This window comes from Muntiacus reevesi, chromosome 2, assembly GCF_963930625.1.
Source record: "Muntiacus reevesi chromosome 2, mMunRee1.1, whole genome shotgun sequence".
NCBI classification, from domain to species: domain Eukaryota; kingdom Metazoa; phylum Chordata; class Mammalia; order Artiodactyla; family Cervidae; genus Muntiacus; species Muntiacus reevesi.
Genome location: NC_089250.1, coordinates 257,651,289 through 257,782,819, shown reverse-complemented (window position 1 = coordinate 257,782,819; position 131,531 = coordinate 257,651,289). Strand labels below are relative to the sequence as shown.

General features: G+C 51.0%; 3 protein-coding genes and 1 non-coding gene across 7 annotated transcripts; 1 reads left to right on the top strand and 3 right to left on the bottom strand.

The window, feature by feature from the left end:
* Positions 1–45,566: 45,566 nt before the first annotated feature.
* Positions 45,567–65,493, bottom strand: HPN (hepsin). Its single transcript, XM_065925927.1, has 13 exons — positions 65,327–65,493; positions 64,690–64,759; positions 58,054–58,155; positions 57,925–57,966; positions 51,730–51,859; positions 51,539–51,661; positions 51,358–51,398; positions 50,810–50,975; positions 50,518–50,708; positions 46,706–46,801; positions 46,387–46,529; positions 46,078–46,242; positions 45,567–45,882 (listed from the first exon to the last, which is right to left on the bottom strand). The coding sequence occupies exons 2-13, from the start codon at positions 64,703–64,705 to the stop codon at positions 45,844–45,846; spliced, it is 1,254 nt and encodes a 417-aa protein (XP_065781999.1). The 5' UTR covers positions 64,706–64,759; positions 65,327–65,493; the 3' UTR covers positions 45,567–45,843.
* Positions 55,244–55,432, top strand: LOC136161933 (U2 spliceosomal RNA). The gene has a single exon (XR_010661819.1). It is a non-coding gene; the product is annotated as a U2 spliceosomal RNA (small nuclear RNA).
* Positions 65,494–66,808: 1,315 nt separating the features above from the next.
* Positions 66,809–76,872, bottom strand: SCN1B (sodium voltage-gated channel beta subunit 1). Of its 2 annotated transcripts, none has more exons than XM_065925968.1 (6): positions 76,469–76,872; positions 74,448–74,614; positions 73,569–73,809; positions 68,222–68,363; positions 67,563–67,634; positions 66,809–67,459 (listed from the first exon to the last, which is right to left on the bottom strand). In XM_065925968.1, exons 1-5 carry the CDS (start codon positions 76,506–76,508, stop codon positions 67,568–67,570), a joined length of 657 nt encoding a protein of 218 aa, XP_065782040.1. In that variant the 5' UTR covers positions 76,509–76,872; the 3' UTR covers positions 66,809–67,459; positions 67,563–67,567. The 2 variants fall into 2 exon arrangements, with proteins under 2 accessions (XP_065782040.1, XP_065782039.1); XM_065925967.1 differs by lacking the exon at positions 76,469–76,872 and adding an exon at positions 75,601–76,014.
* A 3,424-nt stretch (positions 76,873–80,296) lies between these two features.
* GRAMD1A (GRAM domain containing 1A) lies at positions 80,297–104,872 on the bottom strand. 3 transcript variants are annotated; one of them, XM_065925798.1, is made up of 20 exons: positions 104,742–104,872; positions 103,623–103,943; positions 94,762–94,972; positions 94,655–94,675; positions 94,099–94,183; positions 93,853–93,956; positions 93,677–93,772; positions 92,843–92,923; positions 89,385–89,497; positions 89,059–89,209; positions 88,322–88,520; positions 87,076–87,219; positions 85,433–85,551; positions 85,199–85,341; positions 84,572–84,675; positions 84,313–84,486; positions 84,136–84,223; positions 82,688–82,795; positions 82,484–82,604; positions 80,297–80,745 (listed from the first exon to the last, which is right to left on the bottom strand). In XM_065925798.1, the coding sequence occupies exons 2-20, from the start codon at positions 103,892–103,894 to the stop codon at positions 80,653–80,655; spliced, it is 2,427 nt and encodes an 808-aa protein (XP_065781870.1). In that variant the 5' UTR covers positions 103,895–103,943; positions 104,742–104,872; the 3' UTR covers positions 80,297–80,652. The 3 variants fall into 3 exon arrangements, with proteins under 3 accessions (XP_065781870.1, XP_065781871.1, XP_065781872.1); XM_065925799.1 differs by lacking the exons at positions 103,623–103,943; positions 104,742–104,872 and adding an exon at positions 99,423–100,139; XM_065925800.1 differs by lacking the exons at positions 103,623–103,943; positions 104,742–104,872 and adding an exon at positions 99,083–99,326.
* Between the last annotated feature and the right edge of the window lie 26,659 nt (positions 104,873–131,531).

The following is a 131,531-nucleotide window of genomic DNA, read 5'->3' as shown; positions in this document are numbered from 1 at the left end:
GTCCCCAGGAGTGACTCCTATAGACAGTTTGGAGCCTGCCTGCCCTGCCCAGACTTTGCTGGGCCAGGCCTGGAGCCTGGGCTGGGGCCTGGGCTGCTCAGGGCAGGATGTGGGGTGGAGGGAACTCAGGGAGGAGGTGGGCAGGCCTGGAAAAGAATCGCCTGGCTGCAGCCCCAGCCTTATCTTCTGTCCCACACTGCCCCTGCTTCTGCCCCACCCATGCCCATCCCACCCTGGTCCTCGGGTCCTGTCTCTACCCCAGTCCCAGCCCCAACCCCTGTCCCTGCCTGTGCTCCCACCAAGCTACTGGGGCAGCACACACTTCCTCTTTCCCCAGGTGGGTCTGCCCAGCACGAAGAACACTCCACCGCCCCCTTCCTCGTCACGTTCAGTCCCCCGTGAGCCCCCCGTCCCCTCCCCGACCTCTGCCCCACTGCCGTGGCACTGCATAGTTTGTCCCAATCTTGATAGCAAGAGCTAACACTTAGATCCACCCACTGCTGGGCTCCACCAAATGACCTTGCTGGGTCTTCACTCATGGAACCTCCCAAGAATCCTGGAGACCCCATTTCACAGATGGCAAAGCATACCCCCCGCCTTCCCTGAGCCTGGCAGAAAGCCCATTGCCATCCCCTGCTCTGCTCCTGTGCACACCTGGAGATAGTGCCCTGTTTATCTCTCTCTCTGCATGTTCAGTCGTGTCCGACTCTGCCACTCCAGGCGCCTAAGTCCATGGAATTTTCCAGGCAAGAATACTGGAGTGAGTTGCCATTTCCTTCTCCAGGTTATCTTTGCAACCCAGGGATTGAAACTGCATCTCTTGCTTGGCAGGCAGATTCTTTACCGCTAAGCCACCTGGGAAGCCCCACCCCCCGCCCCACTGCTTCCTTTAGCCTCCATAGAACCCCTACCCTGAGTTTCTTTTTCTGTTTCCAGAATGTTCTACAGATGCCTTTATCTCTCTGTGCCCACCCCAGATCCTGGGAACCTTCTTAGCGTCTTTGCGTTTGTGCTCAGTCGCTCGGTCGTGTCCGACTCTGCAACCCCATGACCGTAGCCCACCAGGCTCCTCTCTGTCCGTGGGATTTCCCAGGCAAGAACACTGGAGAGAGTTGCCATTTCCTTCTCCAGGGGATCTTCCCTGCCCAGGGATTGAATCCATGTGCCCGGCATTGGCAGACGGGTTCTTTACCACCGAGTCACCTGGGAAGCCCTCTTAGTTTCCTCTTTCATCCTGTATACCAGACCCACAATGTCAGTCTGAAAATCCATTTCTTGCAAAGAAAGGGCCTATCGCTTTGGGGAACATTATTAAGGGGTTTAGGACCACCCCCCCCTCCAAATAGGGGGCAGGGGCAGAGCTGGATTGGGTGTGTGGGCAGGACAGCTTAGGGGGTCCCAGCTCAGGTCTGTGGAAGGACACTTGTTGTCTAAAGTGAACACATGAGGCTTTGTCCCTCCATGGTAACACTAATGCTGGTGATAAGAGCTGGTCTGATTGAGTGTACCCCACACCGGGCACACTTCTCAGCTCTTTGCACTTATTCATGCATATAATCTTCGCAGCTTGATGAAATTGGCACTATGATTAGCCCACGTTGCTGTCCCAACCCTAGAAACCCTGTGAATTGAGTTTAATGCTATATTCTGTCTTGCAGGGCTCGGAGTCTCGGGGCTTAAACTTCTTTCCATGGGAGCCTCCAAACCCCCCTGGCCAGTTGGGGGTTCCGTAGGCCCCATCCCCAGGCGTCTCCCAGCATGCCCAGCACAGGGGGCACTGATGGGTGGTCTCAGCCACACCCCAGCCCCTGCATGTTGCCACCTGACTGTCCCACACTGCTGGCCGCTGGGGGCTGGCGTCTGGGCATGTGCCCTCCCTTGCCCTGTTCAGGCTGTTGTGGAAAGAGGTCTCCCCAGCTGCTCCAGAACTGACTGTGGTCGGGGTGAAGACTCCGAGAGGAAGGTAGCCTGCAATGGAGGCTGAGCCCACCCCTCTCTGCTCTCTCCCAACCCCAGAGATCCCAGTGGTGGTGGGAGGACCGTTTCCGCCATCCACCCCCTACTGTCTGTCCCTCTATTTCTCCATGATGGTGGCCAGGCCCTTCAGGCATGAGCAAAATGACTCCCTCGTGTCGCTGAAATCTCCTCCCCAACCCCCAGTTTTAGAGCTTTCTCAGGAAGCCTCCAGCCCCTTTCCCTAGAGGTCTTCAGGACCCGCATATTCCCAACATGAGGACACCCCGAGTCCGCCATCATCCACCCATCTCCTCTGATTCCCCAATCCAGTCTGGGGTCTATGCAGACACCCCGATCTACCCGGACCCACCAGTCTTCTGGACACCCTGTCCCATCTGTGGGCCTTACCCTCACCCCAGCTGGCTCACCCAGCCCCTGTACAGAGATTGATGGGGACGGGAGGCGTTCTCTAATCTGCTCCCCCAGAGAAGGACCTTGATGTGGGAAGGTCCTAGGGGTCTTGAACAGAAAGCAGTAGAGAGAGGGGCAGAGCCAAGAAGGAGTCAGAGGGAGAGGGCCCCAGCCCCTCACCTGCGTGCTTCCCAGGCTGCGCAGAGGATCGGGTTCCGGGAGAGTGGGCCGCTTAGCCTGAGTCCTGCCTTTATCCACAGCCACCACGCCCTAAGCAAACCTGGGCAGGTAGAGAACTAGTCTGACTCCCTAAAGCTCAGGGGTGCTCTCACCTCTTGCCTGTTCTTAAAGAGACAGTTCCCACTCTCCCCCACCCCCACTTCCAGTGGCAGGAAGCTCTCCTGGGGTCTCCAAGATCACAGCAACCTTGGGCAGGGCAGAAGGAGAACAGGATGAGGGCTCACATCCAGGGAGGGTGCGTTCTCCAATCTCCTGCCCCTCACAAAAGGACAGGAAAGGGGGAGATGTTCCAGTCTTTAACAGCAGAGCTGCTGCCTGGCGGGGTGATGGGGGCAGGCCATGCTTTGGTTGTAATAACGTAGTCTCTCTTACTTAGACTGGGTGTTTCCTTGGAGGAAGGATTGGTGGCCATTGTGGGAGATCCAAGGTCCTCCTCCGGGCTACTTGTTGCTGTTGACACAGTTGGGGGGTCAACAAAATGGGCCAATAAGCCAAGGTCATGAGGTGGGGTGGGATGCCCAAGGGGTAAGGGTGGTGATGGAGTGGGGGTTGTTGGGCCTTAGACCATGATCTCTCCCCTATCCTGCCCATCACAGCCTAGGGAGCTGGACGCTAGGTTCCCAGCTCAAGACAGACCTTCCCAGCTGGGGCTTTTCCCTAGGGTGCTGGGGGCCACATGTCTCTGCAGTGGGCGTTGGGATGGGGGCTGCCTGTTACCCTGGATAAGACCATTGCACTGTGCCGGCCTCCCTTCCCCCCACCTCCTGCCCCTCCTCCTCATGGCATTCCTTCCGGCTGGGGTCTGTGCAGGCCCCCACTTGGTTCCCGTTGGGGTGCCCCCTCCCCCCAATTCCTCCTTTTTAGACAGAGGGACTTTTGTCTGGGGGCTGGATGGAGAACAAGGAGCCTTTGAGTGGCTGGCGGAGGATTGGGGTCACGGGGAGGGGCAGGGCCAGGAAAGGGGTGGCTCTGCACTGGCCACCAGCTGGACTCCAGGCGACCCCCAACACCACTGCGGGGGTGGGAGGAAGGCCGCCGGGGCCAGGCCAGAGAAAGGGTGCCCGGGCGAGTGCTGGAGGGCAGGATGGGGACGGAAGGTTTCGAGGTCAAGGCTCTGCTGGAGGCTGTCTGCTGGGGGCAGGGAGAAGGACCCCCCCCCCCCACTTCTTAGCAGGGAAGGACAAGGGTGAGGCAAGGCATACCCGTCCAGATACATACGTTCTTTATGTGGGTCCCTCGGGCAGATTCTAAATCCCAGGCCCTAGACTAAGACAGGGTCTCCTCCCAATTCCTACCAAGGAGAGGCCCATCCCTACAAAGAGTGGGGCTCAGTCAGGATGTGGCTCAGTCAAAGCAGGAGGTTCAGAGGGAGTTAGGAACACAGAAGGGGAGGCCTGATTTGGGGAGGTTCCCAGCCCAGCTAAGGGGGTCTTTGTGTCTGGGCAGACAGCATCTCTTTCCCAGACATTTCAAAATAGCCACGTCCCTTTTAAGACCCCTTTGGTGGTCTTGGGGATGAAGTGGTGTCTCCCTCTGCTGGGAAGTCAAGGAACTGCATGCACCCGAACTTGAGTGGGGACCTGTGCTGGGTGGCTAGGAAGGATGCGCCATCCTTCACCTGTGCCAGAGTCTGCACACTCTTGCCAAAAGAGCCAGACAAGAATCATGAGCAAGTAAAGCAAGACAAGTGTGAGACTACAAGTCACGATGGCAACTTGGTGAACAAAACTGAAGTATCTCCCAGACATCTTGTTATGGGGGAAAAACAGCAAGGTGTTGAGAAGTATGCTACCATTTGTAAGGGGGAGAAAGAATGTATATCCATGTACTTATGAGTGAATGAAGTATCTTTGGAGATTGGCACCCATGGTTGCTTCTAAAGAGGAGGACCCAGAGACTGGGGGATGCCTGGGAAGGGAGACTCACTTATCCTCATACACCCTCTTGTACCTTCTGAACTTTATATCCTGCAAATGTACTACTTTGAGGGAAAAAATTAGTTAAAAGAGTTTCAGGATAACCTCTATACAATTCTAGCTAATTGCTTCTATGCTTTCAAAAGATGTCAGCAACCTGGATCTTTATGCAGCACTCTCTATATTAAAAGTTAGCTCCCATTTAAAAAAATTATGCAGGTTAGACAAAACATGTCTAAGGGCTGGTTGCAGCCTGAGGGGACCACCAGCCTTCTGCCAGCTTCATTCCCTGAAGCTTTAATCACGTGGCCTTGCATTTGGATAGACAGATGTTTATAAGGCTATACCCAAAGCAGGTTGGACTAGAATGTGCCCCATCCAAGTGGGTGTTGGGCTGGGGCTGGGGCTTAGGGCGGGGAGAAGCAGGACTTGAGACCCATGTGTGGTTGGAAAAGGTGTGAACAATGAGAACCTGGGGAACCTGCAGGGAGTGGAGTGCATGTAATCACTTGCATCCTTTGGGGTTTGAATTTTTTGGGGATGAGTCTTCCAGGTTGATTTGACTTCAGTCATATTGAAAGTGTGTCTACTTATTTATGTATGTGTATGCATACGATTATATACAAGTACGTTTATGTGTGTGTGTGTGTACTCTTTGCGACCCTGTGGGCTGCAGCCCAGCAGGCTTCCCTGTCTATGGGATTTCCCAGGCAAGAATACTTGAGTGGGTGAGAAGATTCCCTTCTCCAGCAGATCTTCCCACCTCAAGGATCGAACCTGAGTCTACTGCACTGGCAGGCAGACTTTTTTACCTCGGAGTCATGGGGGAAGCCTGGGATCAGAGATACCCATGGACAGATGAATGTCGCCTCCTGGGGCTTTGTGGAGCTGCTCCCCATGACATGAGAATTCAGTACCTGTGGGAGAAAAGTGGGAACTGTCAGATCCTGTCCTGCCACTTTGGGGTGTGGCTGTGGGCATGTTGCTGTCTGCCTGGCTTCCAGGAGTCACGTGAGGTGCCAGACTGGGTGACTCATGGGCTTCCTGGTGGCTCAGTGGTAAAGAATCTGCCTGAGATTCAGGAGACACAGAGAGTTGGATTCGATCCCTGGGAAGATCCCCCGGGGGAGAGCATGGCAACCCACTCCAGTATTCTTGCCTGGAGAATCCCCATGGACAGAGGTGGCGGGCTACAGTCCATGGGGTCACAAAGAGTCAGATATGACTAAGCAACTGAGCACACACACACATATTGTTACCTGGAGGTTTGTACTCTTGCGTGTGTGCGCACACGCACGCGTGCGTGTGTGTGTGTGTGTGTGTGTGTGAGAGAGAGAGAGAGATCTGTACTCTGAGTTTCTCGGATGTCATCTCCCACCAAAAGAAGCCAGAAACATTGATTTTTAGGATGAAACCTCTTGATATTGAAGTGTTGGTAACTGACTTTTAATTTCCCTAACACTTTGTGGAGTAAGTGAAATGTGTCCAAGATTGGATCAGGCCCTACAGTCACTAGAGTGAGTTCCCATCTTAGGGACTAGGCAAACGGGGGAAGGGTCAGGGACCACCACCTGCCACCCCGTCTCCCTCCCCAAGTATGTTTCTGCCTCAGGGCCTTTGCAACAACTGCTCCCTCTGCCTGGGATTCTTCTGCCTGTCACTAGAGAAGAGTTCATTCTGATACCTTCTTCAAGTCCTGGCTGAAGACGTGGACTTCCCTGACCCTCTTGCCACCTTTCATTAAGATTCTTTTTTTAATGTGGACTATTTTTAAAGACTTTGTTGAATTTGTTACAATATTGCTTCTGTTTTATGTTTGCAGTTTTTTGGCCACCAGACATGTGGGATCTTAGCTTCCTGATAGGGATTGAACCTTGCACCCCTTGTGTTGGAAGATGAAGTTCCAACCACTGGACCACCAGGAAAGTCTCTACCCTTGCCCTTTCTATTCCCTTCTTTATTTATTTATTCATTTATTTATTTTTGGCTGTGTTGGGTCTTCATTTCTTTGTGCGGGCTTTCTCTAGTTGTGGCAAACGAGGACTACTCTTCATTGCGGTGTGTGAGCTTTCCTTTGTAGTGACTTCTCTAGTTGTGGAGCACAATCTCTAGGCCGTTGGGCGTCAGTGGTTGCAGCTCGTGGTCTGTAGAACACAGGCTCAGTAGGTGGGACTCACAGGCTTAGTTGCTGCATGGCTTATGGAATCTTCTTCGGACCAGGGATCAAACCCATGTCCCCTGCACTGGCAAGCAGACTCTTATCCACTGTGCCTCCCTGGAAGTCCTTCTATTCCCTCTTGACTTACCTATCTTCAAAGCATATTCAGGAAACTTCTCTTTGCTTTTTTGATTATCTGCCTCCTCTGCTCGCACATCAGCTCCCCCCCCCCTCCCCAATTTTCATGTGAATTATACACAGAGCATATAGTGGTGCTCATGAAGTATTTCTTAAATAATAAGAGAAAGGAACTCTTAGGACTCCCCTCACCATCACAGAGGTCTTTCTGAAGTGAGGTGGGGGTGGTGAGAGCAGAGCTGCTAATGGAGGCAGGTGAGCAGACAGACCACATTTGCTGACCGGCCTGGATCAGTTTCCTCATCCCTGGGGGTGACGGTGTGGGCCGATGGCTAGAGGTCCTGAGTGTGAGTAGGGGTTATCATGTGAGAGGGAACTGGGTGTTCAAGGGGGGGCACCCTGCAGCCTCCCCCCAGCCTGTCTCTGTCCCTGAAATGAGGATCTCAAATTGGCAGTCCCTGGGCCAACCCAACTATTGTACATGTTTGCTTTAGTTCCAAAAGTATTGCAACTATTTATAGTTGCCAACATTTAAACAGGATATTTCAACGTCAAGCTATGTGTTAGGCTTCTCGTGGAAGATCTGGCTTAACTGAACCACATCTCTCCTTGGCACTAGTTGTTGGAGGGACAGGTCTGTCTTCTCGGGGAGACCCTGGCCCCATCTTTCCCTGATAAGAGGTTCCATGGGAGGAAGAGAGGCAGTGGGTGATCCACGGTTGCTCCGGCCCCGGGCCTGCTCCTATCACCTTCCATCTGAGCCCCACCCTCTGCCTATGTGACCACTATTTCAGCACTGACCCTGGACACACACGTCCAGGTGGTAGGTCCCTGGGGAATGTAATGGGAGCGGTCACGCAGGAAAGATCCCCAGGGCTGTTTGCCTGCTGTCAGGGGAAAAGGCATGATTAGCAAAAAGCCTGGTCTTACTTTGTGACTTCCTCCTGAAAAGCCTTTGACAGGCAACTAATAGCGGAGGAAACAGAGGCTTGTGAAATGCCTGCACGTGGAAGGGGCAGGAGAAGACTTCTGAGATGCAAGAGCTCAGAAAGAAATCATAAACATGGGCAGAGACAGGGAGAGCTAAAGGAAATGAGCCAAACTACTAAGAATTAGTGAATCTCTCTGAAGGGTTTTTGGGTTCATTGCACAGGTTTATGTAACTTTTCTGTAGTTAAAAATAATTCAAAAGAAAAGTTGGGGGAAATCAGTAAAAAAAAAACTTTTAGAAATAAACATTTACACAAAACAATAAGACACAAGGTCAAAAACAACAGCAAAAGAATGGAGGAAAAAATAAATTCAGAATTGGGTAACCTACATGTCAAACAGAATTTAATTGAACTTTGGATATCATGTATTTATGTATATTTGTTTGTTGTTTGGTTGCTAAGTCGTGTCCGACTCTTTTGCGACCCCATGGACTGTAGCCTGCCAGGCTCCTCTGTCCATGGGATTTCCCAGGCAAGAATACGGAAGCGGGTTGCCATTTCTTTCTCCAGGGGATCTTTCCAACCCAGGGATTGCGTCTCCTGCATTGGTAGGTGGGTTCTTTATCACTGAGCTACCAGGGAAGTCCATTTATATATATATAATAAAAATACATACATTATATATATATACACACACATTATTCCCCTTTTAGATAAAAGCCTGTGTTCATTTTTTGCCCTCCCCCAATAGCTCCATTTTCCTTCTTTCGGATCAGTTCCCTGACTTGTGGGTACCCTGCTCTGCCTCTCCCTAGCTGTGGTTGCCTCACCCTGCCATGGCTGCCCAGCCCAGCCTGGTGGGACCCCTGAGGCTCTGAGGCAGATTCTAGGGCGGATAGGCTCCTGCTTGGCTGCAGATGCAGAGAAATGAGTCTGCAGTTCTAAGAGCTTGGCCGGTGCCCGCGGCCCTGGGGAGGCATTGACCAGGCAGCCCGCTGGCAACCAGGGGCCCTGACATCTCAGCCTTCCCATCCCCCTGCCCCCTGCACCTTGGCATCCAAGAAGGCAGAGGAGAGCCAAGGGCACGCCCCTGTACATCCCTGAGTCATCACCTACTATTGCTATCCGCCTCTCTATTGTCAACTAACAACCCTGCAGCGTGTGGCTGCAGGACTCACCACTTGCTGGGCAGAAAACTGGTGCAGAGGGGTTCAGTCAGCTCCCGAGTCATTTAAGGGTCAAAGTTGGGATTCCAAGGCAGGTTGTCTGGCTCCATACCCTGTGTGTGGGGGGCAGGGGAGGGGTGACAAAAGGCCACGGGCCCCACGTAACTTTGAGGGTCCCAAGAACAGACATCAGGTTAGAAGAGGGAATTAGACACCAGAGAAGACTGCCAGAACCAAACCCCACTCCCCTCCCTGCCCCCACCCTGGCCCTGCCTCCATCCTCTCCCTCCTGGACCATCACACAGCCTCCTCCCTGGCCCCCCTGCCCCCTCCCAACCCCGACAGCCTGCTCCTCACACTCAGAGGAGGGCACCTGTGAACCCCTGAGTCAGACCAGGGCTCCCCTGGCTCAGAGCCCTCCCCTGGCTGCATCTTTCTCCTGGCAAAAGCCAGATCCTCGCCAGGACCCACAACTTGTAAGGACCCCTACCGGGCCCCCCATCGCCTCTCCTCCCCCTCAACCCCTCACTTATTCACTCACTCGCTCCTCAGCTCCAGTCCCACTGGCTGCCCTATTGCAGGAAGGGGGGCTGCTTCCAGGGCCCGAGAGTGGACTTCTGTCTAATGCTTGGAAATGAACTGTCTGAGGAGACACGTGCTCATAAAGCAAGGGATGCCTGGTGGGGAGAGCAGGAGGGTAAGGGAACCCAGGAGAACTGCTCTGCCACCTGACTCGCAGTCCCAGGTTTTAGGGTGATAGGATTAGTTTCCTGGTTGTCTCTGGTCAATCATTCTGGCTCAGGGTTCTTCCTGGTGGCGCACGCATTGCTCAGCCAAGATGGATGCCAACGAGAAGGATTCTGGGAGGTAGAAGGACACACGGGGTCTTCTTTTGACCTTTCCTAAACTCTTCCAGTTGGTTGTGACTTATTAGTTCCAAGATCCTTACCAGGACCTCCTGCTTTAAAATAACTCATGCCGAGTAGTTACTATGGTGACCGGCCAGGGTGGGCAGTTTCAGTCTGTGTGCCTCTCCCTAACAACTCTGCTGCTCCTCCAACCCACTAGGTGCCTTTCTAGCCCCAGGACCTTTGCACTTCCTGTTCTCACTACCAAACTCATCCTTCTCATGGATGTCACATGGGTCACTCCCCTCACCTTCCTTCAGAGCTTTGCTCAAATGTCACCATTTTCATGAAGCTTTCCTTGGCTACTTGATTTAAAACCACTTACTTTTTCCATCTGGAAACCACCGGACCCCATCCTATTCTCTATTTTTTTTTTCTGTAGCACTAGCATATATCACCTCCTGCCATACTGAATAATTACACACTTATTGGTTATATTTATTCTCCCTCCCACTTCTGTAATGTTAGTTCTGGGAAGAAGGGGCCTTCTTAGGCTGTTCCATTCCCTGCAAGTCTCTAGCACTAAACACAAAGTCTGGTACCTAATAGGTGCTCAATAAATATGTGCTGAGTGAATGAATGAAAACTATTTTTTTTAAGCTTGATACTTTATTTATTTATCTATTTGGCTGTATGGAGTCTTAGTTACACCAAGCAGAATCTTCATTGTGGCATAAGAACTCTGTAGTTGCGGGCTCAGTAGTTACCCCACATGGGTTTAGTTGCCCTGAAGCCTGTGAGATCCTAGTTCCCCAACCAGGGATTGAACCCATGTCCCCTGCATTGCAAGGCAAATCCTTAACCACTGGACCACCAGGGAAGGCCTGAAGATTAACTGAGGCTGATTTCCCTCCCTTTTTGTTGTTGCTGTTGTTTTGACCACGTGGCTTGTGGGATCTTAGTTGCCCAACCAGGGATCAAACCCAGGCCCTCGGCAGTGAAATCACTGAGTCCTAACCACTGGACCACCTGAAAATCATTCTTGAGAGTTACTACATCCCAGGCCCCCTAACAGATGAATCAGGTACCTCCCTTTCCTTAAGTGGGTCACATTTAGGAGGCACACAAACCCACAAATGGAGAGGAAAGGAACTCAAGCGCAGAGGTTCAAAGCTTAGGTTCAAATCTTAGCTCCACCTCTTTCTCCCTGTGTGACCTTGGGCAAGCAATTCTTCCTCCCTGGGCCTCAGTTTCCCCATCTATACAATGGGGTTAAAAATAGAATTCACCCTGTAGGCTGCCCTTTGGATTCAATGGGGTTGTTGTGTGGGATGCTGACAGCATGACTAATTCTGAAAGCGGGTTCCTTTCCTGGAAATTGGGTGCGTGTGTGTGGGGGGGGGGTAGTGGGAGGGGCACAGCTGTGAGTTTTCCAACAGGCAACAATGGAACTCTTGTAGGCAGGGGCCCTCAGGCGTGGAAAACACATCCATCCCTGTGGGTTTCAGACAAAAGTCTCAGGTCTCAAATGGGAGGTTTTCCAGGGCATTTACATTTTTTTAAGATTGTTGTAACAAGAAATACTGGTTTGGAAATAGGAGCCCACTGGAGTGGGCTTCCATAGCACCCTTCTCTCTGCAATGAGCCGCTGTGAGTGTTGAGGGACCTCTCCTACCTACAGCTCCTGAGGCTAGGGCCAGATAGGCTTAAGACAATCCCTGGGCCACAGTGATTGGCTCAGTGGGATCCAATTAGAGTGAAGCACAGGAATTTTGTTTCATAGTTGAGGGTAGGAAAGATTTAGGTTTTGCTATGGACAATGGAGGAAGCACATTTGAGACCTGGAGGTTGCAGTCATTTTGCCACCACCACGGAAGCCAGCCTGAAGACAAAGCTAACACTATGGAGGACCACAAGCCAAGAGAAATGCTGATAAACAGAGTCTGCACCCTGATCAAGCCATGCCTGCTCTCCCTCGGAATTTTATGCAATCTAAAATCTTTACCTGTTTGAGTTAGTTTTAATAATATTTCCTGTTAATTGTAAATAAAACCAACAAAACTGTTATATAGAAAAATTCTGTGGACCCAGAATCACTGCACTTTCACTAGGATATGTCACATGATTTTTACTTAGTTTGAGCCAAAGCATTTCTTTTAGCTTAATCAGTTTGAGTGTCTCCAGGGGGTCAGTGAGTGCTTACCCCAACCAGGCCAATGCCCTCTCTCTGTAAACAAATCTGCATCTCATTCACTTGGATAGACATCTTTGAAATGGACCTGTTCTCCTTCCCAACTTCCACTTTGAAAAAGGGCAATGAGCTGAAGGAGCCACAGGACTTGGCAAAGACAGAAACACAAATTCCTGGGAACTCGGCAGTCCTCCCATTGAAGGTGGTGATGTTCGAGTGCTCGAAGGCCTGGCACGTGCATGGGGAGAGCAGGTGGCACCCCAAGATGCCCAGACCCTCAGGAGGAGGGGGAGCAGTGCAAGTGGAAAGCTTACAGTGGCAAAAGTGCTCAGAGTGCTCCCCAGCCGGGTGGTACCTGCCTCCTCCCTGCCATGGAGCAGCTGCACTGCACTGCATGGGGGGCAGCGGCATGCCATCAGTGCCGCTGAGCACAAAGCTGGTGTCACAGCTGTCAGGCAGGGCGGGCTCCCCACAGGAACTGGGACATGAGGAGCCACAGAGCTCAAGTGGCTGAGGGGAGGACAAGCCAGCTCTGGAGGAAGATGGATGGGGGTTAATAACTAGCCCAGCATTACTGTTCTGGAATACATCCAACCAGAAGACAACCAAGGGGGCAGAAAGAGAGTTGAGGGGGACAAGGGCAGGTCATAAGACAGGGAAGAAGGTGGAGGCATCATCTGGAGGTAATGTAATGGTGATGATGATGGTGTTGATGATGGTGATGATGATGGTGATGGTACCAGTGATGGTGACGTTGATGATGCTGATGATAGTGGTGGTGATAGTGATGATGGTACCTCTGATGGTGATGATGGTAGTGGTGGTGATGGTGATGAGGGTACCATAGTGGTGATAATGGTACGAATGATGGTGATGATGGTGGCGGTGGTGATAATGATGGTGATGATACCCATGCTGATGATGATGGTAGTGGCAGTGATAGTGATGATAATGGTACCAATGATGGTGATGATGGTAGTGGTGGTGATAGTGATGATGATGGTACCTCTGATGGTGATGATGGTAGTGGTGGTGATGGTGATGAGGGTACCATAGTGATGATAATGGTACGAATGATGGTGATGATGTTGGTGATGATGGTAGCGGTGGTGATAATGATGGTGATGATACCCATGGTGATGATGATGATAGTGGCAGTGATAGTGATGATGATGGTACCAATGATGGTGATGATGGTAGTGGTGGTGATAGTGATGAGGGTACCAATGATGGTGACGGTGATGGTGTAGATCATGGTGATGGAGAGGAGGACAGTGGTGGTAATGATCATAATGGAGGTGATGTTGGAGATGATCATGTATATGATGATAGGGTCATTACCTCCTAAAGATGGTCTGAAATAGCATTTCCTGAACACTTACTGTACACCAGGCTCTGCTCTGTTTCCTCAGGGAAAACTAATATTAATATCCTTTTCCTGAATTCACTGAAGAAAACTGAGTTAGCCAGAAATTATTCAAGGTCATTATCATCTCACTGGTCAAAAGAACTACCTATAATTGAGCAGATAGCAGGAGCTTGTTTTTCATATGGCATGCTGCCCACACCTCACAACAATCCCAGGAGACAGGACTTTCATCACCCCCTTTCACAGATAAGGAAACTGAAACCAAGAGAGGTTAAGTGACTTGCCCAAGGTCATATGACTACTGAGCGTCAGAGCTGGAATTTGAGGGCGACTGGGTTACCCTGAGCCTGGACTCCCACTTAGCATCAGTCATCTGGTGAGTGCAGCACTAACCCTGTAGGAAGGACATTCTCCCACATTTTCCTGGTCTCCCCTCATCATTACATCTGCTTCAGCCATTTGCTGCCTGGCTCCTTGGGCATTTGGGTTTCTGAGCCCTGAAGAAGCAGCAAGAAACTGCCTGGCAGATGTAGACACACATCAGAAGTGTAAAGAGAGGTGACGGGCAGCTGTCAGGGGTCAGGAGTGTCAGTCCACGTGAGGGCTCCGGAGCTCGGTCAAGGGCTGGCACTTCATCCTAAGGACAACAGGAATCAAAGCAACACGCATCTTGCTGACTCTGAGTGACCTCACCCAAGTTACGGAAACTTTTCCTTGTGCCTCGGTTTCCTCATCCATAAAACAGAGGTAATTCTAGCCCTCCCCTTGGCAGGTTGTTATGGGGACTGAATGAGCTAATGCGTACTGTAGAGTCACTGATGGTCACTGAACGCCCACGTGCTGCCCCATCCCAGCCCCACTCTTGTAGGGGAGTGGGGCGGGGGAAGGGAATCACGACACGATCTAGCCAAAGTACTGTGACTTCCAAGGTGAGGGTTGAAGAGTGAGCGGGCGCACCTGTGACCAGGGTGGTATGACAGGATGGAAATGGACTTGCATGGTGCCCTGGACTATTCTGTGGAATTTGTAGGAGAGAGACTAACCCTTGGTCATGTTCAGGAATGCAGATGTCAGGTGGCTTGGTTACTGCAGCGTAACCTAGACTATCCTGGCTGATTCGATGTCACTCGATGTCTGCCATCGTTTTTAATGAAGCAGTCTTCCTCAAGGGGACAGTTACCAGCAGGGTGCACAGTGACTTTATTTGAGCGGCATTGACCTAGGAGGACTTCCTGGAGGTGGTATTGGGCTAGCTGGTGAGAGCAGGCTGAGAAAGACCCTCCCCTGGCAATCCCCACTCACCGCAGGCCACCAGGTGTACTCAGGGCTGTGCCGGGAGGCCTGGTTCCTGGCATTCCTGGGTATAGCTCCTCAGGATAGCACACAAGTCTGCCCTGACCACCGTGCGGCACAGAGCTCGTGGACACAGTTCTCCACGTGGACCCAAGTCTCCACGTCCTCACTACAGGGCCCGTTGCGGGTGCCCAGCAACCTGCAGAAGGCCTGGAACAGGGCTGCCTTGTCAGGTCTGTGTCTTGTGGATACAGAGCGGTGTAGGCCCATGGCGGAGCTGCGGGTATCAGAGAACCACGTGCTGTTGGAGCCACGGGAGCTGTACGGAGTACCCATGTGAAGTACCATGGGGAGTACCCATGGCCGGGGATGGGTCACAGAAGGTGAGGCCAGGCCACAGAAGGTGCCAGTGATCTTGGAGATCTCAGAGGACGTGGGATTCACGGAAGGCAACAGAGAAGCCGGGGGCTACCTGGACTGTGATGGCTGAGGATGGAGGGAAGGCTCAGAGTGTGCCCCCAGCCAGCATCAGGGGTAGGCCGGCCTGGAACCCGGACACCCAGGTTGTGTCAGGCAGTCCTGCCCAGACACGAGCCCACCCAGGACCCCCTGCTTCTGTCCCCATTATCTGCTCTCCACGTAGCATCCAACTGAATCCTTTAAAAATCACAAATCAGACCTTGAAAAATGTTATTCAAAAAATTACTCAAAACTTATTTTCCAAGAACTTGCTTTCAAAAGCATTAATTGTTATGCCCAAAGTTTTCAGTTCGTACTTTGTCCCGAGTCTAATTTAGACCCTTTGATAAAAATACTAAAAGGTACAAAAGGCAATTTCACCTCCCTATCCTGCCACATGTTCAGAAAATCTTTTCATATATAATCAAATTAAGGGAATTTAATCTTAATAAGGATAAAAGCAAACTGGAAATGGAAATTATAATTGCAGTAAATTGAGAATATTTGTTGTTTGTTCATTCACCAAATAAATTGTTGCTTCAGGCAAAAAAAAAAAATAATCAGATCCTGTCCTTCCCTTATTCCAAACCCTTCCATGGCTCGCTAGTACACTCAGATAAAGTCTAAACTCCTCCCCGTGGCCTGTGCAGCCCTATGAAACCAGCCTCTGTCACCCCTCTTTCATCATCGCTCACTCACCCCCTTGCCCCCTGCCCCAGAGGTTGGCAGCATTCCAACCTCTGGACCTTTACACTGGCTGTTCCCTCTAGCTGGTTCCCTTCCCTGCGGTGTCTACCTGACCTCCTCCCTCATCTCCTGCAGGTCCCTGCCCCAGTGCTTCCCTGCCTTCTGTCCTAAAGTGTAAAATCCCACTGCATGTTCTTGCCTCCTTTCCTGCTTAATTTGTTTCCAGGACAAACTGTATCACCTTCTGACGTACTAGAAGTTTACTTTTGTGCTCGGATTTTTGTCTACTTATTCAACAAAATAAACGAAGTCCCTGCCCTTGGAGATGTCTTTTCCAGTCAAGAGAAACACAGACAGGAAACAAAGAAGTGATTAATAGAAAGGATGATTTAACATGCTGACAAATTACTTTGAAGGAAAGAAAATGGGGGATTATAACAAAGAGAGACTTGGGAGAGGTGGTTCCTTTAATGGGGGTGGCGAGGAAGGGCTTCTCAGAGGAGGTGACATTTGAGCTGAAACATGAAGAATAAGAAAGCGTCAGCTATGTGAGGCTCTCAAAGAAGAGTGTTTCAGGCAGAGGGAACAGCCAGTGCAAAGGCCCTGAGGCAGGAGGCTGCCTAGGTGTTGGAAGGGCAATAGAGAGGTTGGTGTGCCTGGAGCAGAATGAGTAAGGGGGCAAGTGTGAGAAGATTAAGTCAGAGCGGTCTCAGAGGCCAGTTTTGTGGGGGTCACATGGATCACAGTTATATTCCAGGTATGACAGTGCCATGGGAGGGCTTTGTGATAGGACCTCTGTGACCTGACTTGGGAGTTTTAAGGATTGCATTTTACTCTGCCTGTGGTGGGGGGCAGGCCACCACTAGGAAGCTGGTTTGCCCTTGCAGTTATGTTTTATTTATTTATCAAACATTTTATCCCTTTACTAAATACCTTGTCCTAGGCAATTTACACCTTTTAATGCTCACATACAGGTAGGCACTCGTGACATATTCATAAATACATACAGTAAGTCCCTTACACACAAATGAGTTCCGTTCCAGGAGTGTGTTCTTAAGACCAATTTGTTCGTAGGTCCAACAAAGTTAGCTTCAGTACTCAATAACATAGTGGGCTATATAGTGCCATACTGTAATAGGTTTATAATACTTCTTGCACAAATAATACATAAAAGACAGTCAAGAAAATATATTTAACCTTACGGTACAGTACCTTGAATAGCACAGTAGTACAGTACAACAGTTGGCACACGGGCTGGCATTGAGTGAACAGGCAAGAAGAGTTACTGACTGGAGGACGGAGACGAAGCGGGAGATGGTAGAGCTGAAGGATCGGCAGAAAAGGAGAGCGGGGGAAGCTGCAACTTCACTCACTCCTGATGTTGATGGCCCAGGTTCTGGTTCCTTGCTGGGTTCAATTCTATCTACCCTCTCGGAAAAAATGACCTGGTGATGTGTGGGTAGTAGCTCTTCTGTTCGAGTCACAGATGACATGGTAGCAAGTGATTGCATTGAATGGCAGCTGCAAACTTTTGAGTCCCATTCTACATTCGGGTCCTATGCCTCAAAAGCTAACAGTGTCTGCTCAGATAGAACAAACTTACGTGACTGGGCATACGAACACACGTTCACATCTTTCAAAGTTGGCAACTTGAAGGTTCATATGTGGGGGACTTGCTGTATGTTATCTCTGCCCCCAGTTTCTGGCACACGGCTCCTGAAACACTTATATCTCCTGGGTGACTGGGGTGCCAGGAGCGTCTTTTGTCCTGCTATTTCGTCCTTGACCCTTGTTCCTGGTACACAGAGCTCCTAGATCCTCTGGAATTCCCGGGGCACTAGGGGTGTCTTTTGTTCTAACGAGGCAATGCTTGGTGGGCTCCTGGATGACTTCCGGTCGCTTGAAAAATCAAGCCAAGATCAGGAGCTTTTGTTGTTATAGTTAGAAGTTTGGAACTTTCAGTCCCATCCCCATCGCCTTCCTCTGGGGAGAGGAGAGGGGCTAGGGATCGAGTTAATGATTGATCACGCCCACCTGGTGAAGCAGCCATAAAAATTCCTCAACTACGGGCTTCAGGAGGGGGGCACTTGTGGGTTGCTGAACACATTCACACGCTGGAAGGAAGACACAGCCCAACTCCTCAAGGGCAGAAGCACCCACATTTGGGATCCTTCCGCAGACCTCACCCTGTCTACCACTCCGCCTCTCGATCTGGCTGTTCAGCTGTATCTTTGGGGCTTCCTTGGTGGCTCTGAGGGTAAAGCATCTGCCTGCAATACGGAAAACTTGGGTTCGATTCCTGGGTGGGGAAATCCCCTGGTGAAGGAAATAACAACCCACTCCAGTACCCTTGCCTGGAAAATCCCATGGACAGAGAAGCCTGGTAGGCTACAGTTCGAGGGGGTCACAAAGAGTCGGACATGACTGAGCGACTTCACTTTCACTTTCTTATAATAAACCAGTAAATGTAAGTGTTTCCCTGAGTTCTGTGAACCAATATAGCAAATTATTGAAACTGAGGATAGAGGGTGTAGGAACCCCTGATTTGTAGCCAAATCAGACAGAAGTGTGGGTAACATGGGGACCCCAATAATTTGGCATCTAAAGTGGGGATAGTCTTTAGGGGTTGAGCCTTTAGCCTGTGGAGTTTGCTGACCCAGGTAGAGAGTGTCAGAACTGATTTGAATCGAAGATACCCAGTCGGTGTCCAAAGAGAATTGTCTGGTGTGGAAAACCCCACATCTGGCCACCAAAGTGCACACAGCACCATTATCACTCCTACAGATGAGAAGACCAAACCACAGACTGTAAAGTCACCAGGCCAAGCTCAAAAGCTAGCGAATGGCACAGTGGGATTCGAACTCAGGCCTCCAGGACTAGCAGCACACGCTTCACCACTTCGCCCCATTGCCTGCTAGAGCATCGACGAGCTCCTGGTGGGCCCGAAAGGTGGACCCAGAGTGGTAGTCATTCAGTCGTGTCCAATACTTTGGGACCCCATGGACTGTAGCCCACCAGGCTCCTCTGTCCATGAGATTCTCCAGGCAGGAACACTGGAGTGGGTTGCCATTCCCTTCTCCAGAGGACCTTCCCAACCCAGGGACTGAACCAAGATCCTTTACCTTCTGAGCCACCAGGGAAGCCTGTGGACCCAGAATAGCCATGTAAATGGAGGCTCACAACTCCTATGTGTTCAGACTGCCAAACTGCCAAATGGAATATGTTCTAGCCTCTTGCCTTGACACCAGGACTTTCCTAATGGCCAAAGGCCAGGTGACACCTTAGGATCCCTGGATAGGAAATGATGCCCAAGCACAGGCTGCCCCTGGCCCACCTCCTGTTTTCCAGCCCTGGTTTCACCCAGCTGCAAGGGGTCCTGCATGTTCATACAATCCAGCCTGCCCCTCTCTCAGTCCAATCTGGCCTCACTCTTCCTGCAGGGGGCCTTTGGCTGTGCTCATTGCTGCTGCATGGTCCCTTCTCGGGAGCAAGGTCTAGAAGGGGGTCAGGGAGGGGGTTGGGTAGCAGGCTCCAGGGGGCACGTCCCAAAGGGCCTGGGACTCCACCACCTGTGGGGAGAGAGTGCAGTCAGAGGAGGCCAGAGTGGGATCTCTGAAGTGCAGGGCTGGGGCAGGGACTGTCTGCCCAGTTCTAAGGGCGTCAGAACCCCAGTATTTCCATCTCCAAAGGGGACACACTTGGGCTACGCTTTTGTCAGGCTGCTGTCACCCATGTTTGTTACAAGTTGGCTGATGCCTACCTGGCCTGCCCACAGCTGTCCCTCCAACAGTGACAGCACCATCCTGCCAGTTCCACACCCACCTGCTGAGCCCACGTGGGACCCCAGGGCTCCTGATGCCTGACCTACACCCAGATGGTGCAGGGGTGTGGTGTGGCAGCAAGCTGTGGTCAGTGCCTCCTGGTCAGGCCCTCGACACTGGTGGTGGGTTCCGCTGAAGGTGCGTGAGTGAGGGTCTCCCTAGAGCCACAACACCCCATAGTACATGGAGTGGCAACCCCCAGCACCTCAGGCTGGTGACATAGTTTGGGGACCCGCAGGCCCAGGAGTGGCTCTCAAACGGGTGTCTACCACTATAGCATACATACGTCTGGTCACAGGTGGCTCTGGGTAAACCTCAGTGCCCGGAGGGCTGTAGCTGGCCTGCAGGCGGCAGCCACAGTGAGGGTCCAACACTCGTCTGCCCACTTCCAGGCCAAAGCCCTCGTGGCAGAAACAGCCCACTGTGCACGGGCAGGCTCAGGGCACAGAGGAGTTAAGGCCGACACAGGGGGCTGGGCACAGGGGCCCAAAGAAGTCATAGTGGCTGTGGGCTAGACACATCCAGTCAGGGGAGGGGTGCCACCCTGAAACCCCTGAATCAGAGGGGAAAACCTAGGATGGTTGCAGGACAGGGAAAAGGCAGGGCTGGACCTCGGGACACTTCCTAGGTCACCACTGTTTTGGGTTAGCGCTTTTCCTTCATGCGGTTTATTACCATCACATCCATGGGCCGCTTAAAAATCATGGCAGGCGATGAGCAATGAGAATGACTCGGGATGAAGTGCAGAGTGGAGGGAGCGGGGATTAGAACAAGGGCTGAGAGGAGCCCTGACTCTGGTTTTCTAATACCTTTTTTAATGTATTTTCTATTTTTGGCTTCACTGGGTCTTATTTGCTGTGCCTGGGCTTCCTCTAGTGGAGACAAGTGGGGGCTCCTCTTGAGTTTCGGTGCTCGGGAGTCTTATTGCTGTGGCTTCTCTTGTTGTGGAGCACAGGCTCCAGAGCGCAGGCTCAGTTGCAGAGCATGAGTTCAGTTGCCATGTGGAATGTGGGATCTTCCCAAACCAGGGACTGAACCCATCTCTCCTGCATTGGCAGGTGGATTCTTAACCACTGGGCCCCCAGGGAGGTCCATGAGTCTGGTTTGAGGTTTGGGTGGCCATCCTGGGGAGCAGGGCTTGGGGTCTCCCTGGGGGAGACCAAGGAAGGGGACATCAAAGCTGCCCAAGGGGTGAGGTTTTCATCAGCAGTGAAGAGGCACCTACTGCATCCCAGGGTGGTTCGCCACTCAGGCAGGCAGACACTGCACTGGGTACAGGGCTCAGCGTAGGTCTCCAGCGAGGCACACAGCATGCAGTGCCAGGGCCTACTGGTAGAGGTCAAAGACGCAGGCCTGCATGCAGGACAGGGGGTCCTCATGCCATGGAACTTGGAGAAGGGCCCGGAGCAGTTTGCCAGAATTCTGCAAAGCTGCCTGGCAGCCTTGGCAGATATCCAGGCCCTCTGTGTCTTGCTGACAGCTGGTGGGAGGGTAGGGGTCACAGGGACTCAGCACGACCACCTCCAAACCTCACATCCTACCCCCTGGCTGGCCAACTCTGCCAGCCCTCGTCCTCCAGTCCTGTCTGCTCCTGGCACAGTTTTATAAACTTAAAAAAAAAAAAAACAACCCAACCCAGACTTCCCCAGTGGTCCAGTTGTTAAGACTTTGTGCTTCCACTACAGTAGGCACGGGATCGATCCCTGGTCAGGGAAGTCCCACATGCGGCTCAGTGTGGCCAAAAAAGAAATCCCAACCTATTCATCTCAGAGTGGCTATAGTTCTGTAGTCTTGTTGGTTTCAAGCCTGTGGCTACTGAGCACTTGAGATGCGGCTGGTGTGACTGGAACAAGAGGTTTAATGTAATATAAATTAATTCCCCCCCTTTTATTTTCTGGCCACACGTTGCAGCATGTGGGATCTCAGTTCCCTGACGAGGGATCGAACCCATGCCCCCAACAGTGGAATCACAGAATCTTAACCATTGGTCTGTTGGGAAAGTCCCTAAATGAATTCACATTTAAATTTACATGCCACATGAGATTAGTGGCTGCAGCATGGGGCATCTCAGGACTAAAGGTTTGGTGAGGGGGAGGATTTTCTTTCTCCTTTTGGTGAGGTGGTAGCATGGAGTATTTAAGATCCAGGCTGCCTAGATTCTACTCCCTGTTCTATCATTTACTACTGTGAGAACGTGGGCAAATAGCTTCTGTGCCTCAGTCTCCTCATCTGTAAATGGGTACAACAGTTGTTCCTGGTACTAAGGAGCACCATGTGTTTGCTATCAGTGGCCTCTGTTTCAGCTGTCTGTCCTTGAGGCATCCCCTGCTTGCCTGCTGTTTGCCCCCAGCCCAGCATTTCCCCCAACCCAGGTCTCCCTGGCCCTGTGTGGCCACTCACCCAGGCCGGCTATCCTGGGTCTGCCAGGCGCTGTCAAAGCCAGCATCCCTAGGGGTTGGCATCCCGCTGGGGAGCACTTTGGCATCACCAGGGTCACCTCTGAAGCCACAGAGGCTACAGAGACGGCCCCAGTGCCTGCCCTTGATACTCAGGCCACACCATCAGGAATAGCCTGTTGAGGCTGTTGAAATGAAGTGGGAGCTGGTACCCACCTGCAGCACCATGATACCCTGCTCCCACCACATGTGAGCCCCGGGGCCCAGCTACACTGGGAGGCTCACTCCCTTGCTGCCCACCTGGGCATGGGGGGTGCTCAGGGTCTGACTCCTCCCCCCACCTCCTCCCCCCGCCCAGTGTTGCAGGTGTCAGGGAAGGGAGGGAGCAGTTAGAAACGGACATCTCCAACTCCACCTGTCCAAACATGAGCCCTGTGCCCCCCACCTTCTGCATCTCAGGCAGGGACCACTCCATCTTTCAGGATACAGAGGCCCCAAACCAAGTCATCTTGGACCTCGCCCTCTCTCTCACCCCACATCTGATCCTTTCAAAATATTTCAAAATCCCACCACGTCTCCACACCCCCTCCTATCCTTGCCCTGATTCCAACCCCTGTCACATCCTGCCAGGCCTTTCACATCAGCTTCCTGCTCCCAATAATAGTCTTTTCCCCACAGGAAGCCAGAGGGAATTCACCCCATTTAAAATTGTAATCCCCTCCTCACACACATGGACTCCCAATCTTCCTTTCATGTTTTATTTTTCTAGGACTTATTACCATCTGACGTGTATTTATTTTTACTGTCTGTCTCCCACTGTTATAATGTGAGCCCCAGGGGAGCAAGGACCTGTCTGTTTTGATCTCTGCTGTGTCCCCAGAGTCTAGAACAGGGTCTGACACAAAGTCTCTGTAAAGTTTTGTTGAATAGATGAGTGATGCTTGATGGATGGATTTAAAGATGGGTGGATAAATGGATGGATGGAAGGATAGCTGTATAGAGGGAGGAATGAACTGAAGGATGGAGGGATGGATGAATCAGTGGTGTGCTATACACTAGAGATGATTTGATGCAAGGGAGTTTCAATAAAGTTTTATAGAGGGGTCAGTGGAAGGATGGAGGGGTAGGGGATGGGTGGATCAATGAATGGACGAAAAGGTGGATGGATGGATGGATTGAGGAGGATTGTATGGAAGAATGGTTATATGGATTGATGGATGGATGACCACATGGACTTCAAGGCATGAAGGTGGGATGAGGGATTGGCCTGGACAGGACTGAGAGTGGGGCTCACCAGTACACCCTCTCACCTGAACTTGCGGCCCCCGTTTCAGGGTCACACAGGTCTTCAGTCTCCAGCTGCTGAGCTCCTCCTCCTTGCTGCACAGGAAGGACACGTGTGGTCTGCGGAGGGTCCTGTTGGAAGCCACACGGAAGGAGAACCCCCACAGGAATGGGTCAGGTGGTGGGTGCAGGTATCTTGCAAGTGAGCCATGGCCCCATTGAAGGGGAAGTAGTGAGGGTCTCCGGTGTCCATACAGGTGCCTAGGGGGCTCTGACAGCCCAACCGACCCCCACCCCCCGAAGACCACAGACCTCCCCAACAGGGCACGGAGCCAGGCTGCAGCAAAAATGCCCTGATCTGTCACAGTTGCAGTGGGGGTGGGGACATCAGATCAGCTAGACCATGTCTCCTACCTGGGAAGGGAGGCCAGGTGAGCAGCCCCGCCCCAGGCTGGCCGATCAGAACAGGGCACAGTGGGGGCTTGCAGCAGTCAGAAATTTAGGTCTGGCTGCTGGATCGGGAGGAGCAGAGGCTGAGGGGCTGGCTCAGCGAGGATGGGTATGAAGGAGATGCTTGGAGTCAGCGATGGGCATGTCTGATGCTCATGACGGGCCCAGAGAGCAACAACTGTGAAACCAGCATCCCCTGGCAGAGAGCACAGCCAGCAGTGAAGAGCACAGCTGAGGGTCAGAGAGACCTGGAGTCCAGAGCTGGCTCTGCCCCTTGATCGCTCGGCACACCTGGCAGTCTTGGCTTCCTCCTCTGAACAATACAGATGATAAACTCGAGCTATCTGAGGGTCAGTGCGATCGTGTGCAGGAGGCACGTGGCACCCAACTGGCTTACAGTCAGCTGTCCACACACACTGACTAACATTACTATTAATAACATGCTGACTCAGTGCCTGGTGTAGAATGAGGTCTTAGAAAATATTACCTGCTATTATGAGGACAGGATTACACACGTAGTAAATGACCAGACATGTGGGTAAATGACCAATGTGTAGTAAATGACCATTTACATGTAGCCAGTGGCCATTACATGTCGTGTAAATGACAACAACCATTGTTGTTACATACCCTTAAACACTTAGCACAAGGACACAGCAAATGCCCAGTACATATTGGCCAATATTATTATTATGATCGTCATCATTTTAATATGCTTACATACAGATAGGCACATAGGAAATGCCCCAAATATATTACCCATTGTTGTCTTTGTTGTTAAAATGCTTAGCCTAGGCATGAACACAAAGTAAATACCCAATATATTTTCATTACTATGAGCATTAGTAGTAAGGGACCTGACATATGGTCAAGACTCAAATGTTAGCCACTAAAATAATAGCACCAACAGGGCTTCTCTGGTAGCTCAGACAGTAAAGAATCTGCCTACAATGAAGGAGACCTGGGTTCAATCCCTGGGTTGGGAAGATTCCCTGGAGGCGGGCATGGCAACCCACTCCAGAATTCTAACCTGGAAAACCCCATGGAAGAGGACCCTGGCGGGCTACAATCCATAGGGTCGCAAAGAGTCGGACACGACTGAAGTAACTCATCGTCATCAATGCTAAATAGTTTAAGACTAGGCATGTTCACTGTGGTGGCGCAGGTTCAGTCCCTGGTTGGGGAACTAAGATCCTGCAAGCCACACAGGGAATATGCCTTTTCCCCACTGTATCCCTAATGTTCGAACCTCTGATATCCAAGCATTAGGGAGCCAGGGAAAACTGTGGTGCAGGAGAGGAGGGCAGGATATTTGGGGGACAGTCAGAAAGATCTGAATATGTACTCAGTTTTTCATATCAGGGAATTCTTGCTCATTTTTTAAAGTGTGAGCAAATAGTGCCTTTTTTAAAAAGCCATATCTCTTATTAGAGCATCTTGCTGAAATATTTACAGGCTTCCATGTTATCTGGGACTTGCATTACAAAAAGTGAATAATGAGTTCAGGAGTGGAATGGATAAAATAAAGTTGGCCACAACTTCAGTTCAGTCGTTCAGTCATGTCCGACTCTCTGCAACCCCGTGGACTGCAGCATGCCAGGCCTCCCTATACATCACCAACTCCCAGAGTTTACTCAAACTCATGTCCATTGATTTGGTGATGCCATCCAACCATCTCATCCTCTCAGCCCTTCTCCTCCTGCCTTCAGTCTTTCCCAACATCAAGATCTTTTCAAATGAGTCAGTTCTTCACATCAGGTGACCAAAGTATTGGAGTTTCAGCCTCAGCATCAGTCCTTCCAATGAATATTCGGGACTGATTTCCTTTAGGATGGACTGGTTGGATCTCCTTACAGTCCAAGGGACTCTCAAGAGTTTTCTCCAATACCACAGTTCAAAAGCATCAATTCTTTGGCACTCAGCTTTCTTTATAGTCAAACTCTCAAATCCATACATGACTACTGGAAAAACCATACCTCTGACTAGATGGACTTTTGTTGGCAAAGTAATGTCTCTGCTTTTTAATATGCTGTCTAGGTTGATCATAACTTTTCTTCCAAGGAGCAAGTGTCTTTTAATTTCTTGGCTGCAGTCATCATCTGCAGTGATTTTTGGAGCCCCCAAAATAAAATATGCCACTATTTCCATTGTTTCCCCATCTATTTGCCATGAAATGATGGGACCAGATGTCATGATCTTAGTTTTCTGAATGTTGAGTTTTAAGCCAACTTTTTCACTCTCCTCTTTCACTTTCATCAAGAGGCTCTTTAGTTCTTTGCTTTCTGCCATAAGGGTGGTGTCATCTGCATATCTGAGGTTATTGATATTTTTCCCAGAAATCTTGATTCCAGCTTGTGTTTCATCCAGCCTAGCATTTTTCATGAGGTACTCTGCATATAAGTTAAATAAGCAGGGTGATAATATACAACCTTGACATACTCCTTTCCCGATTTTGAACCAGTCTATTGTTCCATGTACAGTTCTAACTGTTGCTTCTTGACCTGCATACAGATTTCTCAGGAGGCAGGTCAGATGGTCTGATATTCCCATCTCTTTCAGAATTTTCCAGTTTGTTGTGATCCACACAGTCAAAGGTTTTGGCATAGTCAGTAAAGCAGAAATAGAAGTTTTTCTAGAACTCTCTTGCTTTTTTGATGATCCAACGGATGTTGGCAATTTGATCTCTGGTTCCTCTGCCTCTTCTAAATCCAGCTTGAACATCTTGATGTTCACAGTTCATGTACTGTTGAAGCCTAGCTTGGAGAATTTTGAGAATTACTTTGCTAGTGTGTGAGATGAGTGCAATTGTGTGGTAGTTTGAACACTCTTTGGCATTGCCTTTCTTTGGGATTGGAATGAAAACTGGCCTTTTCCAGTCCTCTGACCACTGCTGAGTTTTCCAAATTTGCTGGCATATTGAGTGCGGCACTTTCACAGCATCATCTTTTAGGATTTGAAACAGCTCAACTGGAATTTCATCACCTCCACTAGCTTTGTTCATAGTGATCCTTCCTAAGGTGCGCTTGACTTCACATTCCAGGATGTCTGGCTCTAGGTGAGTGATCACACCATCATGATTATCTGGGTCATGAAGATCTTTTTGTATAGTTCTTCTGTGTATTCTTGCCACTTCTTCTTAATCTCTTCTGCTTCTGTTAGGTCCATACCATTTCTGTCCTTTATTGTACCAATCTTTACATGAAATGTTCCCTTGGTATCTCTAATTTTCTTGAGATCTCTAGTCTTTCCCATTCTATTGTTTTCCTCTATTTCTTTGCATTAATCACTGAGGAAGGCTTTCTTATTTCTCCTTGATGTTCTTTGGAGGGTCTGCCTGGTAGCTCAGCTGGTAAAGAATCCACCTGCAATGCGGGAAACATAGGTTCGATCCCTAGGTTCAGAAGATCCCCTAGAGAAGGGAACTGCTACACACTCCAGTGTTCTTGTCTGGCCAAAACTTGGTCATTGTTAGGCTGCCCTGTGGGTACAAGAACCTCCATGATACTATTCTACTTTTGTTTATGTTTGGAAGTTTTCACACTAAAGAGTTTAAGTAAGTAAGAAAGAACTGAAGAATGTTGCTATGATAAAAATTTTTCATCCCTGGAGAAAGAAAGTGTTGGGTTCCAACCTTAACAATGTCCGTGATTAGCTGTGGTCAAGTGACTTTAACTCTATGAGCCTCAGTTTTCCCAACTGTAAAATGGGGGTTTAAAAAGTCATTGTCTCTCAGGGACTTCCCTGGTGTCCAGTGGTTAAAACTCCATGCCTCCAACACAGGAGGCTCAGGTTTGACCTCTGGTCAGAGAGCTAAGATCCCACATGCCGCATGTCTCTGTGGGGGGAAAAAAAAATAGAAAAAGAGAGGGACTTCCCTGGTGGTCCAGCAGCTAAGACTCCAAGCTCCCAATGCAGGGGGCCTGGGTTCAATCCATGGTCAGGAAACTAGATCCCACATACCACAGCTAAAGGAACCCACACGCTGCAACTAAGATCCAGTGCAGCCAAATAAAAATAAATATTTTTTTGAAAAAATAAAATTTACCATTAAAAAAAATGTCATTGTCTCTCACTCATGGGGTATTTCTGAGGAGGGGACAGCAAGAAGCACATGGAGCCTTCAGCCCCACGCCTGCGACTCTATAGAGGCTCCAGAAGTATTAGCAATTGTTGGGATTATTATCTTGGGATCTCTGGGAATTAGAAAAGTGGGCATCTCAGGTCAGGCTCTGTGAGGATAAAAAAGATCCCTAGTCCACTTGACAAGAAGTCAGGGAATATCTCAAGGAATCACTGAGTCATCCCAGACATGGTATTAAAATATACAGCAATCAATAGAATCGCTCCAAAGCAATGAGCATGCCTCCAGATATAGCCTGGGAAGAGTCTGGAAGGCCTTGCTATGCCAGGCTTTGTCATGTGGGAAGAATTCGGGGGTGCCCAGTAGTACAGAGGTGTTTCTGTCTGTTAACAATGAGCATGGCCATCTAGAGCTTGTGGTGACTTCCTGGCCCACTCCACCATGACTCACAGCAGAAGGAAGAGTTCCTGCAGGGTCCAAGGGTGACATTTGCACTCTAGGGTGGACTGCAGCATATGTCCACAGGGCCAAGCAGGGGGTGGGGTCACTGCCCCCAGCAAGACGAAGACCACTGATGTCACTGGATACATATGAATCTGGATTGATTTTGCTGTGGCAAGGGGCAAAGGGCCCCTGGGGGTCCTACAGAGGCCAGTGCCTCCTCCTGGCTGATGCAAAGGCCCTGAGGTCGGGGGGAGCTGGCCGTGTTCCAGGAACAGCAGAGAAGCCAGGGGAGCTGGAGCTGAGTGAGCTAGAGGAGAGGGAGTGTAGAAGGTGAGGGATGTCATGGGGGGGAGCTGGTGAGCAAGGAGAGGCAGCACAGGAGGGTCTCTTAGGAAGACGCATGAAGGTTAAATTTCATTCCAAGAGGAATGCCGCACCATGGATTGTTTTAATCAGGAGTCTGATGAGATCAGATTTATAATTTTAAAGGTTTCTGATGACACTGGGGTGACCAAGACAGACCCCCATCCATGAAGACAGAAACACTGAAGACAGACCCCACACTTGTCTTTGGGGGTTTCAAAAATCAAGGGAAAGACAGAAATTGGAGGAGACATTGCTGAGGAGGGGTGTGTGTGTGTGTGTGTGTGTGTGTGTGTGTGTTGTGGGCACTGTCTCCCAGCCTCAGAATAAAGGAAGTCAAGAAAAGAGAAATGCTCTGGAGTGGGACAGGGGAATTATTCAACTAAAAGTTCATCTTGATTTGGGTGCGCAGAGCCCTGGGTGTGGGGAGGGGGATGGGGAAGGTGCCTGCACCCTCCTGGGCTGTTTTCCTGGGTTCCTGCTCCCTGGAATGTTCTCCCTCAGTCAACATGGACCCTCCCTTCATTCCCGTGGCACGTCCCTCACACCACACACCCTGGTCATCCTTGACCCCAAAGTACCTTACACACCTCTTCCCCAGCATTCCCCAACCCCTGCCTTGCCTCATTTTCCTGACATACTCTTTATATTTATTTTTATTTGTTTGGCTGCCCCAGGTCTCAGTTGCAGCACACACACCGTTAGTTGCTGCACATGGGATCTAGTTCCCTGACCAGGGACTGGACCTGGACCTGTCCACTGGGAGCATTGAGGGAGCCACTGGACCACAGGTGAAGCTCCCGACAACACTTGAATCTGTGTATTTACCTGACTCTTTCTGTCTTCTCCACTGGGATGTCACACCCTTTAGAGCAGGGTTTTGTCTGTTTTGCTCACTATAATGTTGGTCGCTCAGCTGTGTCTGACTCTTTGCAACCCCATGGACCGTAACCTGCCAAGCTCCTCTGTCCAAGGGATTTCCCAGGCAAGAATACTGAAGTGGTTTGCCATTTCCTTCTCCAAGGAATCTTCCAGACCAAGGATCAAACTTGCATCTCTAGCACCTCCTGCATTGGCAGGCAGATTCTTTACCACTAGTCCCACTTGGTGGGTCCCTAGCCAAAATTACTGCTTGGCACTCAATAGCTGCTCAATTAACATTAGTTATTGTTACTGTAAAGTGAGTAATGATCTCAGGGCTTGTCTCTGGCTTTAAGAGGAGGGGCAGGCCAAGGAGGGTAGAATGCCCAGCCATCCTCCCCAACACCAACCCCCCAACCACCAATCCCACCAGTCCCTTCTGCTGGCCTTTGGAACATGCAATGGGCTGCTTCCTTTAGAAAAAGAGGGGTTTTGTTTGAGGGACACTAAACTCAAACAAAATGGGAAAGACTAGAGATCTTTTCAAGAAAATCAGAGATACCAAGGGAACATTTCATGCAAAGATGGGCACAATAAAGGATAGAGATAGCAAGGACCTAACAGAAGCAGAGGAGATTAAGAAGTGGCAAGAATATGCAAAACTGTACAAAAAAGGTCTTAATGACCCAGATAACCACGATGGTGTGGTCACTCACCTAGAGCCAGACATCCTGGAATGCAAAGTCAAGTGCACCTTAGGAAGCGTTACTACAAACAAACTAGTGGAGGTGATAGAATTCCAGTTGAGTGATTTCACGTCCTAAGAGATGATGCTGTTAAAGCGCTGCACTCCATATGCCAGCAAATTTAGAAAACAGCAGTGGCCGCAGGACTGGAAAAGGTCAGTTTTCATTCTAATCCCGAAGAAGGGCAATGCCAGGGAATATTCAAATAGCTGCATAAGTGCGCTCATTTCACATGCTAGCAAGGTAATGGTCAAAATCTTTCAAGTGAGGCTTCAACAGTTAATGAACTGAGAACTTTCAAACGTACAAGCTGGATTTAGAAAAGGCAAAGAAACCAGAGATCAAATTGCCAACATCTGTTGGATCACAGAAAAATCAAGAGAATTCCAGAAAAACATCTGCTTCATTGACTATGCTAAAGCCTCTGACTGTGTAGATTATAACACACTGTGGAAAATTCTTAAAGAGATGGGAATACCAGACCACCATACCTGCCTCCTGAGAAATCTGTAAGCTGGTCAAGAAGCAATAGTTAGAACCCAATATGGACCAATGGACTAGTTCAACGTTGGGAAAGGAGTACATCAAAGCAATATATTGTCACCCTGCTTATCTAATTTATATGCAGAGTACATCATGCTAAATGCTGGGCTGGATGAATCCCAACCTGGAATCAAGATTGTTGGGAGAAACAGTAACATGGAAACTTTCATTACCATATGTAAAATAGATAGCCAACAGGAATTTGCTGTATGGCTCAGGAAACCCAAACAGGGGCTTGATATCAACCTAGAGGGGTGGGAAGAGGAGAGAGATGGGAGGGAGGTTCAAAAGGGTGGGGATATGTGAATACCTATGACTGATTCATGTTGAAGTTTGACAGAAAACAACAAAATTCTATAAAGCAATTACCTTTCAATTTAAAAATTAATTAATTAAAAAAAGATTACTGGGAGGAATATTAATAATCTCAGATATGTAGATGATACCACCCTAATGGCAGAAAGTGAAGAGAAACTAAAGAGCCTCTTGTTGAAAATGAAAGCAAGTGAAAAAGCTAGCTTAAAACTCAACACTCAAAAACCTAAGATTATGGCATCCAGTCCCATCACTTAATAGCAAATAGATGGGGAAAAAATTGGAAACAGTGCCATATTTTATTTTCTTGGGCTCCAAAAGCACTGCAGGTGGTGACTGGAGCCATGAAATTAAAAGTCGCTTACTCCTTGGAAAAAAAGACAGAAACGGCAAACCTATGATAAACCTACACAGCATATTTAAAAGCAGAGACATCACTTTGCCAACAAAGGTCTGTATGGTCAAAGCTATGTTTTTTCAGTAGTCATGTATGGATGTGGGAGTTGGACCATAAAGAAGGCTGAGTGTGGAAGAATTGATGCTTTTGAACATCAATTGGTGGTGTTGGAGAAGACTCTTGCAAGTCCTTTGGACAACAAGGAGATCCAACCAGTCCATCAAAGGAAGTCAACCCTGAATACTCATTGGAAGGATTGATGCTGAGGCCAAAGCTCCAAGATTTTGGCCACCGGATGCGAAGAGCTGACTCATTGGAAAAGACCCTGATGCTGGGAAAGATTGAGGGCAGGAGGAGAAGAGGGTGACAGAGGATGAGATGGTTGGATGGTATCACTGACTCAATGGACATGAGTTTGAACAAGCTCCGGGGGGTGGTGAAGAACAGGGAAGCCTGGCGTGCTGCAGTCCATGGGGTCGCAAAGAGTCAAATACAACTGAGTGACTGAATAACAAACTCACTCCCTGTCCTGAGAAGTGCGTGGGACTGGGCTGGGGGAGGGGAGTTGCTGGGTGCCATGAGCTGGGGGGGGGGGTCGCAGGTCCCAGCATAAAGCCCTCCTTCCATGCCTGTCATTCGAGGCCCACAAGCCTGGCCCCTTGCAGCCTCATCCTTCTGCAGGCTTTCTCTGGCTCCACTGCATGCAGTCTTCTGCACTTTAACTTTTTACCTCTAGGTTGAAAACACTGTTCCTTCTTCCTGGAACATTTCTCTTCTTGTTTACCTGTCTGACTTTGACTTGTCATTCAGGCCTCAGTTCAGATGTCACTTCCTCTGGAAATTGTCCCAGACTCCCCCAGCTGGCCCAGATCCCTCGTAAGGGCTCCCAGAGACCCCTAAGTATCCCTCACTGAGCCCCAGTCACTCTGCCTGCCCTTCCTCCATCACACTCCCCGCTCCCGCTCCCCACCCCGGGTTCTTGTTTTCTGAGCACAGCTCTCTATCCCAGCGGAGTGTGGGTTCCATGGGACAGAGGCAGGGACCTTATCAGTCACCTCTGTTTCCCCAGCATCACCCAGGACAAGGTCTGGTCCAGAGTACCTCAACCCACTCCATAGCTGTGTGTCCTCGAGCCAGACCCCTCACTTCGGTGCCTCAGTTTCTCATCTGCAAAGCGGGTAAGAACGTGGGTCAGGCCACCCCTCAGCTGCCTACTGAACTGAGGAGGGTTTGGGCAAGGCTGACTTGAAGTTTCCCCCAGGATGAGATGACTCAGGGCTCTGGAACAACATCTGTCACCAAAAGGGCCCTGGAATGCAGAGCCCTGTGGGTCTGATCTGGGGGCAGAATGACATCAGTACAGTGTCTTTCCCTAAAGTGAAGAGTATAAATAAAATAATGACAGCTAATCCTTAACAGCAATCAACGTATTACATGGAACTGTTAAAGCATTTTATTCTCACAGCAACGCCACAAGTTAGGCACTATTAGCATCATTTGTTTTCATGAAAAGGGAAACTGAAGCACAGAGAAAGGTTAAGTGATTTTCCCAAGAGCATCCAGTTAGGAAGTGGTGCTGCCTGAATTCTAACCAGGGGAGGCTGACTTTGGGATCTGCATTCTCAACCTAACAGTTGTACAGATGTATTGGATAATCTCTACTTTTATATTTGTTTATTTATTTGGCTCCCTTGGGTCTTAGTTGAGACACATAGGATCTTCATTGTGTCAGTCGAGATCCTGCATTGCAGTGCACAGACTCAGGAGTGTGTGAGGTGTGAGCTGAGTTTCTCTGGGTGCCGCATGTGGGATCTTAATTCCCCAACCAGGGATCAAGCCCACATCCCCTGCATTGCAAGGTGGATTCTTAACCACTGGACCACTTGGGAAGTCTCAGAAATCCCTGTTTAAATTTAAAATGGCAGAAAAAAGGGAATGGTAAGTATATGAGTGTCACCTATTTGGTGATACTTTGTATTATGTGTATGCATGTATCGGTGTGACCAAATAATGGCCTAATCCCTGGCTCCTGAGAACCTGTTACATCACATGGCAAAATGCCTATGCAGATATGATTACGTTATGGACCTTGAGGTAAGGGAGGTTATTCTGGATTATTCAGATAGGGCCAAATGTAATCACATGAGTTCTTGACAGTGGAAGTTGGAGGCAGAAGGGTTAGAAAGAGACAAGAGAGATTTGAAGTATGAGAGGGACTGGGTCTGCTGTTAGTGGTTTTGAGGGAGGAAGGGGCCACAAGCCAAGGAATGTGGGAGGCCTCTGGAAGCTAAGAACAGACCTCAGTTTACAGCCAGCAAAGAAATGGAAACCTCAGTCCTACAACCACCAGGAATTAAATTCAGCAGCAATCTGAATGAACAAGAAGATGGCTCTCCCCAGAGCCTCCAGGAATGCCTACAGCCCTGTAGACACCTTGATTTTTAGCCTGATGAGAACTGTGTCCAATTTCGGACCTAAAGAATTGAATGTCATAACTTTGTGCTATTTTAAGCTATGGAGTTTATGGCACTTTGTTATAACAGCAATAGAAAATGAATATAATTGGGTCCTCAAACTAATAGTATTTTGTACTGTGGGTCTTTCATCAAAAGTATTTGAAAGACTCCTTAATACTCCTGATGAAGGTGGCATGGCAGCAAGGCAAGTTTGGGGAGAAGAGTGTATATTTGTCCTTGGGGCACTGGCCAGCATCCATTGCCCGCTGCTAACCTCACCCCAGCTTCTGCCCATGCATACACCCAGAGCCGAAGCCTGGAGTCAGGGAGAAGCCAATTGGAGAAATATTCCACCCTGCATCCCCAAGAATGAGATAGAAAAACATCTCCTGAGAGAGACATTTACGATCTCCAATCTGATACCTAAAGAGATTCTCTGACAAGCAAAAGAAGTCTTCAGTGATGGAATAGCCTCAGTAAAGAATCGATGGTTTAGGGACTTCCCCGCTGGCACAGTGGGCAAGAATGCCAATGAAGGGGACACGGGTTCAGTCCCTGGTCTGGGAGGATCCCACATGCTGCAGAGCAATTAAGCCATGTGCCACAACTACTGAAGCCTGAGCACCTAAAGCCTATGGTCCACAAGAGAAGCCACCACAACGAGAAGCCCGTGCACCACAATGAAGAGTAGCCTTCCCTTACCGCAACTAGAGAAAGCCCATATGGCAACAAATACTCAGCTCAGCCAAAAACAATAAATAAATAAATTATATTTTTAAAATAATTCATGGTTTAGGATTTTACAGGACTACATTGAACATCAGGTTGATGATAAAGTGATGGCAAACGCAGTCCAAAATCTCCCATCAATACTCCCAAAATGAAAGAAGGCTACTCTGCTCAGGGTGAGCCTGGCTGGACAAGGGCCAGCGTGGCAGGAAGCAGCAAACCAGAGCTGATGACCCTGAACTCCAGGTTGATCCAGGCCTGGAGTAGCTACTCTTAGATCCTTAATCACGTAAACCAACAAAATGAGCTGCCCTCAGTTGGTAAAGAATCCGCCTGCAATGCAGGAGACACGGGTTCTATACCTGGGTCAGGAAGACCCACTGGAGAAGGGATAGGCTACCCACTCCAGTATTCTTGGGCTTCCCTTGTGACTCGGCTGGTAAAGAATCCGCCTGCAATGTGGGAGACCTGGCTTTGATCCCTGGGTTGGGAAGATCCCCTGGAGAAGGGAAAGGCTACCCCCTCCAGTATTCTGGCTTGGAGAATTCCACGGACTACAGTGGCCCTTGAAAAAAAAGTTATGACCAACCTAGACAGTATATTAAAAAGCAGAGACATTACTTTGCCAACAAAGATCTGTCTAGTCAAGGCTATGGTTTTTCCAGTAGTCATGTATGGATTTGAGAGTTAGACTATAAAGAAAGCTGAGTGCCGAAGAATTGATGTTTTTGAACTGTGGTATTGGAGAAGACTCTTGAGAGTCCCTTGGACTGCAAGGAGATCCTAAAGGAGATCAATCCTGGGTGTTCATTGGAAGGACTGATGTTGAAGCTGAAACTCCAATACATTGGCCACCTGATGTGAAGACCTGACTCATTTGAAAAGACCCTGATGCTGAGAAAGATTGCAGGCAGGAGGAGAAGGGGACGACAGAGGATAAGATGGTTGGATGGCTTCACCGATTCAATGGACATGAGTTTGAGTAAGCTCTGGGAGTTGGTGATGGACGGGGAGGCCTGGTGTGCTGTAGTTCATGGGGTTACAAAGAGTTGGATGTGATTGAGCAAGTTTCACTTTCACTGTTCTGTTTTCTGTAGCTAGCAAGCAGAAGACTCCTGGCTGGCATGGATAGGAGGGCAGAGCCCAGTGCCTGAGAACTGGTGGGGTGGACTCTCACCACCGTCTACCCGGTGTCTTCACAGCTGCAGGGGGAGGCCATGCGGCTGCCATTGCTGGGCGTAACTCCCCAGCCCGGCACACAGGATCTCCCTCAAGCCCCCAGGGGCACGGAGGTTGTGGACATGGTGGATTTGGGCCTCGGCTGGCTTGTCGCAGGCCTGGAAGGGCCAGCTGTGGGCTGTCAGCTCACAGAAGGCCAGGGACTGGCACCAGGAAACCCTGTTGTGAGGGTACAGAGGGACAGGGCCTGTGATGGAACGGTTGACTTGGGGAGCCCAGGTCCTTCCAGTTGAGTGCAAAGTCTGTGTCGGGCAGCAGGGAGCCATCAGGGCCATGGACGTCATCCTGGGAGTCCCCATTGAAGTCCCCCCCCACCAGGCTTCAGAGGGCAGCAATGTAGATCTCAGGTACATGGCAGATAGGTGGTGGGCACCAGTCATAGGCCAGCCTCGGTCTGCACTGCTGCCTGGAACCACTGATGCACAAGTGCTTGGGGCCACTGGCCAGGGGCAGGGACAGGTGGGCCTGGGTCCCATTAACCTGGAAACATGAACGGGGCTGTGTCCACATCAGACAAGCCCAGGTGGGCTTTCATTCCCTCAGGTCCCTTGGCATGGGCCATGTCCCCTCAGGGCCCCCAGGGGTTTGCTGTCCATCTTGGACTCTGGTCCTAGCCCTGGCTGAGCTTACCTGGATCCTCCCAGGAGTCTGAGCCTCCATCATCACCTTTATCCCCTGGGCACCCACCTTGATCTGCCATGCCCGTCAGGCTGACTGTGGGGCTTAGGTTGTCATTATCCACCCACACTGTGAATGCCAGTGCCCCTTGGCCAACTTGACAGGCACAGCTCAGCACACAGTGGTGGGTCCCCTGGTTTGTGAAGATGGCCCAACGATGTTGTGGTGATGGGGGTCACCTGACACTTGGTTACTGCCACTCAGCACTCCACAGCCAGACCCCCGCACACAGCAGACACATGGTCCCACCTCCAAAAGCCTGGGGGCTGCAGCAAGGTTGTCGCCCAGCCTCCTTATCCTTGTCCAGCTCACGCAGTGGGGGATCAGCTCTCGAACCCTTAGGGGCAGGACGTGTCTCTGCCGGGGCAGCCACAGAGGGCTGGGTGCACGCAAGCCCCACCACTGAACACATAACCAGCGTGGCATACACATCCCTCACGACACAGGCTGTGGCAGGTCAGAGGCACCTTCTCATGTGGGCAGTTGGTCTGGCAGTTACTGGCACATGTCTCCCAGTGGCTGTTTTCAGGGCAGAACTGTTCTGAAGCAAGCAGAGAGAGAGGGAGAGAGATCAGTATCAAATTTGGGGCTCAAGACAATCCCTCCCCCAGGGCACACACAAGGTTGGGTTGTATCCTCTCAGACCCCAGAACAGGGCTGGATATTTTTGTGCAGTCCACAGCCTGTGCAACTGTACACAGCATTCCTGAACCCAGCTTCCACACTTCTCTTTACTCTCTCCCTCCAGCTCACCACAAAAATCAGGACCATGCCAGGTGCCCACAGGGAATGTCAGTAGCTTGACAGACCCGGGTGAAGGCAGCCGGTGCCTGACAGATGGCAGCACACTGCTACACACCGTTCCTCCACACAGCTGTCCACACACTGGGAGGGTCCAGGCATGAGCTGGAAAGGGCCTCATCAGTTCTGAAAGCTGCCCACAGGCCTTGGGGCCTGCATACATGGCCCTCAAGTAGGCTACAGGGCCCCACTTCCAGCCAACTGGGCTGGAATGGCCCAGGTTTCAACTGGGGTATTTGCTGTAAAGGGTGTCTAAGAAAGGGGGCAGGAGCAGAGTGTGGGGGAGGGATGCAGAGGGACCGAGGGATGTTTCTTGTTGTTCAGTTGCTAGGCTGTTTCTGACTCTTAGTGACCCCATGGACTACAGCACACCAGGCTTCCCTGTCCTTCACTATCTCCTGGAGTTTGGTCGAACTCATGTCCATTGAGTCCGTGATGCCATCCAACCATCTATCCTCTATCGCCCCCCTTCTCCTCCTACCTTCAATCTTTCCCAGCATCAGGGTCTTTTCCAATGAGTTGGTTTTTTGCATCAGATGTCCAAAGTATTGGAGCTTCAGCCTCAGCATCAGTCCTTCTAATGAATATTCAGGGTTGATTTCCTTTATGATTGACTGATTTGATCTCCTTGCTGTCCAAGGGGCTCTCAAGAGTCTTCTCTAGCACCACAGTTTGAAAGCATCAATTCTTTGGCATTCAGCCTTTTTTATGGTCCAACTCACACACCCATTCGTGACTACTGGGAAAGAGGCTTCTTAAGATGGACAGATCAGAGCCTGTTGGAATGTAGTGAGAAGGATCCCGTAAGAAGAGGCAAATTAATATTGCAGCATTAAATCAGTGTTGCCCAAGCTTGAGCTTGCATCAGAGTCCCCGAGGGGCTGGTTAAAACAGACCACTGGCCCCACCCAGAGTGGTAGTCTGGGGTGCCACGCAAGGATATCCATCCAAGAATATTCAAACAAGTTCTCAGGTGCTGCTGCTGCTGGTTTGGGCCCCCTTTGAGAAGCACTGATGCAGAAGAGAGCGCAGAAGAATCTCCAGGTGAGATTGAGGAGCAATCACAGAGCAGGGCTTAGCCGGGAGCACAGACCATCTTCCATCCGTGTGGCCTGCAAGGTACAGGGGCCTGGGCAGAGGGGCAGGGAGGGTGGGGGCTCATGGAGGGTTTCTGCCCCCATTTCCCAGTGAAATAGGAAGTGAGACCATCACAGCCGAGAGTGAGGTGACTTGGTCTGAGGGGAGAGGGGGGACAGTGAGAGGGGGCTGGTGAGATGGCCCTTCAAGTTCATGATCCCAGGTATGAGGTTGGCCGTGCCGCCTAGGGGCGAGAGCAGGAGGATAGGGGCGCCTTCTGACAAGGGGCTGCCTAGGTGCGAGGGAGGGAGGGCACAAGTGGTGAGGGTGCAGGCCAGGAGGGAGCCTGAAACCCTAGAAGGAAAGGGAGGAGGAAGAAGTGGCAGGGTCAGTGGGTTGGTAGGCTGCGTGGCCAGCGAGGGCAGCCAGCGGCTAGAGTCAGGGAAGCAGGGAGTGGGAGCCAGAGGCTGGGTAACAAAGAAAGGGGACGGGTGGGGACAGAGGGCTGTCAGCCTTCCACTCGCTTTCCCTCAGTCTCTATTTTATCTTTTAAAAATATTTGTTATTTATTAAAAATATTTGTTATTTATTTATTTGACTGCACTGGGTTTTAGTTGCAGCACTTGGGATCTTTAGTTGGGGCGTGTGGGATCTAGTTCCCTGACCAGGGATGGAACCCGGACCCCCTGCATTGGAAGCGCAGAGTCTTACCCACTAGACCACCAAGGAAGTCCCTTTAGTCTCTATTTTTTATTTCTCTTTTCCTGCCTCCACTCTCCCAGTCCCCATTCCCCAACCCTCAGACTACCTACCCCTTCCTCGCTTTCGCTCTGTCTCTCCATCTATGGTCTCACTCCCTTTGCCATCTCTCTTTCAGTCTCTCTCTGTCTCCCAGTCCATGTCTGTCCCCCCCTCTCTCCATCACCTATTTCTCTCTCTCTCTCTCTCACTGCACTTTCCTCTTTGCCTCTCCGTCTCTGCCATCACCCTCCTGTTTTTATCTTTTGCTCTTTCCCTCTGTCTCTAACTTTCCCCCTTGGTGTCTCCCACTTGCCAAAGAACCAGACCCTTCTTCCCTGGGCCTGGGTCAGAGAACCCCAGCCTCGGTCCTTCTCCCTTCACCCCTTTCCTCACCTGGGGACCAAGGGCCCCAGGAATGGGAACTCGGTCCCAGCTGGCCACAAGCAGCGCTCACCGGGAGGAGGCACGGGCCAGATCTTGGGTCTTCCACTGCAGCAGCTCATGCTGGCAGCTCTCCACCTGCTCAAAGGGGATCCCACTCAGTGTGGACCCATCTGCTCAGAACGGGGCCGCAAAGGCCTGGCCCATCTCCAGGGGAAATAACCTCAGGCGTGAACTGGGCCACAGGCTTCCCAAAGGACTCCAGCCTGTTGGTGTCGACCTGGGGGAGGCAGGGAAGGAAGAGATGGGCAGAAGGGGCTCAGGTCAGGGATTGGAGAGGGTGCCGGGCCCAAGACCCAGACGGAGGAGGGAGCAGATACAGACTGGATGAGGCAGGAGTGCAGTCGGGGGAAGAGGGCGCCCAGAGACATACGGTCAGGGGTCAGGGCACTCACACAGGCCACCCTGTGCGTTACCTCAAAGAGTGTAAAGGGCTTCTGCAGCTGTACCTCCTCGAGAAGCCATCGCCCTCTGAGGGAGGCCTCATCCCCATGTTCCAGCCCCAAGGGAGCGAAGCTGGGTACCCCCAGACCACTGAGGCTCCATCAGCCTCCCCAGGGTGGGGCCACGTCCCCTCAGACATCCCCCAGGGAGGGGTCCTGTCCCTTCAGACACTCCCCAGGGTGGGGCCCTGTCCCCTGAGACATCCCCCAAAGTGGGACCAAGTCCCCTCAGACACTCCCCAGGGTGGGGCCCTGTTCCCTCAGATAGCCCCCCAGGGTGGGGCCATGTCCCCTCAGACACCCCCCCAGGGTGGGGCCATGTGCCTTCAGACATCCCCCCCAGGTGGGGCCATGTTCCCTCAGACACCCACCCCAGATGGGGCCATGCCCCCTCAGATCCTTAGGCCCTTCTAGGCCCCTCTAGCCCCCTCTCTGCCTGTCCCCCAGTCCTGTGCCCTGGCCAAGTTGGGGAGCATGTCTAGCTTCACCTCCTCACTCCTTGCTCACGTCACTTGGTTCTGTAGGACTGAGGGAAAAGGAAACGGTGTCAGCTAAGGGCTAGGGTGTCCCATCACATCTGACTCTTTTCCAGAGTCCTCTATCCCAGTCACCCACCAGCAATGGCCAGAGAAGCCCCCAGGGTAGCCCCAGGGGCTGGGTGGCCACTCTGGCTTGTACCTGGAGGAGAAGGGACTGGATTGCCAGGGAAGTCCCAGAACAGGTTTGATTTATATTGAAATAAAATATATGCCACATGAAGCCCATGGTTTCATAAATATTACTATTAATGTCAAGGTTAAGTTGAAAAAGGGGGAAAGACAAAAAGAAAGATAATTATTATATTTTATTTTATTAAATAATTATATTTTATTTTATTAAATAAAATAAAAATACAAATGGTACCAGAGTATTTGTTCCTGGTCTGTCTCTCCTAAAGGCAGCTCTGTAGGGCAGGGAATTTTGTCTGTTTATTTTTTTGTCTCCATTTCTGTCCCTGGTGCTTAGAACAGTGCTTGACACATAATAGCTGATAAATAAATATTAGTTGAATGAATGAGTAGTAAAAGTTAAGAAAATCACACTCAGACATCTGAATTTGGGAAAATGATTAATTAACATACATAAAACTCTCAGCAGTGCCCAACACATAGGAAGTGCTCAAAAAATCTTCATGAATATGCTTATTATTATAAAAATGATTATTATTTAAAGATACAACACATAGGCATTCTGGCCAAATGCGTATGTGCCCAAAGCTTAATATCATCATCTTAGAATGAAATTCTGAGATATAAAAAAAAAATCTGAAAATGTATTTAAAATGTATTACTGTCATAATTTTATCACCCACAAAGGTCAAGGGCAACTCTTCTGAGTTGACACTTCAGATAATTTCTCCACTTTGTCAGCAGCCAGTGTTCAATTACAGTCAATAAATGCCTATGGCAGTTCTAAAACATAGCCCTAAATTTTCTAACTAGCCTCCCATCATGAGGTGGGGGTTTGTCTCTGTCTCCCCTCCTCGAATCTGAGCAAGTTTGTGATTACTTCAACCAACAGAGCAGAAAAGAAGTGAGGCTGGGCTGTGAAAGGCAACATTTGCTAGAATGTTTACTATGGAGCCCTGAGCTACCTGAGCAGTCCGCATGTCCTGAGGCAGCCATGCTGGGAGGAAGGCCAAGCTGCTTGGACAGACCAATGCTTTGATGGTTCCAGCTGAGCCCCGCTGCTGAGCCGTTCCAGCCCAGGCACCAGACTTGTGAGTAAAACAGCCCCTTTTCGCCAAGTCAGTCCACCGTTTAGGACAGTGGTCCCCAATCTTTTTGGCCCAGGGACTAGGATCGGGGGAAGCAGTTTGGGGATAATTCAAGCATATTACACTGATTATGCACTTTATTTCTACTATTATTACATTGTGATATATAATGAAATAATTACACAGCTCACCATAATGCAGAATCAGTGGGAGCCCTGAGCTTGTTTTCCTGAAACTAGATGGTCCCATCTGAGGGTGGTGGGAGACAGTGACACCCAAAGTGTGTTGCTTAAGTCCAGTCTATGCCATGATCTTGTTTGGTTGCTGTCACTGCAGAAAACCCTGCTTCACAAATACAGGATGTTGGAAACAGAAGCAGGCTTTTCAGTATTTTGTGGCAATCCTGAGATACTCTGCTTTGACTTTAATCCAGAATGTATGGATATTTGAAGTCTTCAACATACTTTTAAGGTCACTGTCATTTCACATCTCAAGTGGTAACGCAAGCTATGGGGAGCAGTTGTAAATGCAGATGACGCTTCACTCTCTTACCCACTGCTCACCTCCTGCTGTGCAGTCCAGTTCCTAACAGGCCATGGACTGGTACTGGCGCATGGCCCAGGGGGTGGGGACCCCCGCTTTAGGACTTCTAACTGAAGACCTGGACATCATGAAGCAGAGTTGCCCCTGCTGTTACCCCTCTGACTTTCTGAACCACAGAATCTGCATAATGAAATGGTTGTTATTTTACACCACAAAGTTTGGGATGCTTTGTTATGCAGCCTAGAACTGGGACAGCTGCTCACTAAGTAACTGGAGGATTTAAATAGTATTACTTTTTCTGCAGAAACTAAAATCCATTCTCTCCTTAAAGCCTTATTTGAACATTCAACAATAATTATTTCTGAATACAGAATTCATGGCCATCATAATCATTGTTAATTATGGTGGCAATTTACTTGCAGAAAAACCATGGTAGAAAAAAAATAACTGTATATTTCTCCTTCAATTTGACTGGGAGAATGCCAACTTATAAACCACATATGGAGCTTTCCATTCCAAGTTACATCCAGAAGGCTTTCTATATTTGAAAGTGAATACTCAGATGTAAACACTCACCATGAGTGCAAAGCCTTGCTCGTATCCCTGAGGTGGTTACATAAATTGGGCCAAAGATAAGATGGGCCAAATATTTCTGGCTCAGAGATACACAGCAATGACATGGAAGAAAGAGTTTTGATATTTGATCTTTCTGAAGACCAAGATCCTGGCAGAGCTTCAAAGCAACCCTGTGATTGTTATTAATATTTTTCTAATATCTGCGTGACTCCTTGAGTGGGTGGCAAGGTTTAGTGAGAGTGGAAGGAGAAACTGAGGCTTACCTACCGCTGGCCAACAAAGACTGCTGATTGGCTGTTGAGTAACTCAATCTCCCCAACCTCTTCTCCCCTCTAAGAGAAATGATGCAGGCAAAACCCAGAATGACCTTCTGGTTAACAACTTCCTAGAGGACGATCTATAGGTTTTTAATGTCCAGATTTCCAACCAGATCCCCTAGAATCAGACTGCATCCCCTCAGGCTGCCCAGGGTGGGAGTCCTACCCTGGGACTTCAGTCCCACCCAGAGCAAGATCATGTCTTCTCAGACTGGCCCCCTCCCAGCCAGAGTAAGCTGTGTCCCCTTGGACCCCTCAGGACACAGCCATATCTGCTCAGAATCCCCAAGGTAGACCATGTTCTCTCAGAGCTCCCAAACTTCACAAAACACATGTACAGTACATTTTTCAATTGACAATGATAATGGAAAATTTATAGTCCCGTCCCTGTAATTCAAAGCATTTTAAAACAAGCAATGTGCGAATCAAGTCTCGAATTATATCTCCAACATGGTGGGTAGAACAGCTAGCACAGCCACACACAGATGCTTGGAAAACTGTGTGGAGATGTGGGGTCACGGCATTCCTGATGGACAAAGCCATGGTGGGGATCACCAGTTCCTAAGGGTCTGATCCAGGGAGAAATGCTTGGAGCATTTTCCAAGTAAATAGTCTGTACTCATTGGAAAAGACCCTGATGCTGGGAAAGATTGAGGGCAGAAGGAGAAGGGGGTGAGAGGATGAGATGGTTGGGTGGCATCACCGACTCAATGGACAGGAGTTTGAGCAAATTGTGGGAGATGGTAAAGAACAGGGAAGCCTGGCATGCTGCAGTCCATGGGGTCGCAGAGTCGGCTATGACTGAGCAACTGAACAATAATGTTATTTGAAGGGACTTTTCTGTGTCTATTTGTGTTTTAGGAAATTGCTTGGGGACTTGTGGTTGATAGGTAACACATTTAATTTTTATCATGGGAAAATCATGGGAAACAGGCGTCTGGTGGGTGTTTTCCTGCAGAGCATCTGATGTCCAGCAGCACTTGGTCAAGCCTAACCAGGAAGCCCCATAGTTTAGGAGCAGTGGTGCCCCCTGGTGACCATCTGGGTCCCCCCCACCAAGATCTGTCAATTCTTTTGTGCAGTGGTACCCAACCTTTTTGGTACCAGAGACCAGTTTCATGGAAAATAATTTTTTCATACCCAGGATGGGGAAGCTGGTTTTGGGATGACTCCAGCATATTATATTTATTGTGTACTTCAAGGAAATGGCAACCCACTCCAGTACTCTTGCTTGGAAAACCCCATGGACGGAGGAGCTGGTAGGCTACAGTCCACAGGGTCTCAGAGTCAGACACAACTGAGCGACTTCACTTCACTTATTACTATTATTATTACATTGTGATATAATCATAATGCAGAATCAGTGGGAGCCCAGGGCTTGTTTTTCTGAATTCAGGCAGTGACACGAGCAATGGGGAGCAGCTACAAACAGATGAAGCTTCACCTGCCCACTGCTCACCTACTGCCCTAAGGCCTGGTTCCTAACAGGCCACGAACTGGTAATGGTCTGTGGCCCGGGGCTTGGGGACCCCTGCTCTAGGGAACAAAGTGGGTCCAAGGGGAAGCTGAAAACAACGTCCAGCCCAGATGAAGAGATGAGGGGGATGTCTCAGGCAGTGTTCACCGGGCATGGCACACCTGCCTTCTATCCACAGGGTCGTTTCCCATGGAGGTCCACAATAGATGTCTTTTTTTCTAACTGGGTATCTACAACCATTTTTTTCCCCCAGAAACAGCACCCCATTCTCCTCTGGAGAAGCCCTCACACTCAGGTCATGTAGTTCTTGAGGGTCAAACTTCCTCCCCACCCCGATGCATAGATGCACAGTGATCTGATGAGGGATGAGCATATGGGCCAAATCTGTCCAGGGAGAGCCAGGCCTGGGACTTTTTTGCTACAGCTGATGGGAAAGAAGCATTCTTTCTCTACTGAGGCCGCGAAATGGTCCACGGCATATAAGCTTGGAGTTTCGGTGGGTTGGTGGGGAACATCTCTGTCTCTAGTTGTAGAGGAGACTGCTTGAAAATGAAGCAGACACAGAGAAAAGCAGATGTGAGAGAGGAAGTGAGGCACAGTCCTGAAAAATGTTTGAGCAGCTGGATGGAGACGAGAAGCCAGAGGCTGCAGCGCATTTTCAGTTAAGTGAACCAATTAAGATCTTTTCTGTTAAGCCAGATCTGGAGGATTATGCTCCCTGCCTTGATCCATGCCAGGCCCTAATCGCTCTCCTCCATGAGCCCAAAATGTCCTCTTTTGCTGTTTACAGCTGCACACTAAGAGACCACATTAATCAAAACCATCTTTATTATTTAAAGAGCATCCTGTCATCAGGAGCACAAGATGGGGGGGGTCCCAGATGGCAGAACAATATTTACATGGGGGGCAGGAGGGTGGTCCCAGGGCTGAGTGGGCCCGCCACTGTGGAGGACCTTGGAGGGAAGAGTATCCTTGGACCTGTGGGCTGGGCCCAAGAAGAAAAATGTTCCATCCCTGGCCCAGGGTGAACCCCATGACGTGGGGCTGGGGCCCCTTAGATCAGCTCGGGCCCTGGAGGCGTGCACAGCGAGGAGAAGCCACAGGTCAGAGCTGGGTTACCATGCCGCTGGCTTCGGAGTGAGTCTGGGGAAAGACAACTAGGGGCTTCCCCCAACGTCCCACAAGTGCCCACCCCTCCCCAGGAGCCCCGTGAAAGCCATCCGTTCCCTAGGGTGACCCTTCTAAGCCCTATAGGTTTCCAGAAAACCTTGCCTCCCTTTCCCGCTCAGAGTCCCAAACCCTCCCGCCCTCTGGCTCCCATCTGGGCTCAAATTTCACCTTTATGGCCTGGAAGATCCACTCCCGGAAGTCACTGACTTTGGTGTAGACGCCTGGCTTCTGGGCCAGGGCACAGCCGGTGCCCCAGCTCACGATGCCACACAGCCGCCAACGTGGCGTCCGAGAGATGCTATCCTCACACACGAAGGGGCCACCACTGTCACCCTAGTCGGGGACAGAAGGCCTGGCTGGAGACCGAGACGGCTAGCCAGGAGGCCCTTTTCGGAGGGCTGGGGGCCGACCGCCCAAGGCCCTGTGTCTCCATCCCTGGGGAGGCCGGGGCCCCGACTGCCCCACAGGATCCCTCACCTGGCAGGCATCAATGCCACCCTCAGGGTAGCCGGCACAGAACATCTTGGGCTTGATCTGGTTCCCGTAGTAGTCGGGGCCGTTGCAGACATCATTGCTGATTATGGGGACTCGGGCCTCCTGGAGCACCCCAGCCTGTTGGCCTGGGGGTGTGCAGGCAAGGCTGGCCGAAGCTGGGGAGCATGCACACCCCCTCCCTCCCGTCCCAGTGCCCACCTACACCCTCGGGGCCGAGAGGCGCTGGCGTAGCCCAACTGCCCTTCCCAAGCCCGGCTCAGAGTCTCCCTAAGGCAGCTTCCCAGCAGAGGACAAGACTCACCGTAGTATTGTGTGTTGCCCCAGCCAGTCACGGTGCAGATCTTGCCATCCACCAGGGCCTGCCCGGCAGCCGGGAGACACACGGGCTGGATGTACTCTGTGCAAGAGACCACAGCGGTCTGGGCCCCTGCCAGTCTGCCCCGCCCAGGACAAACCTCGCTCCAGCTGCCCCAGCCCACCCTTCCCTCTGTTCTTTCACAAATCACTACAACAGAAGTTGCCTCCTATAAACAACAAGGTCCCACTATACAGCGCTGGGAACTATATTCAATACCCTGTGATAAACCATGATGAACCAGAATGTGAAAAAGATATATGTGTGTGTGTGTATGTAACTGAGTCACTTTACTGCATAGAGGAAATTAACACATCATTGTAAATCACTATACTTCAATACAGGGCTTCCCCAGTGGCTCAGCGGTAAAGAATCCACCTGCAATGCAGGAGACATGGGTTTTATCCCTAGTCTGGGGAGATCCCCTGGAGGAGGGCATGGCAAGCCATTCCAGTATTCTTGTCTGGAAAACTCCATGGACAGAGGAGCCTGGCAGCTACAGTCCATGGGGTCGCAAAGAGTTGAACACGACTGAAGAGACTTAGCCTAGCATAGCATCCTTCAATACATTTTTAAAAATAAAAGAAGCTGCCTTCTATTGAGAACTCACCATGTACTCGCGCCTTTCTGGGTGAATTCCCTTAATATCCCATCAGGTCAGAGAGGTAGGGGCTATTACCCTCACTTAAAGAGGGGAATATAAAACCATGTCACTTGTCCAAACCCTTAGATTGAGTCAATGACAGAGCCAAAATATGAACCCAGGTTCAAACCCAAATTTGAACCCAAAATTTGAACCCAGGTTCAACTGGGCCAGGTTGGCCCAGTTTCTAAGCCTGTGTTCTTAACCATGGCCCATGGGGCTGCCCCCTACCCAGAGAGTGACTTTGAGAAATTTTAATTTATTTTTTCAATTTTTTGGCCACTGTGGCATGTGGGATCTTAGTTCCCAGAACAGGGATCGAATCTGTGCCCCCTGCATTGAAAGCGCCTCCCATTTAACTACTGGACCACCAGGGAAGTCCCTTCTGTAAGAAATTTTACAAGGCACTATCCTGAGATATTGGACTTCCACCTGTCAAAAAGTCAGCATAATAAACACACCAGTCTATCCTGTCCACAGTAAGAATGGCATCCCTGAGATATGACATCCTTGAGCAGTGCACAACCCATGCAAGTGGTCCTGGCAGCCCTGCTAGCAAGCCTTGCTGGTGACTTCACCTGTCTGAGCTCAGAGCTCTCAGGTGCAAAATGGAAAGAATAATCATTCCCCCCCTCCGCCCAGAGGTGTATCATGAGAAATTGGTGAAGTGTTGAATAGCATGCCTGGCTAACAGGAAATGCTCACATAACTAGCAATAGTAATAAACAACAACAGCAATGATTGTTAGTATTAACTGAATGCCGGCATTGCTCTAAGCAATTTGACTCAGATTAACCCTTTTCAGCATTTCGATAGCCTTCAGGAGTCATTTAACAGATGAGGGAAACTGAGGTTTGGAGAGGTGAAGCCACATACCCAAGAACGCAGAGCTGCTGAGTATCTGACCCCAAAGCCCACACCACTCCCCTCAGCCCCATGTCCAAATGCAGGCCACTCACATGTATTGTTCCCTTAAATGGAGAACTAGTATCATGGACTATTCAAAAGACAATAACCATTAAAAATAAGAATAAGGCAGACTTCCCTGGTGACCAGAGGCTAAGACTCTGAGCTCCCAACACAGGGGCCCAGGGTTCAATCCCTGGTCAAGGAACTAGATCTCACAAGCCGCAACTAAAGATTCCCCATGCCACCACTAAGACTCAGCACAGTCAAATAAATAAACAATTATTTTTTTAATTATTAAAAAAAGACAATAATGCAAACTACAAAATAGTACTGACTTTCCTGGCAGCTCAGCCAGGGGCTTATAGGCACAGACTCCAGAGCCATGCAACTTGGGCTCAAACCTTTGCCATTTGCCAGTTGTGGGAATGTGGGGTATTATGTACCTTCTCTGTGTCGGGAATTTTACCCTTATGAAAAAAAAACAACACAGGATCATAAGAGAACCCACCCTCCCAGGCTGCTGTGACAATGAAATGAGTGCGTGCTTGTGACACGTTGAGGCCGGTGGCTGCACACAGGAGGCACATGCAAGTGTTGGAGTTCATCCTATCATCACTATTATTGTATTCTTTCATTATTATTTTTTAAGATGTTTTAAAATCTTATTTATTTATTTAAGGCTGTACTGAGTCTTTGTGACTGTGAGGGCTTTTTACTACTTGTTTCGAGCCGTAGTGGGGCTACTCTCTGGTTCTGGTGCATGGGCTTCTCATTGCAGTGACTTCTCTTGTGGAACAGAGGCCTACAGCGATCAGGCTCCAGTAGTTGTGGTACTTGGGCTTAGTTGCTCTGAATCAGGGAATGAACCTATGTCTCCTGCATTGGTAGGCAGATTCTTAACCAACGAACCACCAGGGAAGCCCAAGACTTTTTAATTTTTTTTATATGGGCCATTTTTAAATTCTTTATTGAATTTGCTACAAAACTGCTTCTGTTTTATGTTTGAGTTTTTTTTTTTTTGGCAGAGAGGGCATGTGGGTCTTAGCTCCCAACCAGGGATCAAACCCACACCCGCTGCATTGGAAGGTGCAGTTCTAACCACTGGACTGCCAGCGAAGTCCCTCTTTCTCATTATTATTATCATCATCATACTGATGCCTGCTGAAGGTTCATCATCATTGCTATGATAACTTCCTTATCATCAACGTTATTATTATTACTGTTACCACCACTCGGTGGCCTTCTGAAAGCTGAAGCCCACAGCCCACTCTTAATTCAAAAGGCATGTGTAGACGAGGTATGAAAGACATACTGACACCCAGGTGAATCTTTCTCATTGACAAGGAAATGCTCTGGAGAGCTACAAAGAGAATAAATAACTCCTGACTTTCTCATTCATTCATACACTTTTTTTTTTTCCATTTCTTTCTTTTATTTTGGTAATAGCTTTTTTGGAGATAAAATTCCTGTACCACACAATTCAAGCACACAATTAACCACACTTAAAGTACACAAGTCAATGAGTTTTAGACAGGTTTTAGATTCAGGGACTAGCTTGCCTGGCAATAAGGAAGGTACAACCACCACCACAATTGATTTCAGAACATTTTCATCACCGCCTTTACCTCTGACCTCCCAACGTTTCTCTGCCATGCCCACGTCTGGGGAACCACTGATGTACTTTCTATCTCTGTAGGTTTACCTGTTCTGGACATTTCATAGAAATGGAATCATATAGAATGTGGCCGTGTGGGTCTGACTTCCTTCTGAGCACAGTGCTGTTCCAGGGTCATCCACTCTGTACCCTGGATCAGTCAGCACTTCATTCCTTTCTAACCTAAGATGATTCCATTGTACGGGTCTAGCATGTTTTGTTTATCCACATGGCAGATGGTAGAGATCTGGGTGGCTTCCACCTTTTGGCTGCTGTAAATACGCTGCTTATGAACACCCGTGCACTAGTTTTTGTGTAGCAAGGTATCTTCATTTCTTTGGGGTACGTACCTAGGAGTGGAACTGCGGGGCCAAAAGGTAACACTTGCACATGGTTTTCCAAAGTGGCTGCACTAACTGCCCCCACCTAATGAAGGCACAGTGAGTGCCCCTGGAGATCATTTCCCTCATCACCATGAATTCTGTGCCCCAGCTCTTCCTCTGTCCTCCTGGCCCCTGGAGTCCCCAGGCCCGGGATCAGGCCCAGACATACCTGTGAGGGGCAGGGTGCCGGAGAGGTGGACCAGGGCGATGTCATTGCTATTCTCCTCGCTGTTGGGGTCTCGAAAGGGGAGATAGCCCCCATGGTAGATGACGGCCTGCACCCCCAGTTGCACACCGTGGGGTGAAGTCTGGGCCACAGCACCAGCAAACACTCGCCATCGTGACAGGACCCGGTTCCGCCTACCGGGGATAGGAGGGGAGGGTGGCCACCTGTCTAGGCTCAGCCTCCTCCAGCGCACGGCTCCCCAGCCTCTCCCCTCAGTGCCCCGGGGGACACTCACTCAGGGAAGCAGTGGGCGGCCGTCAGCACCCAGTCCCTGGAGAGCACGGACCCCCCACAGAGATGCGTGCCATCGTAGCGAAGACTGACTTGCCACGGCCACCTGCCCAGGCTGGTGTCCTGGCCGCCCACAATGCGATCGACGGGCAGTTTTCGGTGGCCACAGTCTGTGGGGAGAGGGGCAGTCAGGGGCCAGCGGGAGGCCTGGACCCCCTGCCCCGGGGGTCTGAGAGGTCATGGCCCACTCCGGGGAGAGCGAGTGGTCACGATCTTAACCTGAGGGGTCTGCGGAACATGGCTGTGCTCTAGGGAGAAGGGGTCTGTCCGAGGAGACACAGCCCCATCTGTGGGGACCTAGAGGGACATGGTCCTACTTTGGGAGGCTGAGGGGATGTGGACCCCCCACCCTGGGGGAGTCCGAGAGCACACAGCTCCATCCTTGGAGGGTCTAAGAGCATAAGGCCTGTCTGGGGGTACCTGATGGGCCATGGCCCTGCCACAGTAGGGGCAGGGAGTCTCAGAAGAGGGCTCTGAGTTTTGGGGCCTCACCTTGGCAGCTGGCAGCCAGGAAACGGCCTCTGGGACAGTCGCTGTGGGAGGGACGGGGGTGAAGACACAGAGACAAAAATAGAGGCCAATTAAGACGGACGGAAGGCACCCGGGGGAGCATGGGTGCCCAGGGGTGGTGGGGCCCGCGGCGTGCGCCCCACCTGCCCGCCGCCCTCCTCACCACACGGAGAGGACCTCGAGCAACCTCCGGGCATGCGGCAGCCTCCCCTCGTCCACGCAGAAGAAGCCCGACGTGCCATTGGCGCCCGCCGTCCGCACGTCCAGCTCCGAGTAGTCCAACGCCCTGGGCAGGGCAGCGGTCAGACCTGCGCCCCCCGCCCTCCCAGCCCCCCACCAGGGGCGCCCGGGTACCTGAGGAAGCCCATCTCCTCGCAGCTGAGCCCCGCCACCCTGGCGTTGGAGCGCGAGGAGCAAAGCAGGCGCCACGTGCCCTCCGTCTGGTCGAACACCGTGAGCCGAGCATCCGCCGGGCCGACCTGCACTGCAGGGCAACAAGAGGACCGCCGGGGTCGCCTTCCCGCCCGAGCCCTCCTGGCCTCTTCTCTGCCCGTGCCAGTCTAGTCCCGAGTCCTGGCAGGCCCGATCGGAGCACCCTGGGCTCCGCACATTTGAGACTGCCTCTGGAAGAGCTCAGGACTCAAGTTGGACCAAAGACTGGGGGTCCTAAGACTCTGGCTGCATCGCCATGGGGAAACCGGGCAAGGTAGGGGAGGGGGCATTCCCCTTGCCACCAGGATTCCTAAACTGGTTGCCCAAGAGCTGGAAGCTAGATTTTTCAAAGTCCACCTTTGCCTGCAGGAGTGGGAATGGGGGGGCAGTGGTGTTAAACCAATGTAGAGGAAAGTCAAGAGATTCTGATAACATTTTTATAGCTCCTTAATGGAATCAGGCTTAAAGAACCTCCAGAATCATTACTTAAGTGAGTTAATAATTTCCCTTTTTGTTTAGCCAGTCTCTTGGTTTTTCCTTTTCTCTTTTACATCACATTGCCAAAATATCTAAATAGATTTCTTATAATCTTAAAAAAGAAGAGTTATCTTTTTTCTGCAGGACTTGTCAGAGCCTTGAATACATACTAAGTTGCAGGATAATTATTCAAGCAGAGGATGCAGTATTCATTCATTTGTTCATTCAACAAGTGTTAACTAGACACATACTCCATGCCCGGTCCTATGTGGGGTGATGCTGGGGGACATAAAAATGACCAAGACATCTCTGGGCTGTACCCTCACCAAGCACAAAGTCCATCTGTAGGGGAGACAGACAGCAATTTAAAAAAAAAAATCACCCAATCAAACACAGCGTCACAAACTGTGACAAGAGGCAGATACACAGCAAGGCTGCAGAGTGCTTATGGGGGATTCCTCCTCCTGCTTAATGCCCTGAGTGATGCTCCCCTCAGCCCCTCCCAGCCTGCTCCTCACACATGGCCAGAGGACCCTTGCCACACCTAAGCCAGGTCACAGCCCTCCCTTAGGTGTGCTTTAGCAAACGCTCAGGCTGTGCCAGGCTCTATTTTGGACGATGAACAAATCAGACAAAACCCCCAGCTGTGGGGAGCTCAAAGGCCAATGGGTGAGATGGATAACAAACCGGAGGGAGAAGTAAAATAGATGCTGTGTCACAAAAGAGGGGCCTGGGAGACGAGTCAAGCTTGACAGAGAGGCAGGGGAGTGCTGACATGGGGAGAGACAGGAGGCTGCACTTTCCTGTAGGTGGGCAGGGAAGGCTGCACTGAGAAGGTGGTATGCAAGCGGAGATCTGAAGGAGGTGAGAAGACAGGTGAGGGAACAGAGAACTAGGCCAAGAGAATTGCAAATGCAAAGATCCCAAGGAGGGGGGCGGGGTTGTTGAAGGAACAGCAAGAGGTCTGGGCAGAGTGAGCGAGGGGAGAAGGGGGCGGGAGACAAGACTAGACTGACTTTGACTTTTACCAGGAGTGAGGGCTGAGCCAGGAGAGCCCTGATCTGACTCAGGGACTCACAGGCACCCTCTGGCTGTGTGTACGGAGCAGACTGTAGGGGGCAGGATGGGACTAGGGAGACCAAGGAGGAGGCTGTGTGATGGTCCAGGAGGAAGATGATGGAGGCGGGGCCAGGGTGGGGACAGTGGAGGAGCAGAGTTCAGATTCTGCACAGAATTTGTGGGTGGAGCCCACAGGGTCAGCTGTGATTGGATGTGGGTGGAAGGAAAAGAGGGGCCAAGGGCAATTTCAAGGTGTTCAGTCTGAGTCAGTAGAAGGATGAGCTGCCACTGATTGAGATGGGCAAGGTGGGGAGAAGTAGGTTTGGGGAAAGATCAGCTGTGAACCCCTTTTCTCCAGAGCCTCCTGCATGGCTGGTGTTCTAAGAGCACATTCTGGGACAGTGAATCTGGTCCAAACTCAACTTTGCATCCTTGGAGGAAGAATGTGGTGAGGCCACACCCAAGCTGAGCAGTCGTCCCACAGCCCCACAGATCTGGACAAAGGGAGGCAGAACTTCCGGGGAGAACCCTGTCCTGCTGAGGACAGAGAAAGGCAAAGAGAAGATTTGCATTCAGGCCTGAGTGACTCCAAACCCCAAGCTTTTAATGTTGCCTGTGATTGCAGTCATGAAACTAAAATACACCTGCTCTTTGGAAGAAAAGCTGTAACAAACCTAGACAGCATATTAAAAAGCAGAGACATCACTTTGCCGGCAAAGGTCCATATAGTCAAAGCTATGGTTTTTCCATAGTCATGTACGGATGTGAAAGTTGGAACATAAAGAAGGCTGAGTACCAAAGAACTGATGCTTTCAAACTGTAGTGCCGGAGAAGACTCTTGAGTGTCCCTTGAACATTAAGGAGATCAAACCAATCAATCCTAAAGGAAATCAACCCTGAAAAATCAATCTTGGATATTCATTGGAAGGATTGATGTTAAAGCTCCAATACTTTGGCTGCCTGATGCGAAGAGCTGACTCATTGGAAAAGACACTGATGCTGGGAAGGATTGAGGGCCAGAGGAGAAGGAGACAACAGAGGATGAGATGGTTGAATGGCATCACTGACTCAATGGACATGAGTTTGAGCAAACTCCAGGAGTGGGTGAAGGACAGGGAAGCCTGGTGTGCTGCAGTCCATGGGGTCACAAAGAGTCAGACACAACTGAGCAACTGAACAACAAGACATCCTCTCAGGCAACTTTCCTCCTAAGGGTTAAACAAAAAAGGCACAGTAATACACTGGTGAAGGAGTGGGTGGGACAAACGGAGAGAGCAACACTGAAACATACACATTACTATATATAAAATCAGTAGCCAGTGGGAAGTGGCTCAACCTGGTGCTCTGTGATGACCTAGAGGTGTGGGATGGGGTGGGGAGTGGGAGAGAGGTTCAAGAGGGAGGGGATATATAGCTGATTCATGTTCTTATACGCAGAAACCAATATAACATCGTAAAGCAATGATCCTCCAATTAAAAATAAATTTAAAAAATAGTAACACTGACTACATTTTCTGGGGATGGGCTGACTCCATGCTATGCGTCATATCTGGGGGGTTCTATCCCACAATCATCCTGGGAGGGAGAGACCATCTCTATACCCATCTTACAGATGGGAAAACTGAGCCTTAGAGAGGACATACTTGCCCCTGAGAATATGACTAAGAACCGGCAAAGTCAGGATTTGAATCCAAACCTGCCTACCTGCATACTCCCTGCTCCTTCTGTGGCTCTCATACGAACCTTATCAGCTCCTTTTCCCCAAATATACTCATGTACGGCCTATACTAGGAGCTTCCTGGTTAACTGGCCTTAATCATGGCTTCCTGTTCTGGGATGGGGCCGGGAATGTCTGGTACCTTCACTGGGTGATATCTACCACCCCTTGAGTTCCCAGACCAAGACTTGGGGTTCAAAACACCACCTGGGTGTAGTATCTGTTCTTATCAGTTTAATATCTGATACGTCCTCTATCCGAGGACAATATATTAAATGGATTTTTGGAGCAGGGAGTTGGAATAGGAGCTTGCTCCGTCCACTCCACGCATCGACCTGGTATTGCAGTACCTCCAGGAGCGGTGCAAAAATAAAAAAAAAAAAAAAAAAAAAAAAACACCAGCTGGGGGTGGGAGTGAATTCTTATTTTTAAATGACTTCTCAGTGCTCCAGAGATTGTGATTTCCAGAAACTGTGAGGTTTTAGGGAAAAAAAAATTATCATTTTATGGATGTATTTGGAAGGAGGAGCGGAAGGAGGAGGAGGAGGGAGAGAGGAAGGAATGTCAAATGCCCCCTCCAAGTATTTTTAAAGCTATATTTTGTACCACTGTTTCTCACTTTTAAACTCTTTTTTTTGTTTGTATTATTTTAAGCCATGCAGAAAGTACGTTCTGGGTCACCTGGTTTGCTTACCAAATTGTCTGATATATTTAGAGATGTGAAAAATCCCAGAAAAGTGAGCTGGGGATATCATTTCTGGGTTGTTTCTGTTTGTTCGTTTTGTAATTTCCCAACGTTTTTGAGAAACCCTAGTGTCACGGGAGGGTACTGTGCTGGCAGCGGCCAGAGTCAGGTCTGAAGTGTGGCCTCATTACTTTTCAGCTGAAGCCCAGGACAAGTTAGTTCACCTCTGAGATTTGTCTTCACGCTTATTCATTGAACAAAGGTTTCCTGAGCACCTTCTATGCACCAGACACTGTCTACGGCAGTAAACAAAATGCCCCTGCCCTTCTGAAATTCACCAGGAGTAAATCATGAGCTGTGTGAAGAGGGTCATAGAGGGGGTGGTGGTAATATGCAGAGTGGTTGTGGGGGGCGGAGGGTATAGAGCCTGGGGGTAGAAAGGTCCAGCTTGGGGAAGTTAAAGCCTAAAGTCTGAGACACAGAAGTCCGTGTTAACCAAGTTGGCTGAGAGTCAAGCATTGCACGAATCATCACCTCCGCTAATTCTCACCACCCATTTCCAGATAAGGATGCTGAGAATCAGAGAGGGCAGGCCAGGTGGGAGCCTCAGCTCAGTCATGATGGTACAGGACCCAGAAACCTGCCTCTGGGTGTGAGCGTAAAGAGGAGGCGAGCAAAGACTGTGGTGCCAGGAGGGTCCTCTGAGAGTGAGACAGAGGCCCGTGGGCCGGGGCTGAAGAGTGCTGGGAGGAAGCATGAGGTGAGGGTGGAGAAGGGCGGCGCCTTAGGAGCCCTGGAGTCCGCCAAGGGTTGGGATTTGTAGCCCAGGGGCAGTAGTGAGCCACGAAGGCGCATCTGGTAGGTTCATGACCCCTCTGCCCTGCCATTTATTCAACGTGCACGTCAGTACAATTCACTGGGCCTCAGTTTCCCCCATCTGCAAAATGGAAGTGATGATAAACGGCCCCAACTTCACAGGGCTCTTGTGCAACGGCTGTAGCCAGGGCCTGGCATATGTTAGCCATCAACACGGCAACTCACTGGGCTGTTTCTTGAGAAACAAGAGAGTATAGTAGTTCTACACAAGCGCTGGGTCCAGGCTGTTCTCGTTGCCATCCCTGTGACCTGGGGCAAGTCACTTGGTCTCTCCACACCTCATTTCCCCATATTAAAATGGGCCATGGGAGGGATTTAATGAATTAATACCTGCAAAGCCCTGAGGCCTGTGCCTGGCACAGGTAAATGCTCTGCAAGTGTGAACTGTGGTGATTGATCTTGATGGTGGCTTTCCCGTCTAGGTGTCCATTTCTGCTCTTAATGTGAGCTCAGTCCTTTATGGAACTAGATGAGCCTCGTGGGAGTGAAAAATGAGTCCTGTCACCCAACGTCCCTTTTCTTCCTGCTGCCCTGGGCCACAGAATGGTAGCTTGGAGTTAGCATTTAGAAAGATTCATTCATTCATTCCATAATTAGTTTCTACATTTATTAGTTTCTCCATCTATAGAAAAACTTGAATGAACTTTTTGGCCACCCTGGTATTTATTCCTGCCTCCACTTCTCTTCCAGTCAAGCCTAAGTGCTATTCCTGGTGCCATGATGTGCCCACGGCCTGTCCTCTCCAGTCCTCACTTTCTACATCTGTAAAATGGAAATAACAACAGCAGCTACCACCAAGAAGCGATAGAAAAAGGCTGGCTGAATTCATATAGTACTTCTACCTCTCAAACATGTATTGACCACGTTTCACAATGAGAAACATGTTTACATTATGATGTAGCCCCGAACTTCCGTTTCCTGGGGTGAACTATGGCATTGCTCCAAGCCTCAGTTTCCCCATCTGTAAAATGGAGGGAATAACAGTCCCACCTTCATAAAACCCAAAGAAAAGATTAACAGAACTTTTTCTTACGCAAAGAGAGGCACTCTGAGTTTTTCAATCGAATTTGTTTCATACTTTTTTTAAATGTGGTTTTCAACTCACTGATTTCATGATGCACTTAATGGATAACATGTTTAGAGTCTGAAGAACACTGGGTTAGACCAGCCACATGGGTACATAAGCACCACCAGCATTCCTGCAGGCCTTCGGGCATTCATTTAAAAAATCCTTTCACTGAGCTCCCACCAGGCGCGAATTTCCTCCAGGGCTCCCCAGAGGGTCTCAGCCCGCTCTACTCACCTGGGTACAGCGGCTCCTGATCACTCCTGAGTAGAACAGTCACTGCGGAGAAGGCAGAAGTGAGGGCAGGCAGGCTGGGGGCTGCCGGGGCAGGGGAGGGTAGAGGTGCAGGGGTCTGTCCACTCTCACCAATGGCCCAGGACGCTGCCCCGATGCCTGTCAGGAGCAGGACGGTCCCCACAGTGAGAGCTGCCACCTTGGGTCCGGAGCAGCATGGCACAGTCCGGCCACCTGCAACAGACACGGTGCTGGGGCCACTTGCCAGCTCTGTCCTCACTGTGGCAAGGGACCAGCTCTGCCCTGCCCCCCAGGCTAACTCAGCACGCCTGAGCCTGCCCTGCCCTGGGTCCAGTTTCTTGGGGCGAGCAGTTGGTAGGCCTGTCCCGCCCCTGCAGGGAGGATGACTAGGTGCCCAGTCCCCCAGGGCTTCCAGCTGGGAAGGGGTGTGGCTGGGACAGTTGCCACCCTCCCTGCCCACACTCCTGGCACTGAAGGGTCTTCTCCTTTCCACAGACGTTGCGCTCTGTATCTCCTTCTCGGACCTGTCACTTCTGCTAACTTTCCCAGAGGTTCTTGGGGCCTCCTGGGGGCTGTGACCCCTGACCTTTGCCCTCTTGCCAACTCTCTTCCCTGCTGTTTGGCATTTCCTCGCTGTCTCATTTCTCTCTGCTGTTCCAGACCCTCTGTCCCTGGGAACCCCCCAAAACCAGACCTCTCCCGAAGGACCCAGCTCCAATGACAAATTGACCCCAGAGGTTGAGAACCTACATTTGGAAATGTGTCAGCCTCACTTAAAAATACTGGCCTTGGGAATTCTCTGGCAGTCTAGTGGTTAGGACTTCATGCTTTCACGGCTGAGGGCACAGGGTTGATCCTTAGTCAGGGAACTAAGATCCCACAAACCACATGGCCCAGCCAAATTAAAAAATACATATATTGGCCTTACCTACGGCAATATATGGGACCTTGGGCAGGTACTATCACCTTTTTGAGCCTCAACTTCCTCATCTATTTAATGGGCATCCACCTAGCACTCACCTCTAAAAGTAATACTTGAAGATTCTTTCAAATAATTAAGAGCCGTACTCTTATCAGATGCCTTATGCACCAAGCACTGCTCTGAATGCATTAAATTATTCAGTCCTGGTCTCAGTTATGATTCCTATTTTTCAGACAGGGGAAACTGAGGCTCACAGAACTGGAGCCACCTGCCCAAGGTGACTCAGCCAGGAAGAGGTAGTACTGATTTGGCACTGGGATCCAGGCCTATAACCACAAAGCCTTGCCACCCTCTCAGTGCTATGGTGGCTGGCGTAGAGCAAGTTCTCAATAAATGATTTTCCCATTTTTATTAGTCAATAAATGTTTTTAAATCATTATAGCTATGTGATCTTGGACAACTCCCTTCACCACTCTGGGCCTCGGTTTTCTCATCAGTAAAATGGGGGTTTATTCACTCGTGGTCCTATGGAGCATCCACTGTGTACCTGGGGATTCTAGGCTCTGGGGACACATCCCTAAACAAGACAGCTGAGATGCTGGCTCTTACAGAGCTCACATTTTCATGTGTGTAAAGTGAGGGGGAAACCAAAACAAGCAAACAAGTAAATGAACTTGATCATGTTCAGAACGTGGCCAAGTCTATGAAGAAAATGATATGAGTCGGGGGCAGCAGGTCTTCTGTGGGGTATTCAAGAAGGGCCTCCCCAAGAAGGGGCTTTTGAGCTGAGACCTGAGGGCTGAGGCCAGCCAAGCAATGAGCTCTCACGGAAGGGCACCGTGGGCAGAGAAGAGTACAGGCCAGGGCCTCAAGGCCAGAACAAGCATGGTGGGTGAGAGGGCAAGAGAGGCCACTGATGTGGCCAGAACGGCATGAGCTTACAGAAGGCCTGGAACCAGCTGGGGAGGCCTGGCAGCCTGAGAAGAGGAATTTTATTCCCAGTGCAACAGGGACCCTGGGGCTGAAAAGCCAATCCTTTGGCTAGGGATGGGGGGACCAAAGAGAAAAGGCCACTGAAAGCCTTCGCTGGGCCTGGCGTGCACCCGACTGCCCCTGGCATCTGCAGGACCTTCCGGTTCTGCCATCTGGGTCAGGGCAGTATGGCTGATGGGCACGGGGCCAGGCCAGCACCCAGAAAGGAGCAGGGAGTGGTCCAGGACCTTCCTGCAGTGGCTATTGTCTGAGTGTCAAGAATTTGAGAACCCAGCCATTCTTGTCCGGGTGCTCCTCCCCCAAAGAGGCCCCAGCGGACCAGCCCAGCCCAGCCCCAGCTGGCTGACCCCTCCCTGTCTCCCTGAGGGGGCCTCTCAGGCCCCATCCCCACCTTGTTGCTGCCGCTGCTTAGCCACTTCAGTTGTGTCCGACCCTGTGCGACCCTGTGGACTGCAGCCCTCCAGGCTCCTCTGTCCATGGGATTCTCCAGGCGAGAATACTGGAGTGGTTTGACATTCCTTTCTCCAGGGGATCTTCCCAACCCAGGGATTGAACCCAGGTCTCCTGCACTGCAGGCAGATTCTTGCCCACTAAGCCACCAGGGAGGACCCCGTCCCCACTTTGGTCCCCAACCATATTCCTGGTTTCAGTGGGAGGTCCTGGCTCCCCAAGCCATCAGGCTGGTCCTGGGTCCTTTGTTTTCAGACGTGCCTGCGGAGCTTTGGGCCACTCACAGCCCAGGCTAGAGGCCCTGGCATGACTGCCGGGGCAGGAAGCACGGCCACCCTGTGTCGCTTAAGGTGAGGGGAGAAACTTGCTCCATGCCCTGTGATTCAGGAGTCTTTGGACAACCCCCAAACAGGTGCCTCTGGTGGGACAGGAAGCGTCCTCACCCAAGTTCACCAGCATGAGAGGCATCCTGACCGCATATCTTTGCCAAGGCAGGAAGTGTCCTCACTGCACGAGAGGCAGCATCCTGGTGTGAGTCGTCAGGGCGAGAGAGCCCGGCAAGCCCGGACCCCCGAGCGTCCTCCTGAGGCTCTGCTCTCTGTTCTTTCAGGGGTGCCAGGCTGCCCTTGTCTCCTCACAGTGCAGTTCCTCTGCCTCCACCATTCGGCTGCAAAACCCTCCCAAGTGATGTCCTTGGTTCCTTGTTTCGGAAACTCCACTCAAACAGCTCCGTGTCTGTCCTCGTGTACTCAACTCCAACTTCCCGAACAAAATTCTCTCCCCATCTGATTTCTGGGACACCACCCTTGTCCGACTTGCTTGCTACTTCTCAATCTCCTGACCCTTCACACGCTATCTGAAATCTGGGGTTCACAGGGCGGCCCCGGCCTCCTTCCCCTCATGCCTCCCCACTCCACCCCCACAGACTGGGTTGCTTTTCTGTCCCCAGCTCTGGACTCTCCTTAGTCCTAGATCGGGAGTCCTGCACCCTCTTAGATGCCTCCCCCTGGAATCACCACACTCCATCACACCTCCCAGGTTCCATACTGGCCTCCACGTCTCCCTAAGTCCCCAGGTCCCGTCTCAGAGGTCCTCATCCGCAGGTCTGTCCCTATGTGCAGAACACCTCCCTCTCCCCATGGCTCAGGCCTCCTGAGTGTCTCCTGCCCACTCTCTCCTTCCCTGCCCCCACCCCCTCCAACCCCTGGGTTCAATCTCTCCTTCTGGTCCAGCCTCCACATGGAAACCTGGGGGATCTTCCCAAAGAGCAAATCCAACCTGTCCCTAGAACCCTCCATGACTTCCCAGTGCCCCTCAGGACAGAGTCTAAGGCCCTCAGCCCAAGGTGCCAGGCCCTCTAGGATGTAAGCACAGCATCAGAGATTTGGGGGTTGAACATGCTTTCCCCAATTCCCAGACAGCCATAAGGGTCCTTACCAGACAATTGATAGAGTTTTCAAAAAGCAACCAAAATGACAGGACTTATAACATGACAGGACTTATAACATGACATAACATAACTTATAACATGACTTATAATGACAAGGTTAAAAAAAAAAACAAGAAAAGAAAGAAACGAAGAATAACCACCAGCGCCATCTTGTGGAGAGAGCCAGCGCTGCCCGCTCATGGGCCAGCTTCTCACCAGAGTCCTAACAGAACTTGGTCCAGCCTGCATATCTCATCACCCTCCCAGCTCCATTTCCAACTTTACCTCCAGAAATCCCGAATTATCTACATGCCACCATACACCTGGCAGACTGTCACCCCTAGCTGTTAGCCTTGCTCTTCTCTCTGCCTTCTCTGCTCTTCTCTCTCCTGCCTTATTCTGAGTGTTAACTCAGATATTACCTCCTCTGATTCGGGGTCCCCAGGGAGCGCCAAGAACCTCACCTTGGGCGCACTTCACCAGCAGAATGGTAACACAAATGTTAGCATAACTGCAGCTCTCAGAAGACACACCAACCCTAGGCCTGTCCTAACCCCATCCTGCCAGTGTGTGTGTCAGGGACAAGCTGCTTCAGTTGTGTCTGACTCTTTGTGACCCTATGGACTGCAGTCTGCCAGGCTCCTCTGCCCATGGGATTCTCCAGGCAAGAATACTGGAGAGGGTTGCCATGCCCTCCTCCAGGGGATCTTCCCCACCCAGGGATCAAATCTGCATCTATGTCTCCTGCATTGGCAGGTGTTACCACTGGAGCCACCTAGGGAGCCCAACCCCATCTTGCAGTTGCCTGAAATCCTTGCAAACTATCAATGAAGGAACATAGCATTATCACCATCCCTGATGTACAGATGAGGAAAGAAAGCCCAGAGAGGTTCAGCCACCCAGCCAGGTAACCCAGCAAGTAAGCCCGGGCTTGCCATGATGGTAGGACTCCCCTCCAAGACTAGGACTGAGTTGCCTGGAGATGTACTGAAGCCCACTGTGTCTTGGTTGTCTGTCCTCAGGCCAGTCCCTGGCCGTCCTTCTGGACACACTCCGCTTTTCTTCTCTGGTTCATTTACCCATAGGCTCCAGGCCTGGTGAGTCTCTTCAGTGGGCTCCAAGAAGGAAGGTTTCCAAAGGCGCAAGGCTTTGCCACGCATCTGCTCAACAAGGCAGCAGTGCCTTCTCCCAGGTCACTGGGAGCCTGGTGGCTCAGATGGTAAAGAATCTACCCACAATGCGGGAAACCCAGGTTATTGAACCTGCATTGCGAAGATCTCCTGAAGAAGGGCATGACTATCCACTCCAGTATTCTTTCCTGGAAAATTCCATGGACAGAGGAACCTGGTGGGCTACAGTCCCAGGGATTGCAAAGAGTCCACAAATAACACTCCACAGTTGGATGGTTTGGGCTCTGATTTTCTAGCTGTGCTGAGACGCAAGGAGGCCAGTGATCCATATCCATCATTTCAGCCAACACACTCAGTGCTTCCTGCATATCATGGCATTTAAATCCTCACACCATCCTATAAGATGGACATTAGTACTGCTTTTTTATTTTTATTTTTCGCAGAGGAAGAAATGAGGCCCAGAGAAGGTGAGCCACTTGCCCAGGGTCTAACAACTAGAAAGTGATACTGCCTGGGACCGAAACCAACTAGCCTGGTTCCAGGAAGAAGAGACTCAGCCCCAGCCGGGGAGGGCAGGAAGAAAGAGCCACCCCTAACTGGTCTCCTCCAGCTGGCTCTCAAGTGTAGAGGAGGTTAAGAGGGAGCCAGGAGGTCTGGAGCCCCTGCCAGGGGCTTCCATAAGCCCTCGAGTGTCCATCAAACCAGAGGCGTGGTTTCTCCCCACCATCCCTAGGGTGGTTTCTCTGTTGTTTCTCCTCTCCTCATCCATCCAGACCGGGTCCAAAGTCCTCCCTCTGCTCTGCCCACAGTGTGAGGAGGTGGGAGGAACGTCTGGAATCGGTGGGGGTCTTGGGCCCCAGGTTTCCAAGTTGGCCGACCTCTGCCATGACAGCTCTGGGGCACCCCGCATCTGGGGCACCCTGCGTGTTTTACGAACGAAGTCCCAGGCTGGCGCCTTGTGCGTGTTCTGTGCTCCCAACAACCTCATGTAGGTAGGTAGGTAGCATGAGAACCCACGCTTGACCCAGGGGGAAATGAAGCCCAGAAGAACGACGACACTCCCATCAGATCGCACAATAAAATCAGTGGCAGAGGAAGATTCGAAGGCAGCCCGGTGGGGCTTCCCTGTTGGCTCAGTGGTAAAGAGTCCGCCTGTCAACACAGGAGACTCGGGTTCCATGTGGGATCCCGAGAGGATCCCACATACCGCAGAGCAACCAAGCCTGTGTACCAGAACTATGGAGCCTGTGCCTTAGAGCCCGGGAAGCACAACTAAGGCGCCCATGCGCCCCAACTACTGAAGCCTGAGTGCCCTAGAGCCCATGCTCTGCAACAAGAGAAGCGGCCGCAATGAGAAGCCCTCGCACCGCAACTAGAGAAAAGCGTGCAACGAAGACCCAGCACAGTCAGAAATAAATACATGAGTAAATAAATAAAATTATATATATATCTTTTTTAAAGGCAGGCCTCTGCTTTCGATTCGGGTCTATGTCCTGAACGATGATAGCTAGTTTCTCCCCCTTGACCCCAAGTAAAGGACAGGTCCAGAGGTAGCTGAGAAATCACTGGGGGGTGAGGGGAAACTGAGGCAGGGAGCCAGGAAGGTCATATGGGGTGGCCGGGAGGCAGGTGGTGTTGCAGCCCCACAGAGAATTTGGTTAATAGTTAATTAGATGGAGGAGGCTTCAGAAGGGGGTGGGGGTGGGCCCACGAGGGGGTGCCAGAGAGAGGGGGCTCCAAGGGAGCGGAGGGCTGGGAAGACAGCACAGAGGGAGGGGAGGGGCGGCAGGCAGAGCTCAGGTCTCAGGGACAGGGGGACTCACCCTCCTTCTCCGCCATGTCACGGCCTCTAGTTAATGATTCCCCGGCTGACCTCTGGGGCCGGGGCGGGACCTGTGGGGAGATGAACAAGGGGGAGGCAGGGCCTGGGGGAGCCCAGCCCAGCCCCTGTGCCCCCAGTCCCAGGCGCCCATCCAGGGAGGCTGAGGGACTGGGCCCTGGCCAGAGCACGCCGTGATCACGGACACAGACTGGGCTGGGTTCAAGGATGGGGTCAGCGTGTGACCAGCAGCTAGGGGGATGATGGGATTTATAGCGCCGGGGGACCCTGGGCCTGGGCCGTGGTGGAGAGCGGACTGAGGGGTCCGAATTCCCGGGTCTGAGGGCGGAGAGCTGGAGGCCTCAACTCCTGGGTCTTGGGAAAAGAGAGGTTTGGGGACCAGGATTGCTTCTTATGAGGGAGGGGCGGCACAGGGGCCTGGACTCCTGGGTTGGAGGGAGGAGGAGCCCGGGACCCGATCTTGGGAGTCTGAAGAAGCGGGGGCTAGAACTCTGAGGTCCTTGGAGAGAAGTCTGACTGGCCCCTCTCAGAGCACCTCTGTTGGGAAGTGGGCATTAGGGTGGGTAGGGGTGAGGGGACCCATGTCCGGGGGACGGGAACCTGAGGACCCTGCTCCTTACCCTGGGGTCCGGCAGGTGGGGGCGGAGCTGAGAGATGGTGCCGGGTTAGGGTCAGTCTCCAGGCCTGGGCAGGAGCATGGTGGCCCCGCAGCGGCGCAGCGGGCCCCGGAGGCAGAGGCAGCGGCAGCGCGAGGGGCCTGCTAGGCCTGGCTGCCTCACCTGAGGAGGAGGGGGCGGGGGAAGGGGCGGGGAGGGGCTGGGCCAAGGGATTGGCAGCGCTGGAGGCCACCTGGCTGGTGGGACAGGGTTTGCAAGGGGCTGGACCGGGGCGCCCAGCAACCTGCCTCCAGCCTGGACGGGCCCCAGGTGTGCCGGTGCGAGGGTATGTGGAGTTGGGACAGATCTGGCCTGGGGGCCCGGAGTCTGGGGAGACAGGCCAGGCTGGGGGGTGCTGACAGGGCCCCCAGGAAGGAGGTGTTAAGTGGAGAGGCACAGATGGAGGGCCCCAGCTGCCCCAAGGCCGCCCTGCCCCTGGTCTCCTCTGCCCCCTGCCCAGCCCCCTGCCCACCGCTGCGCCTGCCATTTCCTCCACCCGTTGTCCAGCTCCTGAACCAGGCCTTCCCAGTTCCAGGCCGGGCCTCAGCCCAGCCCTGGCCCCAGACCCCTCCTGCACCCTAACTCCTGCCCCAGCCTCTGCCCCTTCGTGTCCCCGCTCCCGACGCCGGCCCCCACCTCTATTCACCCTCCCCCCGCCCCCTCCCCCCCCCCAGCTGCTTTCCTACAAGTCACGGGGGTTGGTTTGCTTTGGCAGCCTCTCTGCCGCCTGCAGCGATGACCTCTGGAGCTGGGAAGTCCCAGACAAGGGGGATGGGGACTTGGCCCGGAAAAGGCAGCATGGAGTGCTGGGGCCCAGGCCAGGCGGCCGGAAGTGTCCACAGGCAGATACGCACTGTCCCGCCAGCAGCCCAGGAGTCAATCGACGTCAGACCCCAGGGCCGGATAAACACCCAGACACACAGGGTCACTACCTGTGGACAGCCGCCACCCAGACTCAGTCAGGCCACAGCTGCTCACCCCAGACAGGCCGCCCCTAAGCCATCAGACCCAGCCGCTGGCCCCACGCACCCCTGCACCCAGAGCCACGGCCTCACCTGGGGGACCTGCCGGTGCAGGGCCCCCGGTGCCTCTTCCTCCCCCTCCATTCCTTCCCTGATCACCCCCCACCTCCACTACCAGTCCGCTTCCTCCGCTCCAGGCTGGCTCCCTCGAAACTCCTGGTCCCTGCTGAGCTAATCACTCCCTAAACCCCAACAGTAATCAAGTATCAAGTGGCTGCACCCGCTGAGACCTCAGGCAGGTGTTGAGCCTGAGATGTGGCCCCCGTCTGTCCTTCTCCATCCTTCCCTGCCCCCCCCCCCCACTCAGAACGCGTGCACAGAGGCCCTGTCACCTGCCCAGGAGGGCGGGTCCCTAGAAACACCAGGGGGCTCTCTCAGATTTGGAGGGGGTGTAGAAGGGACTGGGCTCACGAGAGAGACTGAATCAAGTCCAAGAATCTTTATTTCATGAACAAAACTACTTGTGTAAAGAGAGACGAGGCTGAATGGACCCCTTTCTAAGTGGCCACAATCCAAGGCTGGTGAGAGAGGGTGGGTTGGGGTGGGGTGAGAGCGCGTTGCAGGGAGAGGAGACCCCAGGTCCAGCCGGAGGAAGCAGGGAGGGAAATGGCATCAGGGGTCAGAGGCAGGTGGTGGGGGGTCCAGGAACCCCCTGCCCCGAACCGTTCCAGCCATCACAAGCCCCACTGGGCGGGGAGGAGGCAGGGAGGCACTGGGCCCCGGTTAGTGCATGTCCGAAGCGGCCAGTGTGTGCAAATCAGCAAGAAGGAGGGGTGCGGAGCCGCTGCCCCCACCTCACCGCCACCCCCCCAAAACAGGCAGCAGAAGCAGGGGTAGGGGCAGCGGTAGTATTGCTTTAGCCATCATGCATGGCGTGGGTGGGTGATGGGGCAGGAGGAAGAAGGCTGGATTAGGGGTGTGAGCCGAGCCCCCTGCCCCCTCCCACCCTGGAGGCTCCGTTGGCAGGACTCTGAGGCTTGTGGAGGCCCAGGAATGGCCAACCCCCAGCGGGGGCAGGCCTCGCCTGGATGTTCCCCCGTTAGGGCTGGCTCTTCCTTGAGGCGGAGCCCAGGGCCTGAAAGGGGAGAGACAGGGCCTGAGGAGCCTCACGGCTGACAGCTGGCACCTCCCGGGCCCTCCAGCCCCTGCCCGCCTGCCCGCCTGCCCGCCCACCTTACCGGGGTTATTCGGCCACCTGGACACCCGTACAGTTCTCTTTGCTTTCTGAGGTGATGGCCAAGTATTCCGAGCTGTGGGGGCAAAGGCCACGTGTCCAGCGACCCCATCGTCAGTTCGGCCCACTCCCCCCGTGGAGACCGAGGAGGGTTGAGGTCTCTGTCCCCAGGGGCACAGGGGCCAGAGGGAAGAGGAGGCGGCAGGCTGGATCCTCGGGATCCAAGAGGAGCCCAGGCTGGAGGTCTGGAGTCCTGAATGTGAGGGAGGAGGGGTTCTGGGGGTCTAGACTCCGGGGTCCTGGGGTGAAAGGGGCTGAGGGCCTGGAGTCTGAGTCTGAGGGAGCAGCGAGTAGGGGGCTCAGACTTCTGGGTCCTGGCAGATAAAAAGGGCTAGGGCCTGGAGCCGTGTATCTCTGGGGCAGAGGATGCCAGGCCTGAGCTTGGGATCCTAGCAGAAGTGGGGGCTAAGAGTCTGAGCAGGGAGCGGAGGGGACCCAATCGCAGCCTCATCCCATCTCTGGCACCAAACGGTCCCCTCTGGGGAGGACCTGGCAGATGGTGTCTGGGTCACTTCCCCACCCGCCTCCCCACTCAGCCCATGCTCCCCTCCGGGAAGCACGAGGCGTCCTGGGCCGTTTCCCCCTCCTCAGGACCCCACTCACGCATTCTCTTGTGCGGCAGCCTCCGTGGCAGCGGCGATCTTCTTGTAGCAGTAAACCATCTCTGCCACGAGCCAGATGGTCAACACCACGATGAGCACGTACATCATGATCTCGGACACGATGGACGCCATGTCTCTGTTGGCTGCGGGGGCCAGGCAGGGTCAGGTGGCAGCCTGAGTGTGTCCTGAGTTTGCTGTGCAAGCCTGGGCAAGTGGCTTGACCTCCCTGGGCCTTGTCGGCAAGTGAGGCCATGCTCTCCCCCAGAGGCATCATTGTTCCTGTGATTCTTAATAATCGGCCTTGGAAGGGCTTTCAGATTGCCCTGAACCTGTCTCCCTGTGTAACTCGAGGGCGCCTCCGTGTCATACAGGTGATTGTAGGTGCCCCAGAGCTGAAGCTCTGAAATGAGAAGGCCCAGGTTCAAATCCTGGCTCTGCCACTGGCCAGCTGTGTGACCTTGGGCAAGTGACTCAGCCTCTCTGGGTCTCAATTTCCCCACCTGTAAAAAGTTGATAATCACAGTATCTCCTTCATGGGAGTGTTGTGAGAATTAAATAAACCTTTAAAACCCTTAGAATACTGCTTGCTATATAGAGAGCACTTGATACATGTTTACTATTATTAATATCATCACTGTTATTATTGGGGCGATACAGCACAGTAGTTAATAGCAGGGCTCTGGGGCCAGACTGTCAGGGTCCAAATCTTATCTCTGCCTCTGCTGTGTGACCACAGGCAAATGACTCCACCTCTCTGGGCCTCTATTCCCCTGCTGTAAAATAAGGATGATAATACTCATGCCGTCTCACAGGGTTGCTGGGAAGAGGAAATGAGTTAACATCTGTAACATGCGTGGATGTGCCCACAGTCAGCACTGCCTAAGCGCTGGCTATTCACTGACGTTTTCCGGAAGCCCTCTCTCCTTTCCACGGGCCTGGCTCTTGCCAATGTCAGCTTCCTTTCATGGAGCCTAAATTTAAACTGTGAAAGGGGCATGCTCAGCCGGGGGACCAGAACGCAAGCCCACGGTGGCATCCTCGGCCGGATTTCGCAGGTGTCCACCCCGCATCCCCAGCCCCTCCTCCTGGATGGCCGGGACCTCATTTTCCCCGCTGTTCCCACATGGTCTTCCTCCCCTAGGTGTGTGCTCAGTTGCTTAGTCATGTCCGACTCTTTGCAACCCTATGAACTGTAGCTCGCCAGGCTCCTCCGTCCATGGGATTTTCCAGGCAAGAACACTGGAGCGAGTTGCCATTTCCTCCTCCCCTGGGAGTGGGCGCTTTCTGCTGCTCCACCCGAGGCAGATGGTACCGAGGCTTTCTGGGCCACAGGGAGGGGGGTGCAGGGCCTGATGCCTCTCCCCTGCTTCCCGGCAGGAGGAGCTGGGGACAGGACTCCACACCTCATCCGTTTGTTCGCTTGTTCTTTCACTCCAGAGATACCCTGAATGCGTCTCCTGCGGTGAAAGCATGCTCTCGCCCCGGCTCTGTCCTGAGTTTTTCATCTGAGCATCTCCCTGACTCTGAAACAACCCCAAGGATACAGAGAGTCCAGGCTTCCCATGTCAGCTGACCTCCAGAAGCACAGAGTTGAATACATGTTGGATAAAGCTCAGTGGTAAAGAATCTGCCTCCCAGTGCAGGAGACTCAAGAGATGTGGGTTCAGTCCCTGGGTTGGGAAGATTCACTGGAGCAGGAAATGGCAACCCACTCTAGCATTCTTGTCTGGGAAATTCCACGGACAGAAGAGCCTGGTGGTTGGGCTACAGTCCATGGGGTCACACAGAGTCAGACATGACTTGAACACACATACAAGCAAGCATGGATAAAACTCAGTCATCAGAATTCTCACCCCTGCTCCTGGAACTCACCAACCAAACGGATTTAAGTAAACTGGTATCCTGCTCTCCCAATCAGATTAGGACGTTGACAGGCACGGCTCTCTAGGCCATCTGCAGGACAAGTTTACTGAGGACTTCCCTGGTGGCTCAGACGGTAAAGAATCTGCCTGCAATGCGGAGACTTGGGCTCAATCCCTGGGTCGGAAGATCCCCTGTGAATGGCCTGTGACTGGCTACCCACTCCAGTATTCTTGTCTGGAGAATTTCACAAACAGAGGAGCATAGCGCGCTACAGTCCACGGTGTCGCAGTCAGACACGACTGAGCAACTTTCATTTCACTTCAGAGAGGAGAAAGTGCCAGGCAAGGATGCACAGCCAGGATTGCACTCAGAGCCAGGAGTCAACTCCAAGTGGGACTGACTGTAGGGTCTGAGCTCTTATCTACTGCTAAAAGCTTCCACAGCCAAAGAGAGACTTGGAAATGGCCATGGTATGTCCAGGGCAGTCTCCATCAACCCACAGATGTTCAGGAGGCGGGGCTGTCGTCGCCCCCGCTTCACAGAGGAGAAACTGAGACAGAGCCGGGAGCAGAGGCAGTTCCTCCGAGGGGGTCTTTGATTTCTTCAAAGCTTCACCTGTCTGCCTCCAGGGGCAGATCTGAAGCCCCAGCCTGCGGGCCGGATGTCTTGCCAGCCTCAGTCACCACTGCACCTCCACACCTGCTCCCCTCTTACTGGGTGTGTCCAGACAGAACAAGCCTTTCTGTCCCCGGATGCCAGCCCCACTCCTGGTGGGAGACACCCAGATGCTTCCTACCATCTTCTGCACCCCTCCCAACTCAGTGAAGGCCTCATCTCCAGCACCCACTGCTCCCCGCTTTGGAAACGACTCAGTTCATTACTGAGGGGTCATTGACCAGGAGGCAATACCAACTGATAGGTAATGTTGAAATGGCAGTAAGACAGTGGCTTATGATAAAGAAGAAACAATGACTACTGATGCTAACAATACAATGATACCATGGGGAATGAAACGCCCTAGAGTGACACATAATGTTAAAAATACTACAAAATGAGCACGGATGCTGAATACATCCATTTATTAGTATTTAATAATATTAATTATTAAAAAATAAAAAAATTTTAAATACTATGACATGACTGATAATATTTTAGAACATATAGCATGGTGGCTAAGGATTAAAAAATGATAATATGGTGGATTATATTAAAAATACTCTGGGATGATGGATTACAATTAAAAAAATACTGTTGTTATGTTTGGTGTTTGGTAACGTGAAAACACTATAGCATATAGTATAGCATAACATACTATATCACAGTGGGTACGGTTAAAAAAGCAGTATTATAACATGGTGGATTAAAAAACACTGGGGTATGATGGATGGTGCAAAAAATACAGGCTCTGGGAAGATAATAGAAACACTCCTATATTACATAAATATAAGTTCATGCGTGCTAAGTCACTTCAGTCGTGTCCAACTCTTTGTGACCCTATGGGCTGTAGTCCACCAGGCTCTCTGTCCATGGGATATCCCAGACAAGAATACTGGAGAGTGCTGTTATTCCCCTCTCCAGGGGATCTTCCCAACCCAGGGATGCAACCGGAGTCTCTTATGTCTCCTGCATTGGCAAGCGGGTTCTTTACTACTAGCGCCACCTGGCAAGCCCAACTAAATATAAGTCCTGCATTACATAAATATAAGCCTCCCACATATACTGGGAAGCAGTATAACGTGGTAGATAATGTTAAAAAAAAAAAAAAAAGAGAGAGGCTCTTCTGGGACCCAGGCGTGCCTGAGCCCAGACTCCACCATGCTGGGGAAGACAGCATCATGAGCAAGGGCCGAGCCACAAGATGGAAAGTACCTGGGTGCCCAAAGGCCATCCAGGAAACTTCCTACCCCCTGACCCTTCACCTGAGCACAGATTTGGGAGACAGGACTGACCCAGACTTTCTGAAGCCACAGTATTTGGGGGTGTCTTTTTCACAACTCCTCCACCGTCGCCCAACTCACCAGGGCAGGGCTACATCATCGACGTCTGTGGGTGGCCACCCACCCAGCATCGTGACCTACACCACAGAGGCACTCAGACATATCTCCTGAATTGAATTCTGCTAGATCACTTTGCTAATACACGTAAAAATGCTAATTACCAACAGGAACCCACAGGCTCTGGCTGACAGCAGAGTATAGTGAATCATGTCAAGAATAAAAACAACAATCACACAGGTTTGGCTGGGTTCATATCCAGGTCGCAGCTCTGTGACCTTGGCCTTATAATCTTACCTCCCTGAGCCTCGGTTTCCCCATCTGCGAAATGGGGATAAGAAGAGCCTCTACGCCAGAAGGTGGGTTGTTTTTTCGTTGCTAAGTTATGTCCAACTCTTTGCGACCCTGTGGACTGTGGCCTGTGAGGCTCCTCTGTTCGTGGAATTTCCCAGGCAAGAATATTGGAGTGGGTTGCCATTTCCTTCTCCAGGGGATCTTCCTGACCCAGGGATCGAACCTGCACCTCCTGCACTGGCAGGCAGATATTTTACCGTCTGAGCCACCAGGTGGTGGGTGGGAGGATTCAGTGAGGGACTTCATACAGGACAACAAGGCCAGCCCCCGTCTTGGGGAAGGGGTGCACCAATGCACGTCGGCCGTGATGGTGCATGTGTGCTGACGGCCCCTCGGGACTCAGCTGCCAAGCCCAAGGTCTGGGATATCTCCCTGACTCTCTAGGCCAATGGTCCCTGAGGCCCTGGAGAATTCCAATTTACACCCAATCAGAAGATGGTTCAGGGAAGGAGTCCAAAGCAGTTGAAGCCGAAATGATGAAAAATGGTTCAAAACACACCTTAGATCTTTGCTGCTCAGCGTGGCCCCAGACCTGCAGCCTTGGCCTCATCTGAGACAGAATCCTGGGCCCAACACGGATCTGTTGAGTCAAGATCCAAACAACAGCACGACCGCACATGGTAGAATTTGAGGAGCCCCGCCACAGGTGACACCACTGATTTCCTGCCCCAGGTGATACAGGGGGGCAGGACTAAGGCTGTTGACAATCAGAAGCACCACGACCATGGCCCCTGTGTGCCGAGGCTCTGCTATGACAGACACATCAGCCTCAGACACCCAGCATCTCATTCCATCCTCACCACCTCCCCAAGATATCAGAATGGCTCCAACGACACACCGAGAGAGAGACACTATTATCTCCCTGATTCCTACAGGACGATACTCAGGCTCAGAGAGAGAGAGGCACCCGCCGGGGTTCACAGCGCAGGAGGCAGAGCTCAGCTCTGCACTCAGCACTTCCGTGGGACAGGCCCGCCGTGACCTCTCCGTGGCTGAAGGGAAGCGGGGGCCGGAGCTGGAGTCCAGGCGGGAGGTGTTGCCTCCACCCCCCGCTGCCCAGGCGCTGAGCCAGCCCGTCCATCCTCCCCGCTCCCGCCATCTGGTCCCTCCATCTGGCTGCCCGGGGGCCTGCCTCACCTTTGTCCACCACCTCAAGGTGGATCTTTTTGACGACGCTGGTGTTGTGCTCATAGTTGTCGAAGAAGAGCAGGCGGTACACGTGGCACTCGTAGTCGCCCGAGTGGTTGTAGGTGACGTTGGTGATGAAGATGGACAGGTCTTGCAGGTCCTTGGTGCCCCGGCTGCCGTTCCACACCACGCGGCCCTCAAAGCGCTCATCCTCTTCCAGTTGCAGCACCTCGTTCTCATAGCGCAGGATCTGGGGGCAGTGGGCACGGGGTCACCACCAGTCACCCCCGCCCCGCCGAGACCTGTCCCTCGCCCTGACACACACACGCCGCTGCACGTGTTCCCTGGCCATCCTCCGCAGCCCCCATTCAGCCTTCCTGGTCTTCATTCTCTACCATCCTGCCCGGCCCCCAGACACACTCCCCAGGCAGGGTGCTGCTGTAGACTCCAATTCTCCGGCAGGCCCTCAAAAAGTTTATGGAACCCCCTCCTACGCAATTCAAAACACACAGAGGGCGAAAAGGAGGTCAGAAAGTTCTGTTTCCTTCCACGATAACCATCTGCGGCAGTTTTTGCTGGTACGAAATAATTCTGATGACGTATATTTTGTGACAACCGTGTGCCAGGTGCAGGAACTCAGTCCTCACACCAATCTCAGAGTTGGAGGCTACCCGCTCCCCCTTCTTTACAGAGGAGGCAATGAAGGTTCAGAGAGGTTCAACGGCTTGCCCAAGGTCACCAGCCAGTCCTGGTGGACCTGGCATGTGGATCCAGGTCATCAGAAATGGCACCTGGGTGCAGACAAACTCGCAACCCCAACCGGAACCCTGCTCCCCGTCACTAGCTCCCACATAGATGCCCACCCTCCTGTGCCAGGAGCCCACCCACCTTGACAAACTCCTCTGTGCCCTTCTGGCGGAAAGTCCACTCGGTGAAGGTCTCGGCGGTGGTCTCACTGCGGCGCTTGCAGGAGATGCACAGGATTTTGAAGGTCATCCCGTACACGGCCTCGGTCTCCGAGTCCACCTCCACGCAGCCCCCCCAGGCTGAGGACACTGCAGGGACAGTGGGCTCAGGTCGAGCCGGGGCACCCATCACCCTTGGCAATGCCAGGCTCACTGGCTGACAGCTCTCAGGCCCCTTGGAAGCCATCTGGTGCCCCTTGACTACAATCAGGAATGGCCAGAACCAGGCTCGGAGCTTGGCCCTGCCACCAGCTACGTGCCCTTGGCGAGTCCCTCATCCTCTCTGATTGCCCCTGTGAATAGTGAGGGAAACGATCGTCTTTCTTCTGGAGGAGGCTGGGCAGGTTTCAAGGCAGACAAGGCTGCAGGGGACCTGATACAGTGTGTGTGTGCTCAGCCGTCTCCGACTGTTTGCAACCCCATGGACTGTTGCCCACCAGGCTCCTCTGTCCATGGAATTCTCCAGGCAAAAATACTGGAGTGGGTAGCCATGCCCTCCTCCAGGGGCTCTTCCTGACCCAGAGATCGAAGCCCGGTCTCCTGCATTGCAGGTGGATTCTTCACTGTCTGAGCCACTAGGGAAGCCCACGGTACACTGAATGCCCCCAGTCAACAGGGCAGTTACTGTGGTCAGTAACTTAGAGTCTGTGCTACCCAAGTTCCCCTTTCTCAGGAGGCCACTTGTCCAAGGTACTGCAGTGTCTAGGTGGTGGGACCAGAACTCCAGCAGCGTTAGAAATTCAAGGTGGCAGTGTCAGTTCTACCAGAATTGATTGCTCTCTAAAACCAACCAGCCCTAAATGGGTTGGGAGAAGCCAAGGCCTCAGAGAAGGAGGTGGGCACGGGATCCAGTGCAGAAAAACACTCCAGCCCTGCTCCCCACTCCCACAAGTTCCCGCCGTCCACCCCCTCCTATCTTCTCCTGCCTCAGTCACCCCTGCTCCCAGGCTCCTCACTTCCTGAAGCCAGTCCCACCCCCATCAGCTTCTCAAAACTCTCTGAGCTCTTTCCCGCCACAGGGCCTTCGCATCCCCAGCAGATTCCAGTCCCTTTGAGTCCCTCATCCTCATTCTTACCTGCCTCCTCCTTCCTGCTCACTAGCTCGTGCTGTCTTTCCAGCTCGGAGGCTTCTGCTTTGCCCCCCATTCTTCCCCCTATTAATCGGGGTTTTCTGCCCTCCTCCTCTGCTCTTTCCATCTCCCTGAGCGCCTGAGTCTTTGTCGCCCCCTCTTTATCTCTCAGGGGTCTCTCTGAAGGCCCCACTTCAGTGTCCTTGTCTCAGGCTCAGACATCCTCTCCTGGCTTCTCCATCTCTCCCTGCACTTTTCCCTGTCCTTTTAAAATTCCATCTCTCCCTGTGTCTACCTGTGTCTCTGTCTCTTCCTGCCTCGCTCGAGTTTTTCTCTCTCCACCGCTCAGATCCCTAACTCTCTGGCATACTCTGCACCCTTCTTTCTGTCTCCCCCCTCACTTTCCAGCTCCCCAGTCTCCCAGCGGAGCACTCAGGAGAACTTCTGTGTCTCTCGCCGCTCCTTCCCTTCCGTTTCTATCTCTCCTGCCTCTCCTCTCCCTCTCTCTCTCTCTCTGTCTCGGTCCCAATCTCCGGGCGCCGCCTCCCCCCTCCCACCTCCCGCGGCTGTAGGTGTCACATTGCAGCCTGCGGGGCTCTCCGGGAGCAGCTGACTCCGCGTTTCCTCGCCCCGGCTGGGCGCCCGCAGCCGCCGAGCAGTGCCAGCCCGGCCCTCGCCCGCTCGCGCCCACCCGCACCTCTGCGCCCTCCCGAGCCCCGCTCCCCGCGCGCACAACTTCTGAAGCGGACTTAGCCGGGCCGGGGGATGGGCTGGGGACGGCCCTCGCCCGCGGCCCGGAGTCCCGAGCGCGAATCCCGCCGCCCGGCCAGTGTGCCGGCGGTGCCCCCGCCGCGCGCGCCCCCCGCGCACTCACCCAGTGCGGCGCCGACCACGAAGGCCAGCAGCGTCCCCATGACTGCGCTGCGCACGCTGCGCCCCCCTCCCGGGCCGCCGGTATTAATAGCGGGGCGAGAGGCGGCGGGACCCGGCGGCGGTTAGAATGTCCCCGGGAGCGCGCGGGCGCAGCAGCTGCGGCTCTGGGACCGGCGAGGGGGGAGGGGGGGCGCGGCCCCCCCGCTCCGGTTACCGCCGGGGGCCCAGCCCCGGGGCCCGGCGTCCGGGCATCCCCGCCGCGCGGGCGGCGGCCGCTGCTCGGGCTGCTGCGTTGGCGCGCGCAGCCGGCCACATCCGCCAGGTGCGCGGACCCCGGCCCGGCTCCGGCTCGGGCGCGCTAGGGCGCGGGCCGCGGTCTCCTGCGCACTGCAGCGACGGCGGCGGCGGCGGCCACGGCAGGGAGGAGGGAGAGGGAGGGGGCGGGATGAATCACCGCGGGGGGAGGGCGCGGCTGCCCAGCCTTTGCCGCAGCGGCCCGGGAGGCGCCCGCCGCACCGGCCTTTCCCGGTGGTGGCGCAGGGACCGCGGCTTCGGGCGTGGGGCGCGTGGTCTGGGCGTGGGACCCCTCCAGACTCCGGGGACCCCCAGGTGCGGAGTCTGGGAAAGGTGACCCCCCCCACCCCCTCGGAGTCACAAGAGGGTTTGGAGGGCGGTTTGAGCGCAGGGCTCCGGACTTTAAATTATGGAGGTCACCCCCCTGGAATCTCCAGGGGAACCTGCCAGGAACCTCCTGGTGACCTCCCGCTCGGACCCCGGGCACTCGGGCCTGGAGGTCACTGTGTTGGTACCCAAGTGGGCTTGGGGGGTGTCAGGCTGGGGCTACCCATAATACTCCAGACCCCTCCCAAGCAGGAGGGACACCCTGGATCCAAACCTTAGAGGCTGCTCTGCTCTGGGTACTAGAGGCGCCACGTTTCTAGAAGAGGACCCTACGTGACCCCGCTACCCTCTTTGTCTCTGACGTCATCTTCCACTCCTCCCCCCCCCTGCCCTCCCCCTCCCCGCCCCCCTCCCCGCTCGCTGCCGTCCAGGCCCGTGCTGTTTCCAACACACCAAGCTCATTCCCACCGCAGAGCCTTGGTCCTTCCTCACCTCTGCTTGGACCCCTCTTCCCCTAGGTGACCCCAGGGCTGACTTCCTCTCCTCCTGCAGCCCTTGGCTCTGACATCACCTTCATCAGGCCCTCTGTCCACTCAGGACAAACTGCCTCCACCGTCCCTTACTTGACCTCCTTTACCAGTTTTTTTTTTTCCTCACAGCAGTTGTCACTACCTGACATTATACTCTTCTTTATATGGTTCCTCCATTCACCTCTTGCCCTTCCAACCCTGGAAAACAAGCTCCCCCAAGGTGAGAACACTGTCCCGTGCACCACTGCGTCTCCAGCACCTTCATCTGCGCACCTTGTAGCGCTGTGTTAGCCGCTCAGTCGTGTCCGACTCTTTGTGACCCCATGGACTGTAGCCCGCCAGACCCCTCTGTCCATGGGATTTCCCAGGCAAGAATACTGGAGTGGTTTGCCATTCCCTTCTCCAGGGGCTCTTCCCAACCCAGGGATTGAACCCAGGTCTCTTGCACTGCAGGAAGATTCTTTACCATCTGAGCCACCAGGGAAGCCCTTTGTCACCTTGCAGGTGCTCAATAAATATTTGTCAAGTGAATAAATAACTACCAGTGCTAGAGCCCTGCTATATGCTGGGTCCACTTCTATCTCCACAAGCATGTATGTAGCAAGTTCTGTTATTAATCTGCATTTTACGAACTGGGAAACTGAGGCTGGGAGAGGGCCATTCCCTTGCCTAGGGTCACACAGCCGGCCTCAGATGGGTCTGGAATCTTGCCTGAATGGCAGGTGACTTGTCTGCTAAATGAAAAGGATGAGGGTAGGGGCTCTTTCGGGACCACAGTGGGGGCTTTTGGCTGACGGTTGCTCTTCAGGTCCTGACCTCCAGTTCTAGATAGGGTGAAGTTCCAGAATCTCCCCAGCCCAACTTTGCCAGGCAAGAGGAATCAAGGGTGGGGCTGGCCCGGGGCAGAGGGAGAGGAAGCCAGGGACACCACGCGAGGGACACCAGACACCTTTGTGGTCTGGGCCTTTGTGCCAGCACTTCCTGGGCTGTGAAATTCTCCTGCAAAAATTAACTCTCTTGCTGTTCCGGTCCCTCCTGTCAGGGGTGGCAGGCAGAGGCACAGTGAGGACAGGTCTTAGGCACCACACAGGGGCACCTGCAAGCTGATGTTCGCTGAGCACCTACTATGGGCTTGGTGCCATTCTAAGCACCTTACTATTAACTCATTTAATTCTTCCTACAAGATGGGTGTTACCATTATGCCCATTTTACAGGTGTGAGAAACTGAGGCACAGGATGGTTAATTTGCCTCAATCGCTAGCTAGAGGATAGGAGAAGCTGGCTCTGTCGTTTACCACTTGTGGTCCACCACTTGTGCTCCATCCTGCCCCATCCAGCCCCTTCTTCAGTCCTCTGCCCCAAACCATCAATTAAGATTCTTACAGCCTGTGACCTGTCAGAGGTCTCTTTTTACCCTTCCTCATTCACTCTGTAACCAGAACATGATGGTGATGTTCTGGTGATGAGTGAGACAGATCTGGGTTCTATCTGGACCAGACGTTTTGCCTCTAGGCTCATTTCTGAATTGGTAAGATAAGGCCCAGCGGCCTCAACTTCTGGTGTGGCCCCCTGAAGGGGGCCTTTTATCTGAAGGTGGAGACACCAGGGGCTAGGCCTTGCCTCTCTGCTGAGTGGTGCCAGGCATGTAACTATTTGTCTCCATCTCATGGTGTAACTGAGAATTAAATGAACGTTTGGGTTTGCTGGTGACTCAGACGGCAATGCATGAGACGGGGGTTTGATCCCTGGGTCAGGAAGATCCCCTGGAAAAGGAAATGGCAACCCACTCCAGTATTCTTGCCTGGGAAATCCAATGGACAGAGGACCCTGGTGGGCTACACCCTGGGGTTGCAGAGTCAGGCACAACTGAGCGACTAATACTTCAGACCTTGGCACAGAGCCTGGTACATACTTGGTCCTCACTATATGACTTACTTTTTTTCCCCCCTGATTTTTCTTCTTCCATAATAGTAACCTTTATTGAATATTTACTCTGTGCAGACCCTGTTTCAAGTAGCCACCTTTATTAATTCCTTGAATCCTTATAGAGTGGTTCTCAAAGTGAGGTCCCTGGACAATCATCATGAGCCTCACCTGGGAACTTGTTGGCAGTGCAAGACCTCAGCAGACTCATGGCAGGTGGGCTGAGTCTCAAACTGAGGGTGGGGTCCAGCATTCTGCTTTTTAAGAGTCCTCCAGGAGATTCTGATGCAGCTAAAGTTCGAGGAAACTCACTTCTAACCATCCTGAAAGACCGGTGCTATTCTTTGTTTTTCTTGGCCACTCTGTGAGGCATGTAGAATCTTCGTTCCCTGACCTGTGCTCAAACCTGCACCCTCTGCAGTGGAAGCACGGAGTCTTAGCCACTGGACCACCAGGCAAGTCCCTGACTGGTGCTACTCTTATGCTCATTGCAGAGGAAACTGAAGCTCAGAGAGGTTGAACTGCTCCAGGTGACATGCCCGCTAAGTATCAGAGGTAGGATAGAGCCAGACCACCAGTCTGTCCTTGGAGCCCCCACACTGGATCCTGATGGTGCAAAGCTGCTTGGGAATTCCAGGTCACGTCGGTGTCTGTGGCCCCAGAAAATGGGTCGTCTGCCCCTCCTACCACAGCGGGACCTAAAGTGTAACAGGAGGCTCTCACCACTCCCAGGGCCCCTACAAGGACAATCACAGTCATTTCCAACCTTTTATTGGGGCTCTGTCAGCCCCAAATAAATATAATACATTAAACCCAGAGCTGAGGGAATCGTGCACCCCAGGAGGCACCCCCACAACCCCAGACGGGCACAATAAGTTAGTGGGGGGCCTGCCAAAGGCCAGGCCAGCTCCCTGGCAGGGCAGGTGACGGCAGCTGGACTCGCACACGCTGGTCTAAAGTGCATCTCGGTTCTGTGGTCCCCGTGTCTGTGTGGCCCCTGGCCAGGCCACCGGGAGGGGTGGGCGGGAGGCTCCCGGTGCTCACACTGTGCCAGCAGTGGCCACCGAGCCTCTGTGTCTATCTGTCCATTTAGGAGGATGGCCATGTGTCCTCAGGAGAAGCTGTCGTCAGGCTGTGGCTGGGAGTCGAAGGGAGGATCTGAGACAGTGATGCCTTGATGTAGCTTCTCCAGTGAGAACTTCATCTGCAGGGAGAGGTGGGCAGGGTTGGGGGGTAAGTGCTGGTAGAGGTGATGCACCCCCACCATCCTGCAGCTGAGGACCTGGGCAAGGTCCAGAGAGGCCAAGGTCAGCCTGTCCTGAGAGAGGAGCCTTTCTGCACCCAGTCTGACTTCTCACAGGCAGAGGACGAGATGGTTGGCTGGTATCACCGACTCAATGGACATGAGTTTAAGCAAACTCCGGGAGATAATGAAGGACAGGGAAGCCTGGCATGCTGCAGTCCATGGGGTCGCAAAGAGTCGGACAAGACTGAGTGATGGAACAACAAACAACAACAAAGGCAGCAAGTGGAAGGGGCCCAGACGGCCTGGGTTCAAGTCATTTTATGGGATAACCTTGGGCACGCCCCTTAACTGCCCCAGGTCCCTCAGCTGAGACACTAGTCGGTAATATTCCTGCATCAGAGGATTACTCCAGGAATCTCCCAGGTGTACGCCTAGGACCTGGCACAGAGGGTGTTGGGTGCAGTTAGCTAGTCTTATTCCCTGCCATGCGACCTTGGGAATGTCTCTGCCTCAATGTTCCTGTCTGTTACATGGCAGGGGGTGGGAGGGGTGGATTGGTGACAAGAGCATCCCCCTCGAAGGCTGGCCACGAGAAACAAATCAGTTGGTCATTTTAGCTCTTAGAACCGTCTGGCTCAATCAGTGTCTGCTGTGAGAGTTAATTTGTGTAGTTGATTCCGTGCCCTTGGCAGAGAAACATAATCAGAACTGAATTCAGGATGGGAAAGCCCTGACCTACTGTCTTTGAGCAATGGCACCCCAGCCTCGATGATCCCTCGTCCCTGTCCCGCACAGCCCTTCCCCTTCCTCCTAGCATGATTTCAGGGTGCAATGAGGCCCCTAAAGGTAGACCTCGGCATTATGGTTCAGAGTGACCAGAAAGGACTTTTAGCATCACCTAGCAACATGGGCTATGATGCCCTTGGGCACCCAGTCAAGGCCAGATGCTCCCCAGCGCCTGGCACCTGTGCTGACCCACCACCGCATTTACTGACCACCTGTTTTGCAGGATCCCACTAATAACAGCAAACACAGGCAAAGTGTTTACGTGAGCTGGGCACTACTCACAGGCTAACTCCTTTCTAGTTAATACTATTTTCTGGCCACGCTCCACAGCATATGGGGCCTTAGTTCCCTGACCAGGGATCAAATCCACAGCCCCTGCAGTGGAAGCTTGGAGTCTTCCGGTGCTATACAGTGGGTGTCTGGGGCAACCCCTCCTGGAGATGAGATCCCTCACATGATCCCTTAGTCACCTCACAGGCAGGAAGGGCTTCAAGGACCAAGCCTCATCTACTTCTGGCTTCTGTGACTGGTTGGGGGAATGGGCACGTGACCCAGTAGCCAGTAAGAATGAGCTCCTTCCTTTGGAGCTGCAGGTACCATCTCAGTCAACCTGGGATGCTCCTAAAACAAAGCCAGCCCTGGGGGTGGGCAGTCAACAGAAGGTAAAAGACTGATTCTTATTACTGTTGGGTGGCTGGATCCAGCCATGCCTGAAGTCAAGGCATCCTGGCCTTCTTCCCCAGGATGAGAAGCAATAAATTCTATCTTCCATCTCGCTGATTTCTCTAGCAACCCTGGGAGGTGAGGACTATGAATGGCTTCCTCATTTAACACAGAAGGAAAGCGAGGCCCGGATGCATTATGCTGCATCTCGGGATGTGACTGCAGGACCCCGCAGCCCAGGCCGCACCTCGTCCAGGAGCTCCACAGAAGCCCGCAGGATCTGCCTCCACTTGTGCACCTCGACGCTGTGGAACTGCTTCTGCAGGGCCAGGATCTCCGCCCACTCCGTGGCCGTCTGGGGGAATTTACTGTGGGGAAGACAGGGCCCGGGTGGGGTCTTGGCGTCCCCCACACCTGCCCAAGCTCCCAACCCCCTGGGCTACCCACTCACCCCTTGGCCAGGGCCAGACTGTGCCAGGACTCAAAAGTGTGAGCTGTCCTCTCCAGGGACCAGAGGCGGTAAAAGAGGAGGACGTTGAGGGCAATGAGGACGATGAGGCTGGGGAGACGAGGTCAGAGGTCAGGGGTCAGGATACCAATGCTCCCACAAGTGGGTGGGCACCCACTTGACCATGCCTTGAAGAGGCACCATGACTAGCCCTCTTTCCAGAGGAGGAAACCAAGACTCAGACAGGGTGAGTGACATGCCTGGGGTCACACAAGCCAAAGCCAGGGTTCAAACCCAGGCTGGCCTGATGCCTGAGCCCTTAACTGCCGTTCCAGTCACCTCACTGGGGGGAGCCGGGGGCACGGAGTAAGGAGAAGGAGTTGTGGCTGGGGGGCAAGACACAGGGGAAGGGAGGGTGGGACGCAGGACCCTACCTCACACAGATCCTGAGAAGGCAGAGAGAGGGGGAGACAAAGAGATGAGAGCTGCCCAGCCTGTCCTGGCCACCCCTTGACCTCCAACCCCAGCAGCCCCAGGCTGAGCACGTCACACGCCCCTCATGGACCGTTGCTACTGGCCAACCGAGGCCCAGAGGCTGAGCACGAGGCTGATCTCTCACTGCCCATGGTCTGGCAGGAGCATGGATCTCATTTCTATCTTCTCAGAGCACCCTGCCCCCAGTCCAGGCCTCTGTACATGTGGGATACCCCCCCACACAGGCCAGGATACCCCCAGGCAAGGCCTGTGTGCAGGTGGGTCCCCCCAGGCCAGGATACCCCCAGCCCATGCCTCCATGCAGGTGGGTCCCCCAGCCCAGGCCTCTGTACAGGTGGGTCCTCCAGCCTAAACCCACTCTGGGGGGTGGGGGGCGGGTGGTCTCAGCTCAGAGTCCTCTGCTTTCCCAGGATGGCTTCCCCAGTGACCCACTGTCTGGCCTAGAGAAAGCCTTCCGCGGCCTCCCATGGCTTCCCTGTTGCCCTTGCCCATTCCCTCCATCACAACCCCATCCCTCTGGTCTGGTGCCAGACCTGTCTCACCCCAGGACTGCTGATCACTACTGTGTCCCTCGTGTCACACAGCTCAGGGCTGAGCACAGAAAACCTGAAACCTCCATGGGTAAACCTCTCCTGGCCCACCTAATTCCACCTTCCCTGGGAGCCCGCTCCTCCAGCTCCCTGGGTGAGGCCACGCTCCCTCTGAGCACTGCCCCCAGAGCCCCAGGGTTTCCCTCTCCGTGTGGTTCGACCTCTCCACGAGAAACTGAGTGATAGAAGCTGAGGAGCCCTCCTGGGCGCATCCCAAACATCGCTTCCTTTAACCCTTGCTGTGGGGTAAGCCCATGCTCCCACGTAAGCAGAAGCCCAGAGAGGCCAAGCATTGGCCCAGGGTTGCACAGCCAGGGTGCAGATCCAGGCCTGTCTGACCCCGCCAAGCCCGGCCCCCTTACTCACACAATGCTGATGAGAACCAGGGCGCTGGGGGTGCCCGCCCCGGGGCCCTGGTCCACAGACGGTTCTGAGAAGCGGGAGCTGAGGGAGCCTGTGGGGGAGCAACTCTGAGTCAGATGGACTCATCTCTACAGGCGCCCAGCTCCTCCCCGGCCCCCCGCCAGGCCTGACGGAACCCACCCGAGGTGTGCATGCCAGTCCGGGCACAGGGGTCAGGGTCCGGGTGCGGGGTCCCATCACCGTGAGCCCTCCAGCTCAGAGGCCGCTTCCGCCGGCGCAGGCCGGACAGCAAGCCCCGCGCGTCCTTCCCGCCTTCCTCCAGGGAGAGCTTCTCGGCCTTGGCGAGCTCTCGCTCTGCGGACACAGGAGAGGGCTCTGCACGGCCGCCCCGGCCCGGCCCTGACCCCGGCTGCCGCCCGCCCGGGCCCCTGCCCCCTACCCAGATGGTGGAAGTAATCCTCGATGCCGCTCCACGAGTTCTTCTCAATGAGGGACTTCACGAGGCTCCAGGGCTGCTTCCGGTAGCGGATCTCAGAGGACACTCTGGGGAGCAGGGCCAGGGGAGGGGATCAGGGGCTGCCTGCAGCCTTGCTGTCCCAATCTCCAGAGGGTACGTGCCCTCATCTAATTCAGAGAGGGCCCCGTGTCACCCACACACAAAACAGACACCGCCCGCAGGGTTCCCTGTGATCCCCACACAACACCCCACTCAGCCCGCAGCCCCTCCTCTGTGCACACCCGCGACCATGGCAGGTCCCCCACCGTCACTGCTGCCCCAGCACTGCCCACCCAGACTGCCATCCTAGCCCGCACCTCACCCTTGAACCCCTTCCACCCTGCGGCTGTGTCCACCCCCACGCGGGGGTCTCAGAGACACAGCATGTCCCAAGCTGAGCTCCCAGTCTTCCCCCCAAACCCTCCCCGCCTTCCCCTCCTGGTCAGTGGCGACTCCGCCCTTCTGGCGGCTCAGGTCAACCACCTCGGGGTGTTCCTGACTTCTGCTCATCTGCTGGGGTGGCCCTGGGACCGCCTGGGTGTCAGGTGGCGGGGCCAGGGCGCGGCTCACCGGAGGCGGGCCTTGTTCCGGGCGAGGCCCAGGATGCAGTAGCGGTGGGCAGTATAGAAGTAGTCTTGGTAAGGGATGCCCTGCGTCAGCACCTCGGAGTCCACCACACACCCTCCCGCCTGGGGGCCGCGCCGGAACAGCGTCTGCGGGGCCAAGGGGGGAGCCAGGAGTCAGCGTCATCTGCCCTACCCCGACCCTCGGCCCCCCACCCGCCGGGCCCCCTGCCCGGCTCACCTGTGTCTCCACCACAGAGGCGCTCTTGGGCCCCAGCGGGTTGCTGATGGGGATGGTGTAGGTCAGCACTCGGCGCTGGTGGCACTTGCTGTCCCCGCTCCAGGGACTCAAGGTCACGTCTGGGGGGTGGAGGGGCAGAGTGAAGACCCCAGTCTCCAGTCCTCTGCCCTCAGGCAGTAGGAGACCCAGTCCCCTGGGGAAGGTTCCAGTTCTCTTTAGACTGGCTCCTAAACCCGCACCTCCTCCCTGCCCCCACACCGGTGTCTGCCACCCGTCTTTCTTCTAGTTGCCTAAAACTTTAGATGCTGCTGATCCTTGGAGCCAGGACCTCTCTCCTGCCCATACTTCTCAACCTTCCTGGGCCACTGCATCCACTCTGCAGCCCTAGTCTCCATGCTACCAGTACTGGCTTCTCCCCTGAGCCTGAGACCTAGGGTCCTGCGACCTCTTGAACACCTCCCCCGGACATCCTCAGGACCCTGCATACCCACTGGCCTCCCCAACCCCTGAAACATGCCCCTCTTCGCTGGGCCCCACTGTCCTTCAGGCTCCCCGCAGAGCTTTGGGCCTCATCCTGGTCACTATCTATTCAGTGACTGCCTCAGCACTGTCCTGGTTCATCCCATCCTTGCCATTCCAGGGTACCTCTCCAGCCTTCCCCTGAGGTTCTGGCCTCCATCTCCAGCTCTGGTCCAGGGGGAGCTTCTAACAGCCAAGGCTGACCCTGTCCCTCCCTGCAACACTCTATGGCTCCCCAGTACTGCTGGACAGAGTCTGAGCTTCTCCATCTGATGTGCCACTCTCTCCAGAAAATAAGCATAGTTTGGGGGGATTCGAGTGCTCCCAACGTAAGGCAGTCTTACCCACTATGCAGAGGATGCTGCATGGTTTGTTTTCATCAATCAAGAAAAAAAGACACAGGGCCCTCCCCAAATCGAACCACTTTCATAGCCTCCCGAGCTCCCTGCTGGTCTCCTGGTCAGCCCTTCCGCCTCCCCTGGTGCTGTGGCTTTCCCCCTCCACACCTGGCCTTGGGGGCCCAACCCCAGAGGCCTTCTCCCAGTGCCTGCCTCCAGCTTCAAGACCTTTGCAGGTACCGGCTGGCCTCCTCTCTCCCGCCCCCTCTCACTTCCCTTGGAAAGCTCCTCCTTCAGGCCTTAGTTTCAATTTATATCCTTCCAGCATCTTTTCCTGATACCCCCTAGATCACAACCACCCCTCTGATACACATGCTTATCTGTGTCAGTATCTCTTCACTGCTGTTCCCACTGGACTTGAGTTCATCTGTCCTGGGCTCTGCACTGGCCTGACAGAGCAGTCTTTAATTCATATTTATTAAACGGCTTCCTATCTGCTCCCATTCTAGGCACTTGCCCAGTACTGACTCATTTAGTTCTCACGAGAACCCGACAAGGCAGGTATAACATCACACCTGCCCCACACAGAAGAAACTGGGGCATAGAGGAGGTCCGCCCCTGGCCCAAGGCCACTCAGCTGGTAGGAGGTGGAGCCCCTCCGGTCTCACAATCACTGCTTCTCATGCCCTGACCCACCGCACCCAATCTGCACTGCGGTTCCTGCCGGTCTCCTGGCCTGCTCCTCCCCGCACCCTGCCCTGTAACGCAGCCAGCTCAGTCGCTGACCTGTGAACTTGCACTGCTGCAGGAAGTCTTGCAGGAAGGGCGAGTCTGAGAAGAGCATCTGCTGGAGCCGCTCGGCACCCACGTGGAAGACGGAGTTGATGAGGAGACGGCCGGAGAGGTCAGGCAGCAGGGCCGCCAGGTCGGCTGGGCGACAGAGAAGGACAGTGCATGGGGCTGCCTGCGTTCCTCGGGTTCCCCCTGGGGGACCGCTCCTCCCTGCTCCCAGGCCTTGTGGGGCGGTCGGGTGACCCCGTCCTCCTGCACCAGAGTGGACACTGACATGCACTGACACAGCCCCCTCCACCACGGGATGGCTTTAGGGTGGGCGTGTGCCCCGAGTCAGACAATCAGAGCCATCACTGTGGGTTCAAGGTGGAGCACACACCTAGGCCCAACACTTGCAGTCCCAGTGATGACGGGGGTGGACCTATCATAAGCCCACCCTCAAGCTCAAAGTTGAGCCTTTGGCCATGGTGATTGGTTCAGGGTGTATGTGTATGTGTGTATGTGTGCGTGTGTGTGTGTGTGCATGTGGGCATGCACAAGTGTGTGTGGCTGATGGCCAAGTCATCAGCCACAGTTATGGGACTCAGGGGTGGGGGTGTGTGTGCGCGCATGTCTGTGTGACCCAGGCCAGGCCACTAGCCACAGTGGCCAGCTCTCCATTCAGAGCCAACCCTAGAGCTTGGTGCAATCACTGGGAAAAGTAGGCTTTCTTTCCACCAGGCTTGTCTGGGGCAGGGCTGGAGCTCTCTCTGCCCCCATAAGGGTAGAAGCAACCTGAGAATGCAGTCAGCGTGGAGAAGATGGAAATGCTGTTGCCGCTGACGGGAATAAGCCAACACTTATAGACTGGCCCAAGCATTCTACGTGTATTAAGCCATTTAATTCTCTTCATGACAGCCCTATGAAGTAGGCATTATTACTGCCAATCCATTTTTCAGATAAGGAAAAGGAGGCTCAGAGGTTGAATAATTTGCCCACGTCACACAGCTCAGAAGTGGCATGGTCAGGATTTGAGCCCCATCCATCTGGCTTGAGATTCTGTGCTCCTATCCACCTTGCTAAGCTGCCTTCAAAGCAGAGTGAAATATGGACAGATATCTAACAAGAACACCTGAATGCCTTATTTGCCCATTGCTGTGGATTATTTCAGTCCTGTGAGCCAGCAACTCCCTCGATCAGCCCGTCTGAGTAAAGTCTGTCTCGTGTAGCCAAAGCAAACGAGTTGGGCCACTTGCCTCACCTTCCTCCCCCGTGGACGAGGAGGAGTTACTCGTGTCTGTCAACAGTTCCTCACTGGGCAGCAGATCCAAGGGACCCAGGGAGGTGGGCCCGTCAGGTGGGGTGGGCTCTGCGCTCGGGGGTTCAGCCACCGGGGTCACTGTCTGGCTGGAGGAGGCGTCTGGCTGACTGTCTGTCTGCTCCTCCTTGTCCTCCTCTGCCTGCAGAGAAAAGTTTAATCCAAACTTGTCCCTAGGGTGCCCACATCCACCAGAAGACTTCGAGACTGTAGGAAAACCAAAGCTGGGGAGGTCATGTGTACCGAGGGCTCATAGTTGAGTGGCGAGGGGCGCGGGGGCCACCCGGAGGAGGACTCCTCTCAGCCTTTCAGTCAGGCGTGTCTTGGATGCCTGGGCCATAAGCTTTCTTATGCCTGTCCTGTCCATGCCTCATCTGACTGCACCCCACCTCATCCATCCATCCATCCATCCATCCATCCATCCATTCCTCTCTTGGCTCTTCTGTCTCTCCCGCTTTCCATCTATCTATCTGCCCCACCTCTGTCTCTCTCTTCCCCTACATGTGCTTATTTTCCATGCCCATTTTCCCAGCTCCATCCCATTCCTCCATCCATCCGCTCACCTCCCCCTCTAGCCACCTCTTCTCTGTCCGCTCCCTGCTGGTGCCCTCAATGTGTTAGTCCGTTCCTCTCCCCAGCCCCACCCAGCACCCTCCTCTCTCCTCTACCCGCCTGCTCACCCCATGGTCTGCATCACTGCTGGCCCGGGACAGGTTGGGGGTGATGCGGCCACGGCGTGAACCTGCGGGGCTCGGCTCCTGGCTGTGGTCAGCTGCCCCCGAGGGGGTGATGTCGCTCAGGGCGATTACATCGCCCACATCCTTGGGGCTCCTGTGGAGAAAGAGAGGGAGTGAGACCACTGTGATCTTTGAGATCCCACACACCCTCCTGGTCTCCCAAACTTTTGTACACCCACCTGAATCCACCCAGGATTCCAGGAGCTACAGACACAGTCCCTTGTGTCTCCTCCCAACCCCCCAGAACCAGCCACCAACCATCGACTCACCCTAGGCCATTCAGCTGCAAGGGGCAGACATAGTCCTCGTCCTCGCTGGTGAGACCCAGCTCTGAGCCGTAGCACTGATGTACCAGGTGCCAGAGCTCGCGGGGACTCAGCGTCTGGATGGGCAGGACGTTGGGTTGGCCTCTACCTTGCAGTCAGAGCCCTTCCCTCTCGCCCACACCTGCCTCAGCCTCAGCAGTTCCCCCGGTGTCCACAAGGGGGAGCAAGACTTCCCATCGCAGACCTCTCAACCCAGTGGGTAGGAGCCAGTGTACTGGGGAATTCTCCCTTAGGTAAGGGAATTCTCTCCTTAGGTAATTCTCCCTCTCTCACAATACTTTCACTGCTACAGGTTAACCTTCCCAGTTTTATAGACGAGAATATGAGGCCCAGAGCGGAGAAGTCGTGCTTGAGGTCAACTCTGAGGTTCAAACCCAGACAGACTCCAGAGCCAATGCTCCCACCCACCATGCGGTCCTGCCCCCCAACTATCAACACTTCTCCCAGGCATCCTCAGGAGCTACCCATGGCCAGAGTGGCATGATGAGACTGATGAGATAGTAATATTAATAATAGTAGCAGCAGCAGCAACTGACATTCACTGAATTGTTACCACGTGCCAGGCATTCTTCTAACCCTTCACGTGTGCCAACTCAACAAGTCTTCAAAACAATTTTGTCCAGTAGGTGCTAATATTATCATCCTTTAAACATAATGACAATGAGGCACAAAGGTGCGTGTGTGTGTGTGCTCAGTCGTGTCTGACTCTTTGCCACCCCATGGATTGTAGCCCGCCAGGCTCCTCTGTCCACGGGATTCTCCTGGCAAGATAACTGGAGTGAACTGCCATTTCCAACTCCAGGGGATCTTCCAGACCCAGGGATTGAACCCATGTCTATTACATCTCCTGCACTGGCGAGCAGGTTCTTTGCCACTGGCGCCACCTGGGAAGCCCCACAGAGGTAGGCAACATCATTTATTTAGGAAGTGGTGGTACTGAGGTGATCCCAGAGTGTTGGGGCAGCCCTGGAGCTAACCACTTGGCTGCACTACCTCCCAAGCTGATGTGATGGAGCAGCTCAGGTGCTACAATCTGACAAGATGGGGTTCAGTGACTTGCCCTCAGTGATGGGGCTGAACTCCATTCCCAGCAGTCTGGCTGCCCTCAGCCTCCCTGAAGACTCTGATGCTGCCCCGTCCCTCCCTCAGGCTCCTGCTCCAGAACTCTTGCCCCTGAGGATGGCCACAGCTGCAGCTGCCTCAGCGGACAGGATATGAGCGAGCCCTGCTAGAGGAGTGTGTTTGGGCCTTCTGAGGTGCTGCATGCCAGCAGTAGCAGACCCCAACATCTATCCACCCTCCCTTCTTGCCAGCAGGACCCTGATAAGTCTGGGGTGAAAATCTTCCCCAGCCCCAGCAAATTAAAACTGGCTTATACGAATTCATGTTTTACATTTGCCATATAATCCATATAACTCTGCAACCAAAGGTGATCATGTGACCAAGTTTTAGCCAAAGAAGTGTAAGGAAAAGTCTGCTGAAAGAAACTTTCCCTTCCTGATAAAGGAATGCCCACTTTCCATCCATCCCTTTCTTCCTTCACATTTGGGACACTTAAGTGAGGGCATGACATTTGGAGCTGTAGGAGCCATATTGCAACCATGAGGCAATAAGCATGTGAATAAAACATTAACAGCAGAAAGATGATGGTGTGAAATAATGGATGAGTTTGGGTCCTGAATGACACAGGGAGCCCTCAACCCCACTGCCCCCCACCCCCTGGGATTGCCTACCTCCAGACCTCTTGTTACATGGGCATCAGTGTGATTAAGTGGACTCCAGAACCTGACTACAATGGGTCAGAACCCCACTCAGCCACAGAAAAGCATATGTGACCATGGGCAAGGCTTTCCCTCTGTGCCTCCTTGGTGAAATAAAGATAACCATATTGCCTCAAAGGGTGGCTTGTGATGATTAAGTAAGTTAATTCATGGAAAGCTCAGAACAGTTCCTGGCACCCAGTAGTTCTGTTAAGTGCTAGCTATTATTATTACCATCTGAAGTACTTCAGCATCTGTTTGCTTAAACCATTGTCTGGTTGGGTTTTCTGCTGCTTGCTGCCAAATGCATAAACTCATTCAACCATAATGGACATTCCAGGACAGCCCACTCAGAGTTGGCCCATAATAGACTATCAGAATGTGATAAGTAAAGGTCTGAAATCCCTTACTCAAAATCTTTGGGGTAAAACTTGATTCAAAATTAATAAATGTGGGGATTTAAGAAACCTTATACAGTGCCTATACTGTAATACCTAAAATATCTGTATTATATTAGTATCCAGTAAGTGCAGAGTATACCAGAGGTTCTCAAAGTGTGGTCTGACTTCTGGGTGTCCCCTACACTCTTCTAGGGAATCCATGAGGGAAAAATTATTTCCATTAAGTATGATAAGTGTTAGTAGTATAAGATATTACTTGCCTTTTTCACTTTTATTCTTTCATGAGTGCACAGTTGGGTTTTCCCAGAGACTTTGTGATATTATCATTGTTTTGGTGGCTAATCCAAGTGTAGTGGTGTATCTTATGCTTAAAAAGCTCCCAGTTTTGATTTCTAATCCAGTATATATTGACAGATATACTGCACTTAAACAAAAGCTCCTTGGAGTCTATAATTAAAGAGTGCAAAGGGTTCCTGAAACTCTGGTTTGAGGATCACTGGTATATTCTATACTGGATACTATAATTTTATGTTGAATCACATTTATATTTAAGATTGACCCCAGTCATACATATAAATATTTTGTGGCCCATTAACTGAGATAAATACAGACCTGTGTTATATAAGAAGCACACAGGATGTTTTAAGTTTAAATTAATTCAAACTGAAATTAAATTAAAAATACAGTTCCTCAGTCACACTAGTCAAGAGTTCAACAGGCACGTGCTGTCAGTGGCTGCCATACCAGACAGCATAGCACCAAGTTCTGTTAAGACGTTGCTGACAGGGATTGTAAATCTCCAAGTTAGTGCAAGTGAGGTTTTGTTGCCAAATTATCCCAAATCTCCCCATTTTCAGAGCTTTTTTTCTTTTTTTTTGGCCATGAAGCATATCGAGTCTTAGTTCCCTGACCAGGGATTGAACCCACGTTCCCTGCATTAGAAGCTCAGAGTCTTAACCACTGGCTGCCAGGGAAGTCCCTTCAGAGCATTTCCGATTCACAGGTGGTTACCAAGGGGCCGTGGGCATGCATTTCTTGTGCGTGGGCTATGGCACTGCAGCCCGCGGAGGCCCGCTGGGCAGTGGGGGGTGACCTATGGAGAAGCTGCAGGTGCGCTGGGAGCTGCTGCCCATGGAGAAGAGCTGGAGGGGTCCCCCAAGTCCCAGCATCCCTGGCTCCATGGTGCCCCCCACCCCCACCTGGCCTCTAGCCCCCTTGTCCAGGACTCGCCCAGGCCCACCTTTTCAAGCAGCGCGTTCTGCCAGAGGCGGAAGATGAGGAGGAAGCAGCGATCTCGGGCCCCAAAGGAGGTGAAGAAATGCTGCAGGAGAGAGAGGGGTGTGAGCAGCTCAGGAGACACCAGGTCAGAGGGAGGAGGAAGTTCCACCTGTGCACACGCCGTGTTCCCAGTTCCCCAGCCCGATGTATCTCCTGTCATCCCTTCGCTCACCCCACAGAATGTCAGTTCTGTGCCCAGCCCATCAGTGGGCAACTCTGGAGTCCCAGTGATGAAGAGATGGCCCCTGGTCCTGCACCAGGACTCACAGTCCAGGGCGGGAGACAGGGTCAGCCCAGAGTGGCTGGGCTGCTCGGGGGAAGCCCAGGGCACATACCCAGTCTCCTGTGCCCACTTAGGAGTGGCTAACAGATCCCCCTTTGGCCAAGAAAACACAAAGAGAAGTCTGCTGTGAAGCCTTCCCTCCCTATTTCTTTCTCCTGTCTGGGCCACTGGTGTGAGGCAGCCATCTTGGACCATGAGGCAACAATCATGATAGATGGAGCATCAGGGAAGGCTTCCTGGCAGAAAAGGCCTCTGAGCTGATAGAATTTTTCTATTAAGACTATCCCTGAGCAGCTGTGTGAGGGGAGACTGCAGGGCCTGAGTCAGCAGCAGGTGCAGGGGTCCAGGCTAGAGACGATGGGAGCCCAGGCTGGGGCTGAAGAGTAAAGAGAACAGGTATTCCGTGGGAGAAGTTGGGTGCAGAGTGAGCAGGGCTCTGGGTGGCGGGGAGGAGAAAGGAGTCAATGAAGATCGGGGACCCAGGGGCCCCTGTTCACCGCTCCTCTCGCTCACCTTCTCGTTCTCCGTGCAGATCTGGATGGCATTGGGGATCAGCTTGGCCGTCTTTTCCTTCTTCAGACACGTCACTTCCTTCAACTGGATGGAGATCTGAGGATGAAAGGTGGGTCAGAAGGGGCCAGGCCGCTGCCCGCCCCGGGGCCCTCCTTGTCCCAAGTGAGTCGGCTCACGGTTGTCTCCCAGCGGAAGATGTTGCTGTAGAAGCAGATCCAGTTCTCGGAGAGATAGAGGCGGCCCTGGAGGAGGATCTCGCGCTGCAAGGCACAGGAGTAATCTGAGGCGGCCGAGAGGAGAGAGGGGCAGACACCCGAGTCACAGGCTGGCCTGGCCTGGCCGGGCCGGCGCACACGGGGAGGGTCAGGAGGGCAGAGCTGGGGGCTCAGGGTCTGGCTGGGGGTGGTGGGGGGACGACTCACCCACAATGAGGCGTTCTGCTTCAGGGAGTTTGCTGAACAGTTTCCGGAAGTCCTCGTTCCGCTGTTTGTACGTGGGGCTCAGCATCTGGGGGTTTGAGAGGTAAGAGCTGGGACAGATTTTCACACCCCTAAAATTCTGCCCCTCAAAGCTCCCAGCACACCTCAGTCTCAGCCCGGGACAGCCTCTCTGAGGCTTCAGTATCTAGCTCACTTCTGGCTCCCACTGCCCATAACACAAGAGTAACCATAATGAGAGCCATTTACTGATTGCTATAGAGTCAGGCGCTGTGTCGGGCACCCACCATCATCATTGACTCCCGGGAAGTGTTCCCTTCAGTCTAGTAAGGTGGGTACTGTTTCTCAAGGAGAGAGCAGCCCAGAGAGGTTAAGCAACTCACTCAAGGTCACAGAGCATGTAAGTAGCAGCACGGGATGAGACCACCCCCCCAGGTCTCCTGACCCCAGCACCCACTCTCTGACAGCGGCAGCCAGGGGCCCCAGTACCTGTCCCCGTCCCTCTCATCCCTCCGGCAAGGCCCCCTGCCCAGATACTTACACTGTACCAGCTCTGCATCTTCTGCAAGAGAAAGGAAAGGAGTCAGAAAGAGCCCCTGAATCCCCATCCTCCCACCCCGCCCCCACCCCACCTGAGCTGGCACCAACCTTGCTGTTGCGGATGAAGTTCCGGCTGCCCAGGCTCTGGGTGCTGGGTGTCCCGGGCACCCCACCCTTCTCTGAGGAGCTATCCGACCCCTTCTCCACCATGGTGCCCGGTTCTGGCTCAGGCGGGGGTCGGCTTGGGGGCAAGAGCTGTAGGCGCTTACGGAGGGATGGAGAGCTGCTTGGCGTGCTCCGGCCAGAGTGGGGGGTTGTGCTGGGGGGAGAGGAAAATGGTTCTTATGGGGGGAGGTAGGCTGGGGGGATGGCAATGGGCCTGTTTTGGGGGGCCCCCCTTCAGCCCACTGACTCTCACCCACCCACCTGCTCCACCTCCTTGCAGAATGATCCAGAGCAGGCCCCCCAGCTCTCTGTCCTTGGTGAGTTCATCTATAACCCAGGGGTAAGAAGCACACGTCGTCTTCTTGTTTGGAGGGTTAAACAAGTCCATACATGTAAAGGGCTTCTAACAGAGCCTGGCATAAAGTGAGCTCTCAGTCACGCCTGTTATTTTTCAAACTAACTTATTCATTCATTCATATAATAAATATTTGTTGAACACATACTTTCCACTCAGTTGCCTGAGCTAAAAACCTAAGCTGCTTCTTCTTCCTACTTACTCTTAATTTTTAATGCTGGCAGGTTTCCCCTGCTCCAGCTCTAAGATCTATTTCCATCATTTTTATGTTGCCTCCTTCTTCCTGCACAAGGACCCTGGCCCAGCCTCCAGGTTCTCTCCCTCCTGGACATCTCAGCAGCCTCCTCCCCGGTCAGCTCAGGGCCCTCCTGTCTGAGCTCTCCCCACCGTTGCACTTCACTTCAGGGGAAAGCAAGGTCCTCACCCCATCCCCTGCTCAGGGCTCTCTTCTCTAAGACGCTTCCCCTTGCCTCTCCATGTAAAGCACATTCCTCCTCCCCAGCCCCTTCCCTCTCCACTATCCTCCTCATCACTTCTCCTGCACTTCTGTATTTTCTGGTTTCAAATCCTCCCGCACCAGCAGGTGCCCTTCACAGGGGGAGGGGTTTTCATCCCCAGGTGCACCCCCCTGCCTAGAAGGAGGCCTGGCATACAGTGGGTGCTCTGCAAGCTTCTGCCCTTGTGGACTGAATGAGTGATTCAGTCCACCTACCCCCACCTACCCCACCCCCAAACTTGGATTCCACCAAGTGTATGACTTGCCCAACACTTGGCAGCCTGAGACCACTGCAGATCTCAGTTGGGCCACTTCGCTGTGTGACCTTAGGCAAGTGTCTGAACCTTTCTGGGCCTCGGTTTCTTCTTGAATATAATGGGACTAATAGCAACATCCACCTCACAGGGTTGTCTGGAGGAGGACATAGATACATAAAGCCCACCACCTGGAAGGCACCCTGGAAGCCACCTTTATTAAGAACTGTCAGACTGAAATGGAGCACATAGCCTTGCTGTCAACGCAGCCCATTTGCTGCCAAAGTGCCACGCTGACTCCAACAGGTACCGCAAAAACACCTCAGCCTAACCCAACTGACCCCAACTCCAGCCATTCACTCTCTGAGTGCACACCGAGCCCCTGCCCTGCACCAGACACTGGGGACACAGAAGGGGCAAGACAGATGCACCACCTTCCCGCAGGGACCTGGCCTTCTGACTGGGGAACAGGGATGATCAGTAAGAGAACAGGTAAATGAGGATGATGACCTCAGACACTGGTCAGTGCTACCAAGCAGCGCTGCTCACAGGAAGTGCCCAGAGTGGTGAGAAATGCAGAGTCCGGGACCCACTGCAGACCTCCTGAATCAGGAAGTGGGGGTGGGGCCCAGGAGGCTCTAATGCAAGTTCAAGTTGGAGGACCCTGGAGATACAGGAGGACTAAGTTGGTGGGGGTGGGGCGGTGTTCAGGGCACACTTGAGCTGAGCCCCAAGGACAAGGATCTGGCAAAAGGCTGGGGAAGGCTGTTTTAGGGGCAGGAACAGTGAGTTCCAGAACAGGACTGAGCTTGGCAAGGCTGAGGAGGAGTGAGGTGGCCAGGGGGTGCTGCAGAAGGAGGATGGGATGCCCCAGGCCCACCCACAGGCTCTGTGGGCCCTGGGCAGAAGTCTGGGCCTCACCCTGAGGGCCCTTGTAGGCTGGGGGAAGGGTTTGAAGGAGGGCTGATCACATTCCCCCCTTGCCTCATCTTCCTGATCTCCAGCCTGAAATGATCCCCTGGAGAAGAAAATGGCTATCCACTCCAGTATTCTTGCCTGGAGAATCCCATGGACAGAGGAGCCTGGTCCATGGGGTTGCAAGGAGTCAGACATGACTGAAGTGACTGAGCACAAGACCTCCCCCCTCCCACACTCCTGCAGCCGCAGGTCTGGGGAGGGTGCCTGCAGACAGGTCCAGCACACGCAGCCAGGGCACGGCCTGCACCCCCATATCTCGCTCTCGGCAGGACAAGGAGGAAGTGCTGACGCCCTGCGGCTGCCCCACCAGGCTGGCTGCAGCAGTGGAGGGAGGGGCCCCGCCATGGTGACACGGCTGGAGGCACTTGGAAGAGAATGGGGTCTCTCACTGCAGACACCTCACCTCTGGCCTCCTGGGCCTGAACCGCCCTCTGGGCCAACAGCTCCCTCTGGGCAGAGTGGGGCAGAGGCATTCTGCGCATGCGTGTGCACAGAAGAGACCCTCCACGTGGGTCACACATAGCCAGGGCCCCCGGCAAACCGCAGTTCCCCACGGTTGTAAGATGTCTCACCCACCCCTCACCCCCACACACCCAGCAGAAATATCACAGTCACACACAATGCCCCAGAAGTCACACACACACCTGCATGCATGACAAAGACATGCAGCTGCAGAGCGTGACAGAAACAGAAAAGTCCCAGGTACGTTCACACATACAGCTCCAGGGAGGTTTTGGAGGAGACTTGAAAGTTAACATTTCCATAATGACAGAGAGGGCCATACAGTGAAAGAACAGTCCCAGAGGCCCCCAGGTAGCACGTGCACCACCCAGGTAAATTAAGTCCAGGCTCAGCTCAGTTCTCATGGCACTCCCCATCAAGAGCGGAAGACAGAGCAAAGACCTGCTCTTACGTGGCACGAGATGGACGTGGCAAATGCTGTTCCCGAGTGACTGAGCGCCCTGCACACACACAGCCGTGAAGGACTCAGGAACAGCGCAGCCCCGGAAGGCTGTGGACACACCTCGACGACACAGTGGCCAGGGATTGAATTTGAAATCATGCGTGGGACATGTTCTATACACAGGAGAACTTTGCTCCAGACTGTCAAGGGTACACCCAAGGTCTCGAGAGGGAGGGTCCCAGGCTCACCAAGAGCCACAAGGGGTCTCTCTCGTATTCTTCACACACCCTTCACACACACAAAGCCCCAGAGAGTCCCAGCTGCTCACATGGAAGCCAGGGGCGTACAACAATGTCATAAGGGACATACACGGGAACTTTCACCCAAAGACGGTATCAGACGTAGATTTAAGGTACAACCCCAGAGGGTTTCAGTCATACTCACCAAGGCTGGGGCCAGACAATAATGTCACACGTGGACACACGGGTGACTTACATTTGCCCACTATGCTAATGGGTACAGAGGTAAATTACAAGCACACACAGAGGTGAAAGGTCACAGCAGCAAACAAAGAGCCCCTGACACAGGCGCACACACACTACAAAGTCACAACTGAACACACAGACAACTTACAGTGACACTTGGAGCCACAGATGGAATCCAAGATAATAAATTCACACACACAGGCACACGGCCAAGGAGGACCACAGCTGTTGCTGCACACTAGGAGGCTTAGACCAGTACACACACTCCAAAGTCACAACTAGACACGCGGATGTCTGATGGAATGAGGTACAGTGCACACACAACCACGGAAAGCCACAGCCGCGCACACAACGCCCCAGACACACACGACGATCCCAGTCAGACTAACACTCGGAGCTTACACCACCACATGAAGCCACACACACACACACAGAGCCAACGAGGATCACAGCTGCCTGCACACCAGGAACACAGACACGCACACACGTCCAAGACATCTACAATGCATAATCTAGCATACTCTGGGCCCGGACAGGGACTAGGTCAATTCCGCGCTCACGACCCCAGAGGATCTGAGGCACGCGGTCGGCCGGCCACGTATAAGACCCCATCCGAGCAACCTCGAGACTCGAGACAGACCAGAACCGAGGGAGGGGGCCCAGACCTGGAGAGGCTGCTCCCGGGCCTGTCCCGGACTCACGGGCCTGGGAGCCCGGTCGGCGCGGGCTCGTCTCCGCCCAACCTTGACCGCAGCCCCGAAGACCCGGGTCAGCCTCGCGCCCACTCCTCACCTCCCAAGCAGCGGCAAAGGAGGCCCGGGGCGCTCCCAGCAGGCCGCGCTCCTAGCGCGATGAGCCCCGGACCCTCAGCCAAAGCTCCGCCAGGCAGGCGCATCGCGTCCGGGCAGTGCCGAGCAGACCCGGGGGGCTACCCCGCCGTCAGCGCCCCACCCCCGAGTGCACCCCTGGCCCCCGAGGCCTCCCTCCTCTCCCCTCCGGCCGGCCCCGGTGCACAAGCTCCTGGATCTCGGCTGCAATCGCGCCACGCCGGGCCGAGCCCGTGGAGCCCCCGCCCCAGCGACCCCCCCGGACCTCCCCGCGCCCGCACCCCCGGCCCCGCCGCGGTCCTCACTCGAACATGGATGCGGCGCGGCGGGCGCGCCCAGCCGCAGGGCAGGGCCGGGCCGGGCTGTGCAGGGCTGGGCGGCGTGAGGCGTCCCCGCCGGTCAGCCGCCTCTCCTTCTTTGGCTGCCGTGCCCCCCACCCCCGCCCCAACCCCGCCGCCCTCAGCCCGCACAAAAGGCCGGGGCCGCCGGACGCCGCCGAGGCGTCAGCTCCGCTTTCCTGCCTCCGCCCCGCGCGTCACGGCCCCGCCCCCCGCCCGCGGGAGGGGGCGAGAGGGGACGAGAGGGGAGGGCTCGGCCCTGGCGGGGAAGGGTGGCCGGGAGGGACGGCTGGGCCTCCAGGCAGACTCAGATCCCCGGAGGGAGAAAGGGACCGGAGGGGCGGCGGGAAGGCAGGAGGTGAGAACTAGAGGGAGCCCCCGGGGGGGCTGGTCAGAGGCGAGGGAGGGACGGCGGGGACCCAGCGAGACCCCGGGGAGGAATCCGATGCTGGAGGGAGAATTAGAGATGGAGTGACGGGGCGCAGGAGCAGGAGGAGCGAGACAGAGGTCGAGAGGGGGCGGCGGGGTCGTCAGGGCCCGGAGAGAGCAAGAAGAGAAAGAGAGAGACGGAGGATCTGAGAGAGGCAGAGAAATGGACCGGGAAGGGAAGGAAAAACACAGAGACAGACTCGATCAGAAGCACAACTCCGCCGTGGTAGCCTGGGCACAGGCCGGACGCGCTCGCCTGGTACCCAGAGAGGGGTCCTCCGCTCCAGTGAGGCCTCGGGCCGGGCGCGCTCCGTACCCCTACTCTCCACCCGGGGCGGAACCTGAGAGAGGGGGCGGGGCTGGGGATGGGAGGGAGATTCGGGGAAACGGAGGTGTTGGGGCAGTGGGGACGCGGGAAACCGCAGCTGGCGGAAAGAGGTGGGGCCCTAGGCCGCCTCCCTCTCTGAGCGGCGTCTCCGGGGACCCCTTTCGGTGCCAGGCGCAGTCAGCCATGACGTCGAGCAAGTCACCCAGTCCTGGGAACCCCACTAACTCTGTGGTCAGGGTTTTCCCACAGGACGGGATTGGGAGCAGGGGAGGTGGGAGTGCTCCCCTTTTATAGAAAGGGAAGCTCCGGCCTCAAAGATGCGAAGTGACTCGCCAAGGTCACTGCTGGTGGACGCAATCCTCCATTGATGCCCTAACCCACCTTTATCTCTGCAGCAGCTGCCTGGGTGTCTCGGTGTCCTGGACTCCTCCCCCGAGAACACAGATATGTGCGCAGAACCTCACAGCTCCTGGCCCCAGGCCCCCCAGCTCAGACTTGCTCCCCACCCCTCTCCAGAACAGGCTGTTCCTACCTCTTGAAAAAAACTCCATTCCCACTGCTCTTCCACACTTACACCCCTTCCCTCCTAAAGCATCCACTGACTTCTCCATTTTGGTGGGTGTGTACTCAGTCACTCAGTCCTGTCCAATTCTTTGTAACCCTGTGGACTGTAGCCAGACAGGCTCCTCTGTCCATGGGATTCTCCAGGCAAGAATACTGGAATGGGTAGCCATTCCCTTCTCCAGGGGATCTTCCAGACCCAGGGATCGAACCCACGACTCTTGCATCTCCTGCATTGGCAGGTAGAGACTTTACCAATAGCTCTGCCTGGGATGCCCATTTTGGTGGGTGGAATGCCCCAAATTTCAGCCTGCCTTGACCCCTCTCTTTCCCTCTAGTCTCTCAGCAAACCCTGTAGGCTCCTCCTACAAAATCTATCCAGTTTAAACTCTTTTCCCTCACTGCCCCAACCCTGGCCCAGCCTCCATCCTCTCCCTCCTGGACCATCACACAGCCTCCTCCCTGGTCTCCCTGCTCCCTCCCAACCCCTACAGCCTGCTCCCCACACACAGCCTGAAGCAGCCTGTGAACCCGTGTCAGGTCGAAGCCCTCCAGCACAGAGCCTTCTGACTGCACCTCAGTCCAGCTAAAAGCAAAGTTACCAAAGACTCCACTCTTAACTTCTCTGGCTCCCTTTTATTCACTGCCTCTAGCTTACTCAGCCTCCCTGCTGTTATTCTGACTCCCCAGTTCCTGTTCCTGCCCCCAGGCCTTTGCATTCCCTTTCCCTCTGTAGGAAAGCTCAGTTCTTGGACAACTGCCTCTCAAGGTCAGATCTCAGGGTTAGATCCCAGTGAGGTCCTCCTCCCACCATTTCCCTCTGTCTCACTGTTCTCTTTTTTTGTATTTCTCTAGGCCTGTTTTTTCTTTTTAAATACTTAAAAATTTTAAACTAGGGAATGTTTATTTCAAACAGGAAAAATAAAAGAGTTATCTTGGTCCCCACCAAGCATATATAATAGGTGTGGACATTTTACCATTTTTGTACATTTTTCTACCCTTTTTCTGCATCAAGATGCATCCACTAACAATATATCCTGTTGTTCAAAATCTTTTAAAAAGATACATAATTAGGCTCCTACTATCATTTTGCAACCTGTTTTTCTCCGTCATCTTTATTTCTGAGATTTCTCCACATTAACACACAGAGCCCTACTTCATAAACTGTAACTCTTATCCAAATGTTCATTGTTGGAAAAAAACACAATGGACATTTCTGTTAAAGGCCAACGTAGTTCTTTCCTCCTATAGCCTTCAACCTCCTTGTTCCTGTCTCCTTGTGCCAGAGGTAGTGTTCCTTTGTAGAAGTTTTGTTTAAACATTTTTTTTTTTGCCCATGAGCTGCAACAGGAAATACCTTTTATATTGGTCTCCAAGTACACAATTAGAAATAGAATCAGCCCTCCATATCTGCAGGTTCCACGTCTATGGACTCAACCAATCAAAGATCAAAAGAGAATGTTTTTTAAATTCTGGGAGGAATACACTTGAAACTAAGACAACATTGTAAATTGACGACACTTCAGGTTTTAAAAACTGGATAGATAATATTATATTAATTTCAGGTGTATAGCATAATAATTTTTGTATAAAAATTTTCCAGAACAGGAAGGCGATAAATTAGGAGTCTAGGATTTCCCTAGCGGTCCAGTTAGGACTCAGTGCTTTCACTGCCAGTACTGGGTTCAGTCCTTAGCTGAGGAACTGAGATCTCGAAAGCCCTGTGGCTTAGCCAAAAAGAAAAAAAATAAACAGCAAGGATATACTGTATAGCACAAGAAAGTATATTCAACACCTTACAATAAATAACCTGTAGTAGAAAATAATCTGAAAAAAAAATATATATGTATGTATAATTGAATCGCTTTGTTGTATACCTGAAACTAACACAACATTATAAATCAACTGGGCTTCCGTTAAAAAATTTTTTTTCAAAAAAAAAAAAATTTTTTTCAGAAAGCAAACTTGAGTTTGCTGGCTGGCAACTGTTTACATTGCATTTGGAGCGTCCCTGGTGGCTCAGACAATAAAGAATCTGCCAACAAAGCAGGAGACCCAAGAGATGCGGGTTCAATCCCCTTTTGGGGGAGATTCCCCTGGAGTAGGAAATGGCAGCCTACTCCAGAATCCTTGCCTGGAAAATTCTGTGGGCAGAGGAGCCTGGCGGGCTACAGACCACATGGTTGCAAAGAGTTGGACACGACTGAAGCGACTGAGCATGGCACAGAAACCTGTGAGTAATCTAGAGGTATTCCAAAGTATACAGGAGAGTGTGAGTAGGTAATATGCAAATACTACACCATTTTATGTAAGAGATTTGAGCATCTGCAGAGTTTATTCACAGGGGTCTTAGAATACTCCCATGGGGATGGAGGGTCTGCTATATATGTAATGTCACAAAATTGGTAGCAAACCACACTTGTTCACTGCCTGCTACATTGCTTTTTTTCTTAGTCGTTTTATTTTTTGTTTTTTTTTTTATACTGTGTTATGTTCAGTTCTCTCCTGATTCTATTTGGGAAAAAAAAGTGTTCACTGGAGTGTACTACATTGGTTTCATGGCCCTTAAATGGGTCATGACCCAAAGTTTGAAAAACACCAGTTGGTGAGTATTTGCCTCTGGTCTTAGTAAGCAGTGCTCAGCTGAGCACAGCTGATTAACCCAACACATATTCCAGTTTTTATCTGCATGTATTTCACAACTTCCAGTCAGGCCCCTGTGGGGCTAAAGCCACATTCTAACTGACCTTCAACCCCCCACCAGGACAGTGCCAGCCACAGGAAACCCACCCTTGAGCTTGAGTCCTGAGAGAGAGAACCCCCTTCCCATCCCACCACCTAGGTCTGACCTGTCCTGGGGTGAACTCTCCGGGTCTGGGGTCCTCGGCAGCTGCAGGCACTGGGGGGGTGGAGTGCAAGGGGGTGACTCCCCATCGCTGGCTGGTGTTATCTGAATGGTGGGCACCTCCAGGAGCTTCCAGCGCTTAGGGGCCAGGCCCTGGCCCCTGCCACCGTGTGCCTCCTGGCTCGGCCCCTTGGCTGGGGGCACCCGTGAGTCCTGGGCACAGACATCCTGGGTCAGCAGGGGTGCACAAGGCAGCAAGGGCAGGAACTCAGCCATGGGGATGGCTCTGTCACCCAGCCGGGGGTCTTGGACCGTGGTGTGGCCTCTGGGGGAGAAAGAAGAGGTGAAGGGGTGGAGGGGAGGGTTCCCATGCAAACCCTGCCCCTCACCACCTCCCGCTGCCCAGTGGGAGGAGGGGTCAGCTGAGCTTCAGAGCATAGCTTGGGAGTCAGAGAGATCTGGGTGGGATTCCCGTCTTGGCCAACACCCTCCTTTGTGACCCTGGTTCCTCTTCTGGAAGCTGGAGAGCCTGATGGCGACCTGCGAGGGTGGCCGGGCCTTGTCGGGGGGCTCTGACAGGTGGAGGGCTAGCCCAGGGTCTGGCACACGGCAAGTGTGCCCCTGTTCTGGGGTTTCTCTTCATGCCCCTGGACTGGGGTTTATTTTTTCTAGTGTGAATGAGCTACAGTCAAGCCCTGGGTTCTCTATACACCCGCCACCCCAGCTCCCTTCCCGATACACAGGGCCAGGAAGCAGCCAGGTCTGAGGGGGCCCAGGGGCCCAGGGGCCTGAGTAACGGCTGATTAAAGCCAGGATTTCCCTTCCCTCTTTGCTCAGCAATTGCCCCTCCCAAGACAAACAAAGGGAGGGAACGAAGCCAGTTCCTGCCGTTATGATTGTGATACTGGAGGCCGCATGGGTCTGGGGAGATGAGATTAGTGTCTGTCTGTCCTCACTGCAGGTCACGGTGAGGGCTTCTTGGCACCCCGCTGCTGGGGGGGGAGAGGCAGGGAAGGTTGACCCGTGGGACCCAGAGAGGGTTTCCCCTGGTTTGGGAAGAACCTGACCCTTACAGGCCAGGCTGGGACCCCAGAGTCCTTCCCAGACACCCCAATGCCCCTACCTTATGGCTTCCTCCTCCTTCCGTCCTCACAGGGTGTGCTCCGGCTCCTAGCGTTAGGGCAGGTGACCAGGCCCTATTCTTTCCCCCCGGGAGTCCTGGCTGGGCCAGGGAGTCATGACCTTGTCAGGCGGAATAGAGTGTCCGGCTGGAGTCAGGTTCCCCTCTGACCAACTGTTCCCGGGAGAAAGGGCTGAGTGGGGGTGGGGGTGTTCCGACCTCAGAGGAGGCCCTTCCTGACTCTGCCCTGGGGCTCTGCGGCTCCATCTTTTCTGTTGGCTGCAGCCTGTCACAGTGTAGCTTCTGTCCCCATTTCTCCCCCAGCACTGCTCCTCCAAGCCCAGACGTCACCCCCAGGCGGCCAGGTCTGACACTTTTCCCCATCCTCATCCTCCTGTCCTGCTCTTAGTGCCGGGAACCTTTGAGACTCCAATTCCTTCCTTCTGGTGGGTTCTCTTGGCACTCCAGGGCACCCTACTGACAGCTCCTTCTCACTCTGTCTTCTCCACCTGATTGGTAAAAGCTGGCATTCCCCACAGCTTAGCTCTTTTTCAATTTCATTACATGATAATTGACACACACTAAAGGCTGTCTGGAGCCTAGTTGTGAGGTAGCAAGTTTAACAGTAAAACGAACCCCTCAGACCCAATTTGATAGCCAGCATGTCACTGTGAGTCCCACCCTGCCTCCCTTCCAGAAGTCTCCATCACCCCTCATTTATCAGTTATCATTCCCTCTTTTAATAGTTTATTTTTTAAATCAGATCGGCATGCATTCCTATTATAATTTTAGCTTTACTCGATTTTGAGCTTTATAAAATGGAACATTCTGTGTTCAGCCACCAAATCGTGACCGACTCTTCTCAACCCCATGGACTGCAGCATGCCAGGCTTCCCTGTCCCTCACCATCTCCTGGAGTTTGCTCAAGTTCAGGTCCATTGAATTGGTGATGCCATCCAACCATTTGCATGTCATCCTCTATGACTAGCTTTTCTCCCTCAGCTTTATTTCAAAGATTCCTCCCAGGGAAGTAGGTAGTTATACTTTATCCATCTTTGCTGCTGCACAAGGGTCCCTTGTGGAATTAACACCACAATATATTTATCCAGTTTTCCTGTCCATAGACCCTGGGTTGTTTCCAGCTCTCTGCTCTGAGGAGCAGCTGAGCTGCCCTGAATGTTCCTGGATCTGCTTCTTGGGTATCTCGTGGGTAGCCAGCATCCTTCTGATTACCTGGCCATCTGTGCCTCACCTGTGCGGCTCTACCTCTAAATGCCCAGGCTGGTTCTGTGGATCTGCCTAACTCTGAATCTATGAGGTATTGCCTCAATTGCTTCATCTTTAAAGTAAGTCTTGATATCTGGTGAAGCAAGTCTTTCTATCTGGTCCTTCTTCTACCAGCTTTGGCTTGTCAGATTCCAAGGGGGAAAAAATCAACAATGGGAGCTTAATTGTTATGCTCTAACCAACAATTAATATCTTTACAACACTGAGTTTTACAAAATGTTCACACGGGGTTACACTGAATGTATTTAGGTATGTTTCAATGTCCCTCTCTGAGTGTTTAGGTTTTTTTTTTAAGTTGTGGCAAAATGCACATAAAAGTTACGGTCAGTCTTTTTTTAAGTGTACAGTTCAGTATCATTTTCATTCACATTGTTCTATAAACACAACTACCATATGTTAAGGTACTTTTGAAGCATAACGTTTCTTGGGACTTCCCTGCGGGCCAGTGGTTCAGACTTCATGCTTCCTCTGTAGAGGGGTGGGTTCAATCCCTGGTCAGGGAACTTAGATCTTACATGCCATGTGGAGTGGCCAAAATAATAATAATGTTTCATGTAAAGTTCTTTTAAATCTTTTCCTAGATTTTTTCCCTTTGGTATCTTATGTTTTTAAAAAGCTTTCTGTGACAGATATTACACACAAGAAATGGCATAAAATATAAATGACTTAATATACAATTATAAAGGAAACTCCCATGGACCCACCACCCAGGTCAAGAAAAAGCATGTTGTTTCCCCCGCCCAACCTCACCCCCGTCAGATGCCACCAAGTGCTTCCCAACCAAATCTCTCTCCCCTCCAAAGATAAATACGCCCCGTTTTCTACATTAATTCCTTCCTTTTGTTTTTCTTTGCTGTTTTATTACCTGAGCACATATTCTCCAAAACCCTCATTTAGTTTTGCCTGTTTCTGAACATCATATAAATAGAATAGCACACTTCAAAGTCTTTTGTGTTTGGCTTTTTCATTTTAACATTTTGTTTGCAAATCATCCACTTTAGTGTGTGTGGCTGAAATTTGTTCATTTTTACTATTGTACAGCATTCCACTGATGAAATAAATTGGAGATAAATACTACTATTTACTTATTGATTGTGTTGATGGATATTTGAGGGCTTCCCAGTGTGTGTGTGTGTATGTGTGTTTGTGTGTGTGTGTGTGTGTGCTAAGTCACTTCAGTCGTATCCAACTCCTTGAGACCCTGTGGGCAAAGAGCTTAGCTAGCCAGTCTCCTCTGTCCATAGGATTCTCCAAGCAAGAATGCTGGAGTGGGTTGCCATGCCCTCCTCCAGGGGATCTTTACGACCCAGGGGTTGAAACTGTGTCTCTGGGCTTCCCAGTTTGGACTGTTAAAAATAGTGCACCTGGGACTTCCCTTGTGGTCCAATGGCTCAGACTCCATGCTCCCCATGCAGGAGGGCTGGGGGTTCAATCCCTGGTCAGGGAACTAGATCCCACATGCCATAGCTAAGAGTTCCCATGCTGCGACTAAGACCTGGTGCAGCCAAGTAAATAAACATGTATTTTTAAATAGCACTGCTGTGAATATTCTTTTACATGTGTTTTTGTGTTCCTCTCTGTCATACAGCAAGTGTCTATTTATCCACCCATCCCCATTCTGTCCATCTATCCATCCATGAGCCCTTCATTGGTTCATTTGTATATACCTGTGCAAGAACCACACTATCTTAATTATATATGCCTAATTATCATATATATAAACACATACATGACCCCATGGACTGTAGCCCAACAGGCTCCTCCATCCATGGGATTCTCCAGGCAAGAATACTGGAGTGGGTTGCCATTTCCTTCTCCAGGGGATCTTCCTGATCCAGGGACCGAACCCAGGTCTCCCGCATTGCAGGCAGATGCTTTAACCTCTGACCCACCAGGGAAGCCCAAATATATATATACACATATGTATTCTATATATCTATATATATACATATGTAGTTTTACAACTAGTCTTGATATCTGGGTTGGTAACTCTTCCCACTTTGCTCTTCTCTAAGAGTCTCTTGGCTTTTCATGTTAGAGACTTTCCTCAAATGTGTATTATCCTTGTTTCATATTTAGAAGTGGGGATCAGCCTGTGGTTTAACAACTGAGGGGGCAGAGGATGACCAAAATAAGAAAAGGCTTTGCAGAAAAACATCAAGAATTCTATTTAGGACAACTTGTTGGTGATGCCTATGAAAGCTCCTAATGGGGAAGTCCGGTGGGCAGCTGACAAACAGCTCAGGGCTGGCCCGGGGAGTCCCCAGCATGTGATGTGATCACCCACCCCAAGACACCTGGCATCAAAATGTCCCTCCCCTCCCCTGGCACATCTGGTCCTGGAACTCAGCCTCTCTTCCTGTACAAGATCACTGTCTTCAGAAAACACTGAGCTTGACCCGGATTCCCTCTTTGGGGTTGAGTAATGTGGGGGACATGGGCTTTATCTTTTCTGATCTCTGCTTTCGCAGACAGGTCTCTGAGGGAAGTTCAAGACTGGCATTAGGAGAGGGAGGGAGAAGGAAACTCATTAGCACCTAATGTCCTTGGAAACACAGGAAGGGCTGGTGTATGGAAGTGAAATCTCAAACAGAGCAGGGCTACCTAAGAACACCCCACATGAGGCTCCCACGTGAAGGTCCCTGTGTTTCCCCATTGGAAAAACACTGTGGGTTGAAAATCACTTGTTTCTTTTTTTTAAAAAAGTGGATTTAAAAAAATATATTATTTTTTTGGCTGTGCTGGGTCTCTGTTGCAGTGTGCAGGCTTTCTCTAGTTGCAGTTCGTGGGCTTCTCTTGTTGCAGAGCACGAGCTCTGGAGAATGCAGGCTTCAGTGAGCAGGCTTAGTTGCTCTGAGGCTTGTGTGTTTCTGACACATAATAAGCAATAAAGTGATATTTTCGTTCCCCAAATACTTCAGGATTTCCCGACTCTTTCCAATGAACCGTGACTTCTGGTTTCTTCTCTGAGTGTATCCACGTGGGTGTGGTTAAGTTTTGACTTTTTACCAAATCTCAACCACTCCCTCTGTATATGTAGGGTATCTTCCCCCAAGTGTGTCTGATTTTAACAAATTCAGGCCCACACCCTCCACCCTGGAGAGTCCCAAATTATCTGGTCTTCTCCCCTTCAGTTCTTTGTTTGCATATCGAGAGTTCTCCCTTTGGGCTAGACTGAGCTCCATTTCAACAAAACAGATGCTAACTGGCAGTATGTGGATCAGGCTGGACAGCCTCTCCCAGCCGCCCTCTGCCTTGACTTCCCACACTGTGTCCCTGGAGCATCTCTTTCTCTTGCACTTCTGCTTTGTCTGGCCACCATCTCCAGTCTGTGTTGGTGCTGCTGCTGCCAGAGCAAAGATGCCCACTCCAAGACCATTTCCTGTCCTTAAACTTGGGTTTATCTGGGAGGTAGCTTGGTGGACCTTGAGTTCCCAAGGAATCAGAACCTTGACAAGAAAGAAAGGAAGAAGATGAACTTTTTCCGCTTTGTCAACTAGAGCATTAAGGACTGGGCCTCCCAAGGGTTTCTTCCTTCTACCAACTTCCTGCCTAGCACCTATTTTTCTGTTCTGCCTTCTAATTTTTTTTTTTAGGATAGTTTCTTCTTACTTTTTTTGGAATTCTTTTCTGTTTGCTTTTTTTTTTTTTAAACTTTTTATTTTGTATTGGAGTAAAGACAATTAACAACGTTGAGATAGTTTTAGGTGGCCTGCAGATAGACTCACCCATACATATACATATATCCATTCTCCCCTTCTGCCTTCTAATCTTATATACTTTATTCCCACCCTGAAAACTAGAAGAGGGACCCAAGATCTGCTGTAAGAAAAAATGCATACTAAGTCACTTCAGTTGTGTCCGACTCTTTGCGACCCTACGGACCATAGCCTGCCACGCTCCTCTATCCATGGAATTCTCCAGGCAAGAATACTGGAGTGGGTTGCTGTGCCCTCCTCCAGGGGATCTTTCCAACCCAGGGATCGAACCCACATTTCTTATATCTCCTGCATTGGCAGGTGGGTTCTTTACCTCTAGCACCACCTGGGAAGTCTTATAGCCTGTTCTAAAAACCTAAATACATTTTTTTCTGACCATTTGGGTTCCTTTCTGCAAGGACTTCTTGAGACTAAATATAACATTTTCTGTAGAAAATAGCTGTTTGGAATATAAAAAGCCAACTAATGGTTTCCAAGGGAGAGAGAGGGGAGGGCAGGAGGAATAAATTAGGCATTTGTGATTAACAGATACACACTCCCATGTACAAAATAGATAAAACAACAAGGACGTACTGTATAGCATAGGAATCTAGATTCAATATCTGGTGATAACCTCTAATGGAAAATAATCTGAAAAAGAATACATGTAAGTGAATCAGTTTGCTATACACCTGAAACATTGGAAATCAACTATACTTCAATTTAAAAAATAAATAAATAAGTAAAGCAAATAACTGTTGGAGGGAGGGCTTATAAGGCCCAGTAGACATTCGATTCTGTATTTCACCTGGATTGGGAAATCTTCAAGGAAACTTACAGGTATCGAAGGCTTCATTTCAGCAGTTATGTCAGGGGAGGCTTTTGATAAACTGCAGTGATTTTGTAGGCTCTCTCTCTTCCCATGGACACACACATTGTTGGCTGTTCTCCTAGAAAATGAAAATTAAGCCACTGACAGACATGGTCCCTGTGGTCAATGTGCTTACAGCCCTCATCTGTGAACTGTGAAAAGGGTTATGACCCACCTCCAAGAGTTTGGAGTGAACTAATGAGATAATACAAGCACAGTGCTTAGCCTGGGCTTAAGCACACAGTGTATACCAGTCATGATTTCAGCTGTTACTATGTGTTCACGGGTGGTGTTTGGATGAGCATATATGGTTCATGATTTCAACAACCACACTATCCAAGATGCTAGAACACAGGTGTTGGGGAAATAGAACTGGAAGAAGTATAAGAATCCTAGAATGGGGACTTCCGTGGTGACCCAGTGGCTAAGACTCCAGTCTTCCAATGCAGGGGGCATGGGGCCAATCCCTCATCAGGAAACTAAGATTCAGTCTAATAAATGAATAAATTTTATGGTTCAGCCTAATAAATAAATAAATGAATACAGCACTTGCTGAGTGCTTATAGAAAGAAAAGAAAAAGAATCCTAACATGCTTGTCCTGTAAAAAAAAAAAGTTGGTTTTGTTGTGTTGTGGGTGTTTCTTCACATCACATACTAGACAGATCTTAAAATGAGAAGGTGATGCATGCTTGCTTGCAGAGACCAAAGAAGGAGGAACTAGAAAGATTTCATTTTGCTCCACTGTCAGGCTTGTGAGGAAGGGAGCCCTCCAAACAGGACAGGTTTAATATGGTTAACTTTTTTTTTCTGTTTATGTATCAGGATGATGCATATTTTTTTGCTTTTTATTTTAAAACACTTCAAAATTAAAAACTTAAATTTTAAGCATGGCTAATTTTAATAGGAAAAAACTGGCCTTGCCCCTGCAAAGGTGAGTAAGGGAAGGGCAGTGATAGGGGAACTGACTGCTCAGCAGAGGAAGTGTGGCTGCTCAAGGACTAGCCAGCTGTCTCTAACGGAAACCACACACACACACACACACACACACACACACACACACACACACACACACAGACGCGTGGGCTTGTAGATAGGCCTATAAACCTGCTGGAGCCACCTCAACTCTTGAGCACTGAGCAAACACTACCTGTTCTCAGAGAGGGGGAAAAACTTAGTCTGGCTTGAGAAAGTCTGCCCTCAAAACACCTTAAAATGTTCCACTTGAGTGTTGTGCACGTGACAAGCAAATGTACATGGGTATACATAAAGTTACATTTTAAATGCCATCTGTTTAAGCTTCCTGGGTCTGCCATAACGCAGTACCATGAACTTGGTGGCTTACAACAACAGAGATGTATTATTATCTTGGAGTTCATCTCTGGGGTGTGGAAGCCCTAAGTGTTGGCAAGGCCGAGCTCTCCCCAGAGGCTCCAAGGGAGAATCCCTCTTTGCCTTCTCCAGCTTTTGGGGGCTCCCCGCAGTCCTTGACTTGGAGCTACATTAACACAGTCTTTGATGCCGTCTTCACATGTGTGTCCGTCTTGAGGACACTTATTGGATTTAGGGCCCACCCATATGATCCAAGGGGCTTCTGAGGTAGCTCTAGTGGTCAAGAACCCGCTTGCCAATGCAAGAGACTTAAAAGATATGGGTTCAATCCCTGGGTTGGAGGATCCCCTGGAGGAGGGCATGGCAACCCACTCCAGTATTCTTGCCTGGAGAACACCATGGACAGAGGAGCCTGGCAGGCTACAGTCCACAAGGTTGAAAAGAGTAGGACACAACTTATGTGACTTAGCATGCACGCACATATGATCTAAGATAATCTCATCTCAAGATCCTTAATTATATCTGCAAAGACTCTCCAAACCAGGTCACACTCACAGGGTCTGGGGGTTAGGCTGTGGATATATCTTTTGGGGAGACTGCCATTCAACCCACCATATCACCCAAGAAAAAAGACTGCAAATATCCACTAAAAGGCATGTATTGAGTTGGCCAAAAAGTTCATTCAGGTTTTCTCCTGAGATGTTACAGAATACCTGAACAAACTTTTGACCAACCCAATACAAGAATAACGATGACATCATTTGACATTTTTCATAGCAGCCCAAAACCTGAAATCACCCAAATGTCCAACAACAATCGAATGATCAAATAAATTGTGATAGAGGCATGACATGGAATACTATACAACAATGAAAATGAGCCAACCATTGGTACAAGCATCGGTATGGAGGCATTTCCATGAATACAATGTTCAATAGAATTTGTATCCTACTATTGTGTGAAAATTATATAAATCTTAATTATGTTGATTTGGTCCATGGTGACTTTCAGGTCTGCTGTATCTTTCTGCTTTTCTATATATTCATTCTATTAATATCTGAACATTTGATACTGAAACTCCAACTAAAAATCTTGATTTATCTACTTAGAAAACTAATTGTAATATACGAAAATTGCTCAGTCATTTCCAACTCTTTGTGACCCCATGGACTATACAGTCCATGGAGTTCTCCAGGCCAGAATACTGGAGTGGGTAGCCTTTCCCTTCTCCAGGGGATCTTCCCAACCCAGGGATCAAACCCAGGTTTCCCACAGTGCAGGCAGATTCTTTATCAGCTGAGCCACAAGGAAAGCCCAAGAATACTGGAGTGGGTAGCCTATCCCTTCTCCAGGGGATCTTCCTGACCCAGGAATCAAACCGGGGTATCCTGCATTGTAGGCGGATTCTCTACCAACTGAGCTATCAGGGAAGCCCATTGTAAAATATAGTGGAACTAAATGTAACTTTGTTCTGTATTTGTCAAATCTCCTGTCAATGTGTTATCATACTTTCAAATAAAAAATAAAATTTTTTAAGTATACAAAAAATATGAAGTTCAAGAACAAGCAAAGCTAATCCATGGTGCTAGAGGTTGGAATAGTGCTGGCTTCTATGGGGTAATGACTGGGAGGGCACAAGGGCACTTCTGAGGTGTTGGAAGTATTCTATATTCTCATATGCATGGTGATGGTATCATGTGAAAAGTTACTGATACCATACATATAAGACCTATGCACATGAGAGATACAATGAGAAATAAGTTCTTTGTATTGAAGAAACATATAGTGAAATCATTATCATTATTGCTAACACACATTAAGAATTTACTCCATACCTGGTGAACCATCTATCAAAAATGAGAAGTCATATAAATCAGTGGACATCAGGTAGGAGATAAATCAAAAATTCCAGAATGATGAAACAAACCCTCCACTTGGGGGAGCAGAATGGAGAAGGAAAAACAAAGACAAAATTCCCAGAAACACTCCCACTGAGGAAAAAGAGGTCAAAAGTTGGATATTGCCACATTCTGAAGCCACCAATATTTTTTTTTCAGTCACACAGAGTGGCATGAGGGATTTTAGTTCCCCCACCAGGGATTGAACCTGTGTCCCCTGCAGTGGAAGCATGAAGTCTTAACCACTGGACCTCAGTGAAAGTCCCTGGCTATTGCCACATCCTGGAAATAGCACTTAGAAAATCAGAGAATTTAGGAAAGCAACATCTTTTTCTAATTCTGACTCATTCTGCAAATTTCAGCGTGTCTGTTCACCCCCCTGTCACTCGGTTTTCCACTACTGTTAATCAACTCTAACAACACAGATGGGTACTGTGAAAATGAAAGGATGTACATAAAAGTACACTGGACTGTCAAGCTCTATGTAAATGGGGAAGAAAAAATATTTTAAAAGTCCATCCTAACACTGCCAAGTTCCTTTACCCTCCAGGCAACTTCTTTCTTGAAGCTGGACTCACCTGTTCCACCTCCAGTGGGGAGATCTGCCCAGCTTACCTTAGCAATTGTGGAGGGTGCTTCATTGAGCAAACACTCCGCAGGAGGGAAACAACACACGTGCTGCTCTCAAGAAGTCCCCGGGCGAGATTAGGAGGCGCCATCACCAGGGAATATCATCACCAAGCACAGTGCGGTGGAGTGGGGGCGGGGGTAGGATTTCTGCCTGAGAAGCCGATGGTTTGACCTGGGTCTCTGAAGCACTTTGAAAACAAAGGCCTCATCCTGGGAGATCCCCAAGGGTGGGTATGTCCTCCTCCAACGTCTACACCCAGGTGGACGACACTGCAGGCCCAGGGTTCTTAAGAGTGTGGAATGAACTGCAGCAATTCTCAACCTTGGCTGCGCATTGAGATCCTCAGGGAACTTTCACCAGTCCAGACCTCAGGGCCGTTATAACCAGAACTCCTGGGATGGGGGGTGGGGGGTGGTACCCCTCCATCAAAGGGTTTTTACAGCTTCTGGGGTGATTCCAACATGCAGTTGAGGTTGAGAAGCACTGCGCTGGAGTGCCTCTCAAACTTCAATGTGAACACAATTTACCTGACAGAACGCAGAGTTTGATTTAGTGGGTCTGAATTTGGGGCCTGAGCTTCTGACTTTCTATCAAGTTCCCAGATGCTGCTGGAAACTCTATCAAGGCGGCAGAAAGGAGCCGGAACGCAGGCCCGCGCCTTCCCCCCTCCCCGCTTCCATGCCCCAGGAACTGTGGTTCTTGCGCCATCTGGTGGTCAGAAACCCCCTAGCAGCACCTAGCAAGAGAAGACCAGATGATGTTGAAAACCTGCCTAACAAATACAATTTCTTGAGCTCTGCAGATCCTTCCCCAGAGCCCAGCCACTGACATTTTCATTTCAGCCTTGCAATAACTTGAATACAAACCTGCCTAGACTACTCACCCTGGACTCCTGGCTTGCAAAACTGTGAAGTAATAAATGGGTATTGTTTAAGTTGCTAAATTTGTGGTAATATGTTAGCTTCAATACAAAAGTAATACAGATAATTTTATAGGCTTTGCAATAACAGGCCAAATAAGAAACTCAAGCCCACAATTATGCACAGTCCCTCTTTTCTGTTCCAGGCCAATGGATCTGCTCTTTTCTTTCTTTTTAAAATTTATTTTGTTTATTTGTGAAAAAGCCACAAAGAGTCACAGATGACTTGGCGACTGAACAACAATTTATCTGGAGGCACAGGGTCATAGTTGCAACATGTGGAATGTTTTACTTGCGGCATACAGGATCTTTAGTTGTGGCATATGGGATCTAGTTCCACGACCAGGGATTGAACCCAGGCCTCTGCACTGGGAGCTCAGAGTCTTAGCCACTGGACCACCGGGGAAGTTCCCAGATGGATTTGTTCTTAACCTCCAATACAATGGCAGAAGAGGCAGAAGGGATTGTACTTCTCATTTATCATGGTTATACCTGCTGTCTTCTTTCTCCACAACTGCACACTCCTTTCCACCTTATGATGTGTGTTGTCACTGACACTCATGAAACTCTAGGATGGGCCAGGGGGCTAGTTTGCTCTCTGTGGCAGATTGCATTTTTCCAAAGATGAATTCCATCCTAAGTACACTTCTTTTTTTTTTTTTCTAAGTACACTTCTTATGATACGATCTTGAGGCTCCTCCACCATGATATGGGATCTAAGCTCCCTCCCCTTGAAGCTAGCAGACTTAAGACTAGGGTGGGAGTGGTACTAGGTGACTTTCGAGGCTAAGTCATAAAAGGTGATATACCCGCCTGGCTTGTTCCCTCAGAGTGCTCATCTTTGGAACCCAGGCACCATGCTGTGAGGAAGCCCAAGTAGCCACCTGGAAGGGCCCCCTCTAGGTGTCCTGGCCACAGACCCTGCTGAGAGCCAGCATCAGTTGCAGACATGTCAGTAAGAGAGCCTGCAAAAACTCCAGCTCCCTTTTTTTTTTTGGCCATCCCCATGGGCTTCCCAGGTGGTGCTAGTGGTAAAGAACTCTCCTACCATTGCAGGTGACTTAAGAGATAGGGGTTCGATCCTTGGGTCAGGAGAATCCCCTGGAGGAGGGCACAGCAACCCACTCCAGTATTCTTTCCTGGAGAATCTCGTGGACAGAGGAGCCTGGCAGGCTACAGTCCATGGGGTTGCAAAGAGTCAGACATGACTGAAGCAACTTGGCATGCACATGTGGCAGTGAAAGCACAGAGTCCTATCCACTGGCCTGCCAGGGAAGTCCCTTCAGCTCCCTATCTTCAAGTCACTCCAGACACGAACTGCTCCCACTGAGACCTGGGAGTAAAATTAATGTTGTTTTAAATCACTGAATTTTAGCTTATTGTTACTGGGCAATAGGTCACTGAAATGCCCTCAGACTCTCACTCAAGGACAATATGCTGAATGTGACTGGGTGTCAGTTGGGGATGAGGAGCCTCTGGCTTTGATTAACCATAGGTAAGTTAACTATTTTCCATTAGTTACTATTTTAATCATGTTTAGCTTTAAAAATTTTTAAATTTATTTGGTTGCACTGGGTCTTTGTTGTGGTGCTCAGGCCTCTCTAGTTGCAGTGCCTGGGGGTATCTGTCTAGTTCTGGTGTTCAGGCTTCTCTTGTTTCGGAGCATGGGCTCTAGAGCCCATGGGCTTCAGTACTTGTGACTCAACGGCTTAGTCGCCCCACAGCATGTTGGGATCTTAGTTTCCCAACCAGGGGTAGAACCTGTGTCCCCTGCACTGGAATGTGGATAATTAGTCACTAGACCACCAGATAAGTTTCTGAAGTGAAAGTTGCTGAGTCGTGTCCAACTCTTTGTGACCCCATGGACTATACAGTCCATGGAATTCTCTAGGCCAGAATACTGGAGGGGGTAGCCTTTCCCTTCTCCAGGGGATCTTCCCAACTCAGGGTTCGAACCCAGGTCTCCTGCATTGCAGGCGGATTCTTTACCAGCTGAGCCACAAGGGAAGTCCAAGAATGTTGGAGCGGGTAGTCTATCCCTTCTCCAGGGGATCTTCCTGACCCAGGAATTGAACTGGGGTCTCCTGCATTGCAGGCGGATTCTTTACCAACTGAGCTGTCAGAGAAGCTGTCAGAGAAGTCCCTGTTAGTTACTATTTTTAAAAGGCAGTAAGTATCATGATAAATTAAGTTCAGTGCTTATAAACTATTAGGAAATCAGCCCTAAATTTTTTCAAAGAAGTTTCCTCTCTGCCTTTTAATTCATTTAAAACACTGCGGCCTCGTGTCACTTTTCAGCATCAGGACTAATGGTCCCTCCACAGACCATGGCCAGGGCCAGCATCAGCCCAGGTGTGGCCTCTCCTTGGGACTCACAGACCTGAACCCGAATCTGGAGCTGAGGGGAGTTGGGGGGGGTGTGCTCTGATACCTCAGTTATTAGTCACCACCAGGTGCCTTCATCACAGAGGAATCTGACACCTCCCTAGCCTCCCCCCAGCTCATCTTGTCTTAGCTTGGAATCAGGTCGGGTGCAAGCAAGAAGCAGCGCCAGGACGGTCAGTCCCCACCCACTCCCCACCCCTGAACACACGCTGGGGTGACGGTTTTCAGTGGTCCCTAGGACTCAGCCATCCTGGGGCATCTTTCCTGGCTGAATTTTACAAATGATACTGCAATGATCTTTCAAAATGAAAAGTAGCAAATTAAAGTGATTTTATTGTTTTCTAAAAAAAAAAAAAGCTGTTTTCTTAAATATTCCTCAAGAACAGTCTAGACCCAGAGGGAAGTATCAGTTTAGTCAATTCAGTCGCTCAGTCATGTCTGACTCTTTGCGACCCCATGAACCGCAGCACGCCAGGCCTCCCTGTCCATCATCAACTCCTGGAGTCCACCCAAACCCATGTCCATTGTGTTGGTGATGCCATCCAACCCTCTCATCCTCTGTCATCCCCTTCTCCTCCTGCCTGAAATCTTTCCCAGCATCAGGGTCTTTTCCAATGAGTCAGCTCTTTGCATCAGGTGGCCAAAGTATTGGAATTTCAGCTTCAGCATCAGTCCTTCCAATGAATATTCAGGACTAATTTCCTTTAGGATGAACTGGTTGGATCTCCTTGCAGTCCAAGGGACTCTCAAGAGTCTTCCTCAACACCACAGTTCAAAAGCATCAATTCTGCGCTCAGCTTTCTTTATAGCCCAACTCTCACATCCATACATGACCACTGGAAAGATCATAGCCTTGACTAGATGGACCTTTGTTGGCAAAGTAATGTCTCTGGTCTTTAATATGCTGTCTAGGTTGGTCATAACTTTCCTTCCAAGGAGCAAGCATCTTTTAATTTCATGGCCACAATCACTATCTGCAGTGATTTTGAAGCCCAGAAAAATGAAGTCTGACACTGTTTCCCCATCTGTTTGCCATGAAGTGATGGGACCAGATGCCATGATCTTAGTTTTCTGAATGTTGAGCTTTAAGCCAACTTTTTCACTCTCCTCTTTCACTTTCATCAAGAGACTCTTTAGTTCCTCTTCACTTTCTGCCATAAGGGTGGTGTCATCTACATATCTGAGGTTATTGATATTTCTCCCGGCAATCTTGATTCCAGCTTGTGCTTCCTCCAGCCCAGCGTTTCTCATGATGTACTCTGCATATAAGTTAAATAAGTAGGGTGACAATATACAGCCTTGACGTACTCCTTTTCTTATTTGGAACCAGTCTGTTGTTCCATGTCCAGTTCTTACTGTTGCTTCCTAACCTGTATATAGGTTTCTCAAGAGGCAGGTCAGGTGGTCTGGTACTCCCATCTCTTGAAGAATTTTCCACAGTTTATTGGGATCCACACAGTCAAAGGCTTTGGCATAGTCAATAAAGCAGAAATAGATGTTTTTCTGGAACTCTCTTGCTTTTTCGATGATCCAGCAGATGTTGGCAGTTTGATCTCTGGTTCCCCTGCCTTTTATAGTTTTAGGTATTTTTCTGCAAGTATTTCTCCACTTGTGGGAGGCAGCCTTTCTTCAAGGGCCTCCAATGACCCCCACCTCCTTTTACTGGTGCACCTGTGTAATCTCCTTCTTTGAGTGACATCCTCCTGATTTCATGACTTGCTTACCAAAAGACTATGGCAAAGCTGACGGAACGATTAGGTTACAAAAGACTGTGACTTCTTTCTTAGTAGCAGACTCTCCAATGGCCCCCCTTGACTTGCACACATTGATGACGCATGCTGCTGGGGTGGGGAAGAGGAGGACCCGAGGGCAGCCTCTGGTCTACAGCCTGTGAGGGAAGACATGAACTTGTAAGTGTCTCCTTCCCGGTTGAGCCATGAGGTGAGGCACCAGGTGGCTGGCACCTTGCTTGCAGCCTCGAGAGAGAGTCTGAGGAGGCGCCCCAGCTAAGCCCTTGCCTGGACGCCTGTCCCACAGAAACTGGGACATAATAGGTGTGTGTTGCTCTGAGCTGCTAAGCTGAGAGATAACTTGTTATGCAGCCACTGGTAACAAGTAGCCGCTCATGTGTCATCTCCTTATCAGGATCCCCAGTCACGTGCAAGTTGAACGCGTGCTTGTACTCCCTCGCCTCCCCCCGACACACACACAACAGGGTTCTCAGCCCAGTGTGCCAGCCTGTGTTCAAGTGAAGGCAGTATTTCAGTCCCACACTGGCTTCTGGCTTTTTTCTTGGTACCGGTACCTGTGTTTGCTGAGCCACGGTTCAGTTCAGTCCAGTCACTCAATTGTGTCCGACTCTTTGCGACCCCATGGACTGCAGCACGCCAGGTTTCCATGTCAATCACCAACTCCTGGAGCTTGCTCAAACTCATGTCCATCGAGTCGGTGATGCCATCCAACCATCTCAACCTCTTTCATCCCCTTCTCTTCCTGCCTTCAATATTTCCCAGCATCAAGGTCTTTTCCAATGAGTCAGTTCTTCGCAGGTGGCCAAAGTATTGGAGTTTCAGCTTCAGCATCAGTCCTTCCAATGAACATTCAGGACTGATTTACTTTAGCATTGACTGGATTGATCTCTGGTTTGCTGAGCTTAACTTGGAGCAACTGACTGGGTGCACCACCCACCAAATCTCCTCTCTGGGGCCTAGGTCAGATTCTGTCTGAAACAGGCAAGGCCTCAGACACAGGTTCCACCCTGAATACTGCAAATCGAGTCTTCTCCATCTGGACCAGGCAGAGCTCAGGCTCTGCAAAACCTGTGGTTTCCTCAGGATATGCCGACTCTTCCTGTGGCAGGAAGAACCACTTCCTCTGAGTCATGAACTTTCTCTCTCTTGAGTTCCTGTCTCTTGTTCTCTGGCGGTTCTGAACTGGGATCCTCAGGACAGATGTCATTTTTGCTTCTCAATGTTGCAATCTGAGGAGAGGTCTTACCGAGTATAATTGATGGAGGAATTGATGTAGGAGATAGATGAGCTCCAGGTTAGACATTTACAACTGGCCTCTTGTTTACATTTCATGGGGCACCAGGAAGTGGGCTTGGACTGGATACTTAACAACTGTTTGCATTTTCTTGAGCCAAGAGATAGGTGGGCTCCAGTTAAGGCATTTACAATTAGCTTCCTGTTTGCACTCTGAAATGGAAGTAACAACAGAAACAGGGTAAATAGCCAGTGTTTGTCTCTTGTAAACACCTTAAGGTAATAGTCATGGCAATAGACAAGATAATAGTCATGGCAAGGACAAAGAGGGGCAAAACTTTGTTTGAGTAAAGGATTAAGGGATATCTGCTCCCCTGTCTTTTGGGACAAGGGAGACACTACACACGCACAGAAAGGCTACTTGTGGGTCAAACATCAGGGAAGAATTCCAGGCCATAATGAGTCTTGTTCCTCCCACAAGCCTTCACTTCAAGATCCATCTTGGCTGAGGGTGTGTGTGCCCACTCCAGGGACACGTCAGTTGTGGAAAATAATTGCCCTGAAGGAGGAAGCACTGTCCTATATAAATGACTTAGCCACCTCTTTACTGTGCTCCACCTCACTAGGGGGGACTCCCACACTCTTTCTCTTCGGGTGTGTATCTCTGTCTTGCTTCTATGTTAACTAAACAAACTGCTTCTCTAGGTGCTCTCCTGCTTGTTGTTTTGCTATGTATATAATAATAAACTTTGTACCTGCATTTATAAGGCTGCCCCAGTGGCTCAGCCGTAAAGAATATGCCTGCAGTACAGGAACCACAGGAGACACTGATTTCTGGGTTGGGAAGATCCCCTCGAGGAGAGCCACCCACTCCAGTATTCTTGCCTGGAGAATTCCATGGACACAGGAGCCTGGCAGGCTACAGTCCATATTGTCACAAAGAGTTGGACATGACTGAAATGACTGAGCACACATTGCACACATCTGCATTTACAGTCTCTGCCTCCATGATAAATGTACTTTTCACTGGGGGCAAAGGTCTAGAGAATAATAGCTTCTAGCCTCTAGCCCTTGCAGGTCTGGTGGCTAAGATTCCTGGTTCTCACCCCAGCAACCCAGGTTTGATTCCCGGGCAGAGAATTAAGATCTTGCTTCACGCCACTGCTCATTGCTGCCTCACCAAGATCAAAACTCTTTATTTTTTTAATTCAATTTTTATTTTATATTGGAGTTATGTCGTTGCTGTTCAGTCACCAAGTCATGTTCGACTCTTTGGGACCCTAAGGACTGCAGCACACTAGGCTTCCCTGTCCTTCACTGTCTCCTTGAGTTTGCTCAAACTCATGTCCATTGAGTCAATGATGCCATCCAAGCAACTCATGCTCTCTTGCCCCCTTCTCCTTCTGCCCTCAGTGTTTCCCAGTATCAGTGTCTCTTCCCATCTGGTGACCAAAGTATTGGAGCTTCAGCATCAGTCCTTCCGATGAAAATTCAGGATTGATTTCCTTTAGGATTGACTAGTCCCTTGCTGTCAAGGGACTCTTAAGAGTCTTCTCTATGCTACAATTCAAAAGTATCAATTCTTCAGCACTCAGCCTTCTTCCTGGTCCAACTCTCACATCTGTACTTTACTGGAAAAACCATAGCTTTGACTATTGGAGTATATTAGAGTATAGATGATTTACAATGCTATGTTAGTTTCAGCTGTACAGCAAAGTGATTCAAATATACACATAACCATTATTTTTCAGATTCTTTTCCATATAGGTTATTATAGAATATTGAGTAGAGTCCCGAGCTATACAATAGGTTCTTGTTGATTACCTATTTTATATATAGTCATGTGTGTGTGTTAATCCCAATATCCTAATTTGTTCCTCCCCTGACTGAAGATTTTTTTGGCCCCACCCATGGCATGTGGGATCTTAGTTTCCCAATAAGGGAAGGAGTCCATGCGCTTTGCAGTGGAAGAGCATGGAGTCTTAACCGCTGGACCACAAGGGAATTCCCTGATTGAGGAATGGTTGATTGGAGCAAGCTAGAGGGCAGGAGGAGCAGAAGTGGATTTCTGGACTGAGTTTTACTGGGAGAAGAACAACTTGCAGCAAAACATGAAACTGGGGCCACTTGAGTATTTCTGCTGGATCGCCCTTTGCTCTCTCTCTGGTCCCACATCTATGTACTTATAGTGTGTGACAACACAAGTTGTTTTCCCTACCTTCATACCCCCGATCTTTCATTTTGTCATCACACATCACTTTTCCAATTTGGATTCTGTAAACCAGAATCAAGCACTGCAGACCCAGAAAAACAGATTTACTTTGGTTCTCAAATACTAGAGTATTTCCCCAGGACTTTGGGGTTCACATGTGTGATGGTTTTAAGAACCGGACATAGAAGGTGTTTTCTGTATTCTGGAGCTAGACATACTCTAGTTACCAACTGGTTACCATCCCACATTATGAAAAAGGATTCAGCAAGACTCGGTAGGTAACCACCACACTGACACAGTATTGCAGACAGCTGCAGTCAGAGCTGGGGTGTCTTCCCTGCTGGAGGCTCTTACCTGAAGAGAGAGGATGCCGGCAGTTTTCTCATCTTCTGAGAAGTTTCAGTGCTTGTTGCTCCACAGAGAAATACTCTGAGTTTCCCTGTGAGAAATAAGAGAAATGGGAGGCATGCAGTACATAGGTCTTTGAGATGCAATAAAGCAACACAGGCAAGGGAAAATAATGGTTTCAGGGGAGGACATGTTGAAGGACCTGAGTGCTAATTTTTTCATCCATTCAACAAATATTTATTGAGTATTACTATGTTTCAGACACTGTCTTAGGAAGCAGAGCTACAGAGGAGGAGAAGACATACAGAGCCCTCTTCACAAATCAGGGTCCATTTCAAATGACACCAAGGCCTAACCATAAGGCACAGAAACCATAAAATACCATAAGTATGGAAGAGCATTTTTAAAAATTAATCTCAGCTTTAGGGTAGTCTTTGTATGACGTCATAAAAATTTTAAATGTTAAAAAAAATTTTTTTTAAATGTTCACATTTTTAAAAAGAATGAAATAATGCTATCTGAAGCAACATGGATGGGCCTAGAGATTATCATACTAAGTGAAGCAAGTCAGATGAGAAAGACAAATACCATATGATATCACTTAAATGTAGAATCTAAAATATTATACAAATGAATGTATCTATGAAACAGAAAGAGATTCACAGATAAAGAGAACAGATGTGTAGTTGCCCAGGGGGCAGGTGGGGGAAGGGATGGAGTGGGAGTTTGGGGTTAGCAGATGCAGATATATAGGATAGATAAACAACAAGATCCTACTGTATAGCACAGGGAACTGTATGGCACAGGGAACTATATTCAGTGTCTTGTGATAAGTGATAATGGAAAAGAATATAGACATAGACTTCTCTGAATCACTTTCCAATACATTAGAAATTAGCACATTATAAATCAACTATACCTCAATAAAATAAAATTTTTAAAAAAGCCTCCCAGTTCAAAGCTCCTAAGACTAAAAAGCTAAGTGAAACACCTGGATGTTTTATTCATTCTGATAAGCTTTGGAGCCACCCAGATGGCCATTTGGTGTCTCCTTAATCCCTTGCCTGAAATTTAGTCTATGGGTTTGGCAAAATGAGAAAGAAAAACCAGATCAGTTCCTCAACTGGCATCAGTGAGAAATTTTTACCTCTTCCCTGAAACAAATGGTATCCATTTGCCTCACCTATCAAAAACAGGTGAGAAAGGTGGGCATGGAAGAGAGTCATATTGGGCAGGACTTCTTTCTCCATTGGCAATTTGATTTTATTAACCCCCTTCTCCTTTGCTTTTCACTTCTCTTCTATTCACAGCTATTTGTAAGGCCTCCTCAGACAGTCATCTTGCTTTTTTGCATCTTTTCCATGGGGATGGTCTTGATCCCTGTCTCCTGTACAATGTCACGAACCACCATCCATAGTTCATCAGGCTCTCTATCAGATCTAGTCCCTTAAATCTATTTCTCACTTTCACTGTATAATCATAAGGGATTTGATTTAGGTCATATCTGAATGGTCTAGTGGTTTTCCCTACTTTCTTCAATTTAAGTCTGAATTTGGCAATAAGGAGTTCATGATCTGAGCCACAGTCAGCTCTCGGTCTTGTCTTTGCTGACTGTATAGAGCTTCTCCATTTTTGGCTGCAAAGAATATAATCAATCTGATTTCGGTGTTGACCATCTTGTAATGTCCATGTGTAGAGCCTTCTCTTGTGTTGTTGGAAGAGGGTGTTTGCTATGACCAGTGCATTCTCTTGGCAAAACTCTATTAGCCTTTGCACTGCTTCATTCTGTACTTCAAGGCCAAATTTGCACATCATGAGAAACGCTGGGCTGGAGGAAACACAAGCTAGAATCAAGACTGCTGGGAGAAATATCAATAACCACAGATATGCAGATGACACCACCCTTATGGCAGAAAGTGAAGAGGAACTAAAAAGCCTCTTGCTACAAGTGAAAGAGGAGAGTGAAAAAGTTGGCTTAAAGCTCAACATTCAGAAAACTAAGATCATGGCATCTGGTCCCATCACTTCATGGGAAACAGAAGGGGAAACAGTGTCAGACTTTATTTTTAGGGGCTCCAAAATCACTGCAGATGGTGATTGCAGCCATGAAGTTAAAAGACGCTTACTCCTTGGAAGGAAAGTTATGACCAACCTAGACAGAATATTAAAAAGCAGAGATATTACTTTGCCAACAAAGGTCCGTCTAGTCAAGGCTATGGTTTTTCCAGTGGTCATGTATGGATGTGAGAGTTGGACTGTGAAGAAAGCTGAGCGCTGAAGAATTGATGCTTTTGAACTGTGGTGCTAGAGAAGACTCTTGAGAGTCCCTTGGACTGCAAGGAGATCCAACCAGTCCATCCTAAAGATCAATCCTGGGTGTTCATTGGAAGGATTGATGCTGAAGTTGAAACTCCAATACTCTGACCACCTGATGCAAAGAGTTGACTCATTGGAAAAGACCCTGATGCTGGGAGGGATTGGGGGCAGGAGGAGAAGGGGACAACAGAGGATGAGATGGCTGGATGGCATCAACCACTCGATGGACATGAGTTTGCGTAAACTCCGGGAGTTGGTGATGGACAGGGAGGCCTGGCATTCTGCAATTCATGGGGTTGCAAAGAGTCGGACACAACTGAGCGACTGAACTGAACTGAACTCCCTTTATCTTACAGTTATAGATATGTCTTTATCGTTATTCACAGGTCTCCCATTGGATCAAAACTTTCCCATGTAAAAGGACCACCATTACTACTATTGATTAATTTTTATTACAGAGATTTTTCCCCACTTGGGAATTTCTCCTGCCCTTTCTGTTGAGTGTGCAAGTAGATTATTAAATTTAAATTGAATACTTTAAGGAAAAAATTTTTAATTGAAAAAAAAAAGTTGCAAAACTCTTATTAGAGTAACCTGCCTTTCATAGCCCAAGGTGTTTCCTGACTTTGATAACTGATCCTCACCAACAAGGCCACATCAGCTCTTGCTCTATGAGATGATTACTGGAAGATACACGAGCATTCCATACACATACCACTTTGGTCAGTTCAGACTTCCTAACTATTAAAATGAACTCATTAAGTTATCCATTTACTGATACTTATCATCAAATTAATGTTGCTTTTCCGCCTGTCCTCCCATCTAAACTAGTCCATAAATAGAAACTGGAGATTTGATTCCCTGGAAATGGCACTATCAGAGATTAACCTTGAGGAACTTCCCTTGGTGGTCCAGTGGCTAAGACTCTGTGCTCCAGATGCAAGGGACCCAGATTCAACCCCTGGTCAAGGGACTATTACTAGATCCCACATGCTGCAACTAAGACCCAGCACAGACAAATAAAAAATACTTAAAAAAACAACAAAAACCCAAAGGTTAATCTTAAACGTTATTGAAAGTGTTCATATCTGCAAGTTTCAATTCCCCTACTTGCAAACAACAGCGCTGTTAATCAGATCCTTTACCCCTACAGTGTTCTTGGAATATCCTCTGTCCACAATCACTCTTGTAAACTCCAAGAGCGCTCTGATTTATTTGTAATTAATAATAAGTTTTATGTTTTTTAGAATAGTTTTAGATTTACAGGAAAAAATGAACAGGTATACAGGAGATTTCCCTATACTTCTTCCCCGCACACATAGCATCTTATGTTATATGGTATGCTTGTTACAGTGAATGAGCCATTATTGATATACTATTACTGACTGAAGCCCATGGTTTACTCAGATTTCCTATTTCTAATACAATGTACTTTTTGTGTATCAGACTTCTATCCAGAATACCACATTACATTTAGCTGTCATGTCTCCCTAAGCTCTTCTTAGCCATGACAATAACTCATTTCTGTTGTTTTTGATGACCTTAACAGTTTTGAGTAGTACTGGTCAGGTGTAGTGTAGGTTGTGCCTCTGTGAGAATTTATCTTGTGATTTTCTCATTATTAGATTGAGTTGATGGGATTTGGGGAAGAAGAACATAGAGGTAAAGGGTCATTTTCCCCACATCATACCAAAGGTACTGTGGTTTTATATAATAAGAAATACATTTGGTCTTTGTCTCTGGTTCCTGTAAAAAGCTTCCAAAGCCCTTGGAATTTCCTGAGTGATGGAATTATCTTTGTTATTCATCAGTTCAGTTCAGTTCAGTTCAGTTCAGTCGCTCAGTTGTGTTCAACTCTTTGCGACCCCATGGACTGCAGCACACCAGGCTTCCCTGTCCATCACCAACTCCCGGAGTTTACTCAAACTCATGTCTATTGAATTGGTGATGCCATCCAACCATCTCATCCTCTGTTGTCCCCTTGTTCTTCCACCTTCAATCTTTCCCAGCATCAGGGTCTTTTCAAATGAGTCAGCCCTTCGCATCAGGTGGCCAAAGTACTGGAGTTTCAGCTTCAGCATCAATCCTTCCAATGAATATTCAGGACTGATTTCCTTTAGGATGGACTGGCAGGATCTCCTTGCTGTCCAAGGGACTCTCAGGAGTCTTCTCCAATACCACAGCTCAAAAGCATCAATTCTTCGGCCCTCAGCTTTCATTATAGTTCAACTGTCACATCCATATATAACTACTGGAAAAACCATACCCTTGATTAGACAGACCTTTGTTGGCAAAGTAATGTCTCTGCTTTTTAACATGCTGTCTAGGTTGGTGATAACTTTCCCTCCAAGGAGTAAGCGTCTTTTAATTTCATGGCTGCAGTCACCATCCCCAGTGATTTTGGAGCTAAGGAGACCCTTTTGAGCACACCTGAGTTTCTGCTAACTAGGTGACTTAAGGTAAGTTCCCTACAAAGGCTTAGGATGGTACTGATCAGCAGAAAGATAAATGATTTAAGGTTGAAAACTTCAGCTCCATCCATCAACCTCTGGGAAGGAAAACTGAGGGGACGTGGTGGTATCTTGGCGGGTACAGACTAAACTCTATAGAAACTCTTGAACAACAATATTTGATGAAATTCCAGGTGGGTGAACTCATCCACCTGCCAGGAAGGTGTCACATTCCAATTTCATAGGAACAGAAGCTCCTGCACTTGGGACACTTCCAGACCTCACTCTGTGTATCTCTTCACCTGGCTGTTCATCTGTAGCCTTTCTAATAGCTTTTGTAATAAACTGAGACATATAAGTAAGTTTCCCAGGTGGCACTAGGGGTAAAGAAGCCACATGTTAATGCAGGACACATGAGAGATGTGGCTTCAACCCCTGGTTCAGGAAGATCACCTGGAGGAGGGCATGGCAGCCTACTCTAGTATTCTTGCCTGAAGAATCCCATGGACAGAGGAGACTGGCGGTCTATAGTCCATGGGGTCGCAAAGAGTCAGACACAACTGAAGCAACTTAGTACGCACTCATGGGACACATCAGTAAATGTGTGAGTTCCATGAGCCATTCTAACAGATGCTCAAATCCAAGTAGGGAGTTGTAACTTCTGATTTATAGTCAGTTGGTTAGAAGCACAGGGGACAATTTGGACTCACAGATTGGTGTCTGAAGTGGGGGCAGTCTTGTGAGTCTGAACCCCTAACCTGTGGGATTTGATGTTATCTCCAGGTAGACAGTGTCAGAATTGAGCTAAATGTGTAGAGCACCTAATCAGAGTCTGCTGAGAACTGGAAAATGGCTTGGTGGTGTTGGAAAACACACATCAGAACTCAAAGTGCATGCTATCAACTATCCTGGCTTTGCCCAACCTCAGCAACTTGTAAGACTGATAATGAAATAAATCATGATAAACCTAAAAAACAAATTCATGAGTAGAATACACATTCTTTTCAAGCTTCCAAACAACCAAGATAGATCACATCCTGGGCCATAAAACAGAGTTTAAAAATTTTAAAGACTCAAATTTAAAGAGAAATCATGCAATGTATGCCCTCAGACCACAATAGAATTTAACTTGAAGTCATCAACAGAAAGATAGTTGGAAAAATTCTCAAATAATTAGAGATTAAACAATGCAATTTTAAGTAACATGCAGATTAGAAAGGATGTCTCAAGAGAAGCTAAAATATACTTTGAACTAAATGAAAATAGCAATACATCAAAATTTGTGGGATACATTGAAAGCAGTGCTTAAAATTTTATAACATTGAATTTATACATTAGATACTTAAATATCTTAAGATATATATTTAAGATACTTAAATAAACACATACTTAAAAGTCAGTTTAGCTTTCACCTTAGGGATAAAAAAAAATATCAAAAGCAAAGTAAGCAGAAGAATGGGACCTCCCTGGCGGTCCAGTGGTTAAGAATCTGTCTACCAATGCAGGAGATACAGGTTTGATCCCTGGTTCAGGAAGATCCCACACACCATGGAGCAGCTCAACTTGTGTACCACAACTACTGAGCCCATGGGTCTGCGTGCCTGGAGCCTGTGCTCCACAACAAGAGAAGCCTGCACACCACAATGAAGACCCAGCGAAGCCAAATAAACAAATAAAATAAATTTTTTTTTTAATAGGAGGGAAGTTCAAGAGGGAGAGGATATGGGCATACCTATGACTGATTCATGTTGCTGTATGGCAGAAACCAACACAACATTGTAAAGCAATTATCCTCTAATTAAATATATATATTTTTAAAAAAGGAATGACTCTGTCTGGCTTAAAAAAAAGTGAAGTAAGCAGAAAAAAAAAAAGGGCAGAAATCAGTGAAATTGAAAACAAAATTAATAGACAAAATCAACAAAACTAAAAGCTGGCTCTTTTGAAAAGATTGACAAGATTGACAGCTAGGCAAACTTTATTAGTCTGCTCGTGTTGCCATGCCAAACTAACACAGAGTGAGTGACCTAAAGAACAGAAATTTATTTTCTCCGTTCAGGACAGAGTTTATTTTCTCAGAACTAAGAGAAAGTTATTTTCTCTTAGTTCTGGAGGCTCAAAGCCCAAGACCAAGCAGCCATCAGAGCTGGCTTCTGGTGAGACTTCCCTTCCTGACTTGGAGATGACTTCCTCCCTGCTGTTTTCTCACAAGGTATTTCTTCCATGTGCTTGTGGAAAGAAAGTTATCTCTGGTGTCTCTTTCTCTTCTAATAAGAACACAGATCCTATCAGGTTAGGGCTCCACCTCTATGACCTCATTTAATCTTAATTATCTCCCTAACAGCCCTATCTCTCAATACAGTCACTTTGGGGTCCAGAGCTTCAACATGTAAATTTTGGGTGCAGGGGGACACCATTCTGTCCATCAAAATTAACAAACTAAAAAAACAAACAAAAAAGACACAGATTACTAATTCAGAAATGAAGGAGAGACTATTCACTACTGACCCCATGGTCATTAAAAGGATCATAAAGGAATGTTAAGTCCAGGAATCAAGGTAAACTGAACACGGTCAAGCAGGAGATTACAAAAGTGAACATCGGCATTTTAGGAATCAGTGAACTAAAATGGATAGAAAAGGGCGAATTTAATTCAGATGGCCATATATCTACTACTGAGGGCAAGAATCTTTTAGAAGAAATGGAGTAGCCTTCATAAGCAACAAAAAAATCTAAAATGCAGTACCTGGATGCAATCTCAAAAATGACAGAATGATCTTGGTTCATTTCCAAGGCATTCAACATCATATTATCAACATCCAAGTAATCCAAGTAATGCCAAGTAATCCAAGTAATGCCAAGTTTCCAAGGCATTCAACATCATAGTAATCCAAGTCTATGCCCCACCATTAATGCCAAAGAAGCTGAAGCCGAAAGGTTCTATGAAGACCTACAACACCTTCTGGAATTAACACCAAGAAAAAAAGATGTCCTTTTCATCATAGTGGATTGGAATGCAAACGTAGGAAGTCTAGAGACACCTGGAATAACAAGTAAGTTTCACTGTGGGGTACAAAATGAAGCAAGGCAAAGTCTAACAGAATTTTGCCAAGAGAACACACTGATCATAGCAAACACTCTCTTCCAACATCACAAGAGACGACTTTACATATGGACATCACCAGATGGTCAATACCAAAATCAGATTGATTATATTCTTTGCAGCCAAAGATGGGGAAGCTCTATATAGTCAGCAAAAACAAAACCTGGAGCTAACTGTGGCTCAGATTATCAGCTCCTTATTGCGAAATTCAGGCTTAACTTGAAGGATTTAAGGCCATTCAGGTATGACCTAGATCGAGTCCCTTATGATTATGTAATGGAGGTGACAGGCATATTCAAGGGATTAGATCTGGTAGACAGAGTGCCTGAAGAAATATGGAGAGGTTCGTAACATTGTACAG

What these genes read in the sequence shown, in the direction of transcription:
- HPN (XM_065925927.1), bottom strand. An exon ending in TCAGGAGCCGCTGTACCCAG is followed by an intron (nt 51,860 to 57,924) that starts GTGAGTAGAGCG and finishes GTTGCCCTGCAG; the next exon opens with TGCAGGTCGGCCCGGCGGAT. An exon ending in GTGGCATTGATGCCTGCCAG is followed by an intron (nt 46,243 to 46,386) that starts GTGAGGGATCCT and finishes GTCCCCGACTAG; the next exon opens with GGTGACAGTGGTGGCCCCTT.
- SCN1B (XM_065925967.1), bottom strand. Translation starts at nt 75,721, where the DNA reads ATGGAAAGAGCAGAGGAGGAGGGCAGAAAACCCCGATTAATAGGGGGA. An exon ending in CCTTGAGGTGGTGGACAAAG is followed by an intron (nt 68,364 to 73,568) that starts GTGAGGCAGGCC and finishes TGGCCCCCGCAG; the next exon opens with CCAACAGAGACATGGCGTCC. An exon ending in GCTGCCGCACAAGAGAATGC is followed by an intron (nt 67,635 to 68,221) that starts GTGAGTGGGGTC and finishes TTGCCCCCACAG; the next exon opens with CTCGGAATACTTGGCCATCA.
- GRAMD1A (XM_065925798.1), bottom strand. Translation starts at nt 103,894, where the DNA reads ATGGCTGAGTTCCTGCCCTTGCTGCCTTGTGCACCCCTGCTGACCCAG. An exon ending in GAGAGTTCACCCCAGGACAG is followed by an intron (nt 94,973 to 103,622) that starts GTCAGACCTAGG and finishes CTCTCCCCCCAG; the next exon opens with CACAACCCCCCACTCTGGCC. An exon ending in TCTTCCGCTGGGAGACAACC is followed by an intron (nt 93,773 to 93,852) that starts GTGAGCCGACTC and finishes TTTCATCCTCAG; the next exon opens with ATCTCCATCCAGTTGAAGGA.